This window comes from Bombus vancouverensis, chromosome 2 (assembly GCF_051014615.1).
Source record: "Bombus vancouverensis nearcticus chromosome 2, iyBomVanc1_principal, whole genome shotgun sequence".
In the NCBI taxonomy this organism is placed as follows: Eukaryota; Metazoa; Arthropoda; class Insecta; order Hymenoptera; family Apidae; genus Bombus; species Bombus vancouverensis.
In genome coordinates this window covers 5,651,659-5,795,837 of record NC_134912.1, presented here as the reverse complement: position 1 = coordinate 5,795,837, position 144,179 = coordinate 5,651,659, and the positions used below count along the sequence as shown (strand labels likewise).

Here is a 144,179-nt window from a genome sequence, read left to right as displayed (position 1 = left end):
TTGTTATCCTTAACTACGTTCAACGATAATAAAACCATTAGAAACTGTGCAGAATAAAAAAATTCGCCAAAGTCAAATTCGTCTTAGTGTATATCAAATCAGTGTATAATAAAATAGAAGTGCGTGATTAGAATGAATAGGCGTTTGATTTTACTCGGAACGGCTTATACGGTCACTCGTATCGCGAAATAGCGAGAGCTATACTCTCGATTTTGCAGCCACAATTCCGTTAATTAACCGTGAAAAGTTTTCAAATGAAAGGCTAGCTTTGATCCACCACAGCGGAACTATTATACCGTGATCACGAGTATATGCATGGATAAAGTTTGAACGTCGGGTGAAATTTCCACGGTAATAGAAATTTAAAAGCGGAACGCAGTTTAACACGGTACGCGGTCTGTTTGCCTATCGTTTGTTAATGCGATCCTCCTCATATTTTATATTTCATATTTTATTCGCCTGTCTTTTATCAAACTCTGATCACTGATATATCTACAGGGAGATATAATCCGTGTTATTTTTGTTTGAAAGCGATATTGAATGATATTGAATATTTAAAGATAATATTCAAATAAAATTCTTGTACCGTGTAACAATATGAAATTGTATATTGTATTTGTTATATTATAGAAATTGTACTCGGGAAACGGCGTTTGTGAACACAGAATGGTGGATAATTTGAACTAATAATCTTTCATAATATGTTACGATACTGAATTCTATATCTGCGAGAAAAGCTTATTAAAGAAAGTAAAATTTCTTAGGTTCTTAACTCTTCTACTACTTCTTCTTCTCTAAGAATACATACGGGCATACATACAAGTTTTCAATTCTAATCGCTAAAAATCTATACGAGCGATCGAAATTATGCGAGGTGGAATAATAAAAATAAAAATGAAATATATGTAAAATTTCAGAGATGCCGGAAGTGAAAGTATTAAAGCTCGAATTTGCTCGGGACAAACATCGCTTTCCAAATAACCGTGCGTTTGAAAAGTAGTGAGAAACAAAAGGCATCGCGTTGTATATTTGTCGTCGTTTACCTTTGTCGTCGTCCTTATTTGACTTTTTAAAATTCAACAGGGACGAATACACATAAGAGTGCCGACACGTGTTCCTTGTCGCAGGCAATTCCCATCTTTCCATTTTCTTTTTCTCCTTTATCTCGTGCAATTGCGTTTCTCATTCTTTCCTCGTTTCTTCTTTCACCTATTCCCTATCCCATCTTCTTTTTATACTTTCTAGCGATCAATTTATTTTTTTTTTCTTCTAATCATCTTATATTTTTTATCTATCATTTTACCGTCTCGTTTTTCCCTACATTTTGTTCCTCGACTTTGAATTATTTTCTATTATTTTCCACCGCCATAGTTTTCATTTTTTACACCCTTATCAGTTTTTTATCTTTTGTTGTTTTCTTTTATCCGTTATACTTTGCCATTTGTGCGTTATTGTTCTCTATCTTTTCATCATTTATATTTCTCTATTTTTCTTGGAACTTCTTCCTTCCTCTCATTCTTTTCATTCTTATTTCTTACATGTTCTGTAGTTTCAAACAACTGTTTCTATTGTAGAATAGGTTTCCTGTATCACGCGCCTTCCAAAATGCAAACCAATTTTCTCTCCTTTCTTCGTATCTTTTGATTCTATTCCCTTTATTTCTTGCTTTTCTTTCTCCCTTCAAGCTCATCAATATACGACGTAAGATATTCTGTCAGTAACAATCCTGAATCCCGTATCGCCCTTATCAGCATAAATCTCATTTACCTTCCGTTATTTTACTGTCGAAAAATTTCGTATTTTCAAAACGATATCAATATTTCGAGTGTAATCGTATTTCATACTTTCTAAAAAATCATTCTCTTAATACCTGCCACTCTATAATCATTTATGAGATATCTCCTATTTTTAAATTAAACCCAAAGCTCCCTTTAGTCGATTATTTACAAAGTATTTATCAAAATATTTACACAATTTTGTTACTATATCGAAAAACCGGAAAACAATTTTATAAAAACTGTAGTTTGCTCAAAGAAAGTGAACAAAAGGAAAGTGAAGAAAATAAATGTTTCATATGAAAGAAACAAGTGCTTCGATTGTAATAATATATATATAATTAAATTATATAATTTAAGATACGAAGACACAAAACAAATAATAATATAAAAGTAATATAAAATATAACAATGTACGTAAGTATAAAATACAAATACAATTTTAGGTATGGAGAAGAAAAATTGTTTACGAATTAAAAGTTTCCGAATAACAAAATTTCTCACAAATGCATGAAAATAAAAGCAACGTCGTCGACATCGATGAGTTACAAATATATTGTACATCATCACATCGTATCATAAACAAATATGATATAAGGAGAAAAAGAAATTTCAAAAGATAGCGACGAGGAATTCGCCTTTCCTTTCTTCCCCTTGCGTCGCATCTCATTTTCATGGCCACGAGGCCAGCTCGAGAGACAGCTGAGGAAATCGAAGGGCGAGCAACACCCTTCGTGATTTGGTATGCAAATTAATGCGCATTTAAATCGCCGCGCAAAATTACGTGCGTTAATCAGACGAAAAGTCGGCCAGCGAAATGCTTGTTAGCCGATATTGTTTCGGTGTCGTGGTAGGATTTCAGCGGAGATCACAATGGCTACGTGATTGTACGCGCCAAGGACAAGAGATACAAAGACGTATCACGGGGCTTTTATGGGGCTCGTTAAGACAGCTAGACTGTTCGATATACTTACGTCCGATGAATTCGAATTCGATACTACTACGTCTCACGCGCTACGATCTATACTACTGGCCACTTCTCGTGGCTACAAGGACAGTCGCCGTTTTATTGCATAGTGCTGCTGAAACGTCGAACGTGGATATATTTTAGGGATGAGATAGGCGGGAGTATAAAATTCAATGTGTTCGGGATAGTTCGATTTGATCGATAGTTACACGAAGACGAGGTTTATGTATACGGACGCGGTCGATAAGGTTTGGATTGGTTTCACTTTGGCTTTTATATCTCGATGGTGAATTTGTTTAAATATTACATCGTAACGTATCCGTCTTCTTTGGACAGAACAAATGTGTTTATCTGTTTCTCTTAATTAAAGCAAATATACTTATTCGGTTTTTTGTAATTAAAGTAGATATACTTATCTGTTTTCTCTGGTTAAAACAAATATACTTATGCAAGTCGAATGAAGATCTTCTCATGGATAATTTCGGGCCAGAAATAAGGAAGGAAAAGAGGTTTACGTTACATTGTTACTGAATTCAGACCTTCACAATTTTCTTTCATTATTCTCAAATAATCGTATTAGCATAGTAACCTGGAAAAGTAATATTAATAAAGATTCGATCCTAATTTAAGAAGGAAAGATCTCAGAATACGGAAATAACTTCGTTGAGTTCTTCAAGAATTAAATGTGAGCACCAAATTTGTAAAATAAAAGTTGCTTTTGATATCAATGTATAAAATTGATCGATATAGAAATTAGGCAAGTTCTCATGTCGAAACAGAATTATTCATTTGTAATTCATCAATAATATAATAATTCATCAGTTCATCGATAATCGGTTATTTGTCATTTTTCGTATCTATCGAAACAAAACTCTGGCGATTCATCTTCTTAGATGGAAACATCATACGCTTGAAATAGTCGGAAACAGTCACAAACTGCTAGTTACATTCGACGATTCGCTAATGAATGCAAATCAAAAGCAATTCGATTCGACAGCCGCAAACGGTTTCCAATCATTCAAGATACATCGCGTTCGCTCGAACAAATTCGCACGTGAATATTCAGCAATTTTTTACTGAAGAGAAGCTACGAATTCGTTTCCATTTAACTGTGAAATATTGTTTGTTAATGCAAGCCAAATCTCCTTTGATCAAGTTCCCGCAGAGAACTTAGAAACATCCCTTGTATGTGATTCTAACTGTTCGTTCGTTTCATTCTGGCTACTTCTGATTCGCAAAGAGAGAAATATAATTTGTTGCGCAATTAGTATTAATGAACATGAATTTCCGCGAATGAATAAATAGTGAGAAATGTGGTAATAGAGTGGCGGTCAAATATTAAGCTTAACGGCGATTTACGATTGCCAAATGTTTAATAAAGTTTCGTTTCGTTTTTGAATAGATAACGAATATCGTGTTGAAACCAAAATTCTTATGAATATGTATATATTTCCTGTCGTAAATTTCAAGCAAAATCGTGCAATTTTGAGAGATTTTAATTCGTTATTAATCACTTCTATATCTTTGAGACATACAATTTTTACGTCATGTCTTTTTTCTTTTCTACAAGAGATATTAAGTAATATTATACGTCAAGCTGAGACGCCTATTTCGTTTCAAAAAATGACATTTCAGTTGATTAGATAAAGTTAGACTGCAAGCTTAAGATGCTATGTAGTTATAGATTATAGGGACGTTAGCTTCTTATAATGTGATTAATCAACGTGTTCGATTGACGACGATTGGTAGTCTTCTTCTTTTCAAACAGGACATCAATTTTTTACAAAAATCTACTTCGCATTCATAACATTGATTAAAGTTACTCTCTAGTGCATTTTTAAAGTATGATTAATCTTCAGTCGGGGAACAACGTTATAAGAAATGTATACCAAGATGTAATTAGTCTGTCGATTTAACTTTAACTAGCTAATCAAACTGAGTTTAATAAAATTAGAGCTGATACTATAATATCTCAAGAACATAGGATTCTGAATATCTCGGAATAGAAATTTTAATGAGAATTTTCAATTTTATCTTGCTATTATAATTATCTATATTATGCAGTTTCTATTCCTTTATCTTCATAATATAACATAATTTATATTATATTCGGCAATTTCGTTTTGCAACTTTCAATTTTTGTTTTAGTGTTCATATGTTCTACTTTTATTGTCACTTTGATATCATTTAATTTAATATAGTGTAGTATCGTGGACGAAAGGCCTAAAGGATATCGGGCCTAAGAGATAACTATAAACAATGTCGCGAGAAAACCGAAGTGCCGACAGGCCCAACAATGTATCGTCGGTCCTTCAATTGAATAGTTTCGCGGAAAAGGCCTGCGTGATCTTGGCCACGAGCGGTTGCGGAACATGCGCGTGGTAGGGCTAAGACAAAAGACAAAGGGATGCTAAGGGAGAAAGATGAATTAACAGTCAGTGTGAATTGAGAAGCCAGAGGCTGTGAATCGGGAAGTCAGGGAGATAGTATTGCTAGCGTTGTGGAGAGAGAGTGGTCCGCGTGAGAGAGAGAGCGTTGAATCCGTTGTGACGAGAGTTGCAAATTAACTATCTAGTTGTCTTAATTATAATACATTATTGTGATTTAGTTCACGTTAAATAACCATCATTTCCTGTTTAACCAACATCTGTTTAGTCCATTTATTGTAAATAAACTAATTGTAGTAAGATTTTACAATAGGTTAATACTTTATTTTAACTAAACCTGCTATTTGGAAATAATTTAGCATGTTATATATTCCCGAATCTAGCTAATGCAATAGAGAAGCGTCTTCAAAGAGAAATAAATGTCAGGAAATCCTCGTCTGTTTTGCTTTCCAATCTACATTTTTATTCATATGCAAATGTAACACTTCGCACGTCAACGTTCTCATGTTAAATGACTAGGAAAGGAGAATTTCATATAAATTTGCACATTTCCTGACATGGCAGAGATCCAGAAATTCACACGAGCTGAAATCTACATTGAGAAGTCAATTCTTAATGCACTACTGTCGAATAATATTTCTGTAATTCAACTCAAATAAATTATCTAAGGATGATGGAATGGATACATATCAATTAAATTCATTTCTTTTTTCAATATTTCGTTACTGAGCCTTTTGTCGTTTGATAAATATTTTATTGAATTTATTAAACAGAGTCAATTAGCAGAATGGCAAATCTGTACAACAGTTAAATTAAATAACAGTAAATCAAAGAGTAAAAGCAGTAGAATTGCAGAAGAGTAAATCAATAGGGTTACACAATAGAATAGTAAATCAGTGAAACAGAGGAATCGAAGGACAGTAAATCAATGGGGCAGTAAAATCACGAAATAATAAATCAAGAAAGAAATGGAACAATAAAACGGTGAAACAACAAACAATGAAATGACAATCGTTCTATGCCTAGATTACTATAAAATACAATAGTATATATATAACAGTACTGCAACAGTAGTAAATCAACCATTCTAGTATGATAAAAATTAATTAAAGAATGCTATAACTGCTCTATATTTGCATTTGTTATTACTAAATTTTCTAAACTTTCCAAAAGAACAAAATGTGTCATTTTATTAACTACTATAACTACTACAATATTTACAAAGCTTCGCACGAATTTCGATACGTGTAATAGTCCATTTATTTATTCGAATGTGTCGAAAATGTGCGATAAGAATAGCGGACACGTTCTCGCAAACTCTGCGATTTACCAAGGATCGCAAACGGCATTGAAATTGGCAGCAGTGGCTCTTAAATTCGAGAATCCGGCTTTAGAACCACTTCCTGAAACGATACGATTTCGAGAGGCTGTTCAAACTCATCCTCTGAATATGGATGCACGCGCACGTATGCGACAGACATTACAAACGCAAATCCTTCGATTACTTAAATTTTTATTCCGATGCTATCTTCAATTTGTAAAACAATTCCTATTGTTCTTTCATTCGAGCAATTCACTCGTCCAACGGATTAAATAAATTTTTTTAGATGAAATAACATCGCATGATATAAATTCTTCAATACTTTAAATAAACATGTAACCCTTCCCTATCGAAGTAGAAACACTCGAAATTTTCAACATTTTTCATTTCAATTGTTTCCATTTCGAGAACACACATATGTATATATCATGTGATACAACACTAGAAACCACTTAATTTTGTCGAATAAAATTTTCGTTCCCTGTTATTTTAAAACTACAACTTGGCCTATTCGTGAAGAAGACCCCGTATATATATAAAATAGCTTAGGAGAAATGAAATAAAAAATAGAAACGGCAGCACCTAAAATCTATGAATTATCAGTTGTTTCTTTTTCCGATGAAATAAGCAAAATGTGAAGTTGCTGTAGAGGGAGAGGGAGAGATGAAGAAGCTTCCTTAGTAAAATATACGTATTATATGCAGTATACTTTTTACTATATACGTGTATATACGTATGTTTAAAAGCGTATCATCCTGCAACACAAAAAAAAAAAAAAAAAGAAAAATGACAAAAATTCTGTGAAAGAAGGTCCTTCATCGAGAGGACCAAAGAATTTCAGACAAGTGTATACAAAATTCTCAATACCCTCGAGTCTCAACAGCACTCTGAATGGCACTTTATTTTCAGCTTGCCAATTATTTTCTTCGCCAGACTGGGCTTGCACGAAAACCTTTATATGTACATACATCGAAAAGCTCGTTACTTCGCTGATTTACTATGTTTATTTCTTTCGTAAATTATTTAAATTAGTACACAAAATGTTTCCAGGCTGATCCTCGTTATTAATTAAGTTTAATTTATATTCTGTTTGGGAGAACATAAATTCGAAAAATTCTTTCATATTCTAAGTTTCGTGAATAGAATTAAACTAGAATTTAGGATATTAATTTGAGTTAGATTCGATACGTATAATTATTGTGATACTACAATTACTACTATAATATTAAGCTTTACATTATCTTATATTTTTCAAAGCCTCGTATATTCTTATTTTTAGTTGCAGTTAACCGTACTCTTTAAAATGTACTTCCAGAAATTGTTCTTATTGACGATTCTATTTGAAATTATGATGTTACGTAAATGATTGCGTGACGTTAATTTCCATATTGTCATGTAGTCCTTGTTTCCTCTTCCTCTGCTTCACTTTACTATTATGGTACGTGTATACACTTATAGCAGTAGTTACACATGTATAGGGCTAGTTTAAATCGATTTGCAACTTATTGTGCACGTGGTAATTTGTTTTTCACACACTGCTCGCTTGGCTTGAATTTAATACAGAGTAAATAGTGAAAAGAAAGAGCGATTATAGAAGTTAAATTAATTCAATAATGTTGAATCAGAAACCAATTCAATAACATATCGTATGTACATCAACTTTTTGTTTCGTGTTCGATAATTATCATTAAATCGTTATAATGTCTGTACGTTGCAATTTTCATTATTTTACAATGTTCTATTTATTTATCAGTTTCCTTTGCAGTATTTCACTTAATTAAGACACCTAATGTAAGATAAACATATGTGAACACAGTTCTTCTAGCATTTGCAATAATATTGTCTGATCAAAAGTATACCTATTTCCTATGGTATAAATACACAAGCTGAACAATTATATTTCTGCGCTAAATATAACAATATTCTTTATAATACAATTCGTTTTATTTCTCAACAAAATTTTATTATCAGATAAAATTTAATAATTAAGAATCACACGTCAATCATTATATGTATATTGTAATATACCTAAAATCAACCTTTTATATAAACATAACAATATAACGACTATATCTACCTTTGAATTACTAATAATATGTAATTTAAGAATTCTTCAATGATATTGAAACACCAATCGAAGCGATATTGAACCAATAATGCAGATTGCTCGAAAAGACTGAATATTCCTACGTTTACATTAAGTGCTAGAGAATTGCCAGTAAAATTGGCCAAAATGGTGCTCGAGTATATCGAATGAGTCGCATTATAGGACTCTCGGTTCAAACGATTTCCAGGAATGCTTCGAATACATTCTTACGCGTGTTCTACGCGAGAAAGAGGACGCTTTTTCATCTTCCAGTGAAAGAAGCATTAAAACTACGAAGCATTGTTCGAACGAGATCACCAAGCTATTTGTCTCTGAGAGTCACGTGACAAAAGAATATGGTAGACCATGCGAGCTCCTTTTTGTTCGAGGTCTTTCCGCGTAAAATTATGATTTCCGGAGTATTATGAACAATTCGAAGACTCCACTGAAAAATATCGTCGATTTTTAATGGAACGTCTTAGTCCTTACAGGTTTTTAGGCGAAATAATTCAGAGTTCCGCTTACACCCAGTTTATTTGATGAGATATCAATTTTTTAGCTTTTTCTCGTTTAGATTAGCTACCGTTTCTAAGGATTTTCAATCTTTATAGTTCGCAGTTTCTGTGAAAGAGAGTTGTATATCTTCACTCGTAGAATTACTTTCCAACGATACCTAATTTAGGACGGTAGAACTTGTTACAAAAAGAAAGCAATATTGAATATGTATGTAGTTAGTTTTTATTATTAACGACCACATATATTATATATGTATTTATAACCATTTACACTCGGAGTTTTTTAATACGGTCAACTTCGGTACATGTTTACAATTAAAACCTTTGTTATACAGAACTTTGTTGCGGAAATAAAAAGATTATTAATTCCTGTAAATTTATTTGCGAACATAGTAGCTTTCTCTTATTCCTCTCTTTTCATCCGTGAAAACAAAACCAAATAATAATTTTCATATTATCGATATCGTCGTAGAAGTGTCAGTGAAGCATAAAGAATTGAAATTCTGATATTATTAAAATCCACTTTTAGATATTAATTAATCCGGAGCGAGTGAGTACTAAATGCTTCTAATCGATAAAATTAATAAGATTTAACCGATAAAAGTAGTTACAGGGTATTAGTAATTTTTTCTAGGCTAATGTCGGTTTTAAGCAAAACATATTTGTTTATTAAAAAAGACGTTTTAAAAAAGAAGTAATACAAATATCGAATTTTAATTTGTTTAGGCAAGTAGATATTTTAAAATGTCGTTATTATCGATGCTGAATACGAAAATGAAGCATAGAAGTTAGACATAATATATTAATACACACATTTAATACGCTTTACTATTACGAAATCGTGTAACTAAATAGCAAACTACTCCACCTACAGGAAATATTTGGATTAAAGTTCAGTAGTTTATAACTACATTAATTATATTTTTAATCCGTATAAAACGGATTTTACTTTCTAACTCGAATATTTGCGTTTGAAAAACAAAGAGACATTTGTATACTTGACTATAGGTGTTCGGTGAAAAATGTCTATTTTTCGATAAAAATCAGACACGAAAAACTTGGATAAGAAGTTCAGATAAAGACATTCATAGAAATAATATTAATGAAGTAACGATTTAATCGCACAGTGTAATTATTACTTCACTTTTCCCCGTTTATGTTTAACGATCTTTATGTCATTCTACCTATTGTTTCTTTTCTACTGCGTTTATGTATGATTTTTAGACGTCCTTTAACAATATTTTTTACATTACATCTGCTAAAAGATCGCGGTGAATATGTTCGGCGTAATAAACTCACAAACAACGAAGCATATGATGTTTTTGTCGACGTGCTGATTGTTGAAACGGAAATATACGATTACGCGACGCTTGCTAGCGCGTATTCTACGAGATCGTTAACGAACTGAAACACGATGATTTCGCGTACGTTCATGCATAAAGTTAAATTTTTAATTCGGTCAACCAATGAACCAATCGTGTCTGCCAAGTTGAACTTTCCGAATTTTATATAACTACCATATAACAATTCGGTTGTTCGTATTATTTATAAATGTCTATTTTTTCTTTCATACTTGCACAATATTATGATCCAGTTTAATAAATTGATTCAAAATAAATTGATTAAAACACATAATCTCGTAGAAATCGTGATAATTGGTTTGGATTGATTCATATTAGCGTGCAATTAACGTACGATTGAATTAGCATTGAAATTAAAAGACAATATTAGCATGCGAAAGAAATAATACATATAAGGTTGCTGTTAAAATTATCATAAAAAATTTTCCCAGGGAAGAGAATTTCGACGCAATAGCGAAAATAAATCCTAATTTGCGAAATTGTACTAAAGTTCGCCAATTTCGTAACAAACTTCAAGCGTAAAAAAATTTCAAAGCGAGAGAATACCGTAGGGGGGAAAGAGTTTTTCTCACCCCGTTTCCACTTTGATACGCGTCATTTAACGATGGAGTGAAAGCAAAAAGTTCGGGTATGTTACAATGCGATTGTTCGAGGAATGCCAATTTTTCGGCGAACGATTTCAGCCTTTGTTGCACGTTTCCGAAAATAAAGCCGAAATACTGCAACATTGTTCTAACATATCCTTTTCACCAACATCATGCAATCTTCGTGTACGGTGCAAACACACAAGTTCAAATATTTTCCAAATTGTGATGTTTTCTTTTTCTTTTTTAATAACATTTCGAATACACGCGAGAAATCTATTGTATTAAAAGAGAAGATAGATGAAGTATAGTAAATGTAATGAAACATATTAAATTAATGAGACAACGTGAAATCCATCAAAGAGAATTAATTTAGAATATGCCCAAATTAATGGAGCAAAACTTTCTCAGTTTTAATAACGTGGTTATTACATAACACCTCAAAATATTAAACTCAGAGTACGTAAAATGTTGCGAAAAATTGCGTCTAAATGAATAATTGCATCTAAATGCAAGATGAAAAAGTAGATAACAATAGTTTTCAATGCGAAGATGATTAATCATTTCGTTATACAATTGGTATTTCTTGTGTTTGTTACGGACGTTAATTCTCGCGCAGATAATAATTTATTTGTTTTTAATTTAATTAATCGATAAAAAGTGAATAAAATTAATATTCAGAATTGTAATAATATTAAAATTGTAGCAGAATATTTTGTATCGCATTTTAAACAAGCAGCTTATAACATACAATTTAAAAGAAAATCCATAACTAATTCCACCGCGTCAACAACGTTAATGCCGTTATTAACAAGAAAAGTTAAAATACTTGATACTTAATAATTCAGCAAAAAGCTCAACTATTATGTTCTGATAAAATTCTCATTAACAAACACTTATTGATAGTCGATCAGCAAAACATCTCGCATCACCGATCCTCGAAATGCGACAAGAAACAGCCACGCAAGATTAATCACAAATATAATACCATACGCTGTCGCAACATACACAGCAAATCAATAACATTTACACACGTGATTACATACAATAGGTGCACATACACGTGCATGAGAACTTTATATGATTATCAATAATGCTAGAACATGTCCATATTTCCATATTACGATCGGTAAATGCCAAAATATCGCTTCGACGTCACCGTAATGTAATATTTCTGCGTTAAAATGGTCTATTCGTGGGCGAAATGCAGCTATGCCTGACGGGATCAGCTGGCAAACAGTTGCAAATCAGTTAGCAAACAGTTTCCATCAGTAATGCAGTCCTCAGCTGGATTTGGGTCAAGAATAAATGTGGCAAGAGTTAGCGACGGAATTAACAGACCTAGGACCCGATAACCTTAACAAAGATCCACCATTCTAACGCTCGTTTCATCGTATACCATGGCGTCGGTCAACAACGGTTGTTCCTCGGACCGCAGTCGAATCTATGTTTTCGTTATTACGTTTGGACGGTTAACCGCGATCTGCGGGCTGCCGTGAAGTCGCAATTAAGACGGCGTTGCCTTAAATGCACGTGTACCAACATTTCCAGGCAAGTGTCCGAGGAGAGCTTTAAATGTGAAGTGCCACTGTAAAGTGCACCACGTACCAGGAAATGTTTTAGATCGTCTTGGTAAAGCGTAGCTTGAACAAGTGACATGATTCATTAATATTTATTTGGTCCTCGGTGTATTACGCTTATAATTACACCGAGGATATTTATGCATGTTAAACGCGCAAAAAGCATTTATACGCATGAAATATGTAAATATACACGAAAACCTGCAAAATGTGTTTCAACAATATGTTTGGTAGAAGTTTAATGTATTATCGACGATATGATGTATGTGGATATTTAACAATACTTTGAACTATGGCAATTATCATAGTTTATTGTAATCTAAAACGTTACAAACACTTTACTTAAATTCGTTTAATTGATGAAATTTACATGCGATATATATATAATGTTTGTCTACTTTGTAGGATATTCGCTTTTAAGAAGCTTACGAAAACTTTTAATTTTTATTCATACGACTTGATTCGATATTCAATTCGGACGTAAAAACTTTCGAGGTGTGCCGCCCTATAGGAACAAATTTAAAGCGAAGTTTCCTTGCTCTTCGGCGCAACTTTGGTTAGTTTATGCTGACACTAGAATTTTAGAATAGTAGATTGTGATCTGCGTTTTCTCTTACGAAACTTCTGAGATCAAAGGGTTTTATGTTGTAGTTCTATTCAGAGTTTCGTAAAGTGTCTATGGAAACTTTATAAAACTTGGTGAATAAAGAGCTAACATTTTACAACATTCTTATCGAATACCTCCAACTTTAAAAAATAAATTATTATAATTTCAATAATTAGTCTACTATTTTACTATCGAGTTACAGGCAAGTTGTTCAAAAATATAAATCAGTAGAAATTGTACTTAAAAATAAGATAGAAATAAAACAATAATAAGTTTTTGATCAGCATAATGCACAAATGAAGATAATTGTCGAAACGAGACCTTGTTAAAAAATGACATTTATTATGCAACAACATAATAATTCCTATCTATAGATTGTTTCATGTCGACTTAAAAATTTAATGTATAAAGTAGGAAATAATATTACTACAGAATGGCTAGACATTTCTATTCTTCCTAGATGTTAAGTTGTATGCCACAGATTTACAGTCTTCGGTTAAAGCGTTAACCATTTTTTCAGTATCATTACCAGTTTATAAAATATAACGAGAACTTACAGGACATCGTTACGTAAAATTCTTATCACATTTATACTCACGAAGAATCTCCCTTTAAAATCGAATCTAACTTTCCGCTGTAAATAAGAAATTAAATTGTCCCGATATTAACTTACCAAACAATATTTTCAAAGAGATATTCAAAACACGTTCTCTCAAGGCGCTCCGCGTTTAAGAAGTAAGCCGAAGCGGTACAAAAATTTTGCTTGATCGCGTTTCCATCATGAATGTTAAAAACTTTCACGTTTTATTCTTTTTCCAGTGCTACACGATCCAGAATCGAAAATTAAATTTCCTATTCAAAATGGTAGCTCAGCATGTGTAAAAGATTTTCTCTAAAACTAAGTAAAAGTGTTCGCTAAATTCATTACGAATGTTATCATAGGTGCCAAATAATTTTTTCGATCAACGTTGAAAGATATTGCAACGTACTATTCTATTTTCTTTACCGTCGAATATTGGAAAAGTTTTTTATGTTTATCGCATATTGTTGATGGATTTATGGTTTCATACAGATCACATTTTTCTTTTTTTTTTTTTTTGTATATTGGCGGACATATCGCGTTTGAAACTTGAAGTGAAAAATCTATTTCGCAGGAAACTTTCACACACCACTGTATGACTCCGGAAACGTGGCAGAACAACAAAAAAAGAAATTCGCGTAACTGAAGTTTCAAAAAGTGATCAATTTGCTTTATCGATGTCGCGAATAACTTTAGAATTTTATATATATATACCTAAAGTATATTGAAAGCAACAAGGGAGGACCCATTAGAAGAATTTTAGGAGTCTTAAGAATTTTAAAATTTTAATTTTATAACCAAATTGCTTTGTGTTGGAAATATTTTATTCGATCAATATTAAATGATTGCAATTTTTACAGTACAATTAAAAACTACATTGATGATAAAAGTATTGCATGGTGTATTTCATTTAAAAGAAACTTTCCTGCATGTAGTTTGATATGTGATTTATTTATACTGTTGACTCTGTAGAGATTAGAGAGTTCGCATGTCTATACTACTGCAAATATTCATACACTTCACAAAGATCATCAAAATATTCGAAAAATTATTTCTTATATTAATACACCACAATATTTAATGAGCCATCTATAATATTGGTTCTATGTTTAAGATTACTAACTATTTACACCATGTATTAATTATTCACTAAATATATATTTGCAATAAATCTCTTGTAACTTCTATATACATTTTCGGATTGGTTTCAAATTTTACTATTATAATCACTATAATCGTGTCTCATTAACGAAATTTTAAAAAGATTTCTATAATGCACATAATATAATATATTAATATAAATCTTTCGTGGTAAGTGTTCGAATAATTTTGTGAGCCACTCTAAGTGCATGCTACAATATTCTCGTCGATCGATGCATGCGATGAAGTTTTCCCATGAAGCATGAAATCTCTGGCTTCGCCCAATCAGATGCATAGCCCGGTTCGACGAAAACGGCGATCGCCAAATCGGCCTTAAGTGAAACGGAAGTTTCGAGGCCTTTGGCCAATTTACGCGGTTCCCTTCTATACTCGAAAAGCTTGCAGTTAGGGTGAAAATAAAGCTAGGTTTTATGGTAAAGAAGTCGATATCCTCGTTTATCCGGCCACTCGTCGTTCGATTTACGAGGAAAGCGTAAAGCTCTGGCGTAAAATAACGCTGGTTGTTTATCGACAATGACGCAACGCGATTAACGGAACCACCATCGGGTATTTCGGAATATTTACGCTGTTTTTGAAAAACGGACTTGCGGTTTATTCAAATAACTACGATTCATTCATAGACTGTTTGTTGAACGACTATAATATTTTTAAATGAACGTTAATGCTGCCTCTTTTACCAGTATTCGAATTTTGTACGTCAAAAACTTCTACCATACAGTTCGTAGTAGCAGAACCTCGTTTATCCAAACAAATCGGAAAATAAGTTCGGATAACAGTTCGGATAACCAAATAGTTCCGATAATTAAAAGAGGTTCATTAGATGGCTATACTTTCCAGCTCTTGTTATTAGTTGAAATACACATATCAGGAATTAGGTGTAATAATTTCAGTTGCTTTTCCTTTGACACGTAGGATCTGTTTGAATATAACAAATAATTGCATATGTTGGTATACTCATAAGAACAGGTTTATCGGTTCGAATTTAGAATGCTCCAGCCCATTTTCAGCAGGTACCACTGCAACTCGATTTATTAGTGGTTGAACTGTGTTTACTCCAGTGCGGTCTCTGGTGGTTCCAGATCCACATAAACAGTACACAAGTTTGACATGTTTCCAACTGTACCAAAATCATCGTTGCTCATTCTGCGTGTACGTACTAAGGCATTAAACTACTAGCTTCTCCGCACTGAAAAACAAAGATCCGTGTGGCTTACACGTTAAGCTGAGTTTACGTTAGTCCAGTTCAGGACTAATCTGGATCAAGCGACTACATTTCAGTGTTTCGACTGGCAATTGGCCAATGTCTACATTATTCACAAAGTGACAGTTCCAGTCTTTTGTGAAAATGGTAGACTGCAATGGTAATAGATTCACACAAAAACCGGACGGGACAATACATGTATGGTACGCACAACGGACAACGCATATAATAAATATGCTTATTTATATTTATATATCTATATGTATATAATACATATAAAAGGTATGCTTCAAATTATATCGTGTTTGGTCTTGTTTTAATCAGAAAAACCTCAAAATTACATCGGTAGAAATTATGTTAAATGAAGATTAAAAATAAAGAAAGAATTCCGTTGTTGCATTAACATTATGTAAGCGATATGTTTCTTTTCATTAATCCTTCTCTTTCACTAGCACTGTCTTTTTCTAAGTATGATAAAGTGGCGGGTCGTATCTATTACACACAATCGAGTCATGTACACGATAATTCATCGCCGAAGTGTCCCGATTTTCGATCAGTTATGCAGAAAATACATTATCTTCTGAATGCATGAATCGCCGAAGATGAAATTTCATACTTTGAGTTCGCCTTCTTCCCATGAAGTCTCCTAAATCTCGTCGGCTATCGATGCCATTAAGAAAATCCATCCATAAATTCATACAGAGATTACCAAAGAAATAATAGCGTGTACCCATTGATGTTTAACACAACCGTGTAATCAGTTATCACTGACATAAAATCATTCAATAACACTAATATTATTACACATATCATACGTGCAGTGATATACCTAGTATACTTAGTCGACAATGTTCAGGATACATGCAATAGATAAGTGATAATGTTCTATACTAATCGTAACGTAAATCTAGTTGGGTAACCCACCGACCCATTGTAAACTAGCGTACGATGCAGGAAACCGTGTTTCATCTACAAATCGAACGTAGTTTTGTACTGCATTACTTCACCTAGGGTGATATACGTACGTACAGGGTATCCCAGTTAAATCGATCCCAGCAAACATTTCCGAAACTATTTATGATACCAGAAAATGTATCGCACAAAAGTTCTATGGTTTCGAGGGATCCATAATTTGATGGATATACGAAAGCCAACTTCATTTTTTTCATGGAACCTTTGTATTTGTTTATCTTGTTTTTCATACGATAGGTTTCACAAAATAATTGTTTAAAAATCTGCTGAGTAATCACTTTGCTCAATATAAATAACTCAACAACATTCTACAGGGGATGTCAAGATTAATGTATAAAAAATTATCTGGTTCTATAAAAAAATAACTCTGAGCTTCATATAAATCGCTTCTCTGCCAAATCGATTAACCTCACACAAAAACATAAAGCAGGAAAATTTGGTGAAATTATATAAAATAAGCAACAATGAAACGCGTTTGCAGTAAAATTCCGAAAATTTCAAAAGGTGAAGTTAAACACTCCATTGTTCTGTGAACAATTCATATGTATCCTATACATATGAACAAAAAGGTACTGACAACATGTTAAGCTCTTTCCGAAATCATTTAACTCTTGTTCGGAACATTTCACACAGCATCCTGAATAGTTTCAAAGACATACGTTTTAAATGGGACACCCTGTATGTACTATATATCTTTCCCTGCACGTACATGTCTTGCATTGCATTTACTCATTGTCCAACGAACGCCTAACTACAAGCTCACTCTTCGTGAAGCTTTCAACCTAGTGAAACTCTTGCTAGAAACAACAGAACGCCCGATGCGCGTTACACACGCTCGTATGTGCCAAAGACAATCACAGTCTCGTCTCATGTCGCGGATTTTCATTCTGAGAACAACCAAGCATCGATGCGCAACCAAGTCGTGGACAATGTTGTCCAGGCAACGACTCGCTGCCGCTGCAAAAAGAAGTGATGGATGCCGAGGTTCTGTTTAGAATCCACCTAAACGTGCTGTCTGCAGATCCGACGTCCATTGTTCTTTGCAGATACAGCCTGGCGATTATGAAGGCTCGCTTTAACACGTGCCGTGAACACTCGGTTCACGCACTGTTTTCAAAGGGTTCTCACTTTTTGCTAGAGGCATCCCCAGATATATATATTTTGGAAGGGAGAATTTGGAATTTTGTACAGTTTAAATGTTAACTGCTGTACAGTAGTTATAGAAAGTACATTTGTTCTGACTGTAAAAGCGTATTTGTATTTATTATAGCATGTGTATTTGTTAATATGCATCACTGAATTTATTATAGCATTTATATACTTATCAATTAGACGTGTCTGTAATAACTTTTGTATAATTTAATAGTACTTTGATATGATTCAAAACATTTCCCAGTTTCTTTGCTTTGATTTGCTTATTTTTTTGGACCTATCCCGTTGGACATGTATTAGGTTGTCCGGAAAGTGTATTTCTTTTACAGACACGACTTTTACAACGATGCATTTTTATACAAACATGAAACCTAATCTATCAAACGTTGTGATCTTTATCTCGATAGAAAAAAATGTATCATATGTAATTCGATAAAATAATATAAAACGGAAAATGTAGTGCATCCATTATTTCCTTATAAAACGAAAGAAACTTTTCGGACGACCCAATATTTACTATAGTTCATATGAAACGCAAAAATAAGTTTCCTTGCGGTGTCCCTCGTGATATTTATTGGATATTAAGTATACATTGAAATCATAATAATATTTATTTTATATTCGTATATCATATTTTACGTCTGTTACAAGCAGATTCTTTGGCACAGCGGATTATTGATTTAGTTAGCATACCTTTTCTTACCTTAAGGATTGTTATTCTAACCTTATAGTATACATTAAACGCAAATGTATACATAATAATAATAATATTATTACAAATTGAAACTGAGAAAAATTCAATTCCATTCTTTCATCTACATCGAATAAAATATTATTCTCTATACGATGTTTATGGAGATTTTACACACATATTATCATTTAATTTTCCTTTTACAAACGTTTCATAAATATCTTGTCTTATCCTCGTTCTAAATATATTATGAATTGCATGATTTATGAACGATGTATATAAAAATAAAATTAAATAATATTAATTATAATTAACATCACAGCCATTAAACGATAACTTTACCTCAGTTCTGTCTTGATCGCTAAAAAATCAAGGATAATCTAAAAAATCACGCCTGAAATAAACATCACGTTTTTCCACAACTTAATCTTTAGCATTAACTCAGGATAATCTTTCATCTTGTCAATTTCAGAAGGCTTCGTCGCGCCGTCAAACCTCTTGGATTTAATGTCGTATTAAAGGCAACGGTGTGTCCTCACCTCGTATCGAGTCAACCCTCTGACGACTTTCATAAAGCTTAACGTGAATCAACGCGACGCGATTTCTCGTGTGCCGTTCGGGGATTAATAATCCCTCGATTACACGCGAGCGACACATCGAATTCGAGCATTTTGGATCTGTTTGAACATTCGAATGCAGAAGATCGTGGTTCGCGTAATCTGTGAAACACATATATATTTATATACATGTATATTTTGGAACAGCGTCGAATGAGAAATTTTCCTGAAGTTTCTATACGCTACTGTGCGCGTTCATATGTTTGTAGATTGTGGAACGAAGCTGTTCTACAAATATAGTTTTCTACAGTTGTTGTATAGATATATCTTTAACTATTCACCGAGATAATTGAGTATATACGATCGTAACAGTTTTAGTATCAAATAAGTGGCACTAAGTACATGTGCATGGATGGACCGAACGCTTCAGATTCAGATGTGAAAAAAGGAAGTATGATAATTGATGGTTTTAGGACTGACGCGATTAAATTTGTTTTAAGAAAGTGTACGGTGTTTGCCTGCAGCAAGTGAACAAGATTATAAAATAGAGGAAAAGAACATTTTTCAACGACACTCTTCGTTCTAGGCTCTGCATTGCATTTCGTTGCGTTGCATTACACTCTTATTCCGTAACATATTTAATGATAGTTTTATCTTTATATTGAAATCACTTCTAAAGGTATTATAATAAATATTCTTGCAATAATAGTTACAGTGAAACTTCGTTGTAATTACTTGTGAAAAAGATCTTTATATTTTACCTATTTTAGCCTCCCAGGGTGGTTCTTTTACAGTTACTTTCTTAATCAATGTGTAATGAGCAAAGATTGTCCATGACTGGAAACTCAGTATCCTACTTACGATCTTATCAACGCTGTGTTCATGAAAACCTACAGCTTTCTCCTGGGGTATAATATCCTCTATACGAACAAAGCAAACAGTTCTTCGCAATCACTTTTCAACCTGCAATGAACTAAATAGCATAGATGTTTTCCCTTAGTGTGGAAGTAGAATGGTGAAGTAAAAATCCCATTTTTAAAATGTTAGAAAATCATGCAGACTTGCCACAGGAAATTTGCTATAGGGAAATTGAAAAAAGGAAGAACGTTTTAAGTTCATGAGCGAAAAAATTGCGAGACACACAGTCTTGTTGTGGGCAATCGAGATCTCCTCCGAAGCATGAAACCAGCTTTTGCAGCAGTTTCCTTCGAACACGGACGAAATTTCCGCAGTGTTTCTATTTAAAGCCACTGTGTAAGTAAAATATTACGCCAGCTGCATGAAACAGGAATAAGGAAAATAAGGATAACGAAAGATTCTGCTAAAGTTAATTATCTACCCTTTTCCGTTTGCGATTATTTTCATAAATAACAGGATTATTTTTCATATCTATTATCTTCGAAATTAAGATGTAATTATCATGAGGTTGAATTTGCTTAAGATATAACAATATAATAATTCAACAATATATATAAGTGAACGTTCCACGAAAAGAATTAATGACACTTCAAACTCCACCAAATATGGATAAATCAAAATTTTTATTTTCGGGCATTAATTGTCAAACTCAGGGTACTTGTTATTTCTTTAGAATATTATTTTTTGCCTTTTTGAGACACACAGTCGATGTTAAATAGGCATATGTTTTGTTAAAGTAAAGACTGATCATTCCATAATTATGTTATCGTTAATTTCGCATATTATTGATCTACGATTTACATTGACGTTATCTGGCTTGATGATTTCAATTTTCATTTGGCGAATAGTGTAGAATTTTGTAGATTCAATAAGTGAAATGGGACGTAAAATTAGAAATATTATATCGCGAAATTCTATTTTGTTCCGAATTTGTTGCGCGTATATTGCGATAACTAAAGTTTCTCAATTCGCGTTTAACGTGTAGCTTAAAGTTCCTTTGACTGGGAGCAAGAGAAAATCCAAGTTCTGCACCCGCGCTCGCTTCTGAACACGTTTTATTATACGGCAAATGAACGAGTTTCCATAACACGAATGATGGTATCGCATTTCCTAACGAATTCCGCTGAAACTTAAGCGGTTAATATACCACAGACTCTGCAAAACTCAGACGATATTAGAAATTAAAAAACGTACGTAAATTGTCCTCGATAATGTTCAATTTTAAATTCGATTTTGTTCTCGATAAGTTAAATAAGTTAAATTTAAGCTTTAAAGTGAATTTGTTTTTTTTTTTCATTGCTACTGAATATTAATCGTTAATGTAAAAAATTACAATTTTTTATGGATTCATTTTAAATCTGAAACTTTGAATAGTCTTCGTGACGCAGGTTAAAATATTTCCACAAACTTGTGATTTGAATTTATTCTGTATCAAAATACAAATGCGATTGTTTGTTTTCATTATTTGTGAATTTTACACACTAATTTAAATTTATATAAAATTTTCGTGCGTTCATTTAAAATTTGAAAATCGAGATGTTTCTCTGGTGGTGTGTAGTACTACATACATATCAAATTGTAATCGAATGTTAAAATTACATTTCAAATGCGAAATTATTATTCGATACCTAAAAGTGTTTAAAATGTTATGCAATGTGAAAATGTACACAGTTTATGATCAGTTCCTTTCTACTGTATATTATTAAACGCTAATATTACATAAACCAGTCCATTGAAAATATCGAAGATTCTATGTAACATTATTGAATCACTATAACGCAGTGAAACATGAAAAAATTGACGTAATCCGAGCACACAATAAAGAAACTAGGAAACCATCAAGTGCACACACTTTATTGATAGAGAGATCGATACTTCAAATATAGCCAAGCGCGTTTTACTCATATTATTACGTCACCTTATGTGATTGTACAGTTAATTAGGTCGTTCAATTAATTTTTCATCCTGCAATCGATGGAAAAAGCGAGAAGTTAAAATTGATCAATCTATTTCGCTGATTAAGTTGTTCTATTCCCTCAGTTGCCATTTGAGAGTTGATTTAGCTAACAACTGGAAAACAAATATAGCGCAATAGGCTGTTTTTCTATAAACATAATACAGGAAATATAAAAATACAGCACAATAAGTTAGACTTATTTAAGTTTACATTCTTCTTCAAAAGCCTTAGGACGTGTCTTATTTTTTGATAAAACTTGGATACTCGGTGTAAAATTATTAACAATTTTACTAATTATTTCAGTAAAATTATTAATATAATATATAGTAATGTATACTTTCTTTATCGTATAAAGTATCAAGTTATAAATGAGTTATCGGAACATAATTTACGCACTGTCTTTCTAAATTTTGAAGTAAACGTAATAACAGTCTTAAGAGTTTTAACCAATGATTATCTATAATCTGTGATTGTTGATCCATGATCTTACGATACATAAGTTTTAAAATATTTTGTCTCATTCAGAAAACTTAAAAAATGTTACATAGTTAGAGCTGGACGTTTCTTTAGCCTTCGGTATAGTCAAACGCAATTCGTTTGCTTAGCCCCTTCGTCCTTCCGTGGTTGTTTAATAAATTAATTATTACTAACAGATTTTGATAATGGCCAGGAGCTAATAGAAACAGAGCACTGCTTCAAGTTATAATGCGTTCAATTAATAGTCCTCTCATGAAATTAGGTCGACCGCGACGGGTTAAAGCAATTTAATTGTTCTCGCCAACTATCGAGGAGAAGTCACTTTTCGCCAAAACGTGACCACTCATCCAAACCCCCGAAGGCTTATTAATGATAGCACTAACAAGCGGCAACGGTCAATTCGAGTGAAAGCTTCGAAAAGATTCGTGGGGTGCTGGCACTACCCGATTCGTTATAGTAAACGACATTCTTCTTGACATTTTTTCTTTAACTTTCGTTTGATAAAATTCGAATTGCTATCAGTTGCTGATTTGTTGATTGGAGATGTTTCATAACCAATGGTATCGGATTAGATTAATTATTGGGTTAATAAAACCTCATAGACGTCTATCAAGTCAAAACCCACTTAGTACACGTTTGTCTGGCAGATTTTAATCGTTATATTAAGTATTAAAAGCGGGTGTAATATCGGAAAATTAAGATATAAATTTTTCCCGATTGCTTACAATTTATTAATATTAAATTTATACAAATATAAATTGGACAGAAACGATGTTTGTTTAACTGAAATTAAATGTGATATTTGTATCTATATCAAATAACTTTACAGTTATTTGGCCACTCTCGTCACAACGAATCTAACACTCTCTCTCTCTCTCTCTAACAACTCGATCAATTCTCTCGACTCTACTCTTCGGTGTCTCGATTAACTCTAACGACTCTAAGACGACTCGATTAGCTCTGCCTCTCGCAACACACACACTTTTCGACTCGCACACACTGACCTTTCGGTCGTCCCACCTTGAAACACGAAACCGTCCTTCTGATCTAACGTTGTTTATTGTTTTTCTCATACCTATGTAAGAACTAGGTGACTTTAGTCACATAGACGCTCTTAAATGTAAACGAACCACAGAAGGACGACGTACACGGTTTTTTCTATTTTCAACCGATCTCTAGTTCAAACTACTTTACGATATTACACGAGAATAAGATAAAAAAATGAAAAAGAATAAAAAAGCTGGTTTTTATTTAAAAATGTATGTAAAAAGAAGGAAATAGTTGTCCTAATTAGATATCATTAAGTAATCGACTGTAATAATAATATACGGGGAAACTTGTATTTGTTGAGCACACGCGGTAACCATATAACAAGGTATCACTCAATTGTCGAAGTCGTATTACTAAAAATAAAAACCTGGAGGGCTTGCATTAGTTTAGTTCTTTCAGGTTTTCAGAATTTTAACAGTTTCAACGATTCTCTACTTGATTACATAAATCTCGGATTCGTGACTTAAGCCAAATATTCTCCCATTTTTACCTCGTAATCATAAGAGAATTGCCTTGCTCGCCTTCGTTAGAAATTTCTTCGTCCAAAAAGCTTATTTAAGAGAACAGAGGAGAAAAATTTCAGTTTTCGAGCTGTTCGCATACAAAATTCCATCTAGACAGACAAACAGAAAAGTAATCTAAATAAAGACCATTAGAAAATTAAAAGATTTGAAAATTTGTTCAGGTGGATCGTGCGGAGAACGAGGAGGGCCAGGGAGGGGGTGGTCTGTCGACGTTTTCGGCGGGCTGCAGCGGTGCTTCCGGTTCGAGGATGGGCCCAGGGCCCGACTCCGGTAGCAGTGCTCCCTCTTCTGTTCCCCACTCATTGGCGACCTCGAGGGACGACGAAGACGAAGAAGACGAGGAAAGCAGCGGGCGACGTTCCAATGGCCACACAGGAACGCGGTGAGTCAGTTCGATTCTTTTTCTCCTTATTTTACGGTTTTAATCGGTGTTTCCCTTGGAACGATCCTCCCTACCAAACACCGCACGCTTCCTTGTACGTCGAGCGACGAAGCTCTAAGATCAAGAGCACGTCTTCGTTTTAGAGTTCTATCGAGGATCGTTGGCTGAATTCTCAGCCAAGATTGCGTGACTCGATGTGTATATTCGGGTTGTAGATCGATTATACGGGTTGGTCTATGATTTCTCCAGAATTCGTAACATCGATGATGGACTTCTTGTGGCACTGATGATTGATTTCTTCGAATAGTTGGCTGGATTTGTATGTTTCCTCTCGTTCGCAAAAAATTCATCAATATCGTAATTGTTAGAAACATTGTTCATTAATTTGAATCATTTTGTATCATCATGTGACTCATAATGCATTTTTCTCATCCTGTTGCGGTCTTTGAATCTTTGCCTGTTCTATCGTGTATTTTGATTTTTGAGATATTTCGTAATTTTGGGAAAGAAAAGAGTATTTTAAGTATCCTTGAGAAAAAGGAATCAAGCACGGGGAAAATTGTCATGCAGTTACATTTTTTAGATTATGGAGAGGAAAACTTGTATTTTCTTATATTGCACTTAGTACGAAAAAATTTCGTTCTGGTTCAAGAATAATTATTATGTAATCTAATAATCTTAAATCGAACTGTAAGAACAAAACTTATTTTCAGAATTCTATTTAAGAATGGAACATATAAAACACATCGTTTCAATAATTACCAAAAATTTCTTTTTAAAGTAATATAGTTTTGCAAAATTACGAATTATTAAAGCGACTCTCGTAACCAGAAAATTCACAAACCTATCAAAGGAACAGGAGTGATAGTTCTCGTTATGAATATCTGTCGCAGAAAAATAATTTCCGCAGCAAGACCGCAGCAAGATTTCACTATTTTCTCATCTATCTTCTTTCTATATGTCTCCGCTTTCTTCTTCCGCCTTCTCGGGAAATGTTCAAATTTAAAGAAAGATATGACAAAAGTGAATTTTGCCTGGGAAACGCGCCCCGAATTATTCGTGGCAACACTTGGGCGATAATCCGTACGAAGCATAGAACCCACGAGAATTTTAATTCGACACGTTGCGACCAACAGACCAATTCCAGTGGAAAATGAATTCGAGTGAAACGAGAGTGATGGCAGGAAAATACTTCGCGAATGATGGAAACGAAGGGTACGCAGATTAGAATTTTATTTCGTTCTGCGAAGGTTTTTAAATATAGAAATTCTAGATGCTAGAAGTTCGCTCTTTAATAAATTTCGGAAATATTTTCGGTAATAAAATTATCCTAGAAAAGTAGTGTTCGATATTCACATTGAATTATCGCGATATGTTCCAAATATGCAAAAAATATGTTACTTTTCGTGCAGACATTAGTTTCGAAAGATATAAGCAAGACCTATAGAATAAAATGTTTTTTAATAAAATAAATGGACTAATTAACAGTCCAACATTTGATAGCTTTACTATAAACTTCACTATTTGTTATATTACAATGGCGTTTTCAATTCAAAATTTATTAATTCAAAGTAAACTCCATCAATTAGAGAATAAGATCATATTAATTTGTGAACACTTTAATTAAAATTAATTTCAATCTAAAAAAGTATAATTGGAAACAAAATTGTTAATATGATGTTTTATAAGAAATGAAAATATAATAATAGCTTTTTAGAAAAAGTGAATGTGAAATGAAAGGAAGTAGAAATGAGATTAATAAATGCTTCGTAACAAACGAAAACTGTTTGTCCTTGGAGATTTAATAAAAATCTTCTAAGTCTTTTAATGTCCAATAGATTCGTAGAATTTATAATCCTGAATATCTTTTCGATCGTTAAAATACGTGTACAGTAGGTTTTATCAGGAGCTTATATAATAAATTCGAAATGTATACATACATACATCTGTATATATATATATGTTATAATCCAACTGCAGATTTTCCTGCATTTATAGGATATTTGAAGATGCAAAAATGCACAGAATGCAGATAATTTGCAAAGATATATGAAATATCAAAAATATAGTACTCTCTATAATATCTAGTAAGTGGAACCATTTTCTACCTATATTTCATTTCTTTAACTATATTCATAAAGATATAAATTTGCATATACATCAGATCAGTTGTAATACTAAATGATATTAGTCACGTACCAAACGGTGGGAATCGAAATTGTTCAGAAGCATTGAAATTCTTGATGGCACGAAGATTAAATCAACCCTGGATTAATATCGATATCTGTGTTAGAAGTAAGTTTCAGTCCATGGAAATCAATTGCGAGTACTTGTCGCGGCGAATTGCTTGAACATGGAAATTGATGGCTAGCCAATTTACCGATACAACTAAAAAATGAGCAGAAGAGTGATTTTGTCACTTCTGATTTAAATGTATAATAATTATGTGTTATTATATTATTATAATTGTAATTATTATAATAATATTATATGTGTAATAATTATTCTCGACCCTTTACGATACTCATTTCTTTAAATTAATTTCCTATTCTGCTGTAAAAGTACGTGTAATTATAAAAATATTATTTACACATGAAACAGAGAAAAATGCTTTTCCTAAGGAAATAGCAGCATAAAGATTCTCTTTACAAAACACTCAAAATAATTGAAATAGTTTCAAGTTACACAGAAGCATATAAAAAAGCGATTGGCACGAGAAGACATTAGTTTTAGATTCAACTATTCAAACAAAATAATATCAAATCATATATTTGCTAATTTCTTTAGTGAATCGTAATTATACTATATCTGTTATCAGAGAAAAATATCAAGGAGATCGTTCAGAATCATTCGTTTGATACAGGAAATACCTTCGATTCAAGAAATTCCTACATTTTCCATTTTTACACAGTTTTAGATTGCCTTTGCAAAATTTCTGGAAATCGTTCTGCTGGTGGAATTTTTAAATAGAAATGCTCAAATAGTCGACATTTCGTTACATTAATGATGCAAGAGAAAATATCAAGGATGTGTTAAATGTCACTTCCATTTCTCTAGACATTCACCGTGCGCGTAATACAGCTTCTTGTTCGTGGAGGTAAAGCCCCATAACATAGAATTCCAGCTTTCTTAGCCGATGGGGACAAGTTTTGTGCTTGCAAGCACGTAACTACGAGTACGTGATATCCGTGACAGGAACGGGCACAAAACGTGTCACCAATTTTGACAAGTTTCTTGAACGTTTTACGGTTATATACTTGGTGAGAAATTGCCTTCTTATAAAGACGATGTTCTATCGAAAATATGTTTGAAGTGACACTAATTTCAAGTACCTGGCGAAGGAATTTAACGATGATATAAATTTACTAGGAAATCGTACTAGATTAATTGACAAACTTATCAAAGAGTATAGTTCCTTTCATCAAGAATCAGCTTTACTAATATTCTACGAAACAGTAAAAAAGTTCAACTGATGGAATTGGTCAATATATTGGCAACAGAACAAAAAGTAACGCGAGAGGAAATTTTCGGATAGCTCTATTCGAGTCTGCACGAAGATATTGTATTTTTTATTTCACACGATGACACGAGAGCGTTAATCCGAAAGACAGATACTGTCGAACAGTCAGATCGAATCGACAATTTGCAAATTGAAAATGAAACTAGGGATAACAAAAATGGTGCGTTTCGTGCGCAAACTTCGTGCAACATTAACAAAGATGAAATGAAAGGAAGTACAGTTACATTTACTTCCCTCTAAAGTGAAATTAATTGAAAGTAATTTGTCTCAAAGAGAAATTAATTAGATCTAGCGAAAGTTGAATTATTCACTTTGCGATAGTTCACGTGCGTTACGCTCAAATTATTGCGCGTGTCGCGCCGAAGGCGAAGATTGAAATATTTTTGAATATTTAACACAATAATTAAAATTCATTCATTCAACTACTCTAAGCCCTCCATAAAATTAGAAAGTGATGCAACGAGATTTTCTTCAATTCTCCGTGAAACAGATATTTTCTGAGCAATCCGCCTTAATTGACACTGCTGTACCAAATTTTATTTTTGCAACAAATTAACTATTATTCGTTTCTTTTTCTTTGCAAATTCATTTTAGAGTAAATACTATTACGATACAAATTCTGATAAATGAGATATATTCTTTTGCAGTAAGAAGTTACTATACGATAAAAGGTTCGCGTTTCAAAATGAAATAAAAAAGACATAAAAATTTGTGTTTTTGGCTTTTAATTTGTGTAAAATACAATAATTATCTATTTTGTCTTTGTGATATATTTATTTTATAAAATTACTCGAATACTTTACTTTAATTGCATTATGTCACTGAACATTTTCGACAGACAAATTGACTGCTAGATTTAAAAAGCGACAGAAACGTACTATCGTGATCGTTCAATTTAACAGTCTCTCTCGCAAACGGGTCGCATTTTTTACGGTCCTGTGTTACGCATGTGAAGGGAAATTAAGGTAAATTTGCTGGGACTGCTCAGTCAACGTGTAAAATGAGAATGAATCTCGCCTCGAACTGGTTTCATTCGATTCACTTGCAAATTAACGTCAATCAGTGCTTTTTAGTCGACACTTGATTTCCGTAACAATAATTACAATCCGCACTGAACCAGCGTATAATACGCGGAGGAAAAATAAGATAATATTATTTCAAAATGAAATATTATACACATATGAAGAAAGAAGAAACTGTAACTAAACTCAAGAATATAATTGTGTAATTATATAAGACATATAATTATATAAAAATAAGTGAAAAATATTTAAGATTCTATTCCTACCTGATTATCTTCTTTTTAATTGTAATACCAAGGTTGTCATCAAATTATAAAATATAAATGAAAAATTCTGGTAAAAAGAATCTTTATTTGAGGCCACCAGGAGGAAAAAGATAAAAAATATATATATAGTAAACAAAATTAAAGTCGTGTCATCAGCTTGGTTCAGAAGTAATTTCGCAGTCTTTTTCGCGTTATACCACAGCAGACAAGATCTTTTAATACCATTAATGAGATTTAATAACGTCGATGCTGTGTAGCTCTCGTGAACGGCAAGTTAATTACTTTCAAGCCAATTACATTTTATATTCGAGTGCGACGAGATACGTGGCTTGCCTTAGCTTTGAATCGAAGCATCCTTTTAGTATCTAACTGACACGTTTTTACACTGCATGCATTAAAAGCTAAATTCAAAAAATGAAAATTTATAATCTAAAGACGACGCAAATGTTCACTATACAGGGTGTTCGATAAGTGGGGAAACAGTTCTGGAAGGACAGAACCATTTCGACAGCCAAAGAGAAATGTTAGGAGAATTGTATAAAGTTGGAATTAATTGTAGACTTAGTATAGGTTTAATTGTCAATAACAAAAAACAAAGCTGGAAACGCAATTCCTTTATTCTTGATTTTCATCTTGTTTTAGCTTCAAGCATCAAAAGAAAAATTAAGAATAATTGCATAAAAACCACATATAGATGAGTTAAAAAAATTTCATGGGAAATCAATAGAAATTAGGTAGCTCATTCCCTAACAAAGTATATGCTTAATTACTTGGACTACGTTGTTACTATTTCCAGTCAGACGCAATAAGGGCATACCATCTGGGAGCTTTAATCAAAAGTCGAGCTCTCGAAAGACTTTGCAACAAATTCCTGCAACTTTGATTTAACAAGCTTTGCCGATCCTCGAGTAGGAAGTCGACTCGAATCTCTACGTAGGCGTATCAAGAACTCCTCATCTTCTCGAATCAGAACTGTCGTTTATTCAATGTCGAGTTCCTCTGTGTTCAATGCGTGTTCGTACACCAGTATTTTTATTCTCTTTTATCATGTTGCAAAGATATTACCACTTATTTTTGTTGAACATTTTTGCACATCGCAATCGGATAACTATGTCGTACAGGATTAAACTACCACGCTTAGTTTTATTAAATTCTTGTTCATTGTTACGTCTACAGATACGAACCAAAATAGGAATTATTTTGTAGCCAACATTTCAAGTAGTATATGTAGTTATATTTTTTTTTTATTTAACAAAACTCGCCTCTCTCTTTCTGGGAGAAATTTGCGAAATAAGAATTTATTTATAATTTCTCGCGGCATTGCGAAACAAAAAAATATTGCTTGAATATATCAAATTGTTTGAAATAAACAATTAATATTTCTTATTTGGAAACATATTATACAAGAAATAATTATTAAGAAATAGGAAAATTATCAGGTATTACCATAATACTTGAGCGATACTTATTCAGAGCTCAAGTCAAAAATAGGTGAAATTTTTCTTTATCGCGATTTGATTATTTTACTAAAACATTCGAAAGGTTAATTTGAATTACCATTACGAGTCTTGGATACATCACAGTTTGTGTTATAATACTTTATTGATAACATAACCCGAAAAAAATTGATCCTATGACAGAAACATTAGCGATGAATAACTTTTCTAATTACGAATAAGAATAATTAATCATCATAAATTAACTACCTTAAAAGAATGTATAAATGAATAAAGTATAAAAATAAAAAAATATAAAACAAAATGAAAGAAAAGATAGAAAATAACATATAAATTTTTATATATGGACTATATGAAGTGTAGTTTTTGGAGGAATGAATCAATTTATTATAACATATATAAACGATAGCTTAATCAGTCTAATACTAAAAAGCAAACCGTGACATTCGGAATCCAATATTAGCTGCTTCGAGCTATCCGTCACTACCATCTGTGTTAAATCTATGATTGTCGCTGCCATTCCGAGACTATAAATTTAATATGACTATATAAATACATCGTTTGATTGTAATTGATTTTCTTATCATCTATCGAGCGGGCATTATTGTCTTGGATAAGATCTTTAGCGTCGAGATAAATGAACGCTTGGGCGGCAGAAAACTGGATTTACAAGCGTGCTCAAAATATAGTTCTTGAGGATGTATAAATCATTGTGTTGATTAGACTATTGTTTGGAACCATACGGATTCCCGTCCAATAGAAGTGACATAATCTAACGGTGTCCTCTGACTATTAATGTACAGGGTGTCCTATAAACGTATATCCTATTTCACTTTGTTTTCGAGTTATAACAGGTCTTCCTTTACAATAAAACATCAACGTATGAAGATCACTGACGACATAAAAACATTTGGTCAAAAAATTAAACAAAGTTTCTAGTAAATATGAACCACATCTGCACAACTGGAAAGAGCAAAATAGTCATTGATGAGGCATCTGCATTTATTCTTGGATACCTGTATATTGTCAATATTTCAAAGTTTTCAACTAAAAGGATCAATACGTATTGTCCATATAATATTGTCGACATTTATTGACGAATCGCGTTTTCGTTGAGAATTTTGAAATGTTGACAATATCATTGACTGTCTGAAGGCACCCTGGGACACTAACATGGTGTTTCATAGAATTTAGCAAAAAAGATCCGTGAAAATACCTCTTAACAGATTCTTCACGCTACAAATAACGCAACTTGAAGCACGACAATCGCGTAGTTCGCTCATAGTAAACGTAATTTCGCACTATTTCCCTCTTCGTCCGCCGTTTTCAACAGAGGGAATGGATTGCGTGGTAATTAGAGCGAGAACATTTTTTCCGTGCGCACACCGTGGCCGACGCTTCGTATTTCACATAGAAAATCCCTCATTTTCCATCAGATTAAGGCCAGCTACGTGCCAGTTCTGTTTCACGTTTCGCCCCTGATGTTCCATCATATACGTGGCCGTAATTCGTCCACCATCGTGAATCTGGTCCAGACTATAATACAACCGTCTCTCCTCAAATCCGCGCGAAATTACACCGGTACGAACAAAAAAAAAAAAAGGGAAATACATGAATGGGTGAGGGTAGCCGCGTAACAATGCGATCAAAACGAGATACGTGACCGAGAGCAGAATCGCAAAAGGGTGAACTGACGCTTGAACGCGACGATTTCGAGAAATACCGATGGGTGGAAAATTTTCAAACGATTCGATCGATGTTGTTGCCCCTTGTTTGCTAGTCCAGTTGAAACCGACCTCGATTATTTAACAAATTGACTGTCATGTTGCTGATTCACGTTTGTTACAGTGCATTATTTGCAATAACTAAAATAAGATAAGTTTCATGAACTAAAAGATTTTCAACGATGTAAATGACTCGGATAAGATTTTCTGAAGTAAGTGCGCAAAGACAATATAATATTTCGAAAAAATTAAACGTTACGATGCAGTATATTTGTAATACATTGTTGTATATTTATGAAATGCAATTACGATTATGGAATAAAGAAAGTCTATGAAATATGGTTGATGATCAAGATATAACGTAATTTCCCGAGATTAAAAAGTTTGATGAGTGCGCAGGACGATCAAAATAAAATACAAGTTAGATGGATTAAAAAGTTTGACGAAGATCAAACTACGATATAACTTGGAAAGATTAAAGAGATGTAGAGTGCACAGTGCACACTCTGATCAAAATACGGTTCATCTTTGAAAACTTGAAGTTTGACGGATGCGCGGAAAATTTAAACTAAAGTACAAACTCTTAAAACGATATAATTATCTCTAAACGAATATGTAAATTCACGATCTCCAGTTGCATAAAAATTACGACGAATTTAGAAAATCTATTCAGATCAGTTATTTTTGATCAAAAATAGTGAAACTTCTCTAATTTTTCTCTCAAATCTATCACTTATGGGAAAAACACTGTAAATTAACAGCGTGAATACTCTGCATAATATTATCTATTAATTGTTTTTGTCAAATATAATTCCATTTCATAAGATTATAGAGTTTCTTCGTAGCTATCTATTACACCTTCTTTCATCAGCCACTGTATCTGTATTGTCTGCTGTAATGTCTAATAATTGCATAATGCACACAATGTTCGGCTTCAATGCTAAATACATCAAGATCAATATGAATTACCACGCGTGCAGTACGAACCATGCAATTTGCAGAATCAATATCTGGCCAGTGCATTAGCCAATGCCATAGTTCATAATATCCACATTAATCTGACGAGGTAGGTTCTTGGGCATAGAAACATATCGGTGTCCATCTTAATGCAAGAAGTCGATCTTTAAGAGTATCAGGGAATCACAGAGGAAATAAAAGTTCTGGTTAACCAAATCCAAATTTATTACTCGTGATCGTTCTATCTCTGTGCTTCGTGCGATGTATCGCCCCCCTCGCTTTGTGAATTTCTCAACGGAACATTTAAATGCATTGAAAATTTATTGGTCGACGAATCTGATGGAATGTGCGCCCGTCGATCATTTCCGATGTACGAACAAGATAGATCGAAGCGTTGAAATTTTTGAGAAATTGCGAATTGCTGTTTGTTTAGAAATTGAAACGTAGAGAAATTTATAATTTCCTAGAAGAAACATGAAGGCAAGAAGAAGAAGAGCGACTTGCGAGGAATCAAACTGAAACGTTTACAAAATATTCTTTCAATTCCTTCGAGAGGATTACATTGAATAATTTTGCTTCTTGGGTGGAAGAAGAATTGATCGAAGATTTCCCTTTTTTTCTAATTGAAGAGATGAATAAAGTTTTTTAGAATTTGAAGTAAGTACAATTTTGCCCAAGGTGCTTCAATGAAGGTAAATTTTAAAATAAAGTAAAATTGAATACGGTAGATCCTCATTGATCCGAACAGTTCGAGGATAAAGCAGTTCGTATTAGAACAATATTACAATGTAATAAAAAATCCATAAATTCTAAAGTTAAAATTCAAATTTACAGAATATCGCTAAAGAATGAAGAAATTACTGACAGTATGACATATTAATGTACGAAACTTAAAGCGAATATTTTGTACGCTTCCTCCTTTTTACTTGCATCTCGCAGCTTAATGTAAAATTGTAACATGTTAATTTTTCCCCTTTTCTTAATACTTCTCTTCCTCTACTCATGACGTCGTCCTAGCGTTTCGACATTTCCACCATGATTCTCATTTTGCTCACGAAGACCACCGTCATTAGGTATTCCTGTAGACTCGATATCTCGCGAACTCTTGGCTTGCCGTGTTCCGCAGAAAGGTAGGTCTCAACTAATCACGTTGACCGACCACTCAAGAATACATAATGGTGCCGAACATTCATTTTCATGACTCATCAGTGTCGATCGCGTATCACCCACGACGAAAGACCGGCGAGAAAACATTACGATAAAAATTGAAGAGAAATTTTCACGACTTCGTTAGCGTCGATCGTGTTCTCATTGAGAAATCGAAAACTGAAAAGGAATTTCCTCAGCGGATGGTAGTGCAGACGTTAGTTCGGTTCATGGAAAACAAATGGAATTGGTGTTCCGTTGAATCGGATGATGAGATTTGCCATGGGAAAGACAAACTCGATATTCTACAATGCGATGGAGATGGACAGACGGACACAGAGTAAAATGAGTGAATGTGATCGCGTGCGTGCGAAATTACATTAGTGGAAGGATGCTGGAAAATTGAAAGAGTGAGAGATAAAAGGAAGAGAAAGGGTGTGTGCGGAAAAAAGAGGGAGAATGGACGATCAATTTTTATTATTTGACCTGTTAACGATCCCCATTGAAGAATCAAAGGTTAGAGCGAGCTCTTGTATATGGAAACGTTGAATAGAAGGCTTTAATACAATATGCCGGATACTTGAAGCGAGATGGTAGAAAATAAAAGAGTTTCACTAGCAAACGATCGAAATCCACATCAAAAAAAGAAAGCAATTTAGTTACGCTTCTCTTCTCGGACGGTATTATAGAGTAATTCGGGTCATTTGAAAGAGAGAGAGAGAGAAGAGAGAGAGAGAGAGAGAGAGAGAGAGATGCTTTCGGCATGTTACTCTACGTAGATTGTTTACAATGAGGGAGAAATACTGTCGCCTCGTAACCTCGTGCATTTACATTTACAACCGAAAGACAAAATTTTCTTAACCCCTTGCCTTACAATCTTTTCATTTTTAGTAATTGTTATCTGTTCGTAATTGCAATGCTATATTAAATATAAAGTATGAACAAATTATATCCAATGACGTATTGTGGTTATGCATTAATCGTCAGATAGAAAAATTGAAATTAAAGTTGGAGTCTAAACTAGAAATTTATTAAGAAATAATAAAATCTCCTTTTGCTGTATCGAAATCATAATTCGTACACGAGTATACCACAGTATTATGAGGCAAGAGATTGGGCGATTTTCTGACATTATTTTCGGCTTAAATTGTGTAATCATTATGAACGTAGAATCACGCGATCCGAGTTTAAGGGGAGTCGTTAATCTTCCTTGGATATTTAGAAATATTTTGATTTCTCTGCACTGCATGATATTAAACATGACAGTTTAGTATTTTGTATATACAGAATATACAAATAAAAAATTGGACTTTGATTTGTGAGTAATTAATATTATAAATAGTACACTAAATTCAGATTTTTATACTCAGTATCTTAGAAATTTTAACGCACCTTTTGTCGTAGATTCGTTCGATTATCAAAGCACATTTAAGACGTAGAATTATATTCATGGCTAAGTTCTATATATTAATTAGCAAAGAAATATGAATATCACACAAACAATGTTTATTGCAATATTAATGACTTAAAATAAAGAGCATGGTCGCACAAGTTTACTGTAACAGCACAATTAGTATAACTACGTTATACTAATCAAAAGGAAGATTAATGAGTCGTATTTATCAAATAACGCGTATTCTGACAACGAAAGCATTAAACATTCTCCCTAATTTATTGCAGCATATGCGATAATTGTAGTTGGAACCAAAATCTTTGACTGTTTAAAATTATTCAATCGTACTATGTATTTTGTCATGAGACTAAGTATGTTTGAGTGTTTAGTAGAAGTCTTTGACCAGCTAACAAATTATAAATTAATAGAAGGATATCTGATTTCATAGTTATTCGATGATTATTCTTTAAAAAGTATAAATGATAATATCAAAATTATGAATATTTTGTGCGATTAATTGCTATCTTGATAACGCAAATAATTTTTTGCATGTATTTTATATTTTTGTAAATTTCTTTTCAGTATTCAGGAAGTTAGTTATTATTTCCGGTTTATCCTAAATTATTCCTTATATAGTCTGTACTTTGATTCCAATATTCATTAACTCTTAATATCTACGTTAATAAACTAATCAACACCATTTTCATTGTTAACTGGTTATAAGTGTACGTGTCTTAAATCCAAGTTATCGAAAGAACATCCAACAACTGTTGAAGTCGCTCGAATGGTTGTCGTTCGCATGTACGAAAACAAAATCACGTATCTAAAAATATTTGGAGAAACCTAACATAAACGATCAAAGGCATTGATCCCAACTATATCTACGAAAACATACACACAAAGAAAGAAGAACGTGAGGGTATGTGTGTGAGCGTAACATCTCGACGAAACCACTATGCTAGCGAGAGTGAAAGTTTGTGCGATTGTTGAAAGGTGACGCTGAAAAGTGGTGGTGAGACAAAAAAGCGAGCGAAGAAAGGAAAACCGAGAGAAAGGTGGAGAATGAGTGAAAAAAAATGGAGAGAAATGGGAAGAAAGGAAAAATGAGACGGAAGAAAGAAAAAATGGGAGGAAAGAGAGGAAAAATAAGAGGGAAGAACGAAAGAAAGCGAGGAATTCCCGCGAAGTCGAGCGAATGGGGCTAAACGAGAGGGAGAGAAAGAGAGTGAGAGAGGCAACCCGTCGGGGTTCTGTCTTCTTCGCAGGTTATCGGAGCTGTACCGTCGAGGCACCTTCTCGAGCCACGGAGAGTCTTTGGAGAAGGACGCCCCGGAACTGAGCGCAACCTCAACGACCTCGGAATCCTTGGAGAGCAATGGCCTCGATACAGAGATACCAGCTGCAGCCAGGAGACCCCGTAGTACAAGGGGCTCGCAAAAATGGAGTAACGTACGCGCCGTCATGGCGCTATATTCCTCCCTACGCAAGATCAAGAGGTACTCCCGTCATTGCTCGATATGGACGGTAACCTCTGAATTGCACTCTCACCCGTCACTCTGCAAACTCGTTTTACACGCCACTATCCACTCTGACACGTGTACATTGCTGTACATACATGATGGTATACAGTGGCTCACGCAAGTATTCGAACACTTGCCATGGAATTTCTTTTGTATGTTAGATTGTGTAATGTGTTCTTAGAAGAAAGTCTCTCTCGAACTTTATTAATCAAAGTCGGATTACATTAATGTTTTCTTAAAAGAGCACGTCGAATCTTGTTACTTTTTGCGTAAGGTCTATCTATAATCAAGATGTAAGTTTTAATTTTTATAACATTTTTCGAGATATATGCATTAACGAACGGCGAGTAAAGTTTTACTCAACTTAATATTACGTGCATTATACGAAATTATGTGAAACTTTGTTAGCACTTTTATGGGACACGATTATCATGACTGTAATAGTACAATTCGAAACTAATGGAAAAATATATATAGAAGCTGCGAGATACCTGCTGCAAATACACGTCTAGTGAAAAACGAATGTACGTCGTGGATAGCAATCTGAAACAATTAATGTTGATAAAGATGATCTGACCAAATATTTTGGATTACTAATACAGCGAATATTTGACTGTTCAAATACCTTGGTAATTTGTGTGAAGTGTATGCTTCCAGTATATACATTTTGCATTTTGCACCGGCGCAGCATCGAAGTTACGAATGAATTAGGTTGCTGAAGGTTGTATTTTGTAACTTCTATATATATTTTCAATTTCGTTTCAAATTTTACCAATATAGTTGCGATAGTCGTGTTTTGTTACAATGCTAATGAAATTTTAAAATGTTTCGTATAATATATACGTAAAAAGTTTCTAGGAGTATGCGAACATGTTCGTGAGTCACTGTGCATAGCACACACAGACGGTACATTTTTACGAACTCGTAGCTACTTACACGGAAGACAATATAGCTATTGCTCGTGGGTTACGGTTCAATCGTGGACTCTAAGGGATGGCTGCATTTCTCAGCAGAGGTCACGAGATTTAATAAAGAAAGTTTGGGATAAAAGTGTACATTTAAACGTCCAAGTATCGTATGTAGAGAAGAGATACGTCTGTGGTCATTGAGTAGATTGATTAAGACTGCTGCGGTGTCCGAATTTCTGTTTCAAGCTTATTTTCATCTCAACGAATAGGAAGATTCTCGATGTTTCGAGGAAAAGTTTAATACAAATCTTTAATGAAGATCGCATATATTAACAATCATCCCTTCATATTTTTCTGAAGCTTGGAAAGATAAACTTTTCGGAATAAGAAATCGTGTTTGGACTTTGCACTTGCATTTTGAGCCCAAAATGCTTATTCCGAAAAGCCAATATCAAAATATCTCAGCATAGTGAATTTTTGAAATCCAAAATGGTTAGAGAACGTAGCAGAATTAAACCTTAGATTAAGAATTATAGAATGTATTCATTATATGTCTTGTATTAGGTATATTGTATATAAAATTTTCAGATTCTAAATTACTAGTATAGTATAGTAACACTATATACGCTGTAAAATTTCCTACTGGCTCATTAAACTTAGACAATTAATCACGAAAGTTTCTCATTTAATTCACTCGGCAGTTTCTATCTTTTCGTTAATCTTGTTGCAAGATAAATTTACGATCGAACAAACTTTTTCTGGTGTATCTTTGGTGAGAGCTTTTAACGTAAATTTCCAACTGTGTTAACAACGGTTACCTGTTCTTGTTACTATTTTGCAATTTTGCAACTATTTTATGCCATGTATAATGACATGTAACTTGGGGATTGTTATACATAACAGTTACTTATATTCTTTATTTATTTTTCTATTTTCTCTGTAAATATATTTTCTATTCGAATGTCACTGGTTTTATAAGCGTTGGAAGTCTTTCTACTAATTTAGGAGAATTTTCTTAATCTAACTTGTCAGTCGAAAATTAAAAAGCCTAAAGATGAAGAACTCGTCAACCAACGAAACGGTTCTACAAGATTTTACAATTACAAACGTCAGTGTTTCTATCGCGTATTATCTTTTAGAAATGAATCTAATCGCATCATTCTAATTTCCACTATATTTCGCAATCAAACTAACTCTTGTCAGAAATATGTAAACGTTCGGATACTGTTAAACTCCTTAAGTGCTGGTGGCCTCCTCAATGTCATCTGTTAGTAAAATATATCTATACGAAGCGTCAGATGTCTCGTCACCCATCCGCAATATGTTAACAAATATTGCGCAATAACAGAGTCCACGTGTTAACCGTAACCCAAACAGCCACCCACGCACGAGCAGCGTACGTCTTTCTCTCTCTTCCGGATGCTAGGAGAGTGACATACGTTCATATATACACGCGCCACTCGGCCTCGTTCACGACATAAATCTCGCCAGGAATTCAACAGCGCGGAAGCCAATAAACGCGAGAGCCAACGAAACGAGTCGTTTGCCTCGAAAATGGAAAAGAAACGGCTAACCAGGCTGTCTTATTTTGTTTTTCCTTCGATCCACAGTCAACTCTTGCCGCTTTGATATTACACGGTGCCATTTTAACGGGGAATTCCGGCTAAGTCACCGTATTCCCCGCGATCTCCCCTAGGACCGGTTTCGAGAGCCTTTAATCCTTTCTGCAAGATTTCTTGAACGTTCCTTGTTACTTAGAATACCGGCATTTAACGTTAATTGGAATATCGTGTGCTCTCAAGTCTCTTCCTTTATGTCTTGTTCAGGGTTTTGCCTTTGTCCCTCGATTAAAGGATTTCATTCGTCTTTTCGTGCAGCTTTCACTCATTAAGGACCAATGTTGCATTAATACCTTTTAAAAAGTATTTTGGGAAAGAACTGCGGATATTTGTTTAATATTTCCTAGGTCCTAACATCTTACGAAATTTGAAGAAATTGAAGTATTTATAATGTAACAAACTTTGATTTCATCATGGGAATCTCTTTTGTCTCTAATTTTTGCAGGCTTCTGTAAAGTATTATATACCTCTGATATGTACTTTTTCATATTTTCCAATCTAACTTCTACGCATCATTGGTCATTATTTCGTGCTTAATGGATTAATTCTTAAAAAAAACTATAAAATCAATAGTATATAAAGCAGGCAATATTATTTTTCAATAAATTTAACATTGGTATATAGAATATTGTAATTGCCAGCAATTGGTACTACAAAATGTTTCTTTCTTTTCTGATATCTAATGAAAGTGTAAACTTTATGTTACTAACCATGCGGTTATTACCGAGAATCTGAACTATTGAAATTTAATTTTAACGATAAAGCGTTTCGAGGAATTTAAGTTCAAATCAATGACACAAAGGACTTTGTGCGAGTATACACGATTTAGCATAAAATTCAATGCTGTCTCTGAGTTAACACAGGACCGCAAGGGATTAAGGGACAATCGAGAAATAGTGTTCGATGTCTGATCGTTCCGTTGCTTTTTACCTCGTGAAATAGCGTCAATCTAAAGGAACGTTGCACCGCACGAAAGTATTGGCTAACCGCTGGTCACCGTAATTCTATCCTCTTTGCCGATCTCCTCTTCTTCAGCTGCGATATCAACCACATTACATGCTCTACTTTATCCTAGATGACATAGTTAATGGTCAATTGCTGTTCCTACTTTCGATGGTATCAAACGATCACGTCAAGGATGGAAAGATAGAAGTGACGATGGAATCCGGACAAATCGTGTTCCTTCGAATTTTTAGTATTTTTAGTTTTATCACGCGTGAATGAACATGTGAATGGAGGTACAATTTGTAGAGAAAATAATAAAAGTATGATATAACGTAGTAATTTCTTAACGAGTGGTAGCACATATGTCCATGTACATGTATGTGGTATTTCGATGTTTTATTTTATCATAGTTTGAGAAATTGGCGCAAAATAGTAAATATTTATAACTCTGATTATAGACAATTAAAGATCCGTTAATACAAATATCTTCATCTCTTTTGATAAATGACAGAGAATAAGAACTTTAATTCGTGAGTAAGTATGTAGTTCTTCAGGAATAAACCAGTAGATATAAATATCGAGTTTTTCAAGCTTAAGATACAATTGTTTATTTGGTATCGTTAGGATTTAAATGTACAAGTACTTGTTTCAAAACTGATTCAAAGATTTTATAAGCTTTTCAAATCACTGTACTATGATAGTCTACATAAGACATAAAAAATTCCTGCGGGACTGTGGCTCACATTATAAAGTTTACAGCAGTTTGAACAGCAGAAACTGATCGTAAAAATCTCAAGAGACCGTTGAAGTTTTTATACTTTATCTGTAGTCCAACAGACGAAAAGTAGGTAATAAAATATTTTAAGTGCGCCACTGTGGTAAACAATCAAATATAAATGTTTGAAATGAATCACAGCTAACATCTTCGTCAGATATCGCTACAGCTGAAGGATAAACTTGTTTCTAGGAAAATGTGAAATTTGCACATCATTAGTGCTGTACTACCACTTGTTAAATAATAATTTAAAAATCAGATACTTTAGTGTTCCCAAAATGTAATATAGAAAATTTAAAATCGGAGATATAAAAACTACTTCAGTTTTTTCCATAAAATTATAAACGAAAGATTAATCCATTGCCATTTTATATATTTATTGTAACTTTTCGACAAAGCATTTGCGTGGTTATGTATATACGACATATCTTTCTTTTCTCTTATTCATAGACACAATATTCGATGTAATTTTTTAAAACGTAGGAAATAATTCGTGTCACGAAACGAATGTAAGATGTTTCACAAACCATATCGATCATATCGCTTTCATCAGCGAATCAAAAGTGGAAGAAACTAATTTAGAAGCTATAAATAATTGCACGCCGATCATGTGGTCTTTCGTGTTTTATAGCGACACATAAATTCAAGCATCGGTAGTTAAACATCTGGAGAATAAAACACGAAGCTTTACGATCTCTTTTATGGTGTTCGAAAGGACACGATAAATTCCCATCAATGTACTCTTCTTATCTTTAAGCGGCATGCACCGTTGATTTTAATGAAGCACAAGCAAAGAGAGAGAAAGACTAAAAGAGTAATTTTTAATGGACGAGTAACACGGAAGGGACAGTTTTCCTCTCGCAATCTCCACGACCGTTTTATTTCCAAGCCACGGAACAATTTACCTAAAACCTCGTTTTCACACGTCCGCCTCGACACAGACGCGTGAACCAGTTAATTCAATTTATCTGGAATGCTTAAATGCCACGATTGCGCTCATTAAGCTTATGCGATAAAATTTAACTACTTGCAATGTACAAAACAATTGTATATAATATCTACAAATGTATAGTAATTCTTTTATAAATGTATAGTGTATAGCATATATTTTCTATTATTATCTATATCATCAATGATTTACAATTCGTAGATAGATTCTGCAAATTATGAATAAGTAGATTCCAATTCCGTTTAAAAATAATACATATATTAAACGAAAAGGTATAACTGTATTTTATATATAGCTCGTTATATGAAGCAGTAAAAGGGTGAAAAACATAATTAACAATGTACAAGATTATACGACCAACATAGGAAAGTATTGGAAATATTGATTAAAATTATCAGACTTTAGATTTATTTATATTAATCTTCTTGATTTCTTGTATGCGATTTCTAGATTTTTGAATTGTACTTTCTCGATAAAACTAAATAGCACAGGAATTTTTCATAGATTTTTAACAGAAGAGCTTTGGGAATTTGTAATACGTTTTCATGATAGCTTGCACTATCGTTTGTTTTAAAACTTTATAACCGGGTATAATATGCAAAAACGGTAACACGTACGTGATGATAGCCCATCCATCTTCTAGATGAATGAATTCGTGTGAAACATACATAAAGCATTTAGAGAGATTGGTCCTAGCGGAGTGTAGCACGTATCGAGGGGTCAATGGCACGTGAAACATGGAAAAAACTAAGTGTATAATAAATTCTGGTAGTAAATCGTCTAATTACAAGGAAAAGGATCTTAGAAGAAATAAAAAATTAATAGTAATTGATTTTATTGATTTTGTTACTTCAATGATTTTAAGACTGTATCCTACATTAAATACGTAACAGTGCAAAAATCATCTATTTCGAATTAACGAAATTTAATAAAAATTATTATTCGTGGTTACTATACGCCGCTACATTACCACTCACTAAAATGGATTAATAAAGTATAACGTAATAACATAACGTAGAAAAATTTATACGATATAGAATTTTTGTGAATATCGAATTAAAATTATGAAATAGTTTAGTTTCGATTAGTAATCCTCGCTACACGTGTAAGTTTACTGAATGCATACGTGGTATTTAAGATTGTACAAGTAAGTTAGATCCGATATCTATAAATGAAAAATTGTAAATCCTCCACATGATAAACTTCTCACGCGAAGAATTACACACGCGAAATCAAAACTCGACAACGAAATAAAAGTATCGCGACATAAATAAATGATAAGAATTCCGGTAGCAGGGAAGCAAAAAAGAAGAAGAAATGAAATAAAAAATGAAATATAGAGGAGAAAGAATAGTATGACCATTCGTTAAAACGAATATATCAGAAATTACTAGCGAGTAATTCAAGAAAAGTGCACGCATTAAAATTAGACTGCAGCATTCTTTAGCATTTGGCATGTGTTCATAAAGAATCTACGTTCCTTTCTTTACTGAGATAGAATCAGTTTGTTAGCCAAATTGCGACTGTGTCTCCTGGCAATCTACTGGCAATTATTAACAACGAAAAGACGAGTATAGCTGAAGATTGGTGACGTTGATACGTGGCCAATCGTGCAGATTGTTCTTTTTACTTCTGTTTCCGAGTAGCATCGGGAACAATGTTCTAGTGCTGAACTTTTAACGCATTATCGATCCACGAATCGCGTGAGTTCACAAGTTTCATCCTTCAAGTTTCACGAAGTAGAACCAAAAGCAAACGTTAGACAATTGGCAAAATGAAAGTATTGTTCCACGTTGTACAATGGCTATAGAAAAATGTTGGCTCATCGTTGCATTTTCTTTTATAGTTTGATCGAGCGTGGATATATTGCGATAATTTGTTTGTTACATTCGAATGGCGAAGAACAATTGTAATTAATCGGTGGTCGATAATGTGTTAAAATAACGTCCTCGATACACAGTACCTTTTGCATGAGAAGCTAGAATGCAAGATACGTAGAACTTTGTATCGATGCGTAGTTGCAAGAAATCTTGATGAATTTTTCTATTGTGGATCTTTGGTAAGGGAAGTACGTGAAGTGTTGTGAACCGATTTCGAATTTAGCGGTACTTTGTATAATTATCTAATATTTTATATCATAGCAAAATCTTATAAATTTATCCAACATTTTATATCGTATTCTTGTTATAATTTGTTCTTTTTCCATTATATTGATTTTTTTCCATTATGTCAATTTGATATCAACAGACAAATTCAATTGCGAAAGGTAAGAGATGAACGAAGATTAAACTATAGTGTGCTGGTGTGAAACACCACATTATTTTGAAATCAAATATCTCAACAGAATTTTTTGAAACAGTTCGTAAAACATTAAATAACTATAGGAACGATCAAATATGAACCAAATATTTTTTACTTTGTTTATTACAATTCTGGGACAAAATTCTAGTTTCAGTTTCAGAAAGTTTCACTGAAATCGGTGTATAACGTCTCGTACTAAAATATTACAAAGAATAATAAGCAAGAGAGTATGAAATTGCTAAATATTTCACTAGAATAGAATTGTTATCAACGTCATTAATAGTGACGCTGGTGTTTCAACGAATGCTGATGCTTGACCCCCCAAATGCCTCCCTTCTACCAGCTCGTCTGAATTAGAGAAGAAAGACTAATTCCCAAATGTATCCTGATCTCCGAGCACCCAAAACGTTTAGCGAATAAACACACGTACAAAAATAAACACTCTAACACTTAACGCTGCTAATTTAACACAAGAAAGACGCGTTAACAATTACAACTATATACTGAACATGGGTGTGTTAACGATTAAAGAATGCGTAGTGGCATAATAAAGTTTATATCTTTAGTTTCTGCCTCTGTCTATATAATGTACTTGACAATTCTCTCGATGTTTCTGTCTCTGTCTGTTCGTCTATATCTGTCTGTCTGTCTGTCTGCCTCTCATCCATCTGATGCTCTAATACTTAAGACTGATCTTACTCGACTGTCGCTCACTTCTTATTTCAAGCAATTAATCACATAATTATCATCTATGATCTATTTTCCATAGTGTTAGAGAACGAATCTGTAAAAAGAACAACCCAGAAACCCGAAAGAAAGAAAGTCGACATAAATAAAAGGAATCGGCGTGGTCGTTCTGCAATGGTGTGTTTTTTTCGTTTCAATGGATTTTTTGTCGAATGGAACGCAAGTAGAATTAATCTGTCTGCTTGCAACAACTACAGAAATACGTAAATATATATATATATTTATATTTATTATATCCATAGCAAAAATGTGTGGAACGAGATGTTTCGAAGAGATTGCTCCTTAGCAAAGAGGTCTTGCGTCACGAATGATGCATGGATTTTGCAAAAAATATTCTATGGAGCTTTGAGAACGAGCCAAACGATTCAAGAGACGTGGCACATCGTACTTTTGTTCATTTTTATCGGTTCTCGTAGCGACTTTGCACGGGATTCACCAATATGAAACGCATTCAATGCGTTTTGCCAGAAGTGCGATAACGGTTGTTTTCTTTTTCTTTCCGATTTCCTTTCTTCTCTTTTGCTAGAATCGTTTTGGCTTATCTGTTTTTTAGTTCTGTAACATGCGTTGCAATTTTTTCATTTTTATTTCTTCTTCGTACGGCCGACACGATAACTAACCACGACGGTCGGTTAGTTGTTTGGTTACGTATTTTTAAGAGACAAAGAAAAAGAAATCATTTCGAAAAAGCTGACCATTTTAATTAAAGACAGTTTACCTCGATTCGCGGTTATCGACATTCAAAATCGCTCTGTCGCGCAAAAGCACCCGTAAATCCTCCCGAGAGCTTAGGACTTACAACTCCTTAGGAATAGCGCCACGATACTCGTTTGTCTGTGTTTTATCGCATATATTAAATAGACCGCTTAAAAAGTGCGAACGTAAGTTCCTTTCCTGTGTTTGAGATTACGAGAAACAAGTATGTAATACGAATGGTAATTATTCAGCTTAAAAGAAACGATAAGATAACGTAAAGATTACTTTTCCTAAAACATTCTAGACTCTCAAGCTTCTCTTCTTTTTAATTGCGGTATGTGTTTCTCTTAGTATCTGCATTAGTAGAAGTTTAAGTTAACCGTGTGAACGATATCGTGTGTAAAGTTATTTATTTACACGTAATGCAAAACATCGAACGATGATTAACACAAATTTTCTAGACTAAATCTTTTTAGAGATTTTTCGTTAAAGAAATAACAAATAAATATAGAAATAACGTTGAATTTATTCTTAGCTTTCCTTTTCCTGATATTATAAAATTTATTATTAACAATTTTAGAAATCTGGGATGATATTTCCGAGGAGAATTATCTTTCTATTAACGATCAATATTAACAACAACAATCAATATTAATTATTAATTTTCGTATCTTCGCTTTTAGCATGAACCTCCAATCTCTTTACTTTTTCGATAATCTCAAACAATTTTTAAATATTCCATACTATATACTTATAGACTTTTTCCAACAAACTAAAACTTTTCTTTTTAGCCAAAATTTACAACTTTTACAACTTTCCTAAAAACAAAATTTTCCTATTCCTCTGATATTCTGTTATATCCTCAATCCTTAAATATTGGGAACTACACGACGTTACTTATGAATTTGGAAATGGTACAAACTTGGAAAATTTTTAACGTCACTGTTTCTATACCGGTCAAATTGTTCGAGCGTAACCGAAATTTATCACGTTCAAGAAAGAAAATTCTTTCGTTGGAAACGTATTTAATGGTAACGCGAAAGATAAACAACTTAGTGACACCAGGATGCATTATTCTTTCAAGCGATTAAATTGGCAATTAATGGCTCCAGTCACGTAGCTAAATCGTAGTTAACCATTTTATTCCGTACGCGTTGAAATGTTCCGCTTTACAGAAACGTGTTTAATTGTTTCTGATGGGCCACGATATTTTACGTTAATACAAAGGATTTTACACATGAAATTCTCCTACGGTACTGATTATATTGTCTCAATGGTCGTATTGCATAAAAAGTATATAGTCGGTTGTAATCGCCTTGCGATAATAATAGAATCGCTTGAACAAAGAGGTTTTATTGAAAGTGAATAATGTTTAACGCGTAGCCTGTGTAACATTTTACCGGAGTTTTCATTCAGTAAGTAATTTAAACGTATAAATTCTCGAATATCGTATCTTGATCCATGCATTGTAATTATCCTTTTGGCAATTGACTTTTATCAAATAATATCATTTCCTGTCATGATACCTTGCTTAAAACATATCTATTTTAGTACTTTATTTACGAGTTATAGAATATTCCTTATTTCCACTTTCAACACATACGGAGAAATTATTCATGACTATATAAATAGCTTCTAATTATATAGATACTGATAACACGTCAATAAGTGTTAAAGGTAAGAACACGAAATATTTGCCGATTTACAGACCAGGCACTGAAAGAAATTTATCCAAAACCCCTTCGTGAAATCTCTTAATTTCTCCCTAGAAAAAGACAAAATCGTACTCTACGTCAAAAAGTTCCAAGCTCCTCGATAAATATCGAACGGCGTCTCTAGGTAAGCACAGAACTTCTAATCTCTGCGATCTCCCATTTGAAACCGTAGCTTCGACCCGATTCTCTGCGATCTGGGTCATCGGCCTGGACCTCGCAGCCCCCGTTTCGTCCCTCACTGGCGATCTATTCTTCTGTCTGTTCGCAGAACAAAGAGCAACCAACGGTGGATGAAACTGCGGACCACGGTGCAGCTCTCGTCAGCCATCTCAACGATCCAGAAGAAGCCACCGTTGAAACGCGAGGATTCGTTTCTCAAGCGATTCTCCACCAGACAGATCCCGGAGAGTCAAGAGACGTTGGACACAGGGGAGGGCGAGGGCGACGCTACCGACGACAAGGATTCGAGTGGGCGTCGTCGACGACGGCCACGGAGACCTCAGAAACCACCGAGGACCGTGGTCAATCCGGACGAGAACTTTTATTATTACTGGCTGATGCTACTATCCGGCTGTGTTCTTTACAATCTGTGGACACTGATTGTGAGACAAAGTCTGCCGGAACTACAGGCTGTGGCGCCAGTCATGTGGCTCGCATGCGACGGTTTCACTGATCTTGTGTTCTTTTTGGATGTGGCTGTGCAGTTTCGTACTGGTTACCTCGAACAAGGATTAATGGTGTACAACAGCAAGAAACTGGCCGGTCATTATCTCAAGTCCAAGTCGTTCATTTTGGACTTGCTAGCGTTGGTGCCGCTCGATCTACTTCAGGTGAACCTGGGTAGTAATCCGATGCTCAGGTTTCCGAGGTTCCTCAAGATCTACCGTGTGTACAATTATTACTATATGGTCGAGTCGCGGACAGTTTATCCGAATTTGTGGCGTGTGCTGAATCTCATACATATATTGCTGATACTGGCGCACTGGTTCGGCTGCTTTTACTACTTGCTCAGCGAAGCGGAAGGATTCCAAGGTGACTGGGTGTACCCGTACAGGCCAGGGGAGTACGCGACCCTGACCAGAAAATATCTTGGCTCGCTGTACTGGTCCACACTCACCCTCACCACGATCGGCGACCTACCCACACCGGAAACCAACGCCGAGTGAGTGATATGTCTCTACGACTATACGCTCTTCCTTTACTTTTCATTTTCTTAGATTTTTCCGTTTTTCTTTTTTCTTCCTTTTCGTCTATTCTATTTTTATTCTTGGTTCTTTTGGCTCTTTTTCTGTAATTTGTCGTTGTCCGTTTGCTCGTCGGTTAGATGGTAACTCGTCGAGTGTTCGCCACACAGGGCGCGGCCACCTCTAACTAGATTTCACCCATCGACGCTTGAGACTTGAGAGAGAATGGAATGTCGCCGCGTCGTTGATTTATATAGATTGCTGGTCTGATTTACTAGATTGGCCCTTTTTTGTATTTGGCGAAGAGGAAATATAGGTTTCGAAAGTGCGCAGAATAAAGAACTTTATTAAAGAAAAGCTTTATCAAAAAATACTTTAATATTGGGGAATAACAATTTTGGGAATAAATGAATTTTTGTCGGTAGGCAACTTAAAAGCGGGAACTAACTCACGGAAAATTTTAATTGGATCACGTATGAATTAAATTGAATTTGTATATACGTAGTTGTAGAGTAACCTGGCGCACGATCGCTATAAGTATTCAGCTAAAAGTCATTCAAAATGAGAAATAACCATGAAATAACAGTAGTAAGATATTACAGATTATTCACCAAGTATTGTAAACTGTAGGGCAGAATTTTTAGTTGATACTGATTGGAGTTATTAAGATAGTTATCACAACTGGCACATAAAGAAATTTTGGTTAATCATTGAAGATAGATTTAGCCAAAAGCAGATGTTTCTGATTAAATCGGGGGCATTTACGTAAAAATATAGAAAAATATTGCTGTTTGCAAAATATAAAGCAGTACTTTCTTTTCACTGATTCGTCAATGACTTTTCCATTACATCGTTGTTTCGTTGTGAATTACTATCGTTCAAATTATATCAGGTCGCATCGTTAGAAATTCCAATTTTATAAACGACGCTAAACCAGTATATCCATTATTCAACAACTCCTATGTAAAACTATATTTTCAAATTAGCATATTTATAAAATAGAAAAACAACGACCGAGAGGCAAAAATTTTTTACACCTATAAAGAAAATAACGATTCCTCAAAATTCATTTATTCCATATAGCAAACGTTCTATCCATTTAAAATTTCTCGTTTCTTCTTTTCTGTGATTAGGATTGTCGCCGTAAAAACAAATTCGACAATGCATGTCGCCTGAAGTAATTGAGCCACTTATCTGTTAAATTGGTTAACATATTGACTGCCACGCGAAAATCATATATTTTAACACCATAGCGTTTAAGTCTTTGCAAAATATTACATTTACGAACATTTTTCTGACAATGTTATACAGGTCATTCACATTCCTAAAAATTGATTAGTCCATGAAATTTATCTTATTTGGTATCGATTAATCATTCTAAAAGATTTAGTAACATGGGTCATTGATGACCATCGTGGCAGCCACCGTGTTATCCTCACGAAATAAAAGATACAAAAAATTAATAAAATCATAGAAGATAAGCATCGATCAAGTGCTAAAATTTAAAAGGTTTTTCGTTTTTGCCTGTGGCAGCTCAAATATTAAACAATTCCAACTGATAATCGACGATGGCAAATATTTGGGCAGAGAACTGATTTCAGCGGAATAATCAACGAAGTGGGCAGAAATCGAACGACACTTTTCGAAATACATTTGCTCGAGCTCGGTAGTAAGCTTCTTTGAAATCGTACAAAGGCAAACAAGCTCGAATAAACTCGAATAATCAGGTAGAATTGATGAATATGGGAAAAGCAAATTTACCTACCGATCCCTACTTTTATTTTCTATTTTGTTTTTCTATTTTCCGCAACTGTTCGTTCGACTCGATCGAAATTGCTTCGTCGATAAATCCGATAACGAAAAGGTAGTCTAATAACGTCACGTGTTCGAATTTTCCATTAATTGCCCTCAAACGTTTCGGTGTAAAGCGTAGTTAGCAGTGAGTGCAGAAAAAAAAAAGAAAAAGAATGAAACAGGAAAATCGAATTACCTCGCGCGTATAAATTTGACCGAATAAAGGTGATAGCATCGAATGTCTAATTTGCATCCCGTCCAGGAATAACAGAATTCGAGAATTGCGACGTTGAAAAGAAGAAAAGTTGAATAAAAAGGGATATCGTTACGCCGACAGAAGACAAATTTATGCTTTGGATAATTGAACGCAAACAACACGAAATTCTGCTAGTTTGTTCTTATTTTATTTGCACTTCAATGAGATATTTCTGGAATATTTTACCTTGCAATGAAATTTTTCAACTCTGTACAATAATAATGTTTTATTGAATACGATTATTATCACGTAATATTTATTAATATCGATAACAAATGAAAATTGTAAACGAGGTAAGAATAATGTATAAACGCCACGGTTATTTATGTTTTATTTGCAAATGCCGTAGGAATCAACTTGAGTTGTTTGAACAATCAACATTAATTTTTTATGCATCTTTTAATATACATGGGGTAAAGACACATATTAAGTCAAATGTAAACTATGAAAATATACGTAAATTGCAAAGATACAAAAATGTTTTGTCGTAATATAAATCTTAAAAATATCTGAAATCTCTCTGGCGAGAATCGATACTCGAGCCATGTGAATATTCGAATATCTAACATCAGCTCAATGAGAATGTTTAAACGTTAAATCAACACCTTCATTCTTTTTTCTTCTTTTTCCTAATATTTGAAAATAACGTGTCTAGAAAAGAAGAAACAACGAAATTACATATCACGAAAGTGCAAATTATCGATAATAGGTACAGTAGCATAAATACTAAGAAAAGAAATTAAAAATTTTCTGTAATAACGATCGATACATAGATGATGCATAGCATCTCGATACGAGAGCGAACTTCATTTCACGAGGAAGGGATGAAAATCTAAAGTAGACCCAGTTGACGTCACCGCCATGAGATGTTAAGACTACTACTACTTTGGGCACATGACATAATAGAGTTTCAACGAAGTTGCCGATAGCTGGATATTGCATACGCTCATGTGTCGTTTTCCGTCGCAGAGTGCACTATTTGCTCTCAAAATATTGTCAAGATTCCTCAGAATATCTCTCGGGATCCATCGCCGCGAAATCTCACGAGTAAAATTCGAACGTAGTAATAGCATTAACAAGAAATTCATGAATATGCGAGCACTTATGATGCAAGCATCTCCTTGTACATTTCTAAGGCTTTCCTAAGTGTCAGCTTGTGATTAGGCGCGAGAAGTGGAATCTTTAAAAGTCGAGCAATGCATCAGAAATTGATTGTTCCACACAATAAACTTCGTTATTCCATTTTTACGTGCAATTAATGAACACGAATCAGTGAAAAATTTGTTGAAATGTTAAACAGCACTTTTACGGTGTAATAAGCTATCCGATAAATTTAAGATGTGAAACTATACTATAACACTGTACTTGACAACTTGCACAGATCGTGAAAGGATTAATTTTGTAAATGTATTCTACTGAATTATATAATATATAATATAATAAGTATATATATATAATAAATAAATATATATATATATTTACAGGACAATGTATGCAAATACTAATTGTCTAACAAATGAATACATTTACTTACTAATATACATTTTTATACTTAGCCAATACTTTTGTTAAAATTTTATGCAAATCCGTACATTAACCGAACAGTGCATATATTTACTAGATTTTACACTGTGGCATGTAGGTACACTTTGTTGACAAGACAAAATTGGAACCAGACCAGGTATTTCGAGCAGTATAAACAAATTTGATGCATCACTACTATCATGTGACACTGAACACGTTCTACGTCAGATTATTCCATTATTTAGAGTCACCACTTAATTATAACATAATTAATCTTCACAGTTGTCACATTCTAAACTACTAGCGATCATTCTTCAATCTCTAACTCCATATTCAACGTGAATCCCATTTAAGCACACGTCTTAACTTAACGTCTTACAAATCAATTATCATACAGACAGTTTAGTAGACATGGAATTAAATTAGAAGCAAGATGCTTGCGTCGAACAAATCCGGTTAGAATAATCCAATAAGATATTCGAACATCTTTTTCTACGATTTAACTTCGCCTTGCCATCCTTTCCTTGATCCTTCCAATTTTTCTTTTGTTCTTTTTTTAGATATTACGCTATTGTATCTTCGCAAGTAGGTACTCTTTTTTGAATATTTGTTTTTAAAACAATACATAATAGTTACGTTAGAACCAAAGGCATACTTTGGGAAAAGAAAAATATTCTCTGATTCATTATTTAAATGAATTTGAAATTTTGTTGCATGTATGACTAAAGTAAAGTGACAAGAGTTTAGATTTATTCCTGTTTTTCTATAATTACGTATTTTACATTATTTTTTTTTAACTGCTGGGATATGTTAATAAATTTTATTTCTTTTCTTTTTATTTTGGTAGAGAAAGATTTAGAGAATTGAATGAGATTTCTAGAAATAATAAATAGAAATAAATTCTAGCCATGTTATTGCAGGTGAAGTTGCAGATCATCAAATTGATAGATGAAAGACAATAAGATTTTGAGTAGAGGTCAACAAATATTTATTCTTTCGTTTCTAGCCTCTCATATTATTTAACACCTTGAATAACGAGCAAAAAACTTATGGTACACTAATTAACATAAAATTGTTTAATATAATTATTATCCACACGTCATGAACTGTATACTATAATATTATAAATTAAAGTACACCAGAAGTTTCCCAACTTTTCTCAATATATCATCTACCCCCTGCCATTGTTTTCTATCCTAAAATATCTTCCGCCATACGTCAGGACAGCGAAAACCAAAGAAAATCGAACCAAAGTCTGAATTTTTCGAACAGACTGCGAGAAACCAGTTTAAGCTAACAAACTCCTATTATTTACTTTCATTTCCGTGTTCCTTCGTCATCGTATAATATTAATCCCTCGAGCCAAAGCTAATCCATTAATAAGAAACGCGAAAACACGAAAAACAAGGGTTAGGAGACGACTTACTAAAGAAGGCAGAAAAAGGAGACCAGAAAAAAGGGGGAAAGGGATCACAAGGAGCTAAGGAAACAACGCGTGAGAAAAGACTCCGGCAAAAAAATTCTATATTTCCTGAAAGATATTGTTTCATACTACTTGCGATAAATACGTTCTGTCCCGTTGAAAATTCTCGCTGTGGTCACTAATAACCTTAGAAGGTGCATGAGACCTTAAACACAGTAATTAAAAAAAAGTAAAAAAAGAAAAAAACAACGCGCGTACAGAATTCCATTTTCTCTTAAGTCAAGTCTCTAGCGAACCAGATAGATGCCTAGAAATTAGACTCGTGAAGCGGCCTTGTTGTTATTGTGTTGGCAGAGTCGTATCGGGCGGCAATCCCCGGAGCCTCGCTCGTCGTGGCCGACTGTCCCGGCTTCTGCAGTTCAAGCATAACGGAGGGTATCAGTATCGTTTCCAGAATTCAAATAACGAGAGCAATACGATATCGTGCAAAAAGAAACAAAAACGAATTAAACCAAAAAAAAACCATTAATAATAAAAAAGAGTTAAAGCAAGAGAAGAATGTCGACCGAAAGATCAGAGATTCGAAAGAAGGGGCAGGGGCAGAGATAAAGGGGATAAGACCGGAAGAACGATTAAAACGCCCGGACAGCGAGTGAGAGAGGAAATGATCGCGAAAATGACGATAGACTTACGATACAGATTGAGATTAAATGTTGAAAAGGACGAACGTCATGAGCGAGTAAAAGAGAGAGAGAGAGAGAGAGGGAGAGTGGTGCAGTGGGGAATGAAAGTGACATGATGTGAGAACAATTGGTGAACGTGAGAAGAAAGGTTGATACGATAGAAATAGTAGAGTGCGTGCTGTGGATTGAAAAGAATCATTGAAATGCGAAATAGAGAGGTGGATGTTAAAAGACGGAAGAAGAAAGTAATTGGTCGTGTACAGCCAGGCAGGTTACGAATTTCTCGCGCGAAACGCGACACAGTGACGTAGTAAAAAAGTATTCGTTCGATGATCGTTTAGAGACGGTACTGTTGCTGAAACCTATTATGAAATAAAATCCGCATCCATGCATTGTGTCATGGTGTCGTGAAATGCGATCGGAGAAATAGAACAACGATGGAGTTTCTGCATGGGTATAAGTAGAATATATGTATTTCATTTGCAACGCTAATATTTTAACGGAAACTCCAATCTGTCTTGCTGGACGGAGAATGACTTGCCAAAGCTTAGCTGAATGTACTTTTTAGGTGAGGATTTATGACATCAAGTGAACTGGGTAAAGATTGAGAAAAATGGTTCTTGCGAATCAACCTTCGCATTAGATCACTTTTTTACGAGACAATATTGCTTATACGAAGAACAATTATATTATATTATGTTATACATATATAATGTAATATATATAATATATATATACTTTGATTAAATAAGCAAAGGATATTGAAGTAGGTGAAAACATTATTTTCATTTTGGCTATACAGACTACCACTTTGCACACTCTTATAATTTTGTATGCTTACTAAAGAAGTAACAATTCGTCGTTTTCTGCAATTACTAAATTGCGTAAGTTCCTCTGATTATACACGAGTGGAAAATTTTATCATTGTTCCCCTAAAACTTTCTTAAAATTACCACATAATATATGATTAAAAAATACACGCAAATTTAATATCTGTAATTTGAAAAGTATTACGTAAAATTTCCTTCTCTACTTTTGAGTAAGTATATCTCATCCAAATGCTATATCTATTTAATTCTAATCGCACAATCTAATCGTACAATGCACTGAACGAGTGCACATAATTGCACTGAAAAGAACAAATACCCTGATGTCAAAGGAAAATAAAAAATTTCCATATAGAACGTAAAATCTGCAAAACGATGTTATCTGATACCATGTGATCCTCGATTGAGTACAAAAATCTCTATCGGGTCATTCTTCAAAATTGTCGCCCCTCGGAACATTCAACCACTCGATTACTCATATGCAGTCGACAATGTTAAAAAAAATGGAAAAGAGAACAAAGAAGAGGAAGAAACGCCAGAACCGAGCTAGTCTCTATTCTACTTTCCACCGGCGCGACGCAGTGTTATAACCGAAACTCGCGTTATTCACACGTCAGAAAATTTATGCGTGGCACATGTGTGCGGTCGCATAGGAGGCTTTCACGCACGCAATTCAGAATATTCACGGGTCGTGGCTGGCGGCAGCCTTTGACGACAGAACAAGAGGCTGCAAAGCCAGCAATTACTCTTTGTCGAGGAAGGTATCGGTAAATAGATGTCGACGGTGCAGCGACACGCGCAGAAACGCCTTCCTATCTCGCGTACCAGTGATCGATGTACGTTTCCACCCGTCATACTCGCGGATCGATCGTAAAAAACAAAAGAAAACGCCATTCGATCACCCTCGATAGCTCGACGAGGAAAAAAGTAAATTACGCACGGTCGAAGAAGGTTTCTACCGGCTAAACAAGGCTAACGTAACATCTGCACTGGACAGAACTGAAAGATAAGCACACGGACGGTCGTTAACTTAAGACTAGTTTCACACAGAGATATCGCGATACGCGTATGATAGATATTAATTAAATACTAATGGACATGTATACCAATGATGCAGTATCGCAATGCTCATTTGATGTATCTTGGCGAGGATATTTTTCGTATGAAGCCGACGGACGAAACGTCAAAACAAATTACGACATTCATACGGTACGCAACCCTCGATACATCTATCACGACACACGTACACCGCGTGCAACCGATCTAACCTTTCTAAACCGATGTCTGACGACGAAGATCGGATACTTGAAAACGACAATGCTCGCAGTTCTTGCATTTAAACTGTAAATGTTTATGCGAATCTATCATTTTGTGAAAACAACGAAAGAAATCGGACGCTGCTCGAAAATTTGTTTCGCCCTTTAACCCTCGCTCGGTGCGCTCTTAAAATCATCACATGTGGTTGCAACTTTTCAGAAGTTTAAGAGATGTCGATATTCTTTTGGAAAGTATTTGTCCTGATTGAAATTTTATTAAACATACTGACATTTCACGTTATGGAATTAATGCAAGCTTTTTGGCAAATTTATAACTTCTATATTCCTTTAATTTTCACATCAATCGTAAAGCTGTGGAAAGAAGTGTTAAGAAGCGCTATTCCTTATAATTCAATTAGTTTTCCATCATTATCATTCTTTCTACCTACGATGTTACGAGAATCAATTTCTAGTCCGTTTTATCCCACTGCAAGGGTTTTTAGGCTCATATTTGTCGTATTTGTTAGAAACATTTAATGCATAAAACGGAGTGCCGAGCGGTCTTTTGCTATGTGATAATAAAATTCATGGAAAATATAAAAATACATATAGAATATATAAAAAAGTTTTACTTACATTACAAGATTTTGCTTTAACTGTGTCGTTCATAAATAATTTCAGTTACATTTTATGTAATTGAGAATCATACAACAGTTACATACGAAATGAAATGAAGTAAATTTCGTTTCTCACACATAAAAATCGGTGAATAAAGTCGATGACTGAACACTTGCATCGAAAATTAATTTTATTTGGTATAATTTACTATTACTTGTTATAAAGCTAATTGATTATCTACTTCACAATTATTGTTCGTTTGTTCGCAAGGACTGAATCGAAATTTCATTAAATTGATAAATAAAATAAAATATAATAAAATAAAATAAAATAAAAATTAATAAGCGAATATTATCATAGGAAGATCCATTATCTGACTGTTGTTATTTGTACACTATGAGAGAGGAAAGATTTTACCTGTATTATTATTATTCTACATCCGATGTACGAATCAATTAGAAGACATTATTTGCCTGTACATAAAAGCCCTGATTAGTGAAAGCAACCGTGAGCCGATTTAGATCTCATTTTGTCGTCCCTGTCTAATCTTTAGCATGGCGCGATCGTGGCATGCGAAATCGGATTGCAAATAATACGCGCACGGAAACTCTTGGTTTATATGGCTCGTGGCAGAATTCAAGTCACATTCCGTACCCCGCTATCGAGCGGTACGAACCGTTTATTGCCGATCCTGGTGCTTCCGATATTGCCAGAATTGACATATATTTATCATATCGTTTAAATGGAACTGGATTCGCTAGATTTTCTAGAACCGCATTCTTACGACTTACGTCGCGTTCGCGTATATCTACGTCGACAGATTCTTCGAACGAGGCTAAAGCTATTATACTTTTTAATTTAACGCTTGAATAAAATATAATTTAATAGCATGCATTTAGAATGCATGCTATTAAAGTTTTCAGGCAGCTTCGGAATTATATTAATTTGAAATTTTCTAGATTTTAGAGAGAATAGATTATATTATAAAAAATAACTTGTCCATCTTAGAATATTATTAACTCTCAACTGATGCGGTGCGAATCAGATGGCTGATAAATGAGCAGTAAAAAATTTAATTATTGATCGGAAAAAAATATCGACTAACAACTAGCCTTGCATTTTAAGGATAGATTCTTTTACATCCTTTTTATGTTTAATTTCAATGACAATTTCAATAACAATCTGACAATTTTAGACTTATTACAAGTGGCAGTTTCACTTTGAACGGATGACAAATCAATAGAGCATTATTCATAAAGGTGACGCATGAATAGCTCGATAACTTGGAAATCAACGAGGAACACCGATGTAGTTAATTACTGCTTGTCCTGTGATTCTCAGCAGAGATACGTGACACCTTGGCGCCTTAGTAACCGTGCTTTCAATATTGCTGCCAGTCGAAATGTATTATGCGATGCTCTAGGGTCTTAAATAATGTAGATGTCCCCAATTTGTTGTTCAGTAGAACACCTTCAAAGGCCAAGTTTAAAGACTAGAAAAATTTCATTTTTTTACGTCAAATATCTAGTAATATGGTGTTTATACTTAAAATAAGACTGAAAATAATTTAACGAAGCAATTTAATGGAATTATGATCTCTGAAAAATAGATTTCTGTTAGGGAATATATTATTTCATTATTATTATATGAGTATATAAGAGTATTATGTTACTATTATTATGTTATTACATTAGTTGTTACATTTAATATACGATATATGTTAGTCTTCTTACATTTGGATGTGTGTATAACGAATCTGAAAATATTGCACCACATTGCATCAGTAACTTTATGGAAAAACACGAATGTCTCATTTAAACTTTCACTTCTGAAATTTTAGTTTCATTTTTAAACGAAATTTCTACACATGTTTAATCCAGAAAAAATATAACATAATTATGCTTAACTTCCTGTTTCACGTCACCATTCGAATAAAAATGGAAAATATTAATGGAAAGAAAGATGCGTTTTGATTAAAAAATTTTTGGTAGACTTAAGGATTATAAAAGACAGCGATCAATCGATTATTTTGATATTCCATATTCACCAGCTCATAATTCTATAGAGATATCTTATTATTCGCGAGAAAATCACTACAATAGGATCATTAAGGTCATTCAAAGGATATTCACGGTCATTTGACAGCTATTCAGGATCATTTCGTGATTATTTTAGTCACTTAACATCGCTCAAAAGCACTTTATGGTCATTCAAGAGCATGTCAAAGTCATATGGTTGCTCAGTGTCCTAATTTGAACAATAGATCGAAACCCATATTCTGTCCATAACTATGTGAATTAGACAAGGTATATCGAGAATATAGAATTTCGCTAAATAAAGAATGTAAAACAATGTATGATAAAAAGAATGCTCTATTAATATATAAAATTATAAATCATGCTAATATCGGGAATTGAGAATTTGCTAACATTAAAGGTTGAAAATTTGCCAGAATATTAACAATTTTCTTGCACCTTTTTGAGACATCTACTACTCATCTGGGAATCGGTAACGTTAAAAATTCTTCTATCGGTCGTTTTAGATGAACGTATTAAAAGGAGGTCATAGATCAGTTGAAGACTGTTTGACATTAGATTTATGCGACATCAGCCCAACGCGTTTAACGTGGGATCGTCAACCACGAAGAACCAGTGTCCATGAACGTCAAAGCAAACCGCCTGTGGTTTCCTCGCGATTGACAAAACGACGGAAGCAGGTATTCCTCGCGTGCTTTCCGATTCGAACCCCACAGAGATGGCTCGAAACCGACCAACCTCGATCGTTAATTTTCGCCAAATTCCCCCACGTAGAATTGCCTTGCGAGACTAGGTGACGATTGAATAAAAATCTAATTGTAGTCGAGTATCGTATGTAATTTCTATCTTAAATAATTACATGAATAAACTATAATTCCTGCGTGCGCATATTGTATATAGAAATTGTATTGTATGTAGAAAGTTTATATTTGCAAATAACGAAATAGTAGTTATACGTTTTGAAAATTGAAACCATTAAGCAATGAGGTCTTCAAGAACTATATGTTACTTTATTTGTAATTTATTCGAGGCTATTGTACATTGGATATTCGTCGATCGTAAGTACGAAAATAAAAATAATGGAGTATCGGCTCGAATTGTGGAACACGGAAAGCCTAACTTTTATCCTGTTAATGTATTTTCCACTTCACTCGTGATCGTTCCTTGCGATTTTTTTCTATATTTCGTTCGAAATTGCCGATATAATATTCATAGAAGCAGCTCGGTTAGTCGAGAATTGCGATCAGTATAGTGTTTCGTTCACTCGTTATTTTAATAACGTTAATAACGAACCAATGAGCAACTACGTTCTAAAAATCTAACAAATTTTGTCTTAAATGCTTTACCTATCGGAACCATGTTAAATAAATACAAATGACGCTGCTTTGTATTTAAATAGTAATTTCATATAAACTTGTTCCTTAAGAAAGGAGAAGAAAGGATCCATTAAAAGAAAAAAAGAGCAAGGAAAGAAACTTGTACAATCGTGTAACGAATCCACCATCTTTTAAAGGTGGAAACATTGACTTAATTTCTCCATCCGAACGCAATACTTCTGAAAGCCTTTAAAAGATTACTGCCAAGAGGAATACTTTACGATTTGATCGGTATCTCCGGCTTTTTTCAAACTTCAATGTATTGAAAACTTTATCTATTTAAGAAGATAGAATATTATTTAAAAGGCTGTCGCAAACAATTCCACATACTTTTGATTATATATTAAAACTAAACCTAAACCTAATCTAAAACTAACTATATAAATAAAAAATTAGATAACAAAAAGTAAACGTTAAGAAAAAAATTTAATTTAATGCTTATTAATAATAAATTCAAGTAACAAAAAATGACAAATAAAGAATTAATAAAAAAGATGAAACTTGGTAGTCACCTGAGTCGTCATCAGTATCTAGTTCATTGTTTGTACTCGATAGTATTTCAATTTCCGTATCACGGTTCTAGGTTTTGTTTTAATATACCATAAAAAATACTTACAATTGTTTGCAACGCTTTTTTAACGATTTTCTTTTCTCTACTTTTTTAAATATCGATACTGGTACTTACTTGCACACTACACGAATTTCTAAATAAGAATTACAAAATTCAATGCGAGCTTTAAGTTACCTTTAACCAGATAACTGCGGAATTTTGTTTTGGAAATCTCTCATGAATGGGGTGCATAAATAAAATCAAACGATGACGAGCATACATGTCAAACGCAGGGCAAATGTACCTATTGTAAATTTTACAACAGAATTGAAGCAAAACGATGATGGCATATATTTTTATGCCAAAAGATTAACAATTCATTGTTAAACAAATTATTATTATAAAAAATTACAAAATTTCAACAAAATGCTAAAATTCACAAACGAGAAAAATTTTTTAAAATGTAAGAAATTCAGTTGATTTTTTCACACACGGTGGCACACAGTATCGAGTACCAATACTGTGACTCCTTATGAATTTCATTTTTTGAACAGACGGCACATCTTCGAAGTGCATTTGCTTTTAATCATGTAGCTGGTATAAAATTAGTGAAATATTTTCCGATGAGACGTGTGGATTTTACAGTTGAACTCGTGGTTGGTCGACTTTCGAAGTTTATGTTTGTTAAATTGCATATTTCTCAATAATTTGTTCAACACATTCGATCAAAAAATATGATCATATGATATTTATCATATTATATTTCAATTGTTATCGGAGAATAGCCGATATACACAGTAAAATATCCATCCAGTTTATAAGGAAACAAGATTATACCAACGATTCGGGAATACTCAATATAACAGGAGAAAAATCAACTGATTTTGTAAAAAGAAATACATTATACCGGGAATAACCGATATACCAAAGAAAATAATCAAATTTTTCTTCATAAAATACATAGCAGTTTTACTGATATTATAAAGTAAACATACCGCTAAATGATATTTGTATTACTTTTTGCTAAAATTTTGACATTTTATGGTAAATGATCATTTTTTATTTTACACGACGAATATACACGTCAAACGTACCGACATTGAATTCTTGTTTGACGCGTATACTCGTCAAACGCAGTTAACAGATTAATATAGAATTAAAAGTATTTAGAATTAATTACGATACTTTCTGTAAATGATGTTTTACTCTTTTAAATAATCTTTTCCAATATATTGAAGTTTGGAAAGAATCGGAGATACCGATCAGATTGTAAAGTATTACCCGTAAGGGGTAACTCAAGACAGAGGTTAAAAACATGTCAGAATTTTCAACCAAGAAATACTCGAACGTGCTGTTGAACATGGTTCAAGTTTCAACGACAAGGGGAACGTACTACTGAAACTCATCCTTTATCGCTGGCATTTAGAATTCCGGCCTAGGTCTATTACAAACGGTTCTAGCCCGCGGTCGACGACAGTCAGTCCACCTAATTTGAATAATACTCCGGCGAATATTCTATTCCGTGCTGGCAGACTCGAAGAAACCCATCTTTCACGTTCTAAAATTTTCATACATTTTTCAATCAGCTGTATTACGAACATGATACTATCGAGCCAAAAACTATTATAGTAGAGATATCTCAAAACATTCTTCATTGATTATAATTATTATCAATCGACAGTTTGTTTTGTAATATTCACCAGTATAATAATAAAATAAATAAACATAAAAGAAAAGGAAATAATAGCTAAACTATAGCGGTGAAAAATATAGTAGTTACAAAAAGTATTGTCACATCATTGTACGATAATATTGTATTGATAATATTGTAACATTGACATATTAATTAATTAAGTTCAATATCAAATTTTGATTCATTTAGTAATATGACTATCAAAATATGACTGCAATTTTATATTTTTATGGACTCAACTAAAGAAATAGAACCGAAATAGAAATTTTGTTCACTCGTTAAAAATTATAATAAATATTCTATTTCAATATATTTTTGCATATTACGTGCATTCTGTAGATTTTCGAACTCTTCAATTTTTCAGAAATTTATAAACGACCGCAATTTAGTTATTATTAATATGTATTGGTAATATCGCTAATAACACTAATCATATAAAATATAATATAAAACTAAAGCAAAGAATTTTTTTCTATATGGAATGACATCTCAGAAAATTTCGTTCTTTTTCCTCCTCTTGTTTTCAGTTTCCACTGATCGATTAGATGGTGGAAGTAAGATATGGGTTAATTAAAGTGATGAAGCTGCAGCGATATTGAATAGAGGAAGGATAAGTAGGAAATGTAATAGGGGATGTAGTTTTAGAAAGTAAGGGGAGATACAAATCAATTTGCAGAGTGAATTTTTACGCTGAAGCAAGTGAAGCAAACTTTGAATGGAAGTAATTTTTATGACACGAGAAGAAATTTAGAATGTTTCTTATAATGGTACTCGTTCTTGTCATCATTTTATTTATTAACTTCTGAATTCTATATTTAAGTGATAACGATAAAATATACCATGCAACAAAGATCTATTTCATCGCAAGTAAAGAATAGTAACTGGAATTACTTTATTTCTACTATTTATATAAAGAACAAATGTTTATACTTGCAGAATAGATTTATCTCCGATTGTTAAGTGTTTCTAATTCAAATAGTTTCTCTTAAATATAACTCAAGTCATCTTCACATTTCCTACATATATTTTTTTATACATAATCTTGTTCGAAGTATTAAATATTAAAAATTAAAATCAAAATTCAATATTTTTTCAACATTTATTTATTAACAGATTGCTGATGATTATGCACGTTCGTATTTTCTTAGACATTGATAAAGAAATGAAATTTGAGTAAAACTGTATCCCACCTTCTAAAACTTGCGATATATACATATTTCATTTGTCCTATTTTGTATCATTTTCACATTTTTACTCGTCCATTCATATACTTGCTCATTACATACTTGCCTACTTTTATATCTTTGCAATTGGCATAGATTAATTAATATCCAGAGTTTACTCGTTAACTATAATTTCTTATTGTACATCCCTGCCTCCAATAATTTCGACAAATGTCTATACCTAACTAATCATGATTTAAATTGATATTTTCAATTTTCACGTTTGAGGATAAAATGCATCGATGCATACAGCAGCTGTAATGTCGTATGTTAGCTATGTTATAAATCTTGTGGAAATTAGCAAGAAAATGCATTCCACAAACATTATGATAATTTAGCATAGAACATCTATAGCAACGTCGCGTAATGGGATCGATATCGTAGCAGCAACTATGCGATGTAAATTCCACCATACCAATTTCGTTCCAGAGATAATTATTATAATATAGTTTTCAAGGGGAACGAACGATAAAATCTGCGATGTATACTGTTCGTGTCGATTCAACTGGAATTTAAAATCGCTCAGATATTTGAATTAACGTTTTTCTACGATTATCGAAATTAACACTGTCTCTTTTTATTTGCCTTCGAGTGAAAATACAAATGATTTATTATTATAATATAGTTTTCAAAGGAAACGAACGATAGAATCTGCGAGAAGCACTCTTTGTGCTGATTCAACTGAAGTTAAAAATATCTTAGAGATCTGAATTAACGTTTTTTCTACAATTATCGAAATTAATACTGTCTCCTCTCACTTGTCTTCGAGTAACAGAAAAAATGACTATTACAATCTAGATATATTTCTCCTATTTATATTCAGAGAATAAACACAGTTAATATAATTAATATAAATAGTAATATAAATTAATTAAGAAAAGTATATTAAGTAAGACTGCTACCTCTCCTGTTTTGGCTAAAAAACTGTGGTCTTTAACATAAATCTCCAGTTTTACCAGAGATATCTTCAGACTTGTAACGAATTAAGAAAAATACATTTTGCGATTCGTTTCGACGATATTTTAAAATATTTAAAATGTCTTCACTTATTAAGCATAATTTCTCACACATTATATTCTAATCATTTAAAATATACCCAAGTTTGCAAATGATCTGTATCTTGGGCTAAAATAACGCAAGTTCCTTTGTTATTAAATAAATGATCCCAAATTTTAGAGCCATAGTGTACCTAGCTTCATTACGTAAGTAATACAAAAATTCACTCAGTATCGAATTACCCTTGCCCACGGAAGGATCTCGTAAACTGAAATTGGCGCTCTATTCCGACCAAGATAAAGGGTACACTGTCGATAGGGACAATTCAAACTGTACTATTCGTCGATAGCTCGAGAATATCCTCGATATTGTTAACCTTATCTTTCCCATCGGTTCGCCATCGTGAGGGTGGGCATGATTGGAAGAAATCCGACTGGCAGATAGAGAGCAAGCATAGGTAATTCGTTTTCAGAAGTTCAGTGGGAACAGCGATGAGGTAAAATATTCTATTGCCAGTGGTTGGATTGTGTTGTGGCAGCGCCATGCCTCTTCCATGGAATTTACTGCGCGAAGATAATAATTTCGATCTGACTAGAAGGCTAGACCAGTTCGCCCCTATTTTCTTACCCCTTGTAATAAAAGAGTCGTGGAATTAGACGTCACTGTTCGCATCAGGCAAAATCGACGATAGGTTTCTCAAAATTCCAGAACATAGATCGAGAAGATGGATTTAGTAGAGCAGAATTAACGCAGTTGACAAAATCTTCCTCGTGAGAAATAAAAACTGAAATATCTCTTCAGCCATGGAGAAGTAGGATTATTCATTCTAGATTCGAGTTAAAAATTATATTCCTCTAGATCGTCGAATTCTTCGTGGAAATGGTGCTTTATTTGGGTGGAGTTATTCCTGTGGATCGTTGAGTTTTTAAAAATAGCGATTAGCACATACGTTTATAGGAAACTTAGATGTGCAAATATACGCAGAATATATAAACTATGTAAAAGTATATAAAATATCCGAAGAAAAGTATTTGTTTGATCTTCATTTATGAATTTGTCTCGAAATTTCCGCTTAAACAAAATCTTTTATAATATTAAATAACATCAATTATCATACACACGCGGAACAGGTTATAAATCAAATTCGCAATAACGTATTCATTAAAATGGAAGACTGTTAATTAACGTACTGTTCTGTTAACTGTGAGACGCCATACGCAATTGTATTGTTTTAAGGGTGTACGTTTGCTTAAGAGAAAATGTTTAAATTTCATTCTTTAAAAAATCATAATCTTAAAACAGCTGTCTTAATTAACTACGTTAAATGGAGTTCCTTACACGAGCTTTGCTAATGAAAAATTGAAGATACATGAAATTTTTACCACGTTTCCGCCAACGGTCAAATAGAATTTTACGTAGAATTCTAATGTTTCATTTTAATTGGGACGTGGAGAATTATGAAGTCTCCTCCGAGAACAGAAACGTAACCAAAAGAAGTTAAGAAACTTTAGCACTCATAATCAGCAGGAATTTGTAATACTGCTCCGTTTTGAATAATTATCGAGATTAACTTCGCTAGATGGTAGTACAAAAGACTTATAACTTGGTAATTATCAACAACAAAAAGAATAAGACTTATTAAAGTACCAAAAGATGTAAATTTAGTCTAAAATTTCGAAACGAAATTTTTGTTTCGTTTTTTGTAAAAAGTGATATACATATCTCGATAGGAAATAATTTTTAAACCATGCTGAAGTATGCGTCGCTTATACTTACAGAAACATTGTATTTACAATTAAATATTTCCTTCCGTGATTTAAAATGCGATTGCGTGAAAAACGCGAACATTCTTTAACGCAAGTTACACGACGCTATTGTACAGCTACGAAATTACTGCAAGTTTATTTGCTTCAAAATTACTTGGCTTGGATCTAGCTTCGTATTCATCAATTCGATTTGTCAAATTATGATGATGATGTGGTTGTCATTAATCAATTTGAAACATAATTCTCTGTAAAATACCTATGTTTTCAATATCTTTTATTTTTCTCTAATTTATCATTAATTGATACTGTAAAATCAGTCTGTAAGAAAATGTTGCAAACCAACGCAACATATAAATTCAATAGATTCATTTATATCATGCAAATTGTTAAATTTATGAAACATGTATATCGCTATAAATTTTTTACAATTTATTACACATTGTCAAAAAACCTATCAAGTAATAATTTCATACGAAACATTTAAATCGTTCCAAACGATTAATGTCTACGATATAAAGAAAAGATAGACAGACTTACAATTATTATTTCCATCGCTCGCGTCACAGCTCACCTCACAAATTAATATTGGTATAAATTTGTTACCTACCGTATATGAAATTTATACGATACAACGATCACAAGCAATTCCAGCATTGCCAAATAAATTAAAAATTATAAAAAGGATAGCGAAAGATTATCAAAATAAAATAGTTTAACTTTAGATTCGCATGAAACTTTAAGAAAATTACTATCCTTTTCCATTCGAGTTGATTAAATTTTACAAAAGCGCCATTATCATAGGATCAAATGAAATTGTAAAGACTGTACAATTTCTCGTTCCAGTTATAGCTTAATTTCAGTCCGGAAACTGTTAAGTAGCCTATTATGGGGAAGAACGGGGGAGAAGTAAGCCAGATGCAACTTTAGATAAAAATTGTTCTTCTTCCTCTCTGCACGTAAAAAAATTCCTTTTTCATATTTATAATCTGATAACTTTAACGCCTTTATGACGTTTATATTGGTCTAAGCAAAATTAAGTTTTATTCTTCCATTAATTACTAATATACATGAAATATATATTGCAATATACATGAAAAAAATATTGGAAGGAAATGATTAATATTTAAATAATTGCTATTATGAAAATGCACGCAGAATATTGTGGATTTCTCGATTTTTAATGGAAAATTTTCAATAAACGAAATGGATTTCATTTCACTTTCTTTAAGCTTCTTTTAGAAAGCTTCACGAATGGGAAAGGTAGATACATTTGATTTTTATAACGTGATCCTGATTGATTCATCGCGGTTTTATCTATATGCAGTAACATTTAACTAGATTCTCGATAATTCATAAACATTTCTTTATTTTCTTATATCGTTTATTTAAATCGATTACTTGAAACGTTTCTGCACATTTTAAATAACGTTATTTTAGGACGCAACTAGAATAAAATTTAAACAAATTCAATTCGCAAATCCGCGATTTATTTCGGCGAAAGTGTAATAAATATTATTACACATAAATTTTTTTAAAAAGATCAAAAGAATGATGAAAGAGTGACAAACCTAAAACACAAAGAAAGAACGTTTGCAATATCGTATGCTTTATGATTTTTACCAATAATAAATTCGATTTATCCATAAGCTTTAGACGTAAGGACATATCAAAGGCAGTTCTCAAGATTCTAGAAGGTAAATTTTAACAAAATCTAAATCAAAGAAATTTTACAAGTTAACGATAAAAAAAGATGCTACTTTCCATATAGAAAGGGGCGATAAAGAACGGAGGAGACTACGTTGATAGTTTCCTCATGATAGTTTCCTGTAATTTCATGTCAAACGCGATGAACACGATATCAATGTGTTTTATTTCATCGTGCGTTTCATTTCAAAATTATTAGTAAACTGCGAATTTTTATGCATTTACGAGAAATTCGAAAACGCTAAAGTGCAAAAGATGCACGTAATATGCAAAAAAAAATAAAACGGCAAAACTTAATGAAAATCCTCGTTGTATGAAGTTACTCACAACCATTTTTGCCACGAAAGATGCTAAACGAAAAATGTCAAACATTCTCAGTAGATAGGGATAATCAAGAAGAATTCTGTTGTCCACCTGTGAGTAAACCGAAAGTGTAAACACGGGACAGACTGAAAAGTTATAATCTGAAAAATAGCGAACAGTCACGTCCGCACTATAAAGCCGGTCCGTATCCAATAACTATCGACTTCTCTGAGAAAAGAAATTTCCGAAGAGAATGCGGGGGCGGGTGGATGGATAAGCCAGCACGATATTTCGCAGCTGGCTTTAATGAAAATCTTAGCGGAGAAAGGCGGTGGGCGTCGAAGGTGGATTCCGGCCGCTTCCGCAGAAATAAAATTAATCGAGGGCTTACGAGTTCCTTCTTCGGCGCAACTTTGCGCCAGACGTCCGTTCTTTTCCGGCGTTATTCCCACCAGAGATCGAACTTTTCATTTCCACGAAAAGCTGCAGGTTCGTCGGCTAGACTACGTTTGACGAATTAATAACACGTCGAGAAACACGTTGCTCGCTTGCCAGTCACATTGTATTTCCCACCGATAAAGGGAAAACGAAGCAAGAGTAAAACGCGATGGCGCAACGCGATACCTACTACAGAGATATAAAGATAGGGTGTATGAGTGAGCTGAAAAACGATATAGAAATCGAATGAGAACGATGTATAGAGGTCCCTTGTGTCCCTGTTTTAATAACGTATGCGCATTCGTACAGTAAATATGTAATCGTAATATTGATTAATAATCGACATTAACGTGCAGTTGACATGTCTGATCAGCCAAAAACAGTAGGGATTTATATGCAGCATTCTCTTGCTACTCCTATATCGTAGCCATTTACACGGTAATATATTGCTGTGTTAATTCAACTAGAGGTAGCTGTCCGATCGAAAGATGATTCTGAGAAAAATACCTCTTATTATTCAACCAGCTTTTACGCGCAACTTTGTTCGCCTCGACTACTAATATACGGAACAATTTTTAAGCAAAGGAATTTTTATAGGTTGCTTGCCTACGTACTTTATATACTAACAATTAGATTGTTCTCCGTAACAATGAATATTAAATTATAAAAAAAAAAGTTCGATTTTAGAACAAACACGACGTGAACAATAACTGTGGTTGCTTGACCTTTACCAAACGTGGGAGCGTATAAGCTATTTCTCAGCTCTTACAAAACTGATCGAAATGAAACATACTCTATTTTCTTTCCTTGCTACTGAGCTATATAACAGAGAAAATCTCATCAAAATCCGTTCAGAAGTTTTTACGTGACGCGACTACAAACGGACAAATAAACAGACAGATAAAAATTCCAAAAATTAGTTTCTTCGACTCCGTAGTTTATGAGCTCCTGGGTGACTGTTTTATTTATTGCTTTTTATTCCACGTACAAACGCAACCCTTCTACCGTCTTATGATATATACAGCATATACAAGTAGGCATCGATTTCACATACGTCAGAAATATAATTGTTGTATCTTTAGCTTCAATGTAGGTACGACTTTCTTATTTAATATACATATAAGTAAACTGTTTTTGCGCTATCTGGAAGCAATGACTTGATTTAAGCGAAAGTTGCAAATACGCCCTTTTGACTTAACACGGCGGCGTACGACTCACGCGCTTTATTCTTCTATCTCTATGATACCCTACCTCATACTTATAAAAAAAACTCAATGTTCCATTTATTTAGATCTTAAATAAATGGTATGAACAAAAGCTAAGAAATAATTAACCGACGTTTATTGATGCTTATATTTTTCTCTACAGAAACGACGTTGAAGATTTTCTAGCATTATTAAGAAATATTTAGAAAGAAAAATTGCACTTGAATTCTATGCTATAGTATTCTAATTGATACGCAGGACATTTTCCAACAAAAAAGACAATTTTTCTGTTTTAACATTTACAGTGATTTCTGCGAGCATTCAATCGTTCTACCTACGAAGTATTATAAAAATCGCTATAATTTGGATACTTTATACGGAGCCTAATCGTTAAAGATGAAATCGAATATATTGCACATAATTTTTCGAATCTAACTGGATGATTTCGACTTGTAGGTAACGCTTTTACAACACGAAAGTCGATATTGTATTACATATACCAGAGTATATTGATATATAATTATTCACCATTATTTCATAAATATTTTAATAAATTTAACTACTTTAGAAACAAAATGATTGAATATTACAAATGCAATATAATGCCAATCGAACAGGCGGTAGGACAAGTTTGTTGAATGCAGCGGATCTTTTTAATGGAAATTACGGTTCTACCATATTGAACAAAGGAATATTTAGAAGAAGAGCAAAGCGGATAATAGGATTAAGATATTAGTACGAATTATTACAATTGTTAAAAGTTTACTCGGTTGCATAAATTTTCATAATCCCTCAATCATTGTTTTTATACGTTGTATTTATTTAAATCAAATTACCTTAAATAACCATTTGTTAAATATGCAAGCGAATGGTAGTATCATGTAACATATAAGAAATAACGTTAATAGTTCATAACTTTTAATTAGATAATATGATATACTATGCTTCATTTTCATTGCTGTAATTAAGTTTAGCTCGAATAAACTTATTTACGCGGAATTCTAGTTACATAACAACTACCGACTGTACCAGTCGAGAGTCGAGAGTTGAAACATCTTGTTATATCGTAATCCTAAGCTCTATTGTGATCTACCTTGAAGATCAACCAATCTTGAAAATCAGATTACGATGAGGGAATTACTATCAAGCATGAGAAATCCAGTTCTTTTAAACCCTCAATCAGATAAATATATACTTGTGATTAAAAAATAATTTAATAACTCGCTTCAAATAGAAAATTGAATCTTCAAGACCTTCGTGATCGTATGATAAGACTTTCGTATGACAAATGATCAATTAACGTTTTACTAGAAAATTTTCTAATTCTTTAACAAACTTTAGGACTGGTTTTATAAACAAAATTTAAACACAATTGTTATTAAATACAAAGCTATAAAAATATAGTAACCCCAAGCAATGTTTAATCGTTAGTCGAAATGTCAATATTTAAACATATCGTATAAATTCATAGAATTTCTTTGCGAGTGATGGTATAAAACATCTTTAATTGTAAGAAATCTGGAGATTAACCACATCAACACTCAGTTAATTTCTTCATCAGCTTTATTGCACGATCATAAAAAACGTAAAGATATAACTCAGAAACAAAAAGCACGGGCAATAAAGAGTCGATTACGAAAACAGATAATCAGATAACTGTTTTAATCAGTTTTATTGCGCAACCGTAAAAAGCTGAACAACCATAAAACATCCATAAATATAGAATTCAGAACCAAAAAGAAAGGAAAATAAGAAGTCGATTTTGAAATCGGCTTTTAGCTTCTAAAGTTAAAAAGGAACAGCAATCTTATCTATACTACAATCCAATACTTTTAACATTGCAAAACTGTCATCTGAAAATGAATAAATCTATCGAAATTACACAACAATTGGAAAGGAACTTCTTTATAGAGGCGATTTCAGGGTAGGAAAGATCGATCCCCCGGAATTTAAATCCGACCCCTTAACTACGAGGAACGCGGAAGCCACTTCGAGAGGTTTCTTACTTCGAGCCTCTTCGCCGTGCCACTTGGAAAAATAATTTCAGCGAAATGAAGTCGAGAAAATTGCTTTGATTAAAATATCGAAGATCCAGTTCGAATGAGATGACGGTGGTTACCGCGTCCGGTCAAGGTCAGCCAGGATATTGTGTCAGAAATTGAATGGTGCAGAAAACTTAGCGATCTGCTGGATTCTCGTTCTTAATCTCTCAATCCATTACTTCAGGACAAAGCTGTACAAAATTTATATTATTATAATAAAAACGCGTTTTGAGCCCGAAGGACCACAAATGTGTCAAAAATTGACTAGACTGCGGATATTTATGCAAATTCGTATCCTTATGCATATAATTAATACTGCAACCTAGGTAGATAATTGTCCTACTACTTAAATATTATAACGGGTACCTACTATATTTTGCATATTTTATATATTCTTGCATATTACTTCCATTCTATGCATTTTTACATATTACATTAATTCCGTGCACTTTTGCATTTTCAAATCGTCGCCCTAGTTCTTAACTGTTCTAACTTCTTTCTTCAGAAAAATGTAATTAACCGATCCACATACGTCTCATTGGTATAAAGAATAAAAATTCATAATGAAGATGATGAAAACTCTACTTAGAAAGCGACAAATATTCAGTTCTTTTTAGTTCTTACTTCACACAATATGCAATATTTAAGCTTCGCGAACTACAAACTCAATTCTCTCAGTTTATAAACTAGCGACGACAGAACACTCAAGAACAAGAGCGACGAAATTTCCCATAAATACATAATGGATCCTAGTAGTAGTCTATTAATCGCTAGATTGCGAATTTTTATACAAATTCATATTTTTTACAATATAAGTTAAAAAATAGAATTTTTTAACCGGAAAAATTGATTTACCTACCAAATATTATTATAGAATGCATTTGCATATTTTATATATCCTTCATGCTATGTACATTCTGTGTAATTCTTTTTCTTCTAATTTTCTATAAACTTATATAGTATATCCGCAGTCTACTGATCACTATTATCTGCCTAACATTTGTACTTCTTCGGTCGTTCACGTTTCTCCTTTCTAACAAACTCCGTTAAATTACAAAACAATTTAATCACGGTGCAGTACAACGTGTTTCCGAAGCACGACGTACCATGGACTAATTCTTCACTACGCCAAGAGAGTGTCCGCTCGGTAAATTGATAGCTTCCACGTTTTACAGGATTTTCTGTGCGCGATCATTAAGGTGCACGAACGGTTGAGAGCGTGACGTCTCTACAAAAAATAAAATTAAAAAAAAGGAACGAAATATTCTCCGCTCCTTTTCCTGTGCTCTGACGTTTCGCGGTCGTACCAACTGACCCAACTTATATTTCCAACTCTCTCGACCCTGGCAACACGCCTAACGACGCGACCGCTTAATGATCAGAGAGCTGCAGTCCTATACGTTCGAGAAGGAAACCGAAGCCGAAAGCAAGAAAATCGACGTTCTAAAATACGATCGACACTCAGGAGAATCTCGATCCTACGAACGGGTCAAATTTAACCCGCCGTTAGCTGCAGAGTTCAACGAATCACAAATCGAATCTTCCTCGTTTGCCGTTGACCTTAAACCTTCGGGGCAAGCCCGGAGATTCCTGCGGATAGCTTGCCGAGCTCCCTATTCTCGTGAAAGCTAGGAACGTTTTCTTGATATCGATTGAATTTATACGACTTGCAGTCGGAACAATTTTTAGTGGATTATTGTTGATATCGGGTGGGCAGTAATTGAGCCTTTCAGAACGTTGATGAACTTCGCTAGATCGAATAGCAATTCGGACTCTTTTCAAAAGTGAATGATCCGCATATGAGGGGGAATTTAACAACAACTGTGAAGAAACAAATTTTTCTGATTAACACGTTGACTGTCAACATGGTATTTGGTGGCCCATTTTACTCAATTTTTTGGAACGATTAAAATAAGATAAATTTCACGGACTAAAGTATTTACAACAATGCGAATGGCTTGTTAACAATGCAATGTTATCAGGAAAATGTGTGCAATGCGGTATAATAAATATCACGGTATGTTTCAATCTACAACGTGTTAAAAAAAGCAGTGGTGGCAATCAGCGTGTCAGAAAAAGATGGAACGTTAAATAATATGGTGAAATAATAAATAACTGCGTGATATAAAAATTCTAAAATATTTCTTAAATTAATGGCTCAATCGTATGCAAAAACAATGAATAAACATCGATATACTAAAAGAAAGTTGGAAAGTTTCGCTTCTTCCCGACTATTTTTACCCATAAATTTATAGGCACACGCGAAAAGAAAGCCTCCGCTGGCTCGACGACAATGAAAGGATGAGGGAATGAAGAGTACGAATGGCTGAAAAGTATAAAAGCGGAGAGGCAAAGTCTAAAGAACACGGAACGCGGACACGCTCCGGGTCAGCGAAGGGAGGAAGAAGGAAAGTCTGCGAATGAGAAATTTCGCTAAAGTACGAAACGAGAGAAATGAAAGAGAAACGAAAAACTGCACGAATCTGCCTCTTTGTCTGTGTATATACAGTCTGGGACAGAAATAAGTGGACAGATACTGCAAATAGGTATCAATGAAATTTAATCGAACTAATGTCATATCTCAGCTTTATTGATTATACGAAGCACTTATTTGCCAAACCTGTTAACTCCACAGAACAGAAAATAGTGAAAATTAATGAAATTGTATACGATAAGCAAGTGAATACGAGCTGAAGAATCAAGTGCTTTGACACTAAAATTTCTAAAATTTAATCAGTTTGTCCTGTGAACCGCCCTGTGCTCGTATATTCTTATAGTATGTATATAAGTTATTTAGCAAATAATTGAAATTAATATTTATATTTTTCTGTATATAAGTCGTATTCAACAAAAACTTTCTTTTTATCTGTTTCCACTACCTGCCCACTTATTTTTGCCTCCAACTGTATCTTGTACGTATGCATGCGTGTGTGATTGATATAAATGGTTAGAAGCACGTCTGAGTGGTTACACGTGACCTAAATGTGAAAAGAAAAATGTAGGAAAATGGGACATGATAAGGAATCGCTCAGAAAAATGTACGTCGTCGTTGACCAGAAGTGAGGACATGACAGATGACTCTAACGAACACGTTTAAATACAAGGAACGCACAGTAGAGATGCCCTGAATCGCTGTTGCAAAAGACGTTCCAATTTGTTCGAATCTTTTGACATAGATAAGGACAGATTTGTCAAAATATCCTGTCATTATCATGAACGTATCCCATGAATGCCGTTTATTTATGCCAACGATTTGATAAAGCCAGCAAAGTAAGTGAAATACTATATGAATTTTCAATTTGTCATTTTGACTTCATTTTGTGATAAATAACATATAATTAATTATTACGTCTTTAGTAACTTTGATAGATTATGTGAAAAGTATTCGATTTTTACTTTTAAAACTATTTATTGTTCAAAATATTCATCTTTCATCGTAGAATCTAAAATTTGAAAACTATGGTCTGACAATATCAGTGATAAGTTCTAGAAGTTATCCTTTATTTTCAAAGATGAAGAAGTGCCATTTTTTTTTATTAACGATCGCAAGATTACTTCTTAAAGTATCGATGCATAATCAAAAATTATTATTTTCCAATACGAATAGTGACACAAATATATATATCTATCTGCACTCTTGAGTAAACTTCTGCCAAATTATTTCTTTCAAAACTGAAGATAAGGCAGATCCATAAATTGACCCATAAACGCGCTTTCTTCATGACGGAAGACCTAACAAATACCTACCAGTAATCAAGTTCCATCCTATCACATTACGTATGACAAGGCTAAAAACTGACGCCATTGACAAATCTGCTTTTTCCGAAGATGCATTCGAAGCAATCATAAAAAGACAAAAGAATCGCGATTTCCGATTCGCCAGAAATTCCTCATGAATATCTCATGAGACAAACTGTTCAAACCCCGTCTTCTTCTCGAAAGGTTGCTCGCGTTTATTGGCTCCGATAACGCGTAGCCAAATTCGAACCACACGAAAGAGAATGTGGAAAAATTCAGATATGGCGAATCATAAAGAACAGATTGCGATCTCTTCGAATCCCGCACATTTTTCTGAACGTGAAAAGTAACATGTCGCGTGTATGTGAACTTTCGAATCAGGGTGTGAGCGAACGAGTAGAGAAAGTGACACAGTCGTTGGATCAAGCTGAACGTGAGAGGGAGGATAGAAAGGGAGGAACGAAAGAAGGGAAGAAAGAAAGAGAGGGGCAAGTAAGGAGGAACGAACGAGAGGAGATAAGGGAGGAAATATAGAGAGAAAAAAAGAGAGAGAGAGAGAAAGAGGAGAAAGGCTCCGGCGGGGGCCGCTCGTCCATGAACCGAGGACACTGATCACATCCTCCTTGGACTGATCGGCCCTTTTTCTCGCTTCCTGATCCGTAGGTACGTCTTTACGATAGTCAGTTACCTGATCGGCGTCTTCATATTCGCAACGATCGTCGGCCAGGTTGGAAACGTGATCACCAATCGAAACGCGAATCGACTGGAGTTCGAGAGATTGCTCGATGGCGCCAAGACATATATGAGACATCATAAAGTACCAGGCGGGATGAAGAGGCGAGTACTCAGGTGGTACGACTACAGCTGGTCGCGAGGAAGAATACAAGGCGGTGGTGACATCAACACCGCCCTTGGTCTACTTCCAGACAAACTGAAGACCGAACTGGCGCTACATGTGAATCTCTCCGTATTGAAGAAGGTTACCATTTTTCAGGTGAGTTTCTCTTCTCAAGTACTTTATTCTGTGTTGTCCGTGAATGAACGCGACGAGAGATAGTTCTCTGTTTATTGCTAGTAGTAAGTAAGAGAAACGGTTTCAATTTGAGCATGGGAACTGTGACGACGTTCAGAATCTGAGATGTTCATCCGATTTATTAGATTGCAAAATTTTTCAGATTTATGTAACGTATTTTGAAAATTGTCTTAATGTAGAAATTTACCTTCATCAGATATAAATGGTGCTCTATCTCAGAGATTTATTAACCATTAAATTATTTGGTTTAATGATGCTTTATATATGAATATTTTATAGTGGTCTGATAAGAATATAGAGTTAGAAATATTCTATAAAAGATTGCCAATTTCATATTCATTTTGACTAGCTCCGAATTTATCGATAGATCAATGATTCGAATAAATAATTCTTGAGTTGTACGACGCTTGATGGTATGACTTTCAATTTCGCTAGAAGTATTTTTAATCAAAACGTTCGACTATAGCGTGAAAGGAACGCGATGATTGCGCGAATTATTGGCAAATTCCCCATTTCTCTTGGAAATAGTAGAAATAATCCTACATAAAGAGGTTGGGTATGCCAGCATGATTATTGATTTGTATTTGATATTCCGCATTTGTTTCTGCTATTTGAATTATATTTAAATTATTATAAAAATATTTATCTAGGTGATAGAGATTTAAAATTCAACATATTCGAAAGGTACAAGTTACTAATATTTACTACGCTAAATTTATTATGGTATTAGTGCCAATTAATACATGATATATAAATCACAAAACACACTTCCGCAATTTGTTAAATAGTTCAAAAAACTATTTGCTATGACTAAATTTTATACGTAGTCTTTTCAGTTATCTACCCTATGTGAAATGAATAAATTTCTCGTATTTCATAGCTGAACAGGAAATATCAAAATGTTCACTTTCATCGGTGCACGAAATGTAATGGAAAATCATTTTATATGGTTTAAAGGGTCTTTTAACGAAAGATACATCAATGGCCTTTTGCTATACGTATATATATATATATCTATATATAGCTATATATATGTATAGCTTGCTCGATCACAGAAAGAAGAGCACAAAATAAGAAAATATTTCAGCTCGAGAGAATCGTATCTCATATCTTTTTGTTCCTATTTTACCTTCTTTCTTTTCTTTGTCTCTGTATTGCCTCCATCGTATTGACAATGCGTCGAAATGGTCGATACAAACGGGTATGTGACATATACCTCAATTTATATAATATATGTATATATGCATGAAAGGCGTGTCTATGGAGCTGCGAAAGAAAATTTTGGATTTAAACGATATGGAAATGCTGCTTCATAGTAGACAATACATTTGTAAAGCGAATAACGAAATTACAAAAGTATTGTAAAAACGGGAAGATAACAAACATTTACGATATAAAAGGTAACATACAATGCTATTACTACTATGATCCTTAAGAATTGTTGAATAAAAAATTAATATAAATAATGTTCTGAAATATAATATTATTTGAAATAAAAAATTGTAACATAATACGGTAAAATAAAAAAAAGCTAGCAATAATGAATGTTGTCTTGTAGAAAAAATGAATATGATTTTTTCATATTTATGCCCAGAAACTTTCAACTTTTCAATTAAATTCCAATCGAATTTTTCTTCTTAAAATCTTTAACAATATTCAATTTCTAGATTGCAATAGCTCTTCGCCGCTTATAGACATAATATCAAGGAATATTTGAAATTATAAGCTTGTCTCTAAATTCATAAGTACAGATGAAATCCGAAAAATGAAAACTATTGTCACTAAAAGTTTCATCAGTCACGCTCTCCAAAAATATAACAGCAAACATCAAATAAAATAGTACGCGATTTGGCATCGATTTCGATATTTAATTTTTTTTTTTTTTTTTCTTGGCATCGAGAATCATAAATATTCTTAACCATTTTACAATATACTTGAACGAATAAAACGAGGAATGTATACGTGTAGAATTTAAAATATAAAAATACATATACATCATATATATTCAATTGCGTCATAGCAATAGGAAGGAATTACATGCGATATTAACATATCAATGAACATTCTCTATAATTCTGTTAAATTACAGTAAATACTACTTGTCATTGTTATTAATTTCTGATTTAACATTAATATGCAATGTAGATTTATAATTGAATGACGATTGCTCGTCATGCTAACGCAGTTATCCGCGTGAAGTGCCATTTCGATTCAGTTGAAATCGATGTTGAAATACGCGCAATCGAAGACCTTATCGATCACCTTTAATAGCAATTCCGATTCAATTCGGTATGTTCAAGCATGACTTCTCACACGACTCCAGGGCAACTGGTCTGGTAATAGGTTAAACTCATAAGTGCTTATAGTTGATGATGCGATGATCAACTAAGTGCTATCTAAGAGACTCTTCTAATCAACATTAAGCATTACATAACATTAAGCACATTTTATGATTACTGTTAATCCTCGAGCCGCGACGCCCGCACATCGCGTCTACTTATTCTGTTAATAAATATGTCTACTTCTTTATTCTGTTAATTCTAATAAATCTACGTAAGATAAGTTTCGTTCGCAATTTTGTATAGAGGAATATGAAAAAGCTGTCCAAGATTTCGTACAAAAAAATATGATAGCTGATTTTGTACAGGAAGATACGTTCCCCGCGGTTAGGGTGTCAAAAGTGTCACTAGCAAATAAACTATTTGATTTCACAGGACTATTTCACAGGAATTTGAACTTCTATGAAATGCTTTATTTTAAAAAGGAATCGTTCGTTAAATTTTTGCTGTTTAACTGTTTAAGATAACTTTTGAGACTTATTGCAACTGTATACTATATTAAACTAACGCACAGCTGAAATCTTTCAAGAGGCCAAATCAGCGATAGGAAAATTTCAAAATTTTCTGAAATATTTTATGCATATTCCTGAAATGTATTTCTTCAAATACATAGCGAATGTTTCATGGTGAACAAACGAGGCAGTTTGTGTGTATTATGATCAAACATTAGATCAATTGACCTATTGTTAACGTGTATAGCAAACAAGCATAATAAGATTGAACCTCTGGCAATCAGCCTACGCTTGTAATAAATGAGATTCCTGGACACAAACGCAACACAGCTTAAGATTTCAATTACAATCTACAATAAAGAAAACAAATTTTCCATTTTCTATAAAGCTTTCAATAAGATCTTTTATCATCGCATTAATTAAAAATACACATTATCGTACATTGAATACTTAAGTTCCACGATGTAACCTTCCTTCCGGATTCTTTAATATCATAACTTCACAGAATTTTAAAATAAATGTTTTTAAATAATCCAAATATTTTCACAATATTTATATTCTGCAATTATTATTCTACTCTGAATTTAATATATTTTTAATTACTTTACATTTTCATATCTACGTCGTTCATTCTATACGTGATATTTCTCTCCTCTTTTTAGTGTTAGAATGGCAAAAATGCAAAAGTACGTACATACGGATGATCTGTCTGGCCGGAAATACGAGCCACATTTCCGGCGAACGATTTCCATACGAACACAAACTGTAGCGTTAGCTGAACTGTAGCGCGACAACGCATCAAATAAACAATAAAAATTCCACTTTACCGTCGAAATTCTATTCTTTTTTTGGCTTCCTTTTTTTCCTCGTACCCGTTTTTCTTCTTTTTTTTTTTTTTTTTTTGCTACGCAGTTTCACGGTGTAAGCGGTACAGGTAGACAAAGAAATATATCACATACGAATAATCATGAAAGAAATATTGGAAGATTATACTGTCTGAAGAAACGACGTTCCGTCATAAAAAAGAGAAGGAAGAGAGAAATAGAACAGTTTTAATCTACGGGTCTGCGAATGCCACGATAAAAATCGACGTATCCGAGACATACTGGCAAATCGAATGGCTTTGTTCCAGGTGTTGCGACAAATTGAAATGTAAGACGTCGATTACGTATGAATCTAATGCATGATTTGCTAGTAACATCGGCGCGCTGTTTATTGCAGAACAATTGATCGTAGTGCCGCTTTAACATCGAACTTTTATTTTTCGAAATTTTTTATTTTTCTTCGTATTATATTTTATTTATTTAAAGAAGATATTCGAAGCTCAATTTCAAGTCCGAAGAAAATATTAGTCTAAATATAACAGTTTTATAATATAATATTATCTATAATATAATAGTAGTCCAATATAATTTTATAATATAATATTATAGTTATATTAGTTACATAGTTATATATAATATAATAGTTTTATAATGTAATATTAGTCTAAATATAACAGCTAGTTTAATGATATAACAGGTTTACACATTTTGCAGAATTAAATAATTACTAACTGAAAGGGGCGTTATCATAAGGGTTCCTTTGATATGAGGTTTAACAAGAAAGATGTTATTTGATGACGGGATTTACTATCCGTGTTACCTGATATCCTTGATGAGATTAGATCGATATTCTAAAGAAGGACGATTATTATAATTTTTATGATAATGAGTAAACTGCGAATACTTATGCAAATTCGTATTTTTCTAAATAGAATTTACAAAATGGAGCTTAGATAGAAAAATGTTTTATCTATTAGGTATGTTACAAAGTACTGTACTTATACATATATTTCTACATATCACGTGCATTCTGTGCATTTTTGTATCTACAAATTTCTCATAAATGCAGAAAAATCCGCAGACTAACGGAGAGTATCACATGATTCATCCTGCATAAAACATTTATCTATCTAATTTCAACAAAATTATATAGAATATTTGTATTATCGGTTTGAGCTAATATCCTACAACCTTTCAATTGTTCACGCTGAATCTAAAACGTTTTCTTTATTCTCTCGATGAAAGAAAACGTACGTTCACAGCTAAGACGAAATTCGTTCTCCTTAATAGTGTTAGAAAACACGGAACAATTGAGATACGAATGGGCTTGTAATTGCTGTTTTGTGAAACAGGTTATAGAACAATTTTGCACTTCGCTTCGTCAGTATCGTAATAAAAGTTTCTTCGGTTACGCAAGATTTCGCGCTTGCATTGTTTTTTATGGGCCATAATATAACCGAAGATACGGCCTCTTCGGTTTCACTCGCAATGGTACACAGGGCTAAGTAAACGTGTAAACGAGGTTTGTAAATATAATGCGTTTCCTTGTAGTTAAAGGTACTTGCAGTTTAAGGAAAAATGTAACGAGATCTAAGCGGAAGTTCTTATCTTGTAAAGTCTTCGCTTCGCGCGCTTCCGTCGGTTCTACTGTTGCAATTTATCAGATGTTCTACTTTCCCGATAGTATAGCTTTAATCAAAAGTAACTATTTGCTTAAGTATGGAAAAGATCGCACAGTAATCGTTATATTTAACTTTGGCCATATTACGCAGTAAAACAGTCCAAGAAATACGCGCATTTCAAAAGTTTAGCTTTTCAAAACGAAATGATGAGTGAAAATACAAACAATATCAAAAAGATATTTCATTTATGATTATTCGATGTTATGTTTCATTTCAATATATGATGCAAAATAATCGAAGATGGAGTAATCGAGATTATTAAATTACTACAGGATGCTGGATATAAAAATTTATCATATATATATATAATATAATAGGAATTAATAACACAACATAGAGGTATTTTTAGAAATTAAAGAAACATGGCTTAGTTTAATATTATTTGCAGAAATAAATGTACGCACCATTATTTGCTAAATATCATTTCGAAAATATATTGATATGTTATTGCGACAATATATAGACGGGCAAAAGTAAATAGAAAAATAACTAAATCAGCTTCCATTTAAATAAATAAAATTCAGACAGAAACGATGTTACGTCACGTTACGATAAATGTGGATGAAAATAAACGAAGTGTACAGTTACATTAATTTGAGAATATAATTAGCAGAGTAAATCTGAGTTAAATCGATTAGGAAATCAATGAACGTATGATTGTTAAGCTAACTTCTACAACAAACTGGCCGCACATCGAAACTGATTTAACGTGAAATCTATTCAGCCTTGGGCAATGACAGATCACGAATTCAATCGTCTCGTGCCAGCCGGTGATGCAATTAACGTCGGACGTAGACACATTTGCTCTTTGATTTCCTTCTCAATCTCAATATGTATATCGTGTACCGAGCATAGAACACAACCAAACGTATCTAAATGATCTTATTTTCTGTCAAATATGTAGCTATATAAATTACAAATTTTTACTGATAATTTATATTACTAATTTGTCCATGAAGGAGTTAATAATTTATTAACAACTTCCAGACCTTTTTCCTTTTCTCAATCTATCTAAAGTAATTCTATTAGGTTGTCCCAAAAATTTCTTTCGTTTTATAAGGAAATAATAGACGCATAACATTTTTTATTTCCATTTCAAAAAAAAGTTAGATTATAAAAGTAATAGAATTTTGTCAGGTCTATATCAATTACAATAATGTTAACAGAAAGAAGATTAGGAAGATTGTCTCTTTTACTTTTTTCTCTTGATTAACTAAAATAAACAATAGTGATGGAAGAAAAAGAATCGTGTTTTTAAAACAAGTATAGTTTACTGACAGAAAAATAATAATTAATGTACTTCGATGGACATACTCTTCAAATTCGACTTTGTCCTGTTTTACACACTTTAATTGTAATATTCTAAGCTCTCAAAAACTTTTTAAAAACTCAAGGCTACTTACTGATACTTCCTTATTCCATATTTTTTACAGATTATCATAATATTAGAAGTATTGCTATATTACAATAAGTTTTATAACAAATTGCTAGATATCGTATACCGTCTAAAGAATTTTATTCGTTCCATAAAACCAGTGTTGCTAAGAGGATAAAACTTGTGGATATGACAGAAAAATTTCTCAGTCGTGAACAGACCTTGCTTCGAAACTACGAATATAGAAAGGCAAAAGAAGAAGATGGAGAAGAATAAGTTACGAGATGCATGTAGATTCAGAAACTTCGACATACCGCGCGAGAAAATGCAACGTGAAGGAATCTGAAATCATAAAAAGGAAAGAAAATATTCAAGATTTTAGACGTTAAACCATTTTATAAATAATATCTGCTACATAAACAATTTTGTAAAGCAAACATTAGTAAATAAAAATATTCTTTATCGTGCTCCTTTGGTATATGTAAATGATTGAAGATTAAAATTTATGTAAATATGTGTATATATATGTATGTAACATTTCGATATTAATAACAATTAATTATATTTCTTAAAACCTTGAATTAGGAATTAAATACAGTTAATTACAGTAGATATAGTATTTTCACAGCAAACAAAACACACGAGAATATTTCAAACAGCATGAAGAAAATGAAAGCAATGCTTCCATAGTCTTTACATACCGAGGAAGAAATTAGAATTTCAAAAGAGATACGTCCGATTTATGGAAAACCCGGACTAACAAAAGTCTGCTTTAATGTTGGTGAAACTAGATACCACGAGAAAGCCAATTATTTAATGCAACCAAATACTCAATATATTTATTCAATGAAAATTGAAATCGTCGCAAATTATGATCGAATGGATATATACTAACATTATTGTTATTAATATTAGAAGACGATGTATATACTAAAAATATACTACTACTGGAAAGGATCTGCTTCCTATTCAACAACAAAATTTTTCTCCCAATTCCTCTTTCTGTGAAGTAAGCCCATGACTTTGACAAGAAAAGAACAAATGCAGATAACCAGACTCAGGATAACTTACTCCAACGCATTCGCATCTTATCAGAAAACAGTATCCTGGATTCTGTGAATATTGCAGAACCAGCAACGCCGTCGAATACCTACTTTGTTATTATACCAAATTCAAAGATACAAAGAAAAATATCCTACGATGTACAATCGCTTCCAACTAATAGTATACGACGTAAAAATTTACGACGAAATTTACGAAGTAGAATTAAAAAATTTCCTAAAGGAGACACCACATCTTTTACACCATCTACAGAAGTATAGAAGTATAAAATTGCACTAATTGGCTAACTAATTACTTACTAATTAGCAGCACTAATTACTTTGGTAACTGTACGAAATTAAGCATGTAAATACTATTCAAAAATGTATATATGTAAATGTATATAGAATACATGTAGTTGTAGTTACTACACGGTTACCAGGGCCTAGTGTATCTTGAGGTTGTACAAGAGTGTAAATGAGAAAGCTATGTAAGTCAAGGTTATTCTGTAGCCAACAGGCAAAAATTAACAATCTACATACATATACCTTACCAGGAGATGTGACGAAAACCAATAAATAAATAATAATAAGTTCAATAATTAAATAATGATAGCCTGTAATTAGAAATCGAGTAATAATAATAGACAAACATTCACAAAAATAATATAATAATTATTATTTAATAATTAGATGAATTTTCCTCACGTAAAAATGTCTCTGTCAATAAAAACGTATCTATTTGAAATATCTTAAATTCTATTACATAAATTTGTAGGAAACGACGCGTTGTATTGTAGTTCGTCTTCACTATCTCAGTCCGTTAGAAATATAGGCTCGTATTTCTTCACACTGCGAAACGCAGTGCAACGAGTACATTTGGATGCTGAATACCAGCGAGTATCTCACCTACGTGAAATAGGATCTACAGCCTAATTTCCAGAAACACGATCTGTTTCTCACACCTACCAACAATTTAAGCGAAAAGAGGTCTGGTTAGAGGGATATATGGAAGAAAGGAAAAAGATACGATTCGTGAACCATGAATCTTTGCTCGCGATACTCCCAATGTGGCGATAAACTCCACGCATTCAACATCATCATCATTCCATCGAGGTTTCTCGCTTTTGTCGCTGTACAGAGAAAGTGGAAGAAAGCAAAGAAAATTTAAAAAGAGATTATGGAGATATCGATGGAGTAGAAAATCCGAATTTAAATAGAAATAATGAAACATTATTGTCGGTGGAGTGGAATTTTGAGAATTGTTTAAAGACTGAATTTAATATCGGAAAAGAAGACAAATTTGGTGTTTATATTTTGTTATGAAAATGTTCATTGAAAATCGAATACATTGTAAAATAGAAAACGTGTCATTCGTGTTTATTAATTAGAAATCTCGTATTAGAATTAAGAAATCATTATTAGAAGCAAATACATTATTTGTTAGAACTTCTATGATTTTAAATGGTACATTGTTCGTCATATATGAAATATCATTTTCTTAAATGCGACACTATACTTTCTGCGCTACGATCAACTACTCAATGGTGTGGTATTTTTTCAAACGGTATACTGCAAATTCTACAACAATAACGATATGTGACAATAACTGCAATTAATTGGTACAATATATGTGTAAATAAACGATACTCTACTTATGGTTGTGTGAAATCTATTTGCGTTTTTAATATTTTGAGAGATAATGCGTATGGTCGTGGGCAATGGAAGTGACGTTCGTTGATTAAAATCGATTTATCTATAACATTCGCTGCGTCAAGTTTTTAATTTTTGTTATGAAGAATAATCTATAACTACTAAAAATATTTATAAAAACACTTATTTTCAATAATCAAGATAATTCGGATAATTCAATGAGAAAAAATTGTTTCTTCTTGAATTAACAATTTTTTCCATATTTCATATTGAATTGAATTGAATGGAATATTTCATATGAAAGAACACTATACTATACTAAATATGATACAATATTAAAGGTACAGAAAGAATGCTATCAACATGTTACTCATTGTCAGAAGCAAATATTTCTTCGCAAAATAAGATTGCAGTGAAGAATGAAATTAATTTAAACTGTCAGTACTTGCATCGCAGAATTTAGTAGGAAAGGGCAATATTTAAAAAAATAACTTTGGAATTTGAAAGTCTCCAAGTTCGTTAAAAATCTGATTCAAAGAACACAAAATGTGAGATTATGTGATAGATACCTATTATAGTATAATAAGTTCATTAATATTAATTTATGACGATTATTATTCAAGTATTAATATTCCAGGTGCATACTGGGAAGGCGTTTTGTTCGCTCTAGTCATGCATAAACTCGATACAAAATGTTGGCTAACTATATCGAGTGAATAGCAATGAGCTTGCTACGTGCGCGGAAAATATCGGCTTTTGTCTAATTATCAATATTACGCTCTATATAATTATAATATGAATCTCTGTAAATTACGGTTATTTAATTAAAGTTATTCTTTGCGAAAGATCAAAGACATTATACACGTTATAGCCAGATTCGAACGATTTCTTCAGAAAATAATAAGGTAACGTTACACAACAAAAATTGAAAATTCTTACCCGAATAAAACGTCGCTCGGTAATAACATAGCTGAGAAAAGAATAACAAACTTTACTTGTCCTAAAATGTCTTCAAATTCCAATTTGCGCGCGTACATGCAATAGAATGATTTGAAACGAAGCAAAAAAAGCGCAAAAGGCCTTCAGAGAAACGCTCAACAAGTGAAACTTTCGGTAAAAATTTTGAAAACACGTCGCACCTGTCACGTAAATTTGGTTGATGAAATAAAATAGCTGAGTCGTAACACAACTATTGTCTTTATTTCACAGCACAGGTTTACACTGATCGGAGAGATGTTCACTGTTCGATGGTTTTGTCTATTTCTCCTCTAGATGTTCTCGTCTCATTACGGAGGAAAGCTCGATGTGTGTGTGCCCTTTTTAATTAACAACGCGGATTCGCTATTCGCATCTTCCGTTAGGAAAAGTGAGGGTAACGACCCACGATGCCAATTGGTTATAGGTCATGTTAATAAATGAAGAAAAAAAGAATAAATGTCAGTAGAAAAAAATGGCAATGATCGTGATACCAGCCGAGAAAAGTAAATCAAGTTTGCTGGATGTTCGTGAAACGCGTTACTTCGCTTAATGTGATCGAACGTTTCTTCCTCAGGGTCATGATTTACGAGTGAAAAAAGAGAAGGATTTATGATGTCGCTACTGCAACAGTGGAAACTATTCGCTTTAAGGGAAGCAGCTTACTTTCGTTCCATAAAGTTGATCGAAAATAAATAGACGGATTTGTAGAAAAGAAACATTTATTGGTAACGGTGAAAGTGAAATGCGAACGTTATCGATCAGAAATTTCGTATTATTCGATGAAACGGAACCTTGGATTTTTTTTACGGTGGAGATATAAATGACTACCTGAACTTTTATACGTTATACATATGTATTTTAAAAAAGAGTTTAAAAAATTCAATATCCTTCAGAGAATCGCACATTGCAAATTTTTTATATTAATATTTATTTTCGATACATCAATGTGTATAAATATTCAACGACAAATAATTTTATACAATTAAGGCATATGCGTAACTTTTATCTCTTTCTAAGTCCACTATCGATTTACTTGCCGAATACACATCTTCATAGATGTCTTCGTATAAATATCGTGTCCACTTATTCAATCGTTGATTACCACCAATGACGATTTTTTAAACGCAAAGAGAATTTTGATTTTTAGGACTTTGTATTCAATCAAAAAATAGCATTTGAATTATCACCTTTGATTGTATTTAGGATATAATTGATATTTCTTGTTACCAGACTTTTCTCCCAAGAGATATTAATTGATTATAGAATGAGTACTTATAGTTTTGAAATATTATGGTTCATATTTATATTTAACTGTACTTAATGTATTTCAACTTAAAAATCGACCAGACAGTTTAAAATTGAAAAATATATTTATCTTTAAATTTTCCCTACATCGTAAAAGTCCATCAAAAGATCTAGTGCCATTATTATCATCCATAAAATGAATCTATAAATCATTCATATAGGGGTGCATCGGTTAAACTTTTATGGATGCGAATATAGCGTACCGCAGTGGATTTACGTACATATTATCTCTAAATTCATCCCCCCTGCAAAACTCATTTTACTTAAGTAGCTGAGGCAACGCTCAAAATAAGCCACGTCAAACTCAAACTAATCTTAGAGCACAAAAGATACAAGATATGATTTCACGCTAAAATAGCGAACTAAAATTATAGCCTTTGTGGATATAAACTTAATTTTATCGAAACTAATAATAACGGCGACGCTCGTGGAAAAACGAGGTCGAATCTAGTTTTGTTAGTTCTTATTGATCAATATTGATACTATAAGGTAAAAATTAAATATATCTCTCGAAAGTTATCACAATTTTCATTATACGTTTATATAGATTTATAAATCACTATTACAGTATTAACTCATTATAATTGCATATACCGTGAATCAGTTCTCCTTTGCGATATTCGTGAACGACTTATTATAATTCGTAATTTAATAAACGTTCATTTTATTTCCATTTAAAGATATCTATTCGCGGTTTGTAGTATGTTTCGAGCCTTTAAATTGCATACTGTACAAAATTTCAGCGAAATACAAAGATGTCACATTAAAATGTGGGAAAGCGGTTTTCCGCGCGAATAATTTGCGTTTGAGATTTCCAGGTAATTTCGAGATTTCGAGAATTTCGTGTTTCTCTGTGTATTCGCTAGACCACAAAACGCAAACCTGAATAGAATTCGTAGAAATGTTTATGACACCTACGTAAGATAGATATTTTCGAGGACAAACTTTCAATTGCAGACACTTAATAAACTACATGAATTCGATATTAAATATGTTCTACAAGAAAATGAACAAAAATTCTAGATTTTCTGTATTGCTAATTTTTAAACAACCACATATATCGTGCTACAAAGTCAAATGAAAATGTTTATCGAATGTGGTTGAGAGTGTTTTATGGGACTGCTCTTGCCAATAGTATCTTTTGAATTATAAAACGCGACAAAGTAAAAATATCTAAAATGCATTCTGATGCGACATTTTGAACTGACGAAAAATATCATAGTTGCATGGAACTATAATAATAACAAATTGAAAGTTGACGTATGTTTTACTTTGTAATTCAATTTTACAACAAAGTTTCTTTCGTTATGAAAAAATATGAGTACAGTGATTCTACGTAGCAATCCCTTTTACGGCAACCCTCTGCATAGCAATTCCTTTTTACATAATATACATTTATATTTTATTGCTGCTACAACGCATACGTATTATGTTAATTTACAAAAACCACTCCAGCACACGAAATCATACACTTTAACTTTATAATGCATATTTCTTATCCTGTTCCTAAGTCTCTTTGCGTGTACGCTAGGATTTCCCTTAGCTTTCCTAAAATTCACACTTTCTTTACGTATGCCGTTTCTTATTTTGTAATATTAAAAAAGACACGAGCAACTTCAAAGGAAAGCAGGATAGCCTGATATCGTATTCAGACACGCAAGAATATTAAATTATTAAAGGAACTATTAAAGGAACATTTTACTGTATTAATTCCTTAACAAGGAACTACCACTACTGTTATTTATTTAAAATTATTTAAAAATTATTTATTTTCCTATGTTAATCCCTTAACATATAACTATCAAACGATATAGAATAATACAATGGAATATCATGTTCAAACTCTTCACTCAGTTCTGTTGCTTTATAACATTCGGACTTCTTCGAACGATGCTCTAAACAACAATCAAATCTTTAAACATTCGAGATACGTAGTATATATCAAAGTGGAAACTTCGTCGAAGTGCAGCTGGCAAATATATAAAATAGAGTATTATTATACCAATATATCCATTGGCTTCGCAATTTTTGTTCGATCCCCTTAAAACTCCTTCAAACATCTTAAAACGATTATTTAGACAAGAATCGACTATTGTCATCACTCGAGAAACGTAATACACTTCGCCAAAATTCGAGTAGAGAAGAATATAAAACGTTGCAGAAGATATTATCTCCAAAATTTGTATTTAATTTCTTCCAATTTTTGATTCGGATTCCTCCAAACTTCACTCAAGTCACATAATCCGCTTTGCCAAAATGTAACTACGTAGTAAACAACAAGTTAGCATGAAAAGTATAACACGAAATATGAAATAATCGAAATTTTCGAAACGTTTGTTTTGTTAATTTTTTATTCAATTTTCTTAAAATTCTTTGAAACTTCTATCAAGTTCCTTGGGTAACAATTGAACGATTTCATTCAAAACGTGTGACATACTTCGCGAATGCACAACGAGAACGTCACGGATCGTCCCAGATTCAACAAACAAGCTGACAGTGGAGACGTCTGGCACCATAAGGCTAACACCGAGGACGATTTCCTCCGACGTTCGAGTACATCCGCTGCAAACCTGCTGCGTCCGTTTGTCACGAGTGCAGATTCGCCTGTCTGAGCGCAATGTGGAAACCATGAAATGTCACGAAAAGAGCTTCAACGAGAAGATTTGAGACCTTAAGGGAAGAGGAAAGAAAACGCGATCGTCAAAATAATATTCGAAGAATGTCTATTATCTGAAGGCGATTCCGCGCCATCTGGAACAGATCCGAAGAAAAAAGGAAAGAAAAAGGAAAGAAAGGATATCAAAAGAAGTCGGTTCAAAATTCCTTTTAAGATTTGTTCTCGACGTTGCTCGTTGAGGCGGCTAAAAATTATGAGAGGAAATCTTTACGCTGAAATAACCCGTGCGCACTGTGTCCTTTGACATTTGAACGATAATGAAAGAAGTATTGGATGAATAATATTCAATGAAGATATTTGAAAAAGAATATATTTATATTTTAATAGAGATATTTAAAGAGAAGTATATTAAGAGACGTTTTCCTTCTCTAAATTGAAGAATATCGAAGCATACCAAGGTTTAGGAATAACATATTATTCGAAATGTCTCGACTCTTTGTATCCAAGCAACTTCGTTACGATAGAATTGATAATGTAGAAATTGTTCTTTGTATTATTATCGTCATACATTTGCTATCTTTTTCTTTCCCAGACAAAATCCCGATTACAAAGAGTTTTACCACAAAAGAACGTTTAAGTTATTGATGAATCGTACCATAAAAATTTGTTAAGTATAAAAATTCAGATATTATCAAAATACGGCGTTTATTTTTCTACACGTGGAATAATATAATATTTCGATATAGAATAAATGAAATTCAGAATGAAGGAGAATGAAGAAAATAGGCTGATATATCTGAATGAATTACGTCACGGACTTGTTCTTCTGATATTTATTTATGTTTAATGAGCATGTACTATGCATGAATGCACCATTGTATACGTATAGCGGTGACAAGCATCCGTTAATATTCACTGAGAACCCCTCGTCTCAATATCCTGTGTGAGAACAGAAACCGCAAGGTCGTCCTCAAGGAATCGATAAGAGGGATGCTAATTTCAGTCACTTTGCGTATGCGATCATACCAGCTAATATGCGTGAAGATATTCTATCATCTGGCCCTGAAAATAAAATGGATGGTTCCCTTACTCCTCTTCCAGTAAATAGATAATCAACGAACGTTTAACCATTCGTATAATTCACACTATTCCAAGTTATATAAAAGGGAAAGGTAGTTTATATCGAATTTCTTAGAAATTCAATGCAAAAAGTAACGGCAAATATAATTTAAAAAATGGAAGGAAAATTAAACAACTCTCTCGATAATATTTCCAATGAGCTATGTTCATGACAAAAATTAATAATTCTTTACGCGTGAGATATAAAATTATGTTTACTTTCATTTTAAAATATGCCAAAGTTTTAAATTCCACATTGTTTTCCTTTCTCTTTCTTCTTTTTTCTTTTTTGTTGAAACCGTTAATTTTGAAAATGAAATACGAGAGAAGAACACGAAGATTCAAAGAAAATTTTGTACAAATATTTAAGAAACGAACGATCAAAAACTTAGAAATTGAAATGTTATATCTCACTCTATTTCTTCTTTGAAAATGGATTACCAAAAAAAAAAAAAAAAAAAATAGCGGAATTGCAAAGATAATTTTGTACAAAAATTTTTTATCGCAGAACGTTTCAAGTTTTAAATTTGCGTAGGAGGAAAAGATCTTTAATTAGCATGTTGTATCATTTAACAAAGACAAAGGGACAGTAATTGATTCAAGGATATCATTTCCCAGAAATCAAGATAAATTCATTCTTTTACTGCCCACGATCCTACGATAAAACGCGCTACATCTGTGTAATGAAAATCCTAGTGCAGCCATAATGCTCACCGGCACGCAATTCGCAAGTAAACCGTCCGCAGACAGAGGAAAACAATCTTTTACAACCCATCATTACGATCGTCTGTAATTGGCACATTTATGTGACTTTTAATTGCCGCTACCATTTGCTTCAATGAAGGCGGCGACATCAAACCTTTAATGTTTTTTCATTACCATATCGTGGCCAGTATGTATACCGTATATTTACGTGATCGTCTATACACATGTTACCCACCCGTGATTTCGTTGATCGTATTTTAACGAAGTCTATTGTACATCGACTATACAAAAAAGAATCGTTTGGCACAGGAAATTGTAAGCGCTTTGTACCTCTGGTCCATCTACCGAAATCTTGAACAAACGATAATAATAAATAAATGCAAAATACATAGTAATGTACATCTACAGTGGCGGGCAAAAGAAAGTTTATAATTATCTCTCCCTAATAATATCTTTTGGATTGTAAAACGTGACAAAGCGATTTTCCAATCGATATATGAAGAAGAATAAAAATAATATGAATTGTGGATTGAAATATATAAAACACATTTTGATGCAACACCTTGAAGCAACAAGAGTTACTACAGTCACAGAAAATTGTGATAATCATAAAATAAGAAGCATATAAAGATACTATAATCCTATAACATGGATTTATATTTAATAAGAACAATGAATAAATATAATATACATATACCACAGAATAAATGACTATTATCAATATGGCAAAAAACTTTTAGTACAATTCTGACTAAAATTATACCGATTTTGAACTTTCTTTTATCCGCCAGAATATATTTATTTAATTTTCGCATAACCCATCGTATATCTATCACAGTATCGCTAAAATGACTAGCGTTAATTGTTAATCACGATGTTATTAATTAGAATGTTCAAATTCGCTGTTCGCTTCTGGTTATTTACTAATCGCTTACCTTATTTATAATACTAAACGTTTGAATGAAACGATTCACAGATTCATACGAAATTATTTTGTCTTTGTTTATAGGAGTGTCAACCCGAATTTTTACACGATCTAGTGCTGAAGATGAAAGCCTATATATTTACGCCTGGTGATTCGATATGTCGAAAGGGAGAGGTAGCTAGAGAAATGTTCATAATAGCCGACGGAATTCTAGAAGTGATTAGCGAAACGGGCAGAGTTTTAACAACCATGAAAGCCGGAGATTTCTTTGGAGAAATTGGAATTCTTAATCTAGACGGATTAAACAAGTAAGTGATTAAAAGTAAATGCTGTCCTATTTCTAATTTTTGTTCTGAGTTCCGTGTATTCTAACTCCGAACTACTTCGCAAAATATTATTCTTCATACGTATAACGTTAAGCCTACTTTCGTCCAATTATCATAAAGTTATGCAAATTATAATACAATAAATGTATGTATCAATAACATATTGTGGTATTAAACATTATTTAATTAGATCGCCAACAACGTTATGTAACATTATTATTTTAATCAACTTGAAAATTGAAGGAAATTAATTTCATCGATACCGTATCGTCATTGTCAGCACGCTAATTTCATTTAATTCAATAATTTAATCGAATAAAGTGCCAAACGGAATTTAAAGCACCCGTGCACTTTATAACAGTATACGTGAATATCTCTTGACAAATGAGAGAAGTTTTAAGAAAGTTTTATACTTTCAGCCTGCTATTTTATCTTCTAATGAATAATCGTGTTGCGAGTCCCATAAATGTATCGCATGTGAGTCGTAAGTTAAGTTGCGCAATCCTTTATTTGATACATGAATCTAAACTGGGAAAAATTTATACGAGAAGCATGTGAAGCTGATGGGAATGCGGCAATAGTCGAAAACTGCAATCGATAAAAACCTCCTTTCAGCTTTGCACGCGTTTTATTTTCCTTCCAATCCTGACACATATATAACTTGTCCTACTTTCTTGTTACATCGTTCAGTATCTCTGAAACATAGTTGTCTGAAATTTCGTTTCGCGCTTCGGTATTTTCCACAAAACTGAATAATTTAATTCCGACGATTGTTAAAAATGCACCTATCGCACGATTGAATCTTCTTATGACAAATTAAAGTTTAATAGTTAAAGGAACCATCGATACAAATATTTTTCGTTAAAAATACTAGCGGTGTTTCGTAAATAAATCCACTATAAGTGTCTGTTTTAGAGGAAACGAATTCTAAAATTATTTTGAAGGTGACACTTTGCAATCTACGAAAAGTCGCTCCGTCGTCGAATATTATCAATTTACAACTAATTCTCTTTATTCGCAGCAGATGTATGAGCAAGAGATTGAACTTTCCTAAACTTTGTCCCGAAGTCTTCGAGTTAACTTAACTCAATTACAAAACTGATAATGTAATGAATTTAAACTGGAACAGAGTCACTGCAGCTACTTCGAAATAATTGATGCGTACACGAAACTCGTTATAATATTCATTGTTACTTTCAAGAAAAAGTTCACTTTCAGAGTTAATTTTTTCATAATTATTGCCAGAAAACCAACGATATATATATCGGAGTCAGGTTGGAATTTTGGGGCGTTCGATGAACCTTTACTTACTTCACCGTCGCGAATGTAGCTAATGTTTATCGGTACAAATGTGGACATTACAAGAGGCTATGAATAATAGCGGCGATAGGGTGGTCGAGATGACAACGAATTCAGGTTCGATAACGAATCCACGGTCCACGGGATGACAAATATCAACGTAATAACGATTCGGGTAATTTTCTCGATAACTCAATCAGCAATTCGTCCAATGACTAACTAACTAACTAACTAACTCGTAATCCAAATGAAACTACCTTATATATTCCTCGGATCCTTCCTTATATCTCGGATCAATCTTTGTTTTTAAGGAGAGTCATATAATCATTCCATACCTCTGTCCGGTACACGTTCCTCCCGTGACCGTGGCTACGTCTAGTGACCCGCTATGTCACTTCGAGCCCGAACCCATCGTCATAAAGCCAGATTGGAACATTAGAACTATTTCTTATTTTTATTACGTAAGTGTAGCTATAGTAAAAGTCTGGACTAGGGTATTGGGGTATTGGGACATATATATGTCGGAGATAAAAGAACATCGGGATTTCCCGTCCGGAATGTTGGGAAAAACATTTGTGCCGGTAAACATTAACTACTTCCGCGACGGTAAAGTAAGTAAAGGTTCATCGAACGCCCCAAAATTCCAACCTGACTCCGACATATATTTTCTCGATAAAGTTCTTTTGCGATGTACTTATACTTATTTTCCTCCCTTATCCTTCAAATGGAAGTTCTACGTCAGTTTAAGATATAACACATTTCATATTTCAAACCATAAAAGCTTCGAATTTAAAAAATCAAGTTTCTATCTATCCAACGAATAAACTCTCAATTACAGACGCACAGCCGACGTTCGTTCGGTAGGTTACTCAGAGCTATTCAGCCTCTCCCGCGAGGACGTATTAGCGGCGATGAAAGACTATCCAGACGCTCAAGAAATCCTGCAGAGTCTCGGTAGGAAACGTTTGATGGAGGCGCAGAAGGTCGTCAGAGCATCTAAGCAACCAACGTCGCCTGGTCACGACTCCTCGGACAACAGCACGAGCAAAAGAATCGTTAGCAAGCTGAAGTGCGACGTAAAGGGTCTAAAGTATGCGCTAAAGAGCAAACGAAATACAAAACCCGAGGAAAGCTTGGAGCTGCAGCCATTGACACCAAAGGTGTCAACGCTGAAAAGGCAGCAGAAGATCGACGATACTCAAGACGCGTCCGCGTCGAGCGTCCAAGAACCACCTGTGTCGCCTTTGGGCGCCGGTTTACCTCTGCTTGCCAGATTAAGATTATTAAAAGAAAAAGAAGAACGCGAAGAACGTCGAAATCTAATGGAAACGCACGTGCACGCGCCTGAACAACAACAACCACCGTTGGACGCGCAGAACCCTATGAACCCGAATTTGCCGTTTCTTCAGAGAATACTACTCTTGAAGGCAAAGAACGAGCAAGAGGCCAAAGAGGCTGACAAAGAGGCGCCTACTAAAGAGCCCTTGCTTCCAAAAAACGCTATACCCGAGGAATCGCAAGAACAATCGCCCAAGCTGCCTCGTAAACCGGTACAGAAGCAGCCATCGGTCCAAAGTGCCATAGAACCGATCGTCAAATCGCCGACTACTTCGAACGAAGAGAATGCGAATGGTTCGAACGCGAAGAAACCATGGGCCATGCTGAAGGACGCCTCGTTAACGAACAAAGAAAATTCGCCGCAGAGGAGTCCGCCGACTAAGAGGCTAAGACAGACTTTAATGCACCTAAGACAGCAGACTAAGATGTACGCGTCCGTAGACGATCTTTCACCGGAGTACTGTGGTCTACCGTTTGTCAAGAAGCTGAAGATACTTAACGAGAGACAGAAGTTGGCGGAACTCGAGAAAGCAGTTAGGAGCTCCAGTTTAGACTGCGGAGAAAACGCCGAGCTTGAGTTCGATGGAAACTTGACGAGAAGCCACTCGGAGGCTTGCGCGATCGAGTATACCAGGAAATTAGCGAAATTGAATCAGGTACGTAGATTGAAGTTTTTGAGAGAGTTTTGGCAAATATTTTGTACGTTGATAAATGGAAAGTAACGTCGAGATATCAAAGTAATTGATTTATAGTTGTATGTGTAGAGACGAGTGACGTGTATGAGGACGTACACGGTAAATGAAAGAAATCTTTATCGTTCGAGCATATACCGAGATGCAACATCGGTCAACATTAAGTTACGAATCCAATTGCTAGAAATTTAGATCCCGCTGTATTATACTCGGACGATATTTAACTGCTTAATAGCTTATATCAGTTGTCAGGTATCGGAAACTTCGACAATATATCAAACCGTGCGCGTAGAAGTTCTGTCATTTAGTTTCTGTATTATACGCAAGTGATTTACTCGCTTCGTCCTATTCAAATGGAACTACTTAACTCTGCAGAGGTCGCGGTGTATCTAAGAGATACAATAACTGAAATTCTATGCTGCAGTGCAGCTTATTTTTCCAAAAAGACTGTACAGATATGTGAAAAGTCTTTAATCGGACTAAAATTAATACAGAATATAATATATAGATATTTAGTATAGATATAGATATATATTTAGATATAGATTTACAGTATATATAAACTACATAATTACTAATTTAAAGATAAAGAATAAATTTGAAAATATTTAGAATTAGATTTTACATGTATATCTGTTAGATCAACCACGACCTGCGAAGAGTTAATAATGGCACAAATCGAATCAAAATTCTTCAAACTAGAATCCTTTTAATTTAACTTTCATGAAAAATGTCTTTTGTTTGTGCCGATCTACTGTCAATTTCAGTTTACATCTTTATAATTCCGTTAAGATAGAGTAGAATTATCTATCTCGCAGTTGACGCATCGCGATCGATCAGAAGAACATACGTACTTTTCTATCGTTACGAAGAACCTCGATCGACGGATTAAAAGAAGGAACGTGTACCTAATAATAAATCAACTGATCTCGTCAGTAATTTTCACATTAAATCGATATCTTAATATTTAATATTTTACATTATCGACGAAATCACTATTATCAATCATGAACAATATCAACGTCTGATTTTAATCAGTGACAGAATTCAAGTTCTTTCAATGCATCACATTTTCCAGAATCGAATGTCATCGATGTCACCCACGGATCAACTTTCACCGGAGAACGAGACGTTGGAAAGGCGGAACTTGAAGAGCATACTAAAGAAGTTGTCGGCCGGCAGCAGAACCGGAAGCTCCGAGACCTCGGCAACGAGCACGCCGGATCGCGAAGCGGCTACCGCCGAATTAAGGAAATTAATGAGAGCACCGACGATAGAAGGTTACGCGGCACGGCATTCGAAACTCTCGAAAAGCGTGACATTTAACAAATACACGCTGCAGAGCCCACCGTCCGAGCAGACCCCGGCAAATTATCCGCTTGGGTCGCAGTTGTCCGACTCCCAAGAGCAGGCCTCACTGCCACCGCCCAATAAACTCAATTTCCGTCCTTTGGGCAGCGGAGGTATCCTGCAAATGGTATCTCGGCCACGAGAAGAGGAATACCTGGGGGAGATAGTCACTGGCATCAAAGAAGTTGTTAAGGCTCGTCTGGTAAGTCGCTATTTTTTTATACTTTTTCTCTCGTCGCGTAGAACAGCTCGTTGAAGGTAGTTTGGATTAAACTTCGACACGTATGGCGAACTATTTACGCAGAGTTAAATATTCAAATTTTGTCGAATTCTTCTCTAGAGATAGGGAATGATGAAACAAAATATTTTCGAATGGTGTTATTTGTCAAATGAAATGAAAGCAACTGTGATATTTTATTCGGCGGATTTTCAAACATATTGAGATTTAATCGGCGAGAAAAATTAAAATTGAAGGGGAAAATTGAACGTATTTGAGAAAAATTAGAAAAATATTCTATCAATCCTTACGTTATCTGATACGATTGACTGTAATTAAATCGAACGTAATTAATTCGAAAAGTAGATAATTCTAACGGTAATTAATCAGAAATAATAATATGCTTTTGTAGCATCTTTCATAAAGTAAAAAATACATATAAAAGATAGAAAGAAAAGCTGTGAATGGACATACACAGTAACTCTTTACTGCGTCTTTTCTTTATTTACTATCAAGATTTACATAGTATTTAGACAGTTTCTTCGATATTTATAATAATCGCTTACTAGATCTTTCAAAAAAATTGAATGTTTTCTTCATTCGTAAGAGTTAAACGAATGAAAGTTTGACACTTTTAAGTTTTCGTAGAATCAAGAATGTGTCCTTTCATCTGAAAAATCAATAGGTAAACTTGCGAAAGCCATTTATAAAATGTTCAAGAACTTAATAAGGATATCAAGAAACACGTTTGGAAGAATTACATTTCCTAGAGGAGGTTCTACAAGATTCCTTGGTTTCCTGTAATTTCCCTTGAAGATATTGGCTTCGAAGTTGTCGACTTCGGAGCTGTTCAACGTAAAGTTCTCGCGCACTGAGCCAGTTTGCAAGAAGTTTGCATCGCAACGGCTTATAACCTCGTTCTATTTGCATGCTACTCCCTGTTTACAAATCACTAATATATTACTTGTTAGCGTACTCCGCTTAACCAACGACATCTATGTGCTGTTAATTTCCCCGTTCGCAGATATTAATACGTTTCGTGATATTTACATCAATGCTATAAATGATGTGAAACTATCAATTTTACACAAAAGCAAGTGAAATTTTTTATTGAAAAATGTTGTACATGAAATATACTAATGTTAGAAATAAAGAGAAAAGTATTATAAGTATAAAAGAAATTCTACTTTGATAGCATATCAAAAATGTCTGGGGTAGAAAAATTGTAATATGAATGGATTAAATTATTCATAAATTAAACAAATAATTGCAATAGTATTTTAAACAATCTATAGAAACAGGGGAGTCAAAGTATAGATACATAGTAAACTATTGAACTTTGTGATATACAGTCTGGCCTGTCGACCTATCATTACGATATTAAAAATATTTTTGGATTTTTCGAAAAGTTATTTCAAAGAAAATAGCATCAATACCGAACAAGTGATACTTCAAAACATCTTATTCTTTAAAAAAAAAAAAATAAAGATTGCGTTACTTATTTAAAGTAATTTCATCTACTACTTAGAGTAAACTAAATTGCAGCTAAACAGAAAATTATACCGTGACACAGCTAGCCTTTGACAAACTCAAAACTCGACACCAGCGTACTAACTATATTACTCGTAACTAATGTACGCATACGAATAAAATTTCAGGAGGACATACAGAGGAAGTTCGAACGGCAGATTGCTTCGTTGGAATTAGAGATCCGCAAGCGAGACGAGATAATATCTCAACTTCAAGCAAGAATACTAGAACTGGAACAAAGAGATTCAAGAAACAGGGACGAGTCTTTGGGAGACAGCACGGAGCACGACGCCTCGTTCGAGGAAGACTTGGACGACGATCGTGAGGACCACCCGTTCATGAGAGACGGTTCAGTGGACACGGTCCTCACCACTCAGTCGCACTACAAGCATTGCTCGCCATGTATAGAGTCTAGTTCTCATAACCGAAGATCCTGGGAAGAACACTCCGAGGAAGAAACATTAGAGCTTCAAGAACTCCCTAACTCGATCGTGCCACAGTCTCTGTGGAAGGACGAGGTGGCGATCGATCTAGAGTCCAACAGCGAAAGCAGCAGATCCGAGGACGAATTCGACGATAGATCCGGAAGAGGCGGCAGCGAGAACGACGGCGATGACGACGAGGAAGGTGAAGTGCGTGGAGAGGGACATAATAATTGGGAGGCGGCTATGCTAGCCCAGGAACTAGAGGCCAGGCGGAGAAGCAGCGAGGACGCGAATCCGGGCTCCTAGCGCATTAACGAGATCCTAGATGTATTGTGTTATCTCACCAGCACTTTGCACCCCAGGGGTTGGTGTAACGGCCCAGCAACTGCTACAGGCAGCGCGGCCCTCTGCGAGAACGATTGCCCTTATTTACAGTTAGATTTCGATAGAATGACCAGTTGTAGGGAGACCATGATGTAAAACCCGATGTGTAAGAATCTAGGGGATTGATCGTTCCTTTCCTATGATCCTGGACTTTTGTCACGTGGAGATTCGTGGGCCAATATATACGACCTTCGTGAGTGGAACGTATACACGTGTTTCTAAAGCCTCCGCACGCCGTGAATACACGCGTAAATTGCGTTCTAGTCGCATTCCCTCTCTGTGCACATCTATCCATACATACCACACACGTACACATGCAGATACGCTAGTTCGGAGGATTGTTCTCTAGGTTTATTTCTCACAAACTTTCTACCACTACTCGTTTGCTTTTGTTTGGTCATTGATCGAAGATCGTGATCCTCTTATCCTTCGAGGGACCTTCCATTTTATTTGGCGATATCGAACAACGGCTTCGGTTAGATAATCAAATTTTACGTCAATCATTTTGGTTGAATAAAGGGAATTGGTATGGTTTCGAGAGAAATAAAATGGAATTCGGATATACTTTTTCCTGTCTCTAGCGACTAACTATACGAGATCTTTTATTCGAAAATTAAAGTTTATAGCGGTTTGAAATTATATATAGATATTCATATCTACTACGAAGACTTGACTTAAGGATTACGAGACGAATTTTACGTGTTACGTTACGATCAATACGAAAATACATATATTTACGAGTAGCTAGGCACTACACACGTGTGTTAACGAAATTATATTCACGATGTATTACGTTAAACGTTGATTAAGTCGTAAAATATCGCTCGATTAGAGGTGATATTACAAGTGTCTGCAAAAATTTTCCACCAATTTGGAATTAACGTTTCTCTTTAAAGAGCTGGATGCCAGAGGGTTACAAAGTGCCCGAAAATCAGTTCTGTGAAGCTAAAAGTTCCAAAACGATCTCGCGGCTTTCTGTACCATATAACTTCATGAAATATCGCGTGTATGGTACAAATTACGATTAATTTACATTAACTTCGCCTAATTATCTTATTATTACCCACGAATTCAGTTCATTTTTCGAATCATTTTTAAATTTATATCATTTTTAAACTTCCAGCAATTAATATACCTACATACTTCGGAAGAAAAGAGAAAGTGATAAAACAGAGTGAAATTTCGTTCCTACGAAAAGACGTGCTGATGGATTTAAAGGATATCTTGAAGCAGCATGTGAAGTGCAATTACATTGATTAATTTTTAAGAGTTGAATGTTAATATTTTCAAGTTTATGGACAATTCAGCCTCTCTTCGCTTTTCTGATAATCGTGACAACCTAATTTCGACAGAATTTCTCTTGTCCACGCGCAAATTATAAATAGATTACAATTTCGACTCAATTGATTAACTTAGTTTATCATCTAATAGGCATAATAAGTGATTAAGTATAGATATCCTCTTAACTGCAAGAAATTCGTAGAAATAAATCGTGTCTTTTAAAATAACGCGACTAAAACCTTTAATTGTTAAAGTTAAATTAACAGTGTACTTAACTAATGATACGCGATTTTCCTTTAAAGTACAAGAAATTTCATTTTCCATTTTCATAACGATATTTTTCTTTTCTCAGTTTTAAAGAAGATTCTTGATCTCCGTGTTAAAGAATAATATTTTTATTCAATTAAAAATTACGAAATTTCATTAAATGTTTACTGCTCGCATAGAGTTGAAATTTTACTTATGTGATATAGTAGTTGCATTGTAAATAATCACAGGTGCCTGAGAGGATATTATACTTGAGATATATAGAGCTATAAAACGTTAAGCACCTATTTAAATGTGTAATGTGTACACCGGACGGACGATACTCAATTACAAACAATATCGCGTTGGTTTCTTTTTCATTCCATGGCAAAACATCGTGCAGAAGAAGTTGATCGAAGACGAATTCACGCGATACTCTTTCCATTATCTGCCTTAGCTATTACGAACTATAATACAAACTTGTTACCGATTGTCTGTGAAACACTGTGAATGCTTCATTTTCTTTTGTTACAGAGCAATACGTACCTCTATATCGTTTCACGAGATACTTGTTAAATAAGAAACACTAAAATAAATTACGGATCTGTTATTACGAAAGAGATATATCTATATGCATACATAATGCATACAAATACGCGTACACAGATAAACATACATATATATATATATATATATACATATACACATATTTATAAGTGGACAATTTTAATTTCATATCTCAAGACGCTAATTAAGAAATCTATAAATTTTCTATAAATAGACGGTTTGCGTAATTTTTCATCAACTACCCCCCCCCTACCGCCACCCCAGGAAAATTGAACTTTTGCTTCCCGTTTTCCCTCATGCCTCTGCCCATTTATGCGATCATTTTCATCATTTAATGAGAAACGATATACCATGGTCGGAAAAAAGGGAGAAAATTAAATATTCAATACTAAAACGTAACGAACGAAGAAAAAAAAATGTTAACGACACGTATGCACATATACACGTACACACAGACATACATAGATACACATAATTTAATTAAAAGAAAAAAGCGACAAAAGTTAATGGGAATTATATGATGTATACTGACCAGACCAAGCTCAATATTTCTAGAGTCTTTACAAGATAAATAAATCTGTTAAGTGAGAAATGACTATTAAATTAAGTAAGGAGAGGAAATCTATTAAGAAGAACTTGTAAATATTAGCCTATAATTTATTTATCTATGAATGCGAGGGAAAGCGCGAATGACGAGACACATATGTAGAAGAGAAAGAAGAAGAGAGGATTATATTTAGTGTGTGTGATAGAGAGAGAAAGTGTGAGAGAAAGAGTGGGAGAACACAAGTGAAGGAAGAGAGCAAATGCGAGTGAAAGAGGAAAACGAAGAATGCGTAAAACAAGAAGAGGTTATGGCGAACTATTACGGTGAAAAGCATTTTAGATGCTGATATGTACCTACTACGCGAATGAAAAGAGTATACAATAAAGTAAACAAATGTTTTCAAACATTGTGTTTTTCATGTGACCCTGTAGTAACATTTATTTATGTCGATGAACAGTAAACAGATAAAATTTCAAATATATTTTCGTGTTTTGAGATAAACCGAGTTTTTTATAAAGAATGTTTCAAGTATAGTGTAACATTAAACATTGTTAAACATTTTCTAAAATGCTGTATGTTTCAAATATTATGCAAATCTTTAATGGTTTGAAAATCATTTTATTAATTGTTTCAATTTCTGGTCTCTTTATTATCAACTCGATGAAAGAATAGAGAATAATTTAGAAAACAAGTTAAAGTTTCTTAAATCTTGTACACATATTATAAAAATTATCTGAAAAATGTATATTTTATATAACGACCATATATATGTCGGAGAAGTGTCAGGAATAGGATTGTGGGCGTTTGATAGATCTTCACTGGAATTGGCCATCGCTGTGTTATAACGAAGGTACGGCCTGGTACTACGAGTATGGATACTACCGATTCGACAATCAACCACGGTGATTGGGCACTTGCGATACTAGTGACGTTGGTCTTAGGTTCGATAACGAATCCACGGTCAATGGGATGATAGATATACTTGCTCACACAATCTGACTCAAACGTGTAATACTCACAGATCGTAAGGCGTTACTCTCTTCGTCGATGAGATCGCAAGAAAGAATGACTTTTCGTCCCAATGATGCCACAGAGAAAAACTGTAATGGGGTGTGTCTAAGGACACGAGATTATCGGATTAGTCGAGTATTGAGCCCTAGTTTATTATCACAAATCGCAAACAAGTACAATTTGGCAGAATAACGGCAAATTGTTTAATTACAACTGTTTAATATCATACATGTCCAGTCAAGGTACAGTCATACATGTACCTTGTAGTATTCTAGATCAGCTACTTTTAATCAGCTCTTAATCCCGTAAGCATTATTATTATTATGGTGCAATTAAATCAAAGGTTAAAATTTGAATAAAATGTGAAAGCTAAGAAACCGAAAACAATTCACATCAATTATTTGTCACATCGTTAATTACTTTTAATACGGCAAATTTAAGGTTTCTACGCGTATTCTAATTTATTTTTAAGCTTTTTAATAAAGACTGGCATAGAGATATTACAACACGATTCCATATTAGATTCAACTGACATCTTCGATATTCAAATCTAGCGCACTCGAAGCTTTCGATAAATATCGAGTACGATATACATCGTTCAACTTCCAAGTAGCTACATAACCTTGAAATCATAATAATAACAAAAGCGTCGCGAGTGGGTTTTGTTATCAAATATTGTGTATGTTCCAACTTCATTTTTGAAAACGCGCCGTTTAGTTGTGATATGGAATACGTGATTTTACCTGTAATTTTTTAAGGATGGGCGACATAAGGGCCGGTCTCGAGGAATTAAAACTCGATGGGGCCTTATTCGCCGATGTTAAATACTACGTCAGCGGCGAAGGTGATCCTAAGGTATGTCATTTTACTGTTTCCCGCGTTTTTCCTTTACCTTTGACATAATGTTACTAATTTCATAATATTGATATTATTATATTTTAATCATTGAAAATCGTGATCTGTCCACAATTACTCCAAATTAATCGCGATTGATACAAGAGAGGTTATAAAATGGAGTCAAATTTAACAGACTGTACTCCTTGAATGTGAAGATGACAACAGACTTTTAGAAAGCATTAATTGTATAGCATTTTTCAACATAGAAAATTTTATTGTATTAGATTAATTAAAGTTTATCAAAATTTTTAATGTAAATTAAATAGAACATATAATATTTTGTAACAATTGCAAGTTTAACAATTAAGATTAATTAAGAATTTTGTAAAATTGGGAACTGACTTCATCGCTTCACATACTTTTATATATGTTTTAATTTTGGAACAAAAATTTGGGACATTTATCATCATATAAATGCATGATTCTAACAACGCATTAAAAAGATTTTTGTGTACTAGAAACAAATATTTTTTTAAATTGTTTCCAGATTTTAAATTTACTACAGGAGGGAGGTGCTGAAAGATCAAATTATTTTAGTGATTTTGTTACACATTTAATAGCAGGCTATGACGCACTGGAAAATGATATATCTGCTGCAAAGGATATCTATGAAATACCAGCAGTTACACAAAACTGGATTCTATATTCTGTCAAATGCAATAAACTTCTGCCGTATCCTCCATTAGAAAATTTGTAATCTATTAGTAATATAGAAAATTTTAGTTTAATAAAACATTAGAGTAATTCAATAGTAAATTTTATTACATATTTTCACTTTTGTATAGGAGAAATATTACATTACTGTAATAAATTTCATGTATATAAGAATAATTTATTTCCTTATCTATATAATAATACAGGCCCCACTATTTTTCTCCTGAAGATACACAGTTATTTTCAAATGTACGAGCATGTGTGTCCCAGATAAGTCGTGCAGACAGCAAAAGTCTGTGGGCAATGATCACGCTCCAAGGTGGTAAATGTCAATTACGCTTAGATCGGTATTGCACTCATTTAATTACTGGAAAAGCTGCCGGGCTTAAATATGAAACTGCAATGAGGCATCCTATCCAAATTGTAACTCCAGATTGGGTAACAGAATGTTGTAAAAAAGGAACTATTGTGAGTGAGGTAGAATACCACCCAAGACTATTAACATATCCAAATAGTTCTACAGCCATGATTACTGGCTTCATGGATGAAGATACTGAAAATAATACTGCGCGAGAAGAACAAGAGAAAACTAAAGCCATGTTGGAACAACTTAAACAACGGATGCCTTGGAATCAACCGAGTCCACCGGTATCTTCCAATACTTCTCATAGCGTAAACACAGCTAATGCAACTGTAACTGCTATTCCATATACAACAAATGGGCAAAATAATGTCAATCCACAGCAACATCTTCCACGACCAATTCCTACAGCAAGTTTATCCAATGCTTCCACAATTGCGTCTTCTGTTTCTGATCAAAATGTTGCACAAACTACTTGGTTGCCGCAAGCCTCTCAACAAAATAATGTTGCTCAAATGAAATCTATACCATCACAAATACAACAACCAGAACTATCACCGCAGCAACAACAACAACAAATGAATATACAGCATACATTAATACAACAACAACAACAATTAAATCAGCAACAACAGTTACCTCAACAACTTACACCGCATCAGCAATTACAACAACAGCAATACACGCAACAACAGCTTTTGAATCAGCAACAGTCTCCGCAATTAACATCTCAGCAACAACAGCAGCAGCAATTAATCGGAACGCAGCAGCAGTCACTTGCACAGCAACCATTGATGACACAACAACAGCAGCAACAAATCAATTCACAATTACCTCAACATCAAATGTCATCACCACAGCAATTATTAACACAGCAAAAACAGCTAAACCAACATCAAATTCTTCCGCAACAACAAATAAACCAACAACAGCAACATTTATCACAGCAGCAGCAAATTACTACTCAACAACAATTAGTCCAACAACAACAAGTCCAACTAACACCCCAACAGCAACAGCAAATAGTTTTACAACAGCAGATTCCTACTCAACAACAACAAATTGGGACACAACAGCATCAATTGAATCAACAACAAGCTCCACCGCAACAACTCACATCCGAACAACGGCAACTTATATTATTGCAACAACAGCAACAACAGCAGAAAATTCAACAAATCTCTCAACAACTGCAACAATCTGCGCCTCAAGGTTCACAACAATTTGTTATAAGAGACGGTCAGTTACAGCAGCAACCTCAGAATCAACAATTAATGGGTCCTAATCAGCAAGGTTTTATTGTGCAAAGAGATTCGCAATGGCAACAGCAACAATACCATTTGCAATTACAAAGACAGCAACAACAACAAATCGGCCCGCAAAGACCAAGTGGACAATGGGCTCAACAGCCACCACAGCCACCAAGACAGTTAATTCAACTGGATGCTCAAACTCATCAACAGTTACAACAAATGGATCCACAGCAAAGGGCTCAATTTATCCAAAAAATTCAGAAACAAAGAAACTTGTTACTGCAGAGACAAATGCAAAATCGTCAAGCGCAACAAGGCGCGCATATCGCTGTTATACGAAGTCCAGGAAAACCAGTTCAACCTGGTGGTTTGCAGTGGATTCAGCAACCGCGTCCTCAGATGATAGGACCTCAACTTGCGCAAACACCTGGTCAAAAGCCGGTACATTCTGGGGTTCAACCACCAGCCTTAACACCAATTAATTCTTCTAATCAGGTGATTGTGCAAACCAATCAAAATGTGCAAGGTCCACAAGCCGGCCAACCTGGTCAAACGTTTCAACAGGGTCAAGCTTTAACTCCTCAACATATAGCGCAATTACATATGCAGAAACAGCAACAAATGGCAAGGTTGCAACAACTGCAACACTTACAGCAGCAACAGCAGCAGCAACAACAACAACAACAACAACAGGGCGCGCAACAAGAGCCTCCCTTGACTTCGTTGTCGAATAATGCCCAAATACCACCAGACCAACAATTAGTCGTTAATGCAAAGACAAAAACGGCCCTGGCAAACATGTTGACGAATAGATTACAGGGTAGTGCTGCTGAAGGTAGTGCGGCTGGTCAACTGAGATTAATGACCGCGCAACACAGACCACCGCCACCGCCGTCTCAGGATCCACAACTTCTGGCGGCATATCAGCGAAGAACTGTTGGTAATATCACAAATGGAACACCACCCGGTGCGCCAATAAAGATGCAGTATGCTTCGGTGATGCCTCAAGCGAAAGCTCAGTTCTATGGTCACAATCCAAATCTGAAACGTATGATTTTTCAGTTTCTTAAAAACTCTTAATTATGACTGCATGTTTTTTTATGTACCTGTATTTTATCCGATTGAAAAGTTTCTTGAAATCCGCAGTGTACTACTATTAATTCATCTTCATCTTTACCTGGAAACTTATTTTTTTTCACTAGAGTAATAAATTGTTATTTCTTTCCAGTTCCACCAGATCTATTTTTGCTAGGTTGTATCTTTGTTATCGTCGAGTACGATGTGCAACGTCCGAACGATGTTTCCGTATGGAAACAAGTGATCGAGAGACACGGCGGAGAGGTGGAACCGCAATATTGTACCCGAGCTACTCATGTACTTGCGATTACGCAGAAACATCCGACAGTAGTGCAAGCATTACGGGAAGGAAAACGTTGCGTCAGTGCACACTGGCTATCGGATGTAGTCAGTAAACAGCAGGTAGTTCCACCTTGGCACGCACTGCATTTTCCAACGCCATTCAGCTTGACAGAGTTTCCGTGTGCAAAACAAATTGTATCATTGTCTGGATTTGAAGGAGAAGAACGAGCGAAGGTGAAGTATATGCTGGAAGCATTGGGAGCTAAAGTTACCAATTACTTCACCAGGCATAACACTCTCCTCGTTTGCAGAAGGTAGAGATGTTTTGTTACTCAACACAAGCAATCCTGATATTATTGGGGCTTTAATTCTTGATTTAAATGAATAATTGAGTTATATGAATTATACCAATGGGTATCGTAAAATGTTGGTGGACACGTTTAGAGATGAATTTGACAGGAAAGAATGATGGAAGACTTTATGTTGATGTTTGTCTTATTTGACTTTGTTTCTAAAATGTTGAGACATTACAGGGGTTATTATAAAATATTTTTGATATTTAATAATTATTACTTTCATTAAAGTGTGAAGTGAATGAAAACAGTGGCATGTTAAGTTAGGTTTTATTTGTTGATTATAAATGATTTATTTTTGTATGCATTATGTATATAAATTTTTTATATAGAGTGTACTAACATCAAATTTACCTGAAATAATATGTAATGGAAATATTTATAAGTTATCACCAAGATTTTACATGTGATTCAACATACAAAGTGCAATTAATAACATTTTTCACAAAATTACAGAAATCCAAAGTATCTATCATTTGGAAACAACGTCAAATAAGATAAACATGTATGTAAACTTCTTTTATTTATTTTACATACTAAATTCACCCTTTGCTCCAAATGTACAGAGCACAGAGTAAATGAAGTATAACCACCTTTTATGATACCACGCGTAATGATCGATCATTCGTTACTACCGAGATCTTTATATTTAACAAAAACCATTTCAGACCGGACGGTCAAAAATATAAAAAGGCTCGAGAATGGCAAACAGGAGTAGTAAATGCTCAATGGTTGACGGACTTGCTGTGCGGACAAATGAATGCGCTGCATCAAACCGAAAATCCGAAATATCAGCAGTACAGTCTGGGCAATCCCTTTAGATTGGATTATTCGCTAGTGCCTCATTTAATGGGTATCGTGAACTTGATCAATTGTATCTTTTTCTAACAAGAAAATCATAACTTATTCATTCCATTAGTCTTCCTAAATTTAATTTTCTGGCTGATGTTAAAATACTATTTCTTTCAGCTGCATGGAAAATGCCAATAAACATTACTCAGGAATCGTACGATAAAGTAAAGCAGGTTGGTCAGGGGCCAAATTCGATAAGAAAGAATAAAAAGCCGCGATTAGACGGCCCGTTACTGAATAAAGATCCACATTTGTTGGGCTTGGACGAACCAATAGTCGTCAGTAATCCCGATCCTCCACCTCCGGATAAGCAACCAAGAATATTGTTCTCTGGTATTAATCCTAGGAAACATGCGAAGGTAACGTATACAATGAAATTCAGTAAGATCTCCTATTTATACATTTTAAATTCAATGTATAAAACGCGTAAAACGAATTTAATTCATATTATAATAAGGATTTGAATTATTCGTTTAACAGAGAATTCGGGAATTAGGTGGTGCATTGGCAGCAAGTTGGCGAGATGCAACTCATCTCGTGATGACAGCACCAAGAAGAACTGTAAAATTGTTATGTTGCCTATCACGTTGTAAATATATTGTCACGTTACAGTGGTTACTCGATTGTTCCGCAAGGAACACGTTTTTAGATGAAAGTGGATACATGCTTGGGGATCCAGAATTCGAGAAAAGTTTTAATTGCAATATTGAAAAGGCACTGGCCAGCCTTAATAGGGGAACAGTACTTAAGGTAATTTTTTTATTAGCTAAGCTGTTAATTTGTTGGCAACATATTTTAATCGATACCAATAGTTCGTAAGATGATCATGATTTAAAATTCATACTAAGCATAAACATAATTATTTATTGAACAGGGTAAAATATTTTATGTTACGCCAAGTGTAATACCATCGCCATCAGCGATCGCAGAAATAATTGAAAGTGCGGGTGGAACAATAGAAAAAACGCGAAGATCTCTAACACAGATTCAAGAAATGAATAGTAATAAATTAACTTATATCATCATCACCCATGAAAATGATCTTCATCTTCTTTCTGACGTTTTACGTGTAAATATCAGTAAGTAGTTCCCATAATTTCTGTTTAATTTTTTAAAAGAATATTGGAAGATACATATGAATAGTACAAAAATATTCTCTTACATTTTTTTTTAATATTTGTAGATGTGTTCAGTGCAGAAATCGTATTAGGAGCAGTTGCACGACAATACTTCCAAACTGAACAAATTTAAATACATGCAGTTTCCAATATGCTGCATTTTAATCCCTCATACGGGCTTACTAAATTTTTTAGTAAGCTATTTTGGAGATGAAAAATTTTGCTTACCTTCTTCAATGGGACAATAAAGAACATAATTTTATGATATAGGAGGAACTATTTTCACTGAAAACATTCCAAAACCTCTCCTTTCATGCTTCGTTTCTGAAAATAGCATATTTTGTATAGCATCTCGAAATAAATCATTTGATAGACCTGTTTTTTTGAAGTCAGAACATGTTGTTCATTCATAATTAAGAAATATTGTTTTACTTAGCATCTTATAGTTATTTTTTCCACTCCAGTCTCTGTCTCTCTTTGCGCGCGTATATTTCTCATATTTTGTCGTATATATAAAATTATACATATCATTCTAGTTTGTATCGTTGTACACTTATTTTCTTCCATTCTATGTTTCGCTTACTACTGTCTTTATACAATAAGAAATGATTTATGTGTAAGAATATGTATAATTGAAAATAAATAGAAATACACATCATTGTGTTCTAATTGTGTTACTGATCGGGTTATGTTATTCTCAGTTCTATTAAAATCGGTTATAAAAAAGGTTTTCTTATGTATATGTAAATATTATATATTCATAGTCAACAGGATCATTTTATTGTACATACAATAAGTCGGGCTAACATTGTAAGAAAAGTGCAAACATGTATGTCGTAATGGAATGCTATGGAATTAAAACTAGAATACGTAATAAACAGTTCTCTACAAATTAATAAAACTGTATACAATTTGCATAAAACTATATAAGATAAAGGACATGTTTTATGCAAAGGAAAATAAATGCAAACGCAATCGATTTAAGAACGAAAAGTATGTCAGTAATAAATAATACGCACGATACGATATAAAATAATTAAATTACGCTATATCATCTATTCTTACAGGTAAATTATATACTTTTGTACACTTGCCATCATCAATTTCGTAAATACTGATACGGAGAGCACTGACCGAGTAATAAAACAACAGAAACATGAACAGTTCAGAAATATCGCATTTAAACCACTTTTTGCAAGCACATAGGATCTTTTCAATTGTTTATCGGCACGTAATACAACGAATAAATCGAAGTGTAATCTATGACACAAGTCTAAAGAATCAAAATAAAGGTAATGTAACATCTTCGATTGATCAAGATTTGGTATTCTATAAAATAAAAACTATTCTACGAACCATTTAAGGTTTAATATGATAAAATAATAATTTATGTACAAAATCTAATCGACTAGTACATTTATAGTTACAATCATCAGTAATTTATCAGTTAATCATTGATCATCAATTATTCTTAGAAATCTCTGTTTGTATCCAGTCTAGGTGTTGAGCAATGTCTACATAAACGACGAATTGCGATAAGTCACAAGACATAGTGCTACTGTCCAAAAGGGACCTCGAAACGACCCCTCGCAATAGATAACGATCCATTTCGCTATTGTATATTACGAAGCCGCTTCCGCTGTCGCCGTTGCACGGGCCACTTCCGTTTCTCTGACCAGCGCAGAACGTTCGGTTTGAGGTGAACGCGACGAAGTTGCTGTTGCTCCAGAGACAAACTTCCTGCAATTTATTCATCGAACGTTATTCACATATAGTTGAAACGCTTAGAATTTCGTACATCAAACATAAAACTCTATTAAAATTAAATGATTAATTAAATCTATTCCATAAATCTAGAGTCAAGTCATCAATTTTGCTCTATAAGAAAGCATTCTACAGGATATTTCACGAGACATGAAATTGCTATGAACATTAATTCAGCATAAATCATTGTAAGTTCTATTTATTTATCAGATCTACGATTATACGCAAGCAATCAATTTTGTATAAAAATTTTACCTGAGCCACGATCGGAACCTTGATCTGTCGGGGCTCTTGAACATACGGGTTTCCCAATTCGTCGCGTCCCCAGCCTACTACATAGCCAACCTTGCCTACAACGTTTAACAGAAGCGAAGATCCGGACCAAAGACAAATAGGTTTTATCATCGAATTGAATTCCACTCTCTCTCGTAGCATCAATATCGCTAAATCTGCATCGGCATTACCACCCGCGACAAAATCGGGGTGAACCTTGTACTCTATTATTTCCCGATTCTCCGAACCTTTCTCTCTCCAGTCTCGGAGTCGATAGCGTCCCAAGGATACCAAAAATGAGCCAGCAGGTAGATTTACTTTATTCATTTGTAAACAGTGCGCAGCTAAAAGAATATGTTATAAATGTATAGTATTATAAAATATATCATAATTCTCGTCAATAAAATGTTAGATCGATGAATTATTCATAAATAGGCTGCGGATTTTCATGCAATTGTAGAATATTTGGAAATACAAAAATACACAGAATGCTAACATGCAAAAATATATAAAATATATAATATTCATTACTGTTATTTAGTAGGTAAAGCAATTTTTACTTTGATTGCATTTTTTCAGTTGTGATTCGCAAAAGTTTGAATTTGCATAGATATCCGCAGCCTTTTCATAAATATTTATAATTATTATTTGTCTTTGTGATGACTAAGAAAAAGCGGAATCTGCTTAGTCACTAATTGACAAATTGACTTTTCATTTGCAATGTGTACTTCCTGATTTTGCTATTTAATGATGAAAGAGAAATGAAAAGAGCCAGTTTAATTATTGGTACGATGACTGAAGCTTTTTTATATTTTTAAAGTAATCGCTCTTTCTCTCGCTACGAGTTTAGAGAATATTTAATATCGTGTTAAATTTCAATTATAGCATTAAATTGATATTTAAAATATAACACGTATGAATATTTCTTTCGCTGTCTGTAGTGAATCTTTTACTTTAATTTAATACTATTATTAGTATATTATTATTATTATTATTATCTTCTTTTCAAACATTAGACGGGAAAAATATAAATAAATATTAAGGGCTTATTAAAGAAACTGAAGTTTTACAAAGTACAACTCTAATTACTATAGTTTGTTAAAGAATTAATTATTAACAAAGTTAATTATAAAAAAAGTTACAAACCTGTAATAATATGTGTATTCGAGATCAACGTGCCTGAGCACTGAAATTCAAATTTTAATTTGACCAAAAAGATTGCTACCACCCATGGCCACTGACCAGGGGACGCTTTCTCGCCTCTAGCTATGAGAGGATTAACAGGTTCGATACTGCTTCGACCACACGCTAGATTAATTTGTTCATTATTTGATGGCACGAGTTTAATATTTGGCACATTTGATCCTATTTGCGGGGGTTGCGAAGGTTCGCGTCGATCGATCATTGATGGAGGCGGATATATATTCCTCATCCCGTTCCAGTTATTATTGTTATTAAATTCTGGCTGCTTACTGAGAACATTTGCAGGTGGGTAGAGTGTGTGATTTAATACAATAGAGGTGACAATTGGTCCACTTGCTGGAATTACATAAATAATTAACCAATTATTTATAATCGATTTTTCAAATTATCTTAGTTAAATTAACATTAAATCAAACTAATCAAACTTTGTAAGTTTGTATATCTAAGAAATTATATTTCATTTGATGAATAGATTATATGCATTAGATCATATACATGAAAATTGTAATTAAAATCAGAATTAATGTAAGTATTTAAGGAAATATAAAGATATACAGTAATTGTCGTTAAATGCTTTGGCCGATTATTATATTCATTTAGCGCACTGACATAGATTAGATCAATGCAAACAAATTAAAGGGACTTATTTAATTAAAGGAATCTTTCAAACTGAGAGAGATGTTGATAATAACTTCTAATATTTTCTACGCAACATTAGGTTTAAAGAGAATGAACAATGCATGATTTATTTTTGAAAAAGTATACATACCACGTGGACCGAAACAGATAAATTGATCGTTGAACCACAAACTGTTTAATAATGGTATTGGTCGAGGTAGAGGAAAATGGATTTTGTACGACAGAGGCTTGCCCTCGTTCACTGCCTTAATAGATTGTTCTTTCGAAGTTGCCAATTCCAATCGTCCAACGTATTTCTGAAATACAGGAAAATCATTGGCACTAGTTCGATATATTTTCCTAATATATACATTTTTTTTTTAAATGTGAGCTGATTGAAATGAACATTGGAAACATCAATTCGAAGATATTTTTCCCATTTCATGTAAAACGATAAGTGTTAATTATTTAGCTTATTACATATTCATCTAATTCTAGATTACTATTTTTATCATTAAATCTGGGAAAATTCAATGAGTTAACGTTAAATATACAATAGATTCGTATACACAATATCCAATAACGCAAATGCTTGGTAATGATTCAACATTCGTTAACGTTACTATATGACAAAAAGTTTCAAGCTTCGAATATATCACGGGTCATCATTTAATACATTCAATCGTACGATTGTACGTAATTACGATCAAACGCGGATTTCAAAGAAAGATGGTAAGTACTTCATTCACGAAAAAACAAGATAGTTTGCAATATACAAGATCACCATTTAGTTTCAATTATTCATTAGCGTAATGCTTAGTATCTACTTGTTGAAGCAAGTTTAACTCTCCTGACTGCATTTCCAAAAACTATTTTGAACTAAACACTTATTTACTTACGATACGTATTATATGAATCGTATAATAAGTTACTTTACTGTTGTATTCAAGAATTTAAAAGAACAGTGAGCCAAAGTGGTTAACTCCACTTTTTGAAATTTTTTAAATTTCAATGCCAATTCACTTTGATCGATGCCTGTATCTTATATAATTTCATCAATTTTCTCTACATCTTGTTTTGCGGAGTTCTGGTTTAGCCAATAACCGACTCATATACCGAGGAAGACGTTATATTTGATTCAAAGCGGCAGATATGTAGACAAGCAAGAAACTTTCATAGTCATATTTTTCGAGATTTCAAGGTCAGTAATGTTTAAAAGCTCAATTTACCGAAGGTAGTACAACAGCGATACTTAAAGTGACGCTGAGTTGCAAGATAACTCCACGTGGTGGGAATGGTATTTCAATGTAACCGATGAGTTCGTTTGAGACATCATCCTCAATATATCGGAAGTAGTTGGAACACGGCGACTGGCCAACTACCCCAACAAACAATTGAGAAAGATACACCAGCAAAATAGTCTTGACGATGATACTGATCATCTTGGAACTCTGTAACATGCCATAAATTAATAATGTATATCTGCAATTTTGATAAAAATATACCATTTGAATGGCAAGAAAACAAAGAAAGTAGATTACGTGGTTTTCGAGCACAGAGATAACAAATTTTTTCTTTCGACGAAAAAGCGATCTTGTAGAGTGTAGAGGGAAATAGACGATGAATCTAAATGAATAATTTCAAAAGGAAATCTAACCAAGAGGCGTCTCTATTCCGCTTTATTCTTGATTAACACTGTGCTCGATACGTTTGCTCCAAGTTGAAGAAGATTCAAGGAAATTGATAGATACTACAATAAAAATTTTATAATGTTTACCTCAGCAAGAGATAACCTCTGTTGATAACTTTCTCTCGAAACACTTATTCAGCCAATCTTCGTTAAATACTCTGATTCTCTATACAGGGAGTTAGAAAAAATCAAAAATGTTTAGAGGATGTGATTCTCGGTAATGTGAAAAGTTTATGGACAAAAGCATCGTTCGAAGCTTGCTTTTCCAGTTATAAACAATTTGATTTTGGAGAAAAACAGCTACCGTAGATCAATGAATCAAATGACAAATCTGTTTCAGTCACATCTCATATTTCTTACACCAAGGAAACAAATAATAAAATTTTGCCTGTGAGAAACATGAAGTGTAAATGAAATGAAGAGAAAGATTCGTCAGCTGATTCATTGTTCTACGCAGTTATCAATGTACATATTTCTAGTATAAAACTAAATCGTTCGCGCAAACTATTCATTATTTTAATATGTAAAATCATAACTTATAGATATTTGATGTCTACCTTTTTTCTATCTTCATAGTTACTTACATGTATCTCAAAATCTACTTGAATTAGCAGCACCGAGTGATATTGACTCCATCATTAACAAATTTAAATGAAAAAAGAAATTCTGAACACAGATTAATCACTATCACAAGTATGATCACACGAAACTATTCATTCCCTTGAATATATCGTTAATTATCGTGAATAAAATCATGAAAAATGTATAAAGTACATTAAATATTCAGAAAAAGTGTTTCACGTCACGATATAGGTCGATCAAGATTTTCTACGTTCAGAGTCGAACACTTTTCACTTTATATCGACAAGTTTTAACGAGACGAGATTGATCACGATCTATCTAACCTAGGTTGTCAGTTTACTTTGTAGGTAGGATCTCAACTGACGGTTCACGAGGTACCTACTGTCAACGTTCGCCTTCTAACGCTTCTATGAATCCTCATGAGTGGTAGAGGGGCATCCCCGATAATACCACCTCTTGACCACTTCATTTGTATAAAGAAACCACAATTTTGCATGCGCATGACGGCAGAAAAAAAGAAAGGATTTTACACGATGGTCCTTTCCCGGGGATCAGATTTCCATGAGTCACGTTGAACGCGGAAACTACATCAAAACAATGCAATTCTCACGACATTCTATGATAAACGTTCAAGATAGAACAACATATACACAATTACGCAGATTGATACATCGAAAATATATGATTTAGTTCTGATGTTTTGTAAACAAAGAACGATATACTAACAGACACACGATCGAAACTACAAAGAAACAAAAATATGTCATCTACTCATCGTGAAAGTTTAAAATCCAAAATATTACTACGATTATATCGAAAAAGAAAGATAGATTTAATCTTCTATGTTACCATTCAAACTACATAGTAAGATCAAATTTTTCAAACGCCTCTCGAAATCGTTTAACTTTTATCTGAAACATTTTTTCATACAACGAATAGTTTTTTATTAGTAATTTCAAACGTAATTATAGCGTATATCGTGTCATTTTTGTACCTTATTATGTGTAATTTGAATTTTCAATTTTTTGTATGTTTCATTAACTATAAATGTTTGAAGCTAAAAGAAACAAAAATAAGAAAAAATATGTTATACGAAGCATTGTTGTAAACGTTTCGTTATAGAGATATAGACAAATATTGGACGCAGTTTAATATATGCGTAACGGTATTAATACTCTGCGTTAAGAAAAAAAATCGGCGATGTTTGCTTTGTCTCCACCGACAACTTTTCTTTATCTTAGCAGGATTCACTGTAAACCGAACGTCACGGTATTTTGCTACCGTTTGTCGTGTATAAAATATATATGTCGATATATGCTAATATATCGATATTTATTTTGTGCATGATTTGTGTTGGAATATGTAAATCCCAAGAGAGTACCACCTAATGATAGTAATCAATGTTACGGGTTAATGAAGAAATGTTGTATTATTACACACTTGTGCAAGAATTTCAATCGTTTATTGAGAAACAGTTGTATTTCATGACTGGTATACCAATACAGTAAGAAGAAAACCCCTCCTTCTATGAGTTTTACAAGACGGAGTATATTCAACTCTTATAATAGCTATTTATAATAGATCCCGTAATAATCCGTCCTTTAAAATTCATTATGTCCGTGTCTGGATGGGCAAAATAAACAAACCTTTTGCTGATCCGTTCTTCATACTTGAGTATATATTGTTATCCTATAGCGCTTCAAAGGTTTCTACCAATTCAACTTAATCCTTGGAACGCGGATGGTTCGGTCGACTACCGACGGGAAGCAATACCTGAGATCATTCGGATTCGAGGGTACGAGGGTTAATGGAAAATGTATAATTGCTGTACATCCACATTGGTTGAATACAGTTGAACAGTTGTCCATCGCATTATAGAAAATAAAAAATTAGAAAATAAAAAAACTATACAAGAAGGTGGTTTGGTGGCTAAAACAAATCGTTTGGATCCCGAGATTAATTTTGAGATCCCACATCTCTTGGTTTTTACTTATTTTTACTTGCAGGGAATTCTAAGACAGAAGTACACGTGCGAAGCGTAAAATCAATGCAACGAAATCCTCAAGAAATTTGGATTATTTTGAAATGATAGTTTAAATACCTTAAGCGATCGTTTTCGTATTCTTTGATGTGCTACGTACATATTCAGGCTGTGTTCAATATTTGCTTGTTGGTATAGTTTGCTGCATAGTAGCTGGAGCATAATCCATATACACCCTCAAGAAATTGTATTATTTGTCCAATAATGTTGAGTGTTACAACATAATCCGACGTATCGAAGATTCAATTAATAACAATCGCTATTTTTGAGAAATAGAATTTTAATGCTATGACCATCTGCGCACCACCACTCAGATGCTACGTAAGTAATTTAAAACATTTTCAATACCTGTATTTTTTATTTCTTTGCAGTATTTCTTCATAGTTTAATAACCTGTCGTAAACGTTGAGATTCCCAAAAGGGTGACCCCACAAGCAAAAAACACAAATTGTGCAAAAAAAATATATTGCACCAGTACTGATCCTCAGCCCCCCTTCTAAAGATACAACGCGCAATGGAAGGGAGAATACGATGTATTAAAAATCACCAAGAAAACATATTTTCGACAAAATTGCAGTATCTCTTCAGAATCGTCAAGTCCAATCGTTATATCCCTATAAACGCATGCACACATACACATACCAGTTTTGTGCATAAATATATCCAAAATCACAATCAATCAATCGACATCAATCTATCTCCAATCACACATCGCGAGAACGAACAAGATTGATTACTTCCCTTGATCGAGCGCGACCCTTTCGCTCAATTCTGCAAGTAGAAACATTTGGAAAGAAGGACAAAATAAATTCACGTAGATATATAATCTTCTAGATATGTGATGTTGATTCAACTTATTCTACCAAATAATCTAAATCATTTTTATGTGTTTTAAGCTTCTTCTAACGGTACACCTTCTGTTATCGTGTACTTACATATATATCTACATATACATTACCTTCCCGTCTATTTTTGCACCATAAAGAAAAAATTCGTCTCTAGAGAGTAACCATAAAACTAAAGCCATAGAACAATTTAACTCCCTAAAACTTACTTAAAATTTAAGGTTATTATATCCATAAACCATGTTTGTTGACATGTTAAATAGTAGTTATATCCCTTTGATCGTTTCATTTCATTCAAAATTTTACATCCTCCACAATTTTTTTCACATATGTAATAAAATTTAGAAAGGATAGTTCATACGTGCATAGGTAAAATGACAGAAACGAAATTAACTATTTGTATACGATCTGCGTTAATATTTCCAAATAATTTCAGTTTCTATCAAATTTTCCATTAAAATCCCTAAATAATATAAAAATAATACCGGAGTGTTAATATAGATTTCATATGAGTTATGGTGATTCCCAATTAACTTTTGTTGCAATATGTATATGTATCACATATGTTTCGTTCTTAACTGTCAATGGGTACTTCCAATAAGCAGTTTTACGTAGTTGAAATTATCGTAGATCTATTTTTATTATTGTCTCAATTCTTTGAAATTGTTACAAATTGCTGCAAACAAATTATCCTCTTGTCCATATGTTTTCGTATATTGACGAATACATTCATGGGTAGGTATGTATATGAATTTGGTGTATATGAACATGCTATGTTACTTTATTGTTAGTTAAATATGACCGATGTGTTCTTTCTTCCCAAAAGGAACAAACTAATCGTCATTTTTATAATAGCTTTTCTCAAAAATTAACTTATTTTAAATAACTTATTTATTGTATCAAGATATTTTTTCAATCTATTTTGTCTCCGTTCTGGCTTATTTTAAATATTTATATGTAAACATAATATGATTAAAAGTTCACGACATAAGATATAATGTATATCTGTATGTAAGCTTATATAATTAAAAATTTACGATATAAGATACAATGATTCGAGACTTGATATAATATTGTCGACAATATTAGAACAAAGTAACCATACGCAAGTGATTAATGATTACATAAAGGAGCTACTTCAATGGCATGAACCACAATTCTAGGATTCTCATTAAAGAACATTACCTACTACAGTAGTACAAGCGATTACACACGTGCAGGAATTATATCTATTGACGAATAATTATATGCAATACAAGTAATATAGTAGAGAAGCAATTTTTACTGCCAACATAACTGTTAGCTATTGGTACAATAAACTCATCATTTGAAATTATTCGATAATAACAGTCATATTTTCTTAATGATAATTCTTATTGCTTAATAATGTCTATACATCTAACTAACTAATTAATGACTATCGCACAATAGTTAAGAATTTCAAAACAAATTTTACGATTTATATATAAATTGTTTCATTGAAGAAAGAAAGTAAAGTTTTTAAAGAAATTTTATAAAATTAACGATATATACGTATATATACGAATGTTATGATTTTTCTTGCGAACGATGACAAAATTATACAATCACTCATGATTATAGGATCTCAAACTCTGAACATATTTGATTATGATTAATGTCTAAAATGGGTGCTTTCCACTAGAATATTATTGCTTACGTCATAGAAATTCCGGTTGCTCTTATCAGTACTACATTGGGGATTCCTAACACTATATGGAAACCGTATCTAAATGAACAAGGAAAACGTTGATACCAATACTGTGCCTTTTGCTTACTTTCACCATCGCGCAAAGAATAATTTATGTAACAATTTGTTTTGGTTGAAAGAGAAATTTCTTTTAGGTTAGACGATAATATGGCAATAAAAATTGGCAATAGATTACTATATGATTCTACATATTATATAAATCATTAAATTTATATTAAACCAGATGTTTCTATGCTGACTTTCAATAGCATAAATGTGGAGAAAAAATAATAATATGGAAACTAAGAAAAAAGTATTTAAAACTTCTAAGTGAATAAAAATACCTTTGTCAAGATTCCAGAAATCCATTATTTATGTAAAATAATAAAACTAGACGTGATTTCTAACATTGTAATGCCTAACGTATTCCTCGCATTTTAATCCTTTTTTCTTCTAAAATTCTTTGCACGCGCCGCTCAGTTTATCCTTGCGTAACAACGTCTGACAAAAATACAATATTTCAATACTCGATAAATATCTACCTCTCAAAATACACAGAACATATCTTAATATCGTCATATAAATCAAAATAATTCTTTGCTATTAATTGCATTACAAACATCTACCTTAAGTAAATGTAATTTACAAAGAATCTTTATAAAATTGTTTACGAGTGAGAATTACTCGTATAAAGATTCAAGATACACCTAACAATCTCTTGAAACGATATCTTACCTATTACAATAACGATAACATGACGTAAAATTTTTCAAGGATATACTTCATAATGTATAATCCACAAACATTGAACACAAATAAAAAATAAAATTTGTCCTTTTGTGAACTGGCATGAGGTGAATGAACAAGTGGCCACATATTAAGAATAATTATAACTTTCTCCTTTTCCTAATCAAAACATTCGCCATTTTTTTAAATAAGAAAGACTACTTGTTCTAGGATACTCACTCCGCTATATTTATTACCAATTCTCCTAAAACTATCTAAACTACATTGACAGCTGAATGAAAAACATCATTTCACGCGAAATGGACAGCGTCTGCGTGGAATCTACGAAATCAAGAGCAGAGTAAATAAGTACCACAACCATCGTCGAGATATATTCTCCATACAAGAATATGTATTTTCACAACTCACCCGTGGGCTATTACTATACATCTGGTCATATTTTAATAGCGTCTGCTTGCAGTGGTTTAAGCTACTTTTGGAACACTTGATGAACTTCCGTTTTCCTTTCTTCTTTCCGATTTCTGAGAATAACATCGTCAAATTCTTCAAATAAATATTCGCATTTTATTATTCATTATCAATGCGTAGTTTTTAATTAATTATCAATCGATTTTTACAAATAGATTTCTATTAACCAAAATAGGAGAGATGACATGATATTCCGATGCTTCAATGCCACTTTGTGTTTGGATTTCTGTATATAGACGAGTTGCTTACAACTGATAGGTCATAAACGGTTATATAGCCGAATTAGGAAATAATGGTAGGTTGATAAATTAAAAATATTTCACGTAAATTTATCATTGATACTGACTTAATAATATGATATAATATAATACATATAAAAATATTAGACAAGAAAATTAGTTTTCCTATAATAATTTAGTTATTTTTTATGATACCAATTTGAAATCTTTTTAATATATAAATTTGCTAACGGCATAGTAATTTCCTTTAGAAAATTTAGTTAATGGAATATTCGATTTTTATCATGTAATCCTTTATTTTGTAATATGTTATAGTTTAATGGATTTTAAATTCGAATCGAGTACCGCTCTTAACATACATGCGCAGTGAAGACAGCTGTCAGACATGAAGATTCGCATAAAAACATCATAACATAACCTTCTATCAACGTGTACAGGCTGTTAACGTGCAGTGAGCATTATTCGTTTTCAGTTTTTCTACCACGTATTTTTGTTGATACAAAGTAAACATTTACAATTCTTTACAAAATTTATTGTGAATTAAAATGGAGGAGATGGATATAGGGAGCGAAGAAAATAATGATAAGAGTTCACCTGAGGAATCAGTCTACAACGAAAAGAACGGATCAATAGAGAATAAAGATGAACCCGAAGAAGACATGGACAATGAGGTTGATGATGATCAGGAGTCTGAAGAGGACGATGAAGAGGATGCCGACGAAGCAGAGGTTAAAGCTTTGGAAACTTCTCTCGCTCAGAATCCGTATGATTACACGAGTCATGTAGCCCTTATCAACAAATTGCAAAAAATGGGCGAATTAGAACGATTACGTACTGCTAGGAAAAATATGAGTTCCAAATATCCATTGAGTTCTGAGCTTTGGCTGTCTTGGATGCGCGACGAAATTAAATTAGCTACCATACCAGAGCAAAAAGCTGAAGTAGTCAAACTATGTGAAAGAGCAGTCAAAGATTATCTCTGTAAGTTTTGCTTTCAATGTAATAAATTTATTATGTATATTTTACAAATTGATTGTACATTAAAGTACGTTATACATTAAATTGTTTACTATAGGTGTGGATGTATGGTTAGAATATTTGCAATTTAGTATTGGTAATATGGGTACTGAAAAAGATGCAGCAAAGAATATTCGTCAGTTATTTGAACGAGCATTAACAGATGTTGGGCTACATACTATTAAAGGTGCAATAATATGGGAAGCGTTTCGTGAATTCGAAGCTGTGTTATATGCATTGGTAAGTATAGAATAATAAAAAAATTCTTAAAATTCTTTTGGGACATGTTTTACACTTACGTTTTAAATATTTAGATTGATCCTTCAAATCAAACCGAAAGAAAAGAACAATTGGAACGTATTGGTAACCTATTCAAAAGACAATTAGCTTGTCCTCTTTTAGATATGGAAAAAACATATGAAGAATATGAAGCATGGCGCTATGGGGATGGTGCAGAAGCTGTTATTGATGATAAGATTGTTAGTGGAGGATATGAGAGGGCGCTATCAAAGCTTAATCTGCGTTTACCATATGAGGAGAGAATTGTTTCCGCCCAAACTGAAGAAGAACTTCTAGATTCGTATAAAATGTATTTGTCATATGAGCAGCAAAATGGAGATCCTGGACGAATAACTGTTTTGTATGAAAGAGCAATTACTGATCTCAGTTTAGAGATGTCAATTTGGCTTGATTATCTCAAGTATCTAGAAGAAAATATCAAAATTGAATCTGTCTTGGATCAAGTGTACCAAAGAGCTACAAGAAATGTTCCATGGTGTGCAAAGATATGGCAAAAATGGATAAAATCATATGAAAAATGGGACAAATCAGTATTAGAAGTTCAAACATTGTTAGAAAATGCTTTAACAACTGGATTTTCTACTGCAGAAGAGTATCGAAATTTGTGGATGACATATTTGGAATATTTGCGGCGAAGACTCGATCGATGCTCTTCTGATGAAAAAAAGCAGTTAGAAGTATTACGTAATACTTTTAATAGAGCGTGTGAACATTTGGCTAAATCATTTGGTTTAGATGGAGATCCCAATTGTATTATATTACAATATTGGGCAAGAACTGAAGCCATACATGCTAATAACATGGAAAAGGCTAGGTCATTATGGGCCGACATTTTATCACAAGGACATTCCACAACAGCATCTTACTGGTTAGAGTATATTTCATTAGAAAGGTAATTTCTTGTATTTATTTTTAATGAGTCTAACAGTTTATGATATGTTACATTCTATTTTGGATTTGATAATAAATTTTTTTTTTTATGTAGATGTTACGGAGATACAAAACATTTAAGAAAATTATTTCAAAAAGCCTTGTCATTGGTAAAAGATTGGCCAGAAAGCATAGCAAATTCTTGGATAGATTTTGAACGAGACGAAGGTACACTAGAACAAATGGAACTATGTGAAATACGAACAAAAGAAAAATTAGATAAAGTTGCTGAAGAAAGACAGAAAACACAACAAATTTCTAATCTTGAATTATCACCATCACAAAACAAGAAAGCGTATAAAAGAAAACAAAAAGATACTGGTAAATGGAAGAATTTAGGAGCTTATCCGATAAAAATTATGAAAGTTGAAACACACTTAAAACCGAAAATAAGAGAAAGTCATCTGAATTTCGAAAAGAAAGACGACGTTGATATTGAAGAAGAAGAAATTGCTGATGTAACCAAAACGAAACTAATGAAGAAAGTACTGAAGGAACCAAATATTCCTCCACCACCTGGTTTTAAAGCACCAGAAAGTGAACAAATGGAAATAGATTACGTACATGAAGTGGATGATAAAATCTCAGTTTTCATAAGTAATTTAGATTATAGCGCAAGTGAAGAAGAAGTCAGAAATGCTTTAAAACCGGCTGGACCGATTACAATGGTTAAGATGATCAGAAGCTATAATGGACGTAGTAAAGGATATTGCTATGTGCAACTCAGTTCCAAGGTGCAAATTATATTTTTTGTTAATAATAAAATTACATAAGTATATATACAGAATATTTAATTAAGAATATTACTTTTATAGGAAGCAGTTGATAAAGCTTTGGAGTTAGATAGAGTTCCTATAAGAGGACGGCCAATGTTTGTTTCAAGATGCGACCCAAACAAAACAACACGAGAATCTGTTTTTAAATATAGTTGTTCTCTAGAAAAAAATAAGCTTTTCGTTAAAGGTAGGTAATATCTAACCCTCAGTTGATATTCTTGGAATATAGACGAGCCACAACTATCTCAATCATTTATTTCTTGATTGCTAGTTATTAGCTCGACTTTTTAAAAGTTGTATGGATGTAGTAAACGTTTTTATACTTGTGTTGAGATATTAGTCATGTTTTGAATCCAGTTGTTAACTGTTTTAATCACATTTGGATTCAACATAATAATTGTGTTATTTCTTGAAGAATAAATAATATTTAAAATGTTTAAAAATTTAACATCTACGAAATTCATGGAGATCGAAAACAATTTATTAAATATAAGTAACGCTGAGATATTGACTGCATAAAAGTGATGAGACTTTCGATAATATTCAAGTAAAAAGAGAACATCCCGATCATGATACTAAAACAAAAATTGAAGCTGACAATGAAGAAATCCCTATTAAGGAAGAAGATAAAAGATATTTTTATGATTGTAACCGCCTAAAATGGCGTACTAAGATGTCTCCTATAAGTTCTAGAATCTAAACTGAAGATACATATTAAAGGAAGGTTTGCAGCAAAGGAAGCTGCCGAATTAAAAACCTAACTATATCTTTCACATCATTATGAGATATACACAGAGAGACTGCAATATTCATATAAAATTGTAAGAAAGACTATTCTCTTTATAGTTATACAATTGTAGATAAAATGATGATTGGATTTCATTCAGCGGTACAGACTAAAAAATTTTACGCCTATGAGATTCTGGAACATATTTCATCAACTCTTTTTATATACTGGAAAGATTGCAAATCTAGAACAGTTTGGATTAGGTTTACTTTATCAGAAGAAATAAGAAAATAGTTTTCTTAGTTTCGTTTTTTCATCCACAATCTTATGAAGCAAAAATCAATTGCTTATAAAAATTGCAATAAAATGAAATGCAATAAAAAATATACTATGTATTCGTGCAATCGTAGAATTAAACGATATTAATTTGAAATTTTTTATATCTTTCATACTGCTATAATCACATTATATTATTATGCTGATACAAATTTGAATATGAGAAGAAGACAATTTATACAAAAAACAAAATTTTTAATCTGGTCAAGAATCAAATAAAGTAACATTATATTTTAATACTATGAGAGATTCCTCAAAAAATTAGAGAATTACTAAAAATTACAGATGATCCAATACATGAGGAGGCTCACCCAGCGAAAAGGCGACGCTGCAAAGAATGTCCAAGCAAGCTTGACAGAAAACATTCTACATGTTGCATGAAATGCAAAAAAACAATCTGTAAACAACATTCGTTGCGACCGATTTATTGTTTCACTTGCATCGAAAGTCTATAAAAGTTATCGTACTATATGCTAGTATTCCAAAAAAATACCAAATCGTTATTTTATCGTTCTTTTCGTAATTACGTAATAATGAAATTTTTGTAAAAGATCCGCTATATATCTCATGTATCCTACATGATTGATCATAACAATTATGTTAGAAATGCTATTCACTCCCCCTACAAAATAACCGGTCTTAATTGAACTTATAATAGCAGTTATCAATATATCACGATATCAACTGAGGGTTTAAATTAGTGTTTAAAATTGTAATTTTAGAAAAGTGTATTTATTTTTATAATATGATTAGGACTCCCGGTATCAACGACAAAAGAAGATCTTGAAGAAATTTTCAAGGTTCACGGGTCATTGAAGGAAGTCCGTATAGTCACTTACCGTAATGGCCATTCTAAAGGACTGGCTTACGTTGAATTTGTGGACGAAAACAGTGCTGGAAAGGCACTTCTGGCCATTGATGGAATGAAGATCGGTGACAAAATAATTAGTGTAGCCATAAGCCAACCGCCTGAACGCAAAAAGGATCCCATTAAGTCTCTAGGTGGTTCTACAGTAAGCAGAACTACATTTGGTACGCCCAAAACATTATTATCTATGGTACCTCGCACTGTAAAAACTGCTGCTACTAAGGGCAGTGCAATTGCAACTGGAAATGGTGCCGTCCCAAAAATGAGCAATCAAGATTTTAGGAATATGTTATTGAATAAAAAATAATTTACTACAACGTCACTCATTTCCTCAATCCTTGTCTGTTTCAAGAACTCTCTATGCTTTAAAGAATTGTATACATCACAAGAATATTACAATTACACATTATTTAAACTACGATCTAGTGGAAAAAGATCCCTTGTGAATTGTTCTTTCTTTAATGCATTATTTAAGACATTATTTTGAAAAAGAAGATGTAAATGAAAGGAAGAACCACAAATTCTTAGAAAATAAATATGTTTAATGTAAGAAAGTTTATATATACAGAATGAAAATGCGTGTGCAAGTGAGCGCGTATTACTCTAAACGCAAACGAGAACTTCCTCATCATGCATACATCACAGTGTCAAATATACATTTACCGTACAGATACGTACGATAGAAAAATCGTCCGAATTATTACAAGTGAAAAATCGAATAAGAAGGAAAGTTGTGTCGCAAGTAACAATAAATCAGGGTGACCATTTTTCTCAATATTAAACAAGAATTCTTCTTCTGTGTATCTTGTATATATATATATATATATATATATATATATATATATATATATATATATAATATAATATATATATATATATATATCGTATAAAATTATATTAAAAGACATTGTAAAATGTTTTCAAAAGACAACGTATACAAAATTATTTTTTGGTCACCCTACATTGAAATACAAATATTCTTCTACAACTGCAATGGTGCATTGAACGTGTTGTGTTTTTTATGTCTCGGTGGAGCGACAGGTGGACTTTCAGGTGTCAGCAACCGCCTCGTCATGAGCCACTTTTTGGCTCGGCCAGAGTGATAATAATACGAGTAAAGCAATGCCATAGCCGCCAGCACAACCAGCAGGCACGTACCAGCGATAATGATACTGAATAACCAATATGGCCCACTTGGTTCTGGCACCAATGTTGTGTCTGTTGGCGATTTTTCTTCTGGGATCGATTTCGTCGGCGGTTCTGCTGGTGGTCGAGGTGAAAGAGGCTCCACGTCATCCCCGATGCTAATATCAGCACAAGCACGAAATTCCTCTTGAGGACCACAACCCACGGCTCCTGTGCGGACATAGTGTTAGTATACTTTCATAGTTTAATATTTTATGTATTTTTTAATGGAATTATGTGCAACTTTTCCTTTATAATTTGTGTATTTGTCATTTTTATATATTTATTCTGTACCAAAATTATTTTGCAAATCTTATCCTCGTAATTCACGATGTATAATGGTATATCGTATAGGGTTTCAAGATTTATTTGATTTTTCTGATCTGTTTTCGATACATTGAGATTTAATCGCAAATAATGTTGAAAGTAAAATTGTTAAATTACATCGTAATTAATGTGGATGTAAACTAACGCATTTAGGAATCCTAAATACGTTATTAGTATATCAAAATATATTATTATATAATATATTATTTGATAATATATTAATATAAATATATTATATATAAGTATAATATAATATATTATTATATAATATATATATTTGAAATAAAGTTGAAATAATGTTTGTATACGAGATTTGAAGATAATAAAATGGTTGCTTAAAGATGAACTTCATCGAGAATATTAATTGTTCTGAAGCAACCATTTAATGTGAATATTATGTAATATTTAGTAATTTAGTACGTACATGTACCTATTAATAGTTGAAACTTTCCATCTGTACTTCGATAGAATACTAATATTATTTACTTGTGTAATAAGAATTAGCTTGACAAAATATTTAGCTTCAATACGAACTAAGAAATTGCTTGTAGTTATTCTTAAAAAGAAATACAAAATCTCTCATTTATATAAATTCTCAGAAATGTTAACTTACAAAATATATATCTTTTCATATCAATAATAAATTTTTCAAAATCCATTAAAGTTCTTTAAATGCGAATTATCATAACAATTACCGATAACAAATAAGAGTATTTATTAGTATTAGCAGTTTGGTAGTACGACTAGTAACAATCAATATTCACATTAAAATATTTCCTAAACTAATGAATTTTCATATAGCTTGATATAACTTATTTATCAATTAAAGCATGTATAATTCCATTTAAAATAACTCCAACCTTTTACGTTTTCTAGAAAAAGAAAATATTTTAGAAATTTTTCCTCGCGCTATTTATTGATGACTAAAAAATATCGATTAATTTTACGTGCAAATTTGTTCTATTAAATTACGCCTTATATATAGCCGTAACATTTCTATTTGATTTCTTTAAAATATGAAAAGGTAATTCAATTTATCCTACTTTATTCTTCGTATAATTAACAATTTAATCGTTTTCGCCCCTTCGAACAAACACTTCGTTCAACAAACTTTTCTCAATAAACCTAAAATCCAATCTCTATGCACCGCTTCAACAACAATCTCTTCGATACCTACGTGAGGTCGAAGCTTTTGTCGCAAACGGCGTCTCTCGAATATGCATCCTGCCCGGTGGCTCGAACAAAACGCGGGTTAATGTTCGTTCCGGAATTACGTGGGACAGAGATTCGTTCCAGTGAAAAACTCGTGCCCAAGTACGGTTATTCAAAGATAGTGCGACAGCTATCTGCTCGCATTCGAATTTCGAGTGCGCGAGAAGCATCGTGAATACAATATTGTCGACGAGTAAAACGCTGAAAACGTCGTACAATACCTGTTCCGTTTCCACAGTCGCCCCAATTATTTCCAGCCACGTATCTCCATTGAAAGACGCATTGGGCGCAAGTCAGGTCGTCCGGTAGTTTGTAGAAAGCCTCGAAAATTTTGTTTCCAGGCCCGGGATAATATCTGATCGATTCGTTCTTCGAGCGTAGCAGGTGTTGGTCCAGACATTCCTGATCAACTTCTTTGCCCTTGTAGGTCATCGAGCACGTGCGAAACTCGAAGTAACCGTGATGGTTGGCCGTAAGTTCCACGCGAACCGGTATCACCGAACCTGTTCGATATTTCCTTACTATCACTCCGTTTCCGAATTTGCCGCCGGTCTCGTGCAGACGAGGCTGTAACGATACAGTTTTCTTTTCTCTTTCAGGGCAACTTCCAGAAAGTTTTCTGTGAAACGTAATGATCCGTTGCGAATTGCTTTGGTCTTTGTTAGAGAAGATACGCGCTCTACGTGTACAAAGGAATTTTGATTACCTTTGGTTGTAATTAATTGTCGATTATCAATTTATATAACGTTTAATGTTTAATATTGACATAATAATTGTAGTATAATTATAATATTTAATTTGTATTTATCATATAATATTATATTTATATATTTATATAATTATAACATTAAATAATTATATCAAATATTATAATTATGTTTAATATAAGCAGAGCATGTACATGTACGTAGACACTTGATCCCTAAAGAAAACTTACTACTTTTACAAAATGTAGGATTATAGTTGCCCGAGTTACTTTTGGATCTTGATATAAGTTTGAACTTCACATTGAAGATTATAAATCTCCTGGAAGAAACTTTATATTATACGTGAAAAATGAATGATGTACGTAACACGTTACGAAGCCTAACTCTGGAAAGTTATGAGATACATCACAGTTTGGTGGAAGTAGTTACGAAAATACGATCGTAAAATTCCTAATAATTACGTTCTGTTATCCAGTTAACGAGATGTAAAGTTGGGGAAGAGTAAGTCGTAAAAGGTTTCGACGAGATTTAAGTGTGTTGATATAATCGATTACAACAGTCGAAGGAATATCTTTTAGTCAATGTTGAATTCATAGGAGATTCGAATGAACATCTTCGAAAAATTTAAAGCGGCATTATACTATTATATTGACAATAATACTATCGTTTGCAAACGTTTCTACCATATTATATAATTTCTTAAATTTATGTTGAACTCCCTTTTATTTTGTAAGATTAAAGTATTATAATTTATTTTATTCATTTATCGAAAATATAGAAATTTGCGGTTTCAATTAACTATAAAAGGCCTATATATACATATGTGCCAATATATTAACTATTACGTTTAACTACTTGATTTAGTTAATTTCCATCGTTACAATTAGAATTCGTTCAACTTCGATGAAAATCGTTTCTTGTTTGACTTTCACATTTTATTCGTTCGTTTTAGTCGTCAGATTTGTTCAAGCTACGGAACTCCTGTATAGTTAACTAAAAAAAAAAAAAAACTGTTTAAATTGCGGAAAACAAAATAAACCAAGTTTAAACGAATAAACCGCAAAATGTAAAGTAAAGCAATTGCACGCATTGAATGTAAAAAATTCGAATGCGAGTACAATCGTTTTTGTAGAATTCATGCATATAAATTATCAAAAATAACCAAAAGCAAAGTATTTGTCGTGTCGTTTAATTAAAATAATCCCGATATTTAAATAAATAATTAAAACGTATACATTCTATACCACTTTATTCCCTCCAATTCTCGTCGGATAATAGTTTTTTCCCTTTTATCTTCGCATTTGACAATTAAACAAGAAAATGTAAGCTTGTAGTTCTGTAAGGTATATATTTTCGGGACTAGTGTTGAAACTCGTGGTATTGTTGCAGCGGGCGTATGTCCACCCGACAGACCGGAAAACCGCAAATAGTAATTTATTCTATGTCGCAAGAATGTTGCCAGGTGATAATTACACGAAACCTCACAATGGAATCGTCTCGTCCGATGCACCTGCCTTTCTTCTTTTTTACGATTTAATGCTATTTTTTATTCAATGTTACAATGGTTCACTTTTCTCTTTTATCTTTCTGTGTTAAGCGAACAATACGATAATCGAGAGATACAGGCAACGTTTACGTATTTTAACAGTAAGTAACTTTCTTTCTTCCATTTATCCGATTTAATGCTATTTTCTTATTTGATGTTAGAGATGTTTACTTTTCCATTCGATGTTTCCGTGTCGAGTATGCGATACGTCGAGCAGAAGATACACTGAACGTTTTCATCTAGTAATAAGTAAATGTTTGACTGTAATTACATTACTGTTAAGCCAACTTATTGCAAATGCAGACAACGCATGAGTGTAAAGATATGCTGATTAATAAAGTCGGATAGTAATGAATTGACAGTGCGCGGTTGCGCTCGAGGAAAAAACGAATTTACGAGGAAAGGAAAGCTGTTTAAACAATTCAACTTTTTCCGCTGCTACCCTTCTTTTTTATGTTTGCAAGCAAAATAGAGGCATAGCTTGTCCCAGTTACGTGATTAACGCTTGTATATATTTAGCGGAATTTTTCATCGTGAGGTTTAGGTAAACTAAAACCAAGTTTTCGACTAAAAAATAGACAACGTTAACCGTTCGCATAGAATAAATTTACTTACCCTGAATATAATTATCTGTTCGCGAAACAAGATTTTAGACGAAAATCGCAAATGAAGGAAATTGTAATCAAAACTAGAATCAAATTTAAAGTTGGGTTGAAGTTTTAAGACGATAGGAAGACGAAAATTCAAGCGAGAAAACGAAATTATTTCTTCTCTAACAAATCCTCTGTTATTACATTTTCCACGTCGTTATTACATCGAATTAAAATTTCAATATGAGAAGAATACTAAATTTTAAGTGGAAACGTAAAATTATTAATTTTCTAATAAATTCTCTTCTCTTCCGTCTCCTAGCGTTATTACGTCGAATCAATTTAACGTGCCAAACAAATTTTAAGCAGAGATGGAGAGCACAGTGCGTGAAATTGATCGATGGCGCGCAATAACGATAAAAGTTGTTCGATCCTATGAGCGAGCATTTTTTCCAGCAGTTTTCAACGCCGTTACACGCCTGATACTCTGTGTCGTTATTTGGGTCATTTGGCCTGCCGATTCCGCGCTACGCTTCCTTATAAGAATTTCAAGTGCTTCAAATTTAATACAGTTAGGCTCCAGTTCGCGTAGGAGTTGAGGCTTCCTGGAAAAGTCCCGTTGGGTAAATTTCGATTCGACAACTGAAGTATCGTGTGGACAAAATGAGAACGGGGAATTTGCCATTTTTGGCATACCGACGAGATGTTCGAAATTTATTGAAATTTATTTTTAACATTATTATTCAAATTTATTTTTGTACGTGAATAGATTATCGTTTGAAACTTGAAAACTATTTATGGAGATATCCTACTTAAAATTGACGCTGATCTGAAATTACAAAATGAGTAGCTCAAAAGTATAACAGGACAATCGTCATTCAAAATGTGTTGAGATAATCTTCCGAGAATCGTTTTGTAATTGGCCCTCGCTATCTTGTTCATAGTATATATCTATATAGTAATACATACATATATTTGCATATGTATCATAATTAACTAAATATATGTAATATAACTAGGCGAAATTTATTTAGCTTCGTTGCATTTTGTACACTTGTTAAATTTGTCTGGTAACAATTTTATATACACGACCATATTAACGTGGATTATGTGTATTAGAGTCGTCAATTTTAAATTAGAAGCAAACCTTTTCATCGATCCAGAAAGTTCACTTTAAATCGTCCGTTTCCCCGTTATTGTCGCGCGTGGTATCCAACTACGTTTCATTTCCGAATACGACAAATAGACTATATCTCACGAGGAATAAAACGATTTGAAATATTTGTGAAAGCTAGGTAATTACTATTACGTGATAATATATATATAATAAATATACAAAGGTATTTAATTTATTTTATTTGTTATATGCGAAATTATTTTCTTTCTTTGTTGTTAAAGAGAAATTAAACCTGGAAGAAAATAATTATATTTAATCTACACACTCGTAACTATCGAGCACCAAACTTAATTATTCGTCAACTACCATAATTTCACGCATTTGTTGGCGATAATATTCACTGTATCTTTTGCAACTATATTATATGAATTTTAAAGAAAAACTAAACGTGTACGTACATATGTCTCGGTATTCGAAAAGAAATTTTGTGACAACATGTTACCCTTACATGATACACCCTTCTTTTTCTTTCACTTATGTGTACTCTTTGTCGTGCATTCTTATCATGCTATGACAGTTCCGTAAAAAATTCATCTCTTACCGTTGGCGCGTCCCAAGCATCGCCGCATATTCCGCATTTTCCCTTATTTCGTTGCCACTGTCTGGTAAATCCTCCGCAATAGCATTCATGGTCGTTGTAATCGTGCGGGGTATCGAAACCGTACCTCCACATCGAGGCTCTCGATGGTGGTTCTATCAGTCTTCCATGGGCTGAAACTTGCCGCACGACTAGCACGCTCACGAAAAATAGCAAACTGAAAGTCTGGAGACGCATCGTTGCAGTGACAAAATCTGGCCCCTGAAATTTTCAATATACACACACGTTAATTTCGTTGCGTTCTTATCTGCTAAATTTTCGTAAATACTGCGGAAACTTGATTATTCGAATTAATCGTAACACACGCTGTTCGAACGATCGAATAACTTTGTTACCATATACGACATCATTTACTTTGAACTATCTTATAAATATTCGTTTTTAGTGAGAAGCTCTTTTTGAATAAACAGTAGCTGAAATTGCAGGTCCCTGGTAAAGTTTTAAAAAAATCACGTTCTTTCAGGTTAATTAACTATTCAGTTTGAAGTAGAAGAAATGAAAAGCCGGCGTACGTACTTTAGAACCTTCGTAATTAACATGTACAAGTGGCTACGGTAAAAAGTAATTTTCCATTTATGTGTATAAAACAAGTAGCTTTAACTATATCGTTTGAATAGCCTGAAAAGTGTAAGAGTATTTAAGACAATGTTTAAACACTTTTCACCGATCCCGATTTTCATTAAAAAAGTTAATGCAAATTAAATTTCTAAATTGCTCAAATTTTGAACAATTCCAAAGATCAACGTTACCACTTCAGAAAATTCATATTCGATATCTACGTTTACGTGACATGTATAAGAAAAGTTAGCGAACATTTGAACCTTCTAAATTCTCTTTAAACGCTTTGGAAAAAGTCTGTTTCTGTCCTCTCGAAATTCGAACGAAACAACATTTGCTTTATCCCGTTTATTTTATTTCTCTGCCATTCGTCCATTAGACGATCCAAACGCGTTCTAACGAAAGCAGAAACACAATTTCTCCGAGACGAGCATTTTGCCTGACACGGTCATTTAAACACGAGCAATAAATGAAACTTCATTCCACGAGTGATCCGTGCAAAACAAATATTTGAAAAATAGACGATATTTAAATTCATCCCCGTCAAACGTTTCTACAACCATAATTTCTCTCTTCAGCTTCACTTTCGACGATGCGTGACGTTGCGATAATTTTACGTGCACAGTTGCCTCACGTTCAACGACTATAATATCCTCGCCGTAAATACGTTTCAACGAATAACGAGGGAACAATATTTCTAAAACAACATGCAGCAATATGGGACGCGAGAGGTAAGGACACAAAGTTGCTGGAAAACGAAATTTTAACAAAGCTTTGAAGCCAAACTCGACTATATTTCGCTGGAATGTATCGAGTAAGCTGGAAGGCACCGAGCTACAGTCACAAAGGAGAAACTGGCAAACCGGTTGCCGCAACGCCCGCCATCGGTGTAAAGTACTGTAAACGCGTTATCAGAAGCAACGTGGATGTCGTGTGTAAAGATATCACCATGACAAAAGTTAATATCGCGAAACCTTTGTGGATAGTCTAGAGACGACGAAACTCGAGAGCCGCCGAATACGCGTCTTCTTTTTCTTCTTCGCCGTTGTACAAAAATATTAGGCAAAAGATAATTTATAAATCTTTTAGCCGATATTTGTATCGCTGATTTATAACATTTTTATCGAAAATTAGTCGTTTGGAATTAATTGACAGAGGTTGTAACGATATGCTGAGATACGATTGAATTAAAAGCAGAGTAAGTTACGATCAAATACTTATGTGGCGAGTGAAAAACAAACAAAACGGTTGTAAATTGTAATGATGATTGCTTGGTTAAAGACTAAGCTTAAAGTAGCGTTTACGAACGGAATTGAACGGAGCTATTATTGCTCGAATCGATTTTTATTTATATTTTGAAGCGTTGATAGCTGTATAAGCGTTATAGGTGGCAGAATCTTTGCTTTTGATATTTCTTTTTGAAAAGAGGGGCTTCTGTTAAAACTCCGTATGCTTCTAAACGTGTTAAAACGTTGTTATATTATCGATATTATAATATATTATAAATATGTTATATTATTCGACGTTTAAAAAGACATATTATATTATTTGCCAGAGAAGATTGAAAATTCATGATAAAATTCTGTAAATGAATATGATTTATGATTTAATATAGAACATTATATATTCTTATTTTAGTTTCTTTATTTTATTCTCAATTTCATATTTGGAAAAATACATATGTATACCACTGTTCCAACGAATCCTTGATTTATTGTTATCCTTGAATGCTTCTCTAATTAGGTTTGCTACAAATTTGTTATTGGAAATATTAATTTTATAGCAAGTTTTATCCTTTGTTCGCGTTACTTGAGTTATCGGCACATAATGTCTCGTATCGTGCGATACGACATGAAGCGAACGTCGACAGACAAGTTGAAAGTGCAAAACTTTCGACGTGGAAGTGAACTTTGATAATTTATCAGATGTGAATTTTAAATATCTAATTTTCTTCCTGCATAAAGTTTCTAAGATGGAAACTTTACGGGTTACGTTACGGGTTCTCGATTGCCCTTGTAAATTGTTCTTTATTCTACGTTCAACTATAAAAAATGTTTATTACCATTGTGGTGTATGCGGATAAAAAAATCTAATGAAGCAGATTTCAGAAAATCGATACTTTTAAGAGAATGTTATTCAAACATCTATTCACATATAAAGTATTTACATATAAAGCGTTTTTTACTCAAAAAAAGAGAAAGAAAAAATTCATATATATAATATTATTTCTAAAAAGATACAAAAAAAGATCATACAAACTATATGCAGTAGAATGAACATAAAATTATACTCATTTCCGTAATTAATTACTGTTCTAATATATAATATGATAATTATTTAGATATTTTAAGCTACAATATCACACTTGGTCAAACAAAAATCCTCTTAATCACTAAAATACTTTAACCCTCTGCATCTCGATAATTCTTATATCATGATCGATTAGCAACTTCGAAACGCATCTACGACGAAGCTTTTTACAGCCAAAAGTTTCGTTTTCTAAAGAAAAGTGTTATTAGAAACCTATATATTGATGCAACAAAAAATTTCTCTCATAAGAATTCTACTTAAATTAATAATAATAAACATACTATGACACGATCCAATTAAATACATGTGGAATATTTAAAAAGTAGGTAGCCTGAACGCACGAGAAAGAGAGACACACGATCGATCTACGAAACACGGATCGAAATAGTAATCTAAAGTCTGAAGCGATAGACGCGGGGAAGAAGCGACGACCCGACTCTCCCAGAGAAGCATAGATTCGGAATACATTAAGTTTAATGAAAGATCTGAACCGCACAATATGATATCTCTTCTCGAAGTGAGAAAATTCGAAATCGTGGTCACAGTCCAGGATGAACGAACGCGACCTACGTACGAATCGGTAGTTCGCGAGGCGAAAATTCACCGCCTGCGAGGAAAATGGAAATTTAGTAGCGCAAACTAGGTTCAAGCGAAAACAAGCAAACTGAAGTCTCCATCCGTGCAGACGTAGGCGGAGAGGGACGGAGGATAAGGATCGATAATGTAAAGCAGCTCGAGTTCTCGCTACCTGTGCCAGAAATTCGGCTTTCTGTGTTGGCATTAATTAACAAGAAAAATCCGGGCTATCGTTTGCCAAGCCAAGCGAAATCTGTTTCAAGAACGTTATACGTGGGAAATGTTTGCCGGTAATTAGAAGACACGGTGGAAAAAGGAGTGGCAAGGTAAGGTAAATTTATTGGGCGAAGACTCCAGTGTCGATGGAGTCTGATGGAAGTTTGCTCTTTTACCTGTTTTAATTAATGGCCCAAGAAACTGACGGGCAAAGGTTGAAAAAAAGATATTTAACGAACAGAGAAGAAAGTAGAAGATCCCTAGTTTTCATAAAGAGAAACGTCGAATGGTCTCGAGAACGTGGATCGATACAGTAAATCAATTCTAGTGCAGCAGGTAACAATGCGTAATATTTAATAGTGAGTTTCGAGTATCACGTTAGCTGGTATGTAGGTCAACGACGAGGTACAACGAGAGTTAAAATCGTTTCTTTCTCTTTTTTTTATTCGACTGTGCTCCGAGAACGAAGACAAAAATACACGATATTCATTAGAATTTACGATTTAATGTAATTTAGAAATTTCGTGCGGATATAATTCTCATGAGAGTGATATATTGCTGTGGAATAACGTTATAACATTTTGCAAATATTATATATTTTCTGTACTTTATGTACTAACCTGTCGCCTTATTCGTACAAGACATACGCCCTGTTTGCTCTTCTACGATGATAATCTAAAGTCAACAACCGTACAAAAATTAGAGATAAAAGTGAGTCGAAAGACCATATTTTCATGTTTGAAGATATCGAAAAAAAGAAATTAACCTGCTAGCTACTATTATATGGCTAAATAGGTAAATATTATGTGTTTCTATTTCTTCAAAGATTTACTTTTTATATAAAGGACTCATCATATTTCTAAGAGAGATTTTGCTAATGCGCCACTTTACAAAGCATTTCCCCTCCTTTGCTCTTCCCTTATTGTCCACTGTAATAGCATGGAAAGTTACTGTGTTAACGTTAAATTACTGCACTAATACACCATCCTGTTTATTTTATTAAAACACTACTAATAAGCCATTACACCGGTACACGACTTTTTAACATTCAACCATTCAATAACATTTTATATATTACCCTATTTCATAACTCTCTACCTACCATCCGTATATTCTACCTTGTTAATAATTAACTAACATAGTTGGCTACTTCACCAATAAAATACTCTGCTCGTACACCGTTGCGCAAACATTACTTTACCGCTAATTACTACACTGCTATATTACTGTATTACCTAAACCAATACATTACCCTATATCAACATACTCCTTAAACGGTCCTCAATATGTTCTACATACGAGACTATTATTACATTCCGAAAGCCACTCTACCCATGCACTATGTTTCTTACAATCCTTTCTCCCTGCACAATAAAAGCCTGCGACTCGACTGTTTCAACCAGCACAGTTCTATGGTAACCGGAACTCGACACCGAACCGGTATTCAGGGTCAAAAGTCTGGTTGTACACGTACCGTGTGCGCGAAAGGAACTAAGGCGCAGCTCTGTTTGTCGGGACGATACACGGCTTTGGCATCTGTCGTCGTTGAATCAGGCCCACGGAGAAGGCCCAGACTCCAGACCCCGGTCAGGCAACGACTGAACTCGACTTTACTCGCCGCGATCCACGGACCCTCAGCCACGTGGGAGTAGGTCATTAGAACGAGACACTCGCCCGTATTCACGCCATGAATCGCCTCGATGATGCGGCCCGACACGCGAAACGTTCGCCTCTGGCACCGCGTTTCCAATCGCTTCCGCCTGAGGAAGGAAAATGCAGGAAAAGCTCTTTCCAAACGGAGTCTGTTGGACGAGAAAAATTTGAATTGCGAGCGATTTGGAGCGGAAGAGCGTAAAACGAGATATACGGATTATTCTTAGATGGATATTTTATGGAAGTTTGTAGCTTTGTAAATACAATTTACAAGGTAGAAGTTGGCTTGGAAAATCTTTCATACGTTACGTGTTGTAAATGGTACACTTGGCGTACGCTTTGAAAGATTTGTATTGCGAGGAAATTGGAGCATTGGAAGGGAAAGCGTATTGCAGGTTACAGTTGAACTGCGGATATTTATGGAAATTCGTATTTTTGTAGTAAATAGAATTTACAAAACAGAATTTAAATAGAAAAATGTTTTGTGTATTAAATATGGTAAAGAGTACGGTATACTTCGAAAAGTTTGAATTGCGAGGAATTGGAAGCGTTAGAGCGTAAGGTGAGATATATAATTTATAGCGGATATTTATGCAAATTCGTATTCTTCCACTAAATATAATTTGCAAAGTAGGATTTAGATGGAGAAATGTTTTATATATCTAATATTGTAAAAGAATATATTTTTAAATACTATATGCATTTTTGTATCTTCAAACTTCCCATAAATTGATATACATCTAATGTCCTGTTTGATGTTAATGACGTTTCTCGTTTCGAATAGAAAATGATTGGAATACAAATAGTGAAATTCCGGATACAGACGAGATTATCAAAGCAAAGGAAGGTAATGAAGAAAAGTGTTCAATATATCGAGTGAAAGTTCCCGTAGCGCGAAGCAATAAATTTGGTAAAGAAACTCACGAACAAGTTTCAGGCGTGGAATATGTGCATTGTACACTTTCGATGATAAATCAGCGTCTGCGTGCGCTTTCAATAATTCTATGATTAAAAAGAAACTGATTTTGACGATACCGTGCGACAGCGAGTCGCAATAAGCAGAGTATATAGACGCAGATAAATTCCAATGAAACGTTAAAAAAAGTTGATTGACTTTATTTTTAAAACCGAAGCACAAACGCTAGCCGATGGGAGTTCTTGATGGCTTTCGGTAAATTGCATCGA

At 33.5% G+C, this 144,179-nt stretch overlaps 5 protein-coding genes across 13 annotated transcripts; 3 read left to right on the top strand and 2 right to left on the bottom strand.

Annotated features, from left to right (window-relative positions):
* Positions 1-24,613: 24,613 nt before the first annotated feature.
* Positions 24,614-105,753, top strand: LOC117161529 (uncharacterized). Of its 2 annotated transcripts, XM_033343130.2 has the most exons (8): positions 24,614-24,805; positions 48,734-49,627; positions 55,001-55,081; positions 77,764-78,094; positions 95,232-95,455; positions 97,611-98,766; positions 99,881-100,354; positions 102,028-105,753. In XM_033343130.2, exons 1-8 carry the CDS (start codon positions 24,672-24,674, stop codon positions 102,628-102,630), a joined length of 3,897 nt encoding a protein of 1,298 aa, XP_033199021.2. In that variant the 5' UTR covers positions 24,614-24,671; the 3' UTR covers positions 102,631-105,753. The 2 variants fall into 2 exon arrangements, with proteins under 2 accessions (XP_033199021.2, XP_076481948.1); XM_076625833.1 differs by lacking the exon at positions 55,001-55,081.
* Positions 105,754-106,967: 1,214 nt separating this feature from the next.
* On the top strand, positions 106,968-113,474 carry Ptip (PAX transcription activation domain interacting protein). Of its 2 annotated transcripts, XM_076625073.1 has the most exons (10): positions 106,999-107,039; positions 107,119-107,215; positions 107,745-107,929; positions 108,118-110,573; positions 110,754-111,198; positions 111,906-112,090; positions 112,207-112,448; positions 112,570-112,839; positions 112,964-113,168; positions 113,273-113,474. In XM_076625073.1, the coding sequence occupies exons 2-10, from the start codon at positions 107,120-107,122 to the stop codon at positions 113,338-113,340; spliced, it is 4,152 nt and encodes a 1,383-aa protein (XP_076481188.1). In that variant the 5' UTR covers positions 106,999-107,039; position 107,119; the 3' UTR covers positions 113,341-113,474. The 2 variants fall into 2 exon arrangements, with proteins under 2 accessions (XP_033199045.1, XP_076481188.1); XM_033343154.2 differs by having other exon boundaries at positions 106,968-107,215.
* Positions 113,475-114,186: 712 nt separating this feature from the next.
* Positions 114,187-119,739, bottom strand: LOC117161542 (serine protease gd). Of its 3 annotated transcripts, XM_033343156.2 has the most exons (7): positions 119,340-119,738; positions 118,843-118,921; positions 118,295-118,516; positions 117,217-117,382; positions 116,391-116,783; positions 115,227-115,588; positions 114,187-114,947 (listed from the first exon to the last, which is right to left on the bottom strand). In XM_033343156.2, exons 3-7 carry the CDS (start codon positions 118,505-118,507, stop codon positions 114,669-114,671), a joined length of 1,413 nt encoding a protein of 470 aa, XP_033199047.1. In that variant the 5' UTR covers positions 118,508-118,516; positions 118,843-118,921; positions 119,340-119,738; the 3' UTR covers positions 114,187-114,668. The 3 variants fall into 3 exon arrangements, with proteins under 3 accessions (XP_033199047.1, XP_033199049.1, XP_033199048.1); XM_033343158.2 differs by lacking the exon at positions 118,843-118,921 and having other exon boundaries at positions 119,340-119,739; XM_033343157.2 differs by lacking the exons at positions 118,843-118,921; positions 119,340-119,738 and adding an exon at positions 118,607-118,791.
* A 6,048-nt stretch (positions 119,740-125,787) lies between these two features.
* LOC117161543 (spliceosome associated factor 3, U4/U6 recycling protein) lies at positions 125,788-130,656 on the top strand. 2 transcript variants are annotated; one of them, XM_033343160.2, is made up of 6 exons: positions 125,788-126,366; positions 126,461-126,642; positions 126,717-127,594; positions 127,688-128,366; positions 128,448-128,595; positions 130,225-130,656. In XM_033343160.2, exons 1-6 carry the CDS (start codon positions 125,931-125,933, stop codon positions 130,644-130,646), a joined length of 2,745 nt encoding a protein of 914 aa, XP_033199051.1. In that variant the 5' UTR covers positions 125,788-125,930; the 3' UTR covers positions 130,647-130,656. The 2 variants fall into 2 exon arrangements, with proteins under 2 accessions (XP_033199051.1, XP_033199052.1); XM_033343161.2 differs by lacking the exon at positions 130,225-130,656 and adding an exon at positions 129,757-130,145.
* A 204-nt stretch (positions 130,657-130,860) lies between these two features.
* On the bottom strand, positions 130,861-143,013 carry LOC117161548 (uncharacterized). Of its 4 annotated transcripts, none has more exons than XM_076624071.1 (5): positions 142,816-142,923; positions 141,962-142,016; positions 137,625-137,882; positions 133,285-133,630; positions 130,861-131,695 (listed from the first exon to the last, which is right to left on the bottom strand). In XM_076624071.1, the coding sequence occupies exons 3-5, from the start codon at positions 137,856-137,858 to the stop codon at positions 131,322-131,324; spliced, it is 954 nt and encodes a 317-aa protein (XP_076480186.1). In that variant the 5' UTR covers positions 137,859-137,882; positions 141,962-142,016; positions 142,816-142,923; the 3' UTR covers positions 130,861-131,321. The 4 variants fall into 4 exon arrangements, with proteins under 4 accessions (XP_076480186.1, XP_076480178.1, XP_076480172.1 ...); XM_076624063.1 differs by lacking the exon at positions 142,816-142,923 and adding an exon at positions 142,594-142,790; XM_076624057.1 differs by lacking the exon at positions 141,962-142,016 and having other exon boundaries at positions 142,816-143,013.
* Between the last annotated feature and the right edge of the window lie 1,166 nt (positions 143,014-144,179).

Bases quoted from the DNA above. Each gene is read 5' to 3' on its own strand.
- LOC117161529 (XM_033343130.2), top strand. From the start codon at position 24,672: ATGGGCCCAGGGCCCGACTCCGGTAGCAGTGCTCCCTCTTCTGTTCCC. The intron at 78,095-95,231 runs GTGAGTTTCTCT...CTTTGTTTATAG, and splicing joins AGAAGGTTACCATTTTTCAG to GAGTGTCAACCCGAATTTTT. The intron at 98,767-99,880 runs GTACGTAGATTG...CACATTTTCCAG, and splicing joins AATTAGCGAAATTGAATCAG to AATCGAATGTCATCGATGTC.
- Ptip (XM_033343154.2), top strand. From the start codon at position 107,120: ATGGGCGACATAAGGGCCGGTCTCGAGGAATTAAAACTCGATGGGGCC. The intron at 112,091-112,206 runs GTATCGTGAACT...TATTTCTTTCAG, and splicing joins GCTAGTGCCTCATTTAATGG to CTGCATGGAAAATGCCAATA. The intron at 112,840-112,963 runs GTAATTTTTTTA...TTTATTGAACAG, and splicing joins ATAGGGGAACAGTACTTAAG to GGTAAAATATTTTATGTTAC.
- LOC117161542 (XM_033343158.2), bottom strand. From the start codon at position 118,507: ATGATCAGTATCATCGTCAAGACTATTTTGCTGGTGTATCTTTCTCAA. The intron at 117,383-118,294 runs GTAAATTGAGCT...CCTGTATTTCAG, and splicing joins TCGCTGTTGTACTACCTTCG to AAATACGTTGGACGATTGGA. The intron at 116,784-117,216 runs GTATGTATACTT...ATGTAATTCCAG, and splicing joins TATCTGTTTCGGTCCACGTG to CAAGTGGACCAATTGTCACC.
- LOC117161543 (XM_033343160.2), top strand. From the start codon at position 125,931: ATGGAGGAGATGGATATAGGGAGCGAAGAAAATAATGATAAGAGTTCA. The intron at 127,595-127,687 runs GTAATTTCTTGT...TTTTTTATGTAG, and splicing joins GAGTATATTTCATTAGAAAG to ATGTTACGGAGATACAAAAC. The intron at 128,596-130,224 runs GTAGGTAATATC...TAATATGATTAG, and splicing joins AAATAAGCTTTTCGTTAAAG to GACTCCCGGTATCAACGACA.
- LOC117161548 (XM_076624057.1), bottom strand. From the start codon at position 142,998: ATGACCTACTCCCACGTGGCTGAGGGTCCGTGGATCGCGGCGAGTAAA. The intron at 137,883-142,815 runs GTACGTGTACAA...TGAAAATTTCAG, and splicing joins TAGTTCCTTTCGCGCACACG to GGGCCAGATTTTGTCACTGC. The intron at 133,631-137,624 runs GTAAGAGATGAA...GTATCGTTACAG, and splicing joins ATGCTTGGGACGCGCCAACG to CCTCGTCTGCACGAGACCGG.